The 144179-nt window shown below is 47.2% G+C and overlaps 3 protein-coding genes and 3 pseudogenes across 3 annotated transcripts; 3 read left to right on the forward strand and 3 right to left on the reverse strand.

Annotated features, from left to right (window-relative positions):
• Positions 1 to 6903: 6903 nt before the first annotated feature.
• On the reverse strand, positions 6904 to 8118 carry LOC120841832 (the record flags this gene model as incomplete). Its single annotated transcript, XM_040212825.3, has 1 exon — positions 6904 to 8118. A coding segment is annotated over one exon (1215 nt), but the record flags the coding sequence as incomplete, so codon positions are not given.
• A 35-nt stretch (positions 8119 to 8153) lies between these two features.
• Positions 8154 to 36682, reverse strand: LOC120841831 (annotated as a pseudogene).
• A 1460-nt stretch (positions 36683 to 38142) lies between these two features.
• On the reverse strand, positions 38143 to 40146 carry LOC120841830. The gene has a single exon (XM_040212824.1). It carries the CDS (start codon positions 40144 to 40146, stop codon positions 38143 to 38145), a length of 2004 nt encoding a protein of 667 aa, XP_040068758.1.
• A 140-nt stretch (positions 40147 to 40286) lies between these two features.
• On the forward strand, positions 40287 to 57401 carry LOC115314295 (annotated as a pseudogene).
• A 1877-nt stretch (positions 57402 to 59278) lies between these two features.
• Positions 59279 to 59842, forward strand: LOC121834225 (annotated as a pseudogene).
• Positions 59843 to 91120: 31278 nt separating this feature from the next.
• Positions 91121 to 91750, forward strand: LOC120841828 (secreted RxLR effector protein 161-like). Its single transcript, XM_040212823.1, has one exon. It carries the CDS (start codon positions 91121 to 91123, stop codon positions 91748 to 91750), a length of 630 nt encoding a protein of 209 aa, XP_040068757.1.
• The last annotated feature ends 52429 nt before the right edge of the window (positions 91751 to 144179 follow it).

The following is a 144179-nucleotide window of genomic DNA, read 5'->3' on the forward strand; positions in this document are numbered from 1 at the left end:
TTCATTGCCCTGACTTCCGGTTTGATGTAAAGTGGATTGTAGCAAGAAGAAAATTACGGGGGTTCAGTCAAAAGTAGAAATAGTTCTGTTACCGTTGAGGAATGTTTCCTTTTTGGGCATTTGCGCTCCCATTTTCCGTCAAGTGGTGTGGTTAACCTTAGAGGGGCTTAACCAGCCGGACTAGTACATGTAAACACACTGGGCTTTGGGACGTGTTTTCCCTGTCTACATTTTGCTGGAATTTGTATCCACTCGCGCTTTCTGGCCAATAACCCCCCAGCTGCGTTTGCCTTCACCGTTGTTGTTTTATTTCTCGTGTCAGGTTTTACAGTTGTGTATTTGCAAAATGTTCGCACCGTCAAAATGCGGATGTTCATTGAATTAACTCGGAGCGACCGCAACACGCTGGCAGTTCACGGCGAGCGAGATTGTTCAGGGAAAGTCGACTACAGCGCTATACCGCTATCCTCTGCTTTTTTCCACGTTTGATGGTCCCCTCACCAAGACTGGTTTCGCGGTCGAGTGGACAAACTACCCTTCTCTGCGCAACTATAATCACACTAAGAAAAAAAAAGAAGTAAGATTGAGCCGCCATTTTAGCCTTTCGAGTCTGGGTGTTGCGGGCTCTGGGCATATACAGTGACTAGCAGGAGCCATATGAACCAACTTTCACGTTTCAACTTGTCGCTGAAAGTTGGAGCTGTTATGGTATTATTTCGGTCTCGGTGGACGCCAGCGTCCCAGAGGGTGAGTTTCCCATGCCCAGAAGGCCACGCGCTGCCTCGCCTCGCCTCCCTCTTTTCTTCGGCTAGATCGTGACACAAGAGAGCAAGAAATCTCCATCCGTCCGTCATTTCCTACAGCGTGTCCCGTAATGCCTCTCAGCGCCGGCTGAGGGCGCTGTAAACGTTTGCAAGGGGTATTTTTCATTTGCAATTATACACATCTTTTTAACACAGAATTGATCACAAAAAAAACAAGTTCGTGAATACTCATTGTTTTATTTCAATCATATACTCCACTTTGTAACCACAGCGTGATGATCCGCATCAGTGTTGACCGCTCAAAAATCAAAAACCCGCAGCACGAATCTTGAAAAACCCATGAGCACCAATAGAGAATTCAACGCTGTACTAAATGACTGAAGTTCTGTTTTGACGTGGCGGTAAGAAATAATAACCTCTTAAAAATAACGCTAACTTGGTTTGAGAATAGGGAGTTTTAGTACACCCTGTTTCCCCATCCGCTGAGCCCTCCGCAATGGAGAAACCGCCACTGCGCCGGCGTGCCAAGGGCCTTGGTTGTAGAGTTCCGGGCAGCGGAGGGGCTTAGTGGACGAGGAAACACGGTCTACTAAAACTTGCTAATATTTGCGCAGCGTGATGCTTGTCAGCCTGGGTTTTGCATAAATTTACGTTAACACGACATAAAAACCGCTAAAATTCTCGCCACCTGCAAGACGACACAACTACCACTACATTGGCAACACCTTTCCTTCCTCGCGCTTTCCGCGGAACCTAGGTCATTTATATCGAAATAAGTAAATAAATATATGTTACGACGTGGCAGAGCCCGTCGCGAGTAAGACAGGCGTCCGGTGGTGGCTGAACGACTCCGAGGTTTGTCTCTGCTCTGCAGAAAAACAAGGTTCAAACGCCACGTGCCAAAGCGGAAAACCACACAATCAAAAGAAAAAGAAAATGTACGCACGTGCTTTGGCACGTGACGAACATGATTACAAAATACACAAGAAAACGTTCATAGAAAAGAATAACCTGGGGTTGCGTTTTCTACAATATACAAGACATTTTATCACGCGAGAAATTTGGCTAACAGAACCTCACAACCGCCACAAATCCGACCACACATAAACCGACGACGTCTCCCGTGGAACGACTCAAAAACAGAATTGCATTTAATATTCTTTTCTTTATCATACTCTTAAAGCGGGAGGAGGGGGCATGCAAAAATAATCAAATAAAACACAAACATAAAACGAATGTTAAAAAAGTGACAACACTGCTCCCTCATGCTTGGTCCTGGACCACTTCCGACCCCGCTCCTCCACTCGCTCGCACTTCCTTGAGTATCCTCCTAAAAAAGCAAACAAAATAATGATTGAAATTAGAAGATCTTGATGCAATATCGGCTATCAATGTTAACAAATCAAATAAACTCGGGTATTCTGCTTGTCTGTAAAGGTAAATCCGAATTTGCACATCTTTTTTATGCTCCGCTTGAGAATGAAAATGTCTCTAGTGAACTTTTAAGAGATCCTGTTTCTGTAATTTCATGTCAACATACAGACCCAAGTCTAGTGGTCATTGCCAATTTAGGTTAAGTGTCGTAAATCCCGTTGTAACTTCGCAGGTGGCATAAACAGCTCCTAAAACCCACAATTATAAAAGTTTGAGTGGCTTAATCGTGCGCATTAAGCCACGTCGTCTCATGCATGCAGGCTTGTATTTTATTAGTAATAATAAAGAAGATACAGCTTCCCCTGCTGCTGCATTTTTTTTCTTTTATAAATTGCGACTTTTATTATATGCACCTAATTACATTCAATCCAAAAGGTATAGACTACGTCCCGTTTGCACCTCGAGAACTGTTAAAAACTTTCGGCTCCAGGTGAAAAAAAAATAACCTCTCTATGTAGCGAATCCAGATGTAAACGTTTTTAAGGCATAATGCACCATTCATACAGTCGGTGTTTGGCCACCCCGTCGTTTGAAAAAAAATTCGGGCCGCTTTCTCGCCGGAATGTGACGCCTCCGTCATGTTCCGGCATGAAAATATTCGAAGGTTCTCTCAAATGACAGGAAAGCCGTTGTTTCCGAACGACGGGGTGGCTAATCGCCGGCTGTGTGAGTCAGGCCTTTTGCTTTGTTCATTGTTCTTATAGTAAATGTATAAGAAAAATTCCAATCCACAGATTATGGATGGAATGTAATTGTATTTTTCAGCGTTGAATAACGCGCAAAGCTCGTTTCTCTTTCTCTTGTGGTGCCGACGGTGTAAGCGACTGGACATTTTTCTAATTAATTTTAAGGCAAAATATGAAAAAAAGAAATTGACCAAAAATTGCTATCTTTACTTACGCGTTCTCCGGCTTTTTCAGGTTTCCGCGCACGTTGCGGAACCCGTTTCCGAGGTGGAACGTTTAATCCTTGAACTCGAGTCCTCGGAAGGTATCCATTGCAGCGCCTAAAAAAGAGTGTAAAAAAGACCACTTTAAAATTCGTGTCCTCTCAAACTTTCAATTCTGCCTGCTATTAATAGAAGCATCTTACTTTTGAAAAATAAAAACAACAACCTGCTAGGTTTACGCGCTGTCTTTTCTTTACCTTTAAAACCTGGTACAGCGAGGACTGTCGCTGCAGCCGGAGAACAAAAGATGTGAGCAGATTTTGTGACATTATGATTAAAATCTACTTTTAAAGCTATGCAAGATCATACTCTCGGAGATGTCGATTCTACAAAAAGTTATATTAATTTAGACATTTTCCATAAACATCTTTTTATGGAATAGCGAGCAATGGTAAGTACGTTTTACTTTGGAACAAAGAAAAGTAAAGATAACCCATCATTGACTTATAAAACAATATTAAAACTGAATAAGCATGTTCAACTAAGCAGGAAAGGCATAACACCTATCATATCAGAAAAAAGAATGTTCTGAATTAAATACTTTATTCGCTATGTCGTTTTTTCTTATCCATTTCTCTTTTGCTTTGGCACTTAGAGCAACATAGCTTTCATAAACAGTTTAACTTTCTAACAAAATGTTAAAATTGAATTTGATTTCATTAGATATTGTGGGAGCCGAGAGTGAAGGACGAGGCAGAGGGCACGCGACAGGCGGTCGGCGGAGAAGTCACGAGCTGGCGCGAGACAGTGCGTGCTGAGCGAGGCTAAAGCTGGGCAGGAACGTTGGATCCGGACTGCCTGGCCTGGCCCATGGCGAACACCGGAGCGGTCCACCAGCGAGGTCTGGAGCAAGACCGGCGGAAACGGCGAGCCCTGGCCATACGAACTGCGCTATGACGATTCCGGGGTGGTTCCGCAGCGAGACTCGGGCATTGATAGCCCGAGACAGCCAGCCTCCGCAGCGCTGGCGTGGGAAAAGCGATCCGCAGGCCTGGACACGGACCCCGACTGTGAGCTCTGATCGACGGGTGACAACAGAATTCGGCGGGCCCGGACTACCGGCTCTCGACGGCGGGCAATCGGGAGGTACAGTAAACTCATTCGCTGTCTTCTCCTGTTATGTCAATCCCTAGGTGACGGGCGGAGCGCATACCGATCGGGCGGTGATCCTTAGCAGAGGGACCTCCGTAAAAAAACCCAAAATATATGTGACAATTTTTTTGCTTTTTATTCATGGCTTGATACACATCAGGATCATTATCTGTAATGATTCCTATATTGGTATTACGAACTTATTTGTTAATCTAAAACGTCGATTTATTCTACATTATTTCATATGTCGTTCTTGTTCTTCGATTCCCCGTGCTCGTCGTCGCTGCCGATCTAATCCGAATTCACTTCATTATAAATCATGATCACCTTTCGAACTCCAGATTACCCTTCACTGCGTTCAATAGTATTTAATGGGAGTACTTACGACGGACGGCCTTCTCGGCTGCCGTCCCTTCGAACACAAGCTTGCCCGTCGATCTCCTGTAGGTGAAGGTGACGGCGAACTCCTATGAGAACAAACTATTCATCATGCCGTTAGCCTTGTTTGCAAGTGCTGAGCCGTCAAATCTCTTAAGGTGGGAGACCTGCAAGTAGAATTGTCATGAAATTATTTTTCCAAAGTATGCAAAATACAGGTCACAGGGCACAAATGAGAATCGGGATGTTCACATTGCAAAGCGAAAGAAACCAAAGTACGCACTATATAAAATTCAGACTTTACCCAAACTGGGATTCCATGCCTACGTGCCAGAGCTTATGGCAATATAATATGAGGTCAGAAGCAAAAAAAAAAAAAAGAAACACCTGAGCTTGACTGCGGGAAAATGATTTCCAACTACAAAAGTAGATAAACCGCACATACATTCTGCTAGATCTGTCGCATAGTTTCACTCTAAACAATCAGGTGCGTTCCTGTCCCATGAAACACCTAATAGCCAATCACAGCTATCAGCGGAACGTGCTCGGTGAATTTATTTTCATTTATTTTCAAAATACTGCCAATCCCCATTGAGGGATTATAGCAGGTATGGTACAAATAAAAACAACAGACACAATTTTTGAGGCTCGCGAAAATAAGTAATTCTTAGAAATCGTCACTTCCTTTCATATTGAAACAAACGAAACAGAACATAACAGAAAGAACTAACTGATGAACTTGCTGAGAAGGTCTTGTTCAAGAGCTTGAATGAACGCATCCACATTTGTGTAGCTAAAAAACAGCGGATCAAGGCTGTTCCAATTTCTTACAGCTGAAGGAAAGAAAGAGTACCTAAAAGTATTATTATTGAAAGAGTATTCAGTTAATGTATTGCAGTGTTTATGTCTTGTTGTTCTTGCCTGGGAAAATTCACATACTTGTTCTTGTCCATTTTAAAGGCGTCGTTTAAAAGGAGATATAAAAATTTGAGTCTTCCTAGTTTGGCGCGATCAGCAATGGTCAGTAGGCTGGATCTTTTCAGCAATTCTGTAGGGGAATCAAAGCGACCATACCTGTGGTGAACAAATCTTATCGCTTTCCTCTGAACACTTTCGAGGATGTTGACATTGGTTTGCATATGTGGGAACCAAGCAATGAGTGCATATTCTAATACCGGGCGAACGAGTGTGGTGTATGCGAACAACTTGGTTTCACGACTAGAGTGTTTTAACGTTCTTTTTAGAAAAAATACTTTGACGAGCGCTTTACTAGATACGTATTTGACATGTGCATTCCAGTTTAAATTAGACGTTATCACGACACCTAGATATTTGTATTCAGTGACTCTGCGCAAAATTTTACCGTCTAAGCTGTAAGGAAATTCCAGAACATTTTTTTTTCTTATTGGTCAAGCACATACAAACCGTCTTTTCAGTGTTTAAAACCATCTGCCATTCACTGCACCAGTCTGCTACCTTCTTTAAAGATCTGTTTAATATTGCTTGGTCATCTTGGCATGAGATATCGCGATAAATAATGCAGTCATCTGCAAATAACCTTATGTTTGCGTCAGTGCCATCAACCATGTCATTAATGTACAGAAGAAATAAGAGTGGAGCTAGGACAGAGCCCTGTGGAACTCCCGACTCTACTGCAACTGGTTGTGAAACCTGTCCTTCGTAATAAACAAACTGAAAACGATTTCTTAAATACTCCTCTATCCATTTTATTATCGGTCCCTCCCCCATAATATGTTTAAGTTTTTTTACAAGTTTGACGTGCGAAACACGGTCGAAGGCCTTTGATAAGTCTAAGTAAATTACGTCAATTTGTCTTCTATTGTTTATACCCATCGAAAAATCATTAAGTGTCTCGATTAGCTGTGAAGTCGTTGACAAACCTCTCCTAAAGCCGTGCTGGTGTGCATTTAGTATATTATGTTTCTCAGTGAATTCTGTCATGAATTTCAAAATTATGTGTTCCATTATCTTGCAGCAAGTACACGTTAGGGATATAGGTCTGTAGTTAGAAGTTAAAGAGCTATCGCCAGACTTATGAATAGGAATAACTTTTGCGACTTTCCACTCTACGGGAACCAAAGAAAGACTCAAAGACTTGCTAAAAATTAGCACTAAATACTTGCTTATCCATTCAGCGTATTTTTTTAATAACATGTTAGGAATTTCGTCAGGACCCGTACCCTTTTTTGCGTCTAAGTCGAGTAAAAGTTTAAGAACGCCTGCTTCTGTAATGTGTAAGCCACCAAGATCTTTATCTGCGTAGGTTTAAGAAGGTAGAGTTAAGTTTTCTTTGCCATTATCAGCTGTGAAGACGGACTTAAAAAAACTGCTGAATTCTTCTGCCATTTTTTGTGCCTCCGAGGCACTTATGTTGGAAGTTTTAGATTTTGTGGGAATTATATGGTTCCAGAATTTTTGCGGTGATGCTTTCATAGAATTGTGGAGGGTAATATTGTAGTATTTGTGCTTTGCTTCTTTGATCTTCAGTTTGAGCAGTCTGGATAGTTCCGATATAGTTGAATTGTGGTTGGTGAGTGGACGCTTTTTGGACGACTTTCTTAGTCTTTTTAGCTTACGCTTCAGGTGAATGATTTCACGTGAAATCCATGGGTTTAGCTTCCTTATGATTTTACGTTTACTAGGAATAAACTTACTGATGCAGTGATTAATAATTGACTTGAGTTTTTGCCATAGTTTGTCAATACTAATATCAGTTCCATCATAGAGTTCTTGAAAATCGTTAAATTCATGAGCAAGATAAGTTTGAATGCTAGCATCGTCGGCTTTGTAGAAATCGAGCACGTATTTGGCGCAGCCATGGGAGATGGCGGAACTACGAACAGGTACCGTGCATACAACAATTTTATGCTCAGATATCCCCTCCACCACTTCTACGCAAGTTTGAGCCCGAGGAAAGTGGTCACTGAGGAACACTACGTCAAGCAAGCTCCGTGACGATCCCTGCACCCTGGTTGGTTCCCTGACGATTTGGGTTAGATTGAACGCAAATAGCATGTCTATAATAACATCAGCAGTGTCCAGGCCAGGGTGCAGCGAGTCCCAGTTTATTTCGGGCATATTAATATCACCCGTCATGATGATTTTGTCGCTTTTAATATTTGCTAGCATGTAGTCATAGAGGCTATGAAGATACTGTAGGTCAGAGTCTGGGGGACGATAAACAACGCCGACATCAATAGAATAATTTTCAAAGGAGACCTTACACCATAAAGATTCCACGTTTTTTACCTCAGGCATAGGCACATAAGAAAGACCGCGTTTTAAGATGATTGCTACACCACCACCCCTTGTTAATCTATCCTTTCTTAGAATAATGTAGTCTGGTGGCAATATTTCGCTGTCAGATATTAACGGGTGTAGCCACGTTTCAGTTACTGTAACGATTTCTGGATTGTATTCCAAGAGTATAGACTCTAGTGCATCTACCTTATTTAGAAGACTTCTTGCGTTTAAATTAAGGACTGTAACATTAGACGGTAAAACACGGTTATCAACTAGGCGTGGTCGGTGACATCGTTTTTTGCTATTAGAACTTCGTCATTTTTATCATCGTCCCATGCGTACAACTGCCCGTTTACCCTGACCTTATCGAAAGTCAAGAACACTTTGTCGTTTTTATCTCGATTGATTTTAGTGCTTTCCCACAGTTTCTTTCGTATCTGTTGCACGGGGCGTGAAAAATCCTCGCTGATAGAAAACGTTGTCCCTTTCAATTTGAAGCAATTTTTCAGCACTCTTGTCTTATCTCTGCAGTCAAGTAGTTTTAGGATGGCAGGTCTAATTCTTTGGTCCGTCTTTTTTCCCAGACGGTGAATTCTTTCGATGCCTGATATCGGCGTGTTAAGAAGCTTTCCGAAGATTTCGTCTGAAACCACTCTTTCAAGTATTTCACTGTTTTCAGTGTCTTTTTCTTCGATTCCATAGATTATCAAGTTTGCTCTCCTGCTTCGGTTTTCCAAATCGTCTAGCTTTTTAGAAATAGTTTTGATGTTAGCTTCAAGTTCAGTTATTTTTTCTCGACACGCACTGACGGTAGTTTGGAGCGTACTAAAGCTTTCTAGATTTTGTTCGATGGCTGAGAGTCTGTCATTTGTTGTGACCTTTTCGTTCTTTATGTCCTGTATATCTTTAGCAATGGCTTTAAGCTGTTCCATTATAATCTTCATGTCCGGACCAGGGTTAACCTCAACATCACCGCTAAGCAGGAGTAGCATTTTTAAATACACGATCACATTGCACAACAATGAATAACACGACCGTGGGCAAGGCAGCAAGATCAGGCACACGTTATTACTACGAAAAGATAGGTACTAGTGCCTCCTTATCTGTACGATAAAGACGAAAGGGTTTTTAAGCCTCATGTCCGAGAAGCTGCCGTGCCCAGTGTCGTGGTGCCTCCCGCTGCCCGGTTTTATAGCCTCAAACGAAGCTGTCGATGACGATGGCTTGTCGAAGATGGGCCGCGGGTATTCGTTTTGAAGTGGGTGGGTCCGATGCTTGTGACGCTCGCTTGTGTCCGGTTGGTCAAAACGTCTGATGACGGATGCAGACAGCGGGACGTCGGACACCGTAATCTTGCCGAGGGTTGCATCATCCACGCTGATAGGCACCAGCAGAACGTCGAGCAAAATCTGTACGATAAGACGAAAGGGTTTTTAAGCCTCATGTCCGAGAAGCTGCCGTGCCCAGTCGGGGCAAATATGTGTTGAGACCCAAAAATGAACTCTTCGTTGGGACAATGAGCGTGACGTTTCACGTTGCTCAGTGTGCCAGCGCCGACTTTACTTTTAGGCCTAAACACCCGTTCGACACCATGATTCACCGAGCTCGCGCCACGGATTGCTCTCATTGACTATTAAGTGTGTGATGAGAAAGTAGACACACGATTTTTTTAGAGTGCACATGCAATCCTTGTTTTCGATCGACGTGTTAAGTGGCTCGAGGTAAACCTCCGCGATGAAATTGAAGCTCGAGGTTGCAAGTGCCATCGTACAATAGTGGGTTGTCTTCAATCCCCTGTGGGCGTACCCTATTTTTTTTTCTCAAAACATTTTGTGATCTTTACATTTCTTTTTTTAGGAATATTAATGAAAGAAAACAAATGTTGTGTACGAAACGTCGCTGAACTAATTTCCTCTTTGAAACTTGCGAACTCAATGTAATCACTTTCCACAAAATTCAAGGAGCATATAAATCAGATAGGGTCCGCTTTCTGAAGTGCCCGTAAATGTTCTACAGGAACTACAGTCAGCCATTGGTCCCGCTACCGTTGATCTTTCGGAAGCATGGGCAGACTCGGCCGCACAATGCCACTTTTTTCGGGCGCAGGAAATGCGAGGCAGCTTTTCACGCAACATCTTGGGGGTATTCTTTTAGACGCCGATCACGGCAATTCACCACGGGCACTCACTACTCATCTCCAACTCTTGAATGCACAAAAAAACTAATCTTGAAGTGCAGAACAGTGAGCGGAACAAACATAACTGCAAAGGAAATGCACGGCAAACTGTTCTTCGCCACAGAAGTCATCTGCTGCGCAAAAAAAGGACGGAAAAAAAGCGCACGGTCGGGTGTTGTCACGTGACTTCCACCACTCACTCTTTCCTCTTCACTTTTCCGACCTCAGCGCGCAGTTTTTAGTTTCGTTTTCGAGCAGTAGCGTTTTTTTTTTTTTACCAAATATATTAGTGACTCTGTTGCGAAACATTATTGGGGTAGTCTTCCAACACCATAATAAATCGCCTGGCAAACAAATGAAATTTTTTGAAGGGGTGTCAATGTAATTTTGGGGGTGTCAGGGGCATGTATGACCCTGGCACCCCCATACAGCGAGGGTGTGCATCGGATCGTGCCTTGCACCGGTTCTGAGTGAGGTGTTTCTCATGTATGTAGTTCGGGCCATCAGGGAGCGACTGGAGAATTCCGCGCCGGGATGCCGGGTGCACCGTTATGTAGATGACTACCGAATCATACATGAAGAGCAGACAAACCCTGAGACCATCCTGGAGGCCTTCTCGTGGGGCCCCGCGGGCCTCGTCTTTCAAAGGGAGTACCCCTCCCACGGAACTCTACATTCTTAGACCTTCGTATGGCGATCCATCCCGGGGGGATTTGCTGGGTGTTTAGGCAAAGGACGGAAGAAGCCAGTTCTGCATTTTGCTAGCGCAAACTCTAAGTTCGTTAAAGGGAGACTGAAGCGGTTTTAAATATGAGAAAAGCACCCGAGCCAGGCTAATTAGATCTTAGCCATTACAATATTAAATGGTTAGGTGATTTTATGCGCGGATTAACCGGAAAGGCGCATTCAAAGTAGAATTGTAAGCACTGCTAGAGTGCAGGCGAGCTGGTAAGGAATCGACATCCTGTAAACCCGGAATCGGGGAACATTAAAAAACGGACGAAGACAACAAAATCTCAAACGCAACTGAAATTTATTGATTTGAGTACACCGATAAATCAACTTCCAAACACATGCAGCACTAGAAAGAAAAAGACGGAAGTCGAATGCATAAACGAGACGATCAATGAGTTCCACCCAGATAGCATAAGCCACTCCCGGCTCCACACTTTTGGAAAGGTAACCGCCACCCGAACAACAATAACACCAAGGGCTAACACACAAGGCGACTTCCAAACCGCTAAAGCCTAAGCGAGATTTTCTACTTCCAAGCAACCGCTTCCTGTCCCCCCCCCCCCCCCCCCCCACCGCCCCCCCGCCCCCGCCCCCTAAGTTTCCCAAGCTCCACTCAGACAAGCAAACACTCTTTCATCCGATCACTGATAACCGAAGGCGGCTGGTCGCGGATGCACAAAGTCTCCATAATTTGCCTTCTAAACAAATCTTTTTCGTTGCACAGAAGGGAAGTTTCATCCCCAAGAGGGGAACACAAATTATACGAACCAACGTGATTTGATAATTAAGAACTCTGCACCTTAATCTTTACACTCCTTTTAGACGCTCACTTAAAAGGACACTGACACCCCCCAAAATTTTTGTTTTTTAATTTTTTGCCAGGCGCTTCATTTTGGTGTCGGAGGACTACCCAATTAATATTTCGCGAAAGATTAGCTTATATTTCTTAATAAAGCCAGAAGACGCAACTGTTCGAAATGGAAACCGAAACCCGCGTACTGAGGTCGAAGGAGTAGAGAGGAGACACTGAGTGGCGGAAGTCACGTGGCTACACCCGACCGTGCGCTTTTTTTTTTTTTTCGCGTCTGCATAGCAGACGATATCCGTGACGGCGTGGCGGGAACTGTGTGCCGTGCGATTCTTTTGCAGTTATCTTTGTTCCGTTCGCTGTTCTGTACTTTAAGATGATTTGTTTTGTAAATTGATGAGTTGGTGATGAGTAGTGAGTGCCCGTGGTGAATTTCCGCGATCGGCTTCGAAAAGAATGCACCCAAGATGTTGCGTGAAGGGCTGGGTCACATGTCCTGCGTCCGGCAAAAAGTGAGATTCTGCGACAGAGTTTCCGAAAGATCAACGGGATCGGGACCAATGGCTCGCTGCAATTCCTGTAGAACAGCGACGGGCACTTCAGAAAGCGGACGCTACCTGATTTATATGCTCCTTGCATTTTGTGGAAAGTGATTGCATTGAGTTGGCAGGTGTCAAAAAAGAAATCCCATACCATTTAGTTCAGCGACGTTTCGACCACAACATTTGTTAATTTTTTCAGTGAGAATTCTAAAAAAAAAAGAAATGTAAACAGCAAAATGTTGGAAAAAAAAGGTACGCTATCACTGGGGATCAAGCCCGGTCCTGCTGCGTGTGAAGCGGAGGTCTTTCCACTGAGCTACTGGAGGAAGTCCTTCCTCACTAATAATACAGCCGGTAATGTGTAAGTTGGAAAATTTGCTACCGATTTCCCACCAGCAAAAGCACTCTTGGGTCGAAGTCGGGAATCACCACGCATTAGCGACATGCGCACCTAGTAAAGAAATCGTACGGGTGAATATTCAACTCAAAGTACGCACTTCGTGCTTGACGTTTGCGCGAACGATGCCATCAGCCACGGGAAGGGACAACGGCTCGGCGACGTCTTCGTGCAAACCGGCTTGGTGGTCGGGCCTGTCGTACGGGTTGAATATCAGTTCTTTTCATCGGTCCAAAATTTCTCTTTTCATTGAAGACAGAATTCGCCGGTACCGGGAAAGAAAATTCTGAACTAGAGGTCCAACGCCCGTCGTCCGCTGCCATTACGTCTCGCGACTCCCACGATACGCGAAACGACGCACGCACAGAATGCTTCCGGTTCTCTGTAGACCTTTTTTTTTTTCAATCAACGTATTTGCAGCTTTTTGATAGCCACAAAAAATGGGTTTCATATTCTTTTCTATTTTTAATGTTGAGTGTGTGCCTTCAGTGACCAACGACCTTGATTAAATTTGGTTGTCGCGTTGAAACCTTAGAAAACGGCCCGTGACCAAGGAAGAGAGAGTAAGCAAGACCCGAAACGGCCAGTTCTTGATCGGCGGTTTTCGGGCGGAAAGAAACCGAATTTCGAGCCGCAAATTGTGTTCTGGGTTGTTGGGATCTCATATGTCATATCCAACTAAAAACTTCGGCGAGCATAGATACCCTGTCAGTGTCCCTTTAAGCAGCGCCCTGTCTGTCCAACATAAAACAACCCGAAATCAAAAGGGATCTTATAGACCACCTCTGCGACACAGAAGACAGAGGGATCTCAATGTTTTTTTCCCGCAACATTCCTCACGTCCGAAGGCGAACGGGGTGAGCTTGTCCAAACGAAAGTCCGTTTTAAAAAACACATTTACGCTTAATTTCGCCCCCAAAGCCTTTAGGCTGTGAGAAATACCATAAAAATATGAAATCACCGCAAAGGTTCTGCCTTAAACTTCCTCAGCGGTCCGCGATGCGCGTGCAAGCTGTCTACGTACACTTCAAACGATAAACTCTAAATTATACCCCGGCCGTCAACAGAAGACGTTTTATTTGAACACCGAAAGCGTTCCCCACACAATGAAAACAAGATTTCTTTTGTGCAGTGTCAAGTAGTGATCTTACCGCTCCCCAGTTTAGGAGTTTTTTTATTTCTTTTTTTTTTATATAGAAAGAATCATCCTCGCAGTTTCCTTTCCATCAGACCAGAAATGCCCCTTTTTATTCAATAGTTGAAAGTGTAAAACTGCAACTCTTTATCTTGTGCTGACTCAGAGGTGAATTTTAATTCCGGTGTAGCAGTCAAAATAAAGTTCTTGATCTCAGTAGCGGAATGTTGATTCGGAGCCCAAGCTAAGATGCCATCAACAAACCTCCGAACCAAAACCCCACAGACACCCAAAAAGATAACAAAATCTATTTTTCTGGCGAGAGTTTTGAGAAATAACTCCGTCAACACTGGAGCCACTGCCGAACCAATGCACACGCCTTTCCGCTGTATGTAACAGTCCCAATTAAAGTTAAGCACCATCACCTTCAGATAGCAGGTCAGAAGCCATGCCCCTCCGAAGCAGAAGGAAAGGGGAGAGAGGAAGAGAGGAGGAAGCCCGTCGCGCTGACGTCACAGAAGGTCCGGCTGGGGGGCCCCGCCGCGGATGACTGCGCTTCCCTCGTAGGCTATACTGACTTTTCGAGCTTTCGTCGTTCTGCCGCTACATAGCGCTTGCTTTTATCCGTTGACAGGTCGTGCTATTGACTCCATCGCCTGACGTGTTGATTGTTCTCTTGTTTGTTCACGGTTTGCGGAATACTCGAAGCGCCGAAGCAACTGACTCGCGCTGTTGCACCCTGCCGCACTCAAGTGTAGCCGTCAGCTTTCACGAACAGCGCTCGTCGCAGCTGTTCCCCCCGCTTACCGCCCTTTCCCCACACAGCGAGATTTCAAAAGGGTGGGTTCCATCTACGCAGTTCGAGCGAATACCTTGTTGTCTGCTCGGAACGTGTTCCGAACTTGTCTTCTCAGAACAATGTATGTACGTATGGGTTTGGGGCTAAAGAAGGCTCGCCTGATCCCGACGCTTTGCCGACCATCTTTGAAGGCAAGAACGCAATGGACCTTTTGTGAGATGCGTTCTGCGCGCGCGCGTCGGACGTCGTCTGACGACCCTCAGTTTGTGTCACACTCCCATCACGTAAAAACTGGCTTTTTTCCCACTCACTGGTGTCGCTGTCGCCGGTCAAGAAGGGAGCATTGCTGTCATCGTCAAACTAATGTGTGTGGCGCGCAAGCAGCATGCCTGGGTAAAGCTTCGTCAACATAAACCTAAAATACAACGATTTCAATCGCTAAACCGAACTGTAGAATTGTCGCTGTCCCCTTAAGATGTAAGTAAGTTGCTTTGGTTGTTAAAGCCTAGGAAATCATGCAATTAAATCTAGAAAAAACCTTAACAGATTTAGAAAAAAAAAAACTAACATTTGGATGATATGGACGTCTAACACCTTGCATCATTTCGAGAGAGAGGGGACGGAGGGAGGGCGGCTGATACGGACTGTAGTTCCCCGCACCTATAATGTTGTTTTGTTTTTTAGTGCAGCGGATTTTAGAGCTATGTCACTCTCACACTCTGAAACGATCTCGGTCGTGAAGGCGAAGGGGATCAACCTCTCCTCCACATGTCCGGAATGCCGAGAGGAAACAAGTGGAAAGGAGGTGACTGCTGACTAAATCACGTCTCGCGGCTTCAATTGCTCTAATTGTTTTTTCCGCATAAAATTAATTTGTTGAGTCGCGTTTCCCAATTAGACTGTTAAAAACTTTTTTTTTCAGGGCCCCTTTAAGGCCTGGCATATATTAAGTCGTTCTCAGGTATACGGACAAGGCGGCTCAAAGTCGTGAAGATGCGCCCGAGACGCCTGGGGCATATTTTTTATTTCTTTGACGAACAAGTGAAAGTAAGCAAATAGGACGACCGGATGTGACTCTAACTTCCCACGGAAATTGAGGTATTTAATATGCATAGATGTACGCTCGAGAAAACTTAGATCCGCAGAGAGAGGGCTACCATATTGCCGCGCGCGCAGCTGGCTAAAGAGGCACCACGCACTTGGCCTAACGGTTATCGTGCCTGCCTCCCACGCGAAAAACCAGGGTTCGATTCCTGGGTGCGGCGCACCTTTTGGTATTCCTGCAATTTAGTTTTCTAGTAAATTCGTGAATCCTGTTGGGCGTCTTCTAGGTCCCAGTGTTCTAAGCGTCGAACATTCAATGCCGATTATTCCAGAAGCTTACGCATGTACAGTCTCCGGCAATATAAAAGGCCCACTGGGAGCGCGTGGCTGAGGCGGTGGCTGGCGGGGGCGCTGCGAGCGCTCCGGCCAATTCCATTCTGCTTCAAGGAAAGGACGCTCACTCGGGCTCAGCTAACGCGAAACGCACTTATCAGTTTGTGCTGAGCCCCGAGTGAGCGCCCTCCCCTCGAAGCAGAATGGAATTGCCCGGAGCGCTTGCAGCGCCCCCGCCAGCCACCGCCTCGGCCACGCGCTCCCAGTGGGTCTTTCATATTGCCGGAGATTGTACATGCGTAAGCTTCTGGAATAATCGGCGTTGAATGTTCGACGCTTAGAACATTGGGACGCTTAGAACGTGGCGAAACGGAGTCAGTCTCGCCCCAGCGTTCAACTCTGCTGTTACGCCTACTTCGACGCCCACGACGCCCTGTTGTTATCTTTTGTACCCTTTCATTTTTGGCACAAGTTCGCCACATTAAACGTTTATTTCTTCCTGCTTATTTATTGTTCTTTTGGTCACCACCCGTGACATTTTGGTGGAGGTGCGGTGTACTCCGTTCTTTGCCCGTTAATCGTACCCCTCCAAGGACATCCCGGCCAAGCGACGTGCTCATCCCCGGAAGGCTACCCTTCGCCGAAGACGCCGGAGTCCGAAGAAGCCGTCGTACCAGAGGTCAGTCCCCTGAATTGGGTCTGCTGCCAGACAAACCCAGGCCGAAGAAGACGATGATGGCCAACCAGTCGCAAGCCCCCGCCGCTTCTCCCGTCATCTACATGCCCGTCGCACCGCGGACGGCTGCCCCCTTCCACGGTGAACTCTACGAAGACGTCGAAGACTGCATTGACCAGTGTGAACGCGTTGCCCGCCACACTGGCTGGACCGACAAGCAGCGCCTGCACAACGTCTATTTTTCCCTTGAGGGCACCGCCAAGCACTGGTACGAGAACGATGAGTCCTCTTTGACGTCGTGGGACATTTTCAAGACCGATCTGAAGGCTACGTTCGTCAACCATCACCGCCGAGAGAGAGCCGAGGACCTACTGCGAACCAGGACACAGAGCCCCAACGAGAGCGTCACCGGCTTCGTAGAGGATGTTCAGCGCCTGAGCGCCCGCGCCGACCCTCGGGCTACAGACGAGAAGAAGCTACGAATCCTAATGCGCGGCGTGAGAGACGACATTTTCGGAGGCCTTGTTCGCAACCTGCCGGCAACCGTCGACGCCTACGTCACCGAGGCGACAAACATCGAGCGCGCCCTCCAATCGCGAGCTTCCCACTACCAGCGCATCCAAGCGTCACTGCAACCGCGCTGCTTAGCGGCGAAAATGCTCCTGGTACAGACATCCGCAAAATTATTCAGAAGGTCATCCGGGAGGAGCTGCAAAGGTTGCTGCCAACCACCAGCCGTCCGCCAACCCTTTCCATCGCCGAGGCTGTCCGAGAGGAAGTGCATCGGGCATTCCAACCAGAGGTTCCCGTCACCAGGTGGCACCGGAGGAACCGACATTGAGCTACGCTGCCATGGCCCGACGACCGCCGCGAGCTCCCCGCCAAGCCACGGCGCCACCCCGAAGAGATGCCCCAACGCCGCAGTACCCCCGACGACAGGAAGATCAGGCGCACGTTCACCCAGACCGACCTGCGCCAAGGAAAACAAATGTCTGGAGGACGGCCGACCGACGCCCGCTGTTTTACCACTGCGGGGAAGCTGACCATGTGTACCGTCGATGCCCAACCGACGACTCGGGCTGCGCGGATTCCACCCATGGGTGGAATCCGCGCAGCCCGAGTCGTCGGTTTACTATACCGGGGGCGCGGGTCGTTTGCAAACGACCCGCGCCCCCGGTATAGTAAACGCCTTCGGGAGATCGACGATTACCGGCGACGACCTCAGTCCCCCGAGCCTGGGTCCCGCCGAGAGTTCCGGTCGCCTTCGCTACGACGTCCAGCTTCGCCGATGCACCGACCCCGACGTGAAAGCCTGTCACCCCTCCCTCCACGCCGAGGAAACTAGGCGCGGCAACCCTTGGAGGTGGAGTTGCCGAAGACGACCGACGCCAAGATCCTCCACGAACGTCGGAAGGCCCCCACTCGAACGCTACCAGAGACAAAAACGACGCTCCTGCAAAGGTGTCGAACGACTTAAACGTCATAATCGACGGCCACGACGCATCAGCACTCGTAGACACCGGGGCAGCTTACTCAGTCTTGAGTGGGAGGATCTCCCGCCGCCTTCGAAAAGTCACGACGCCGTGGGATGGTCCTCAAATATGAACCGCCGGAGGGCACCTCGTCACAGCAGTTGGGAGATGCACTGCTCGCGTCGAGATCCACGGTGAGTCGTGACTAGTGAAGTTCGTCGTTCTGCGAGACTAGTGTTGGAGGTAACGCGTTACTAGTAACGACGTCACTGGTAACGCGTTACATTTTTCGCTAACGCAGTAACGTACTCGTTAGTATTTTGAATGACTAACGAGTAAAGTATTTTCGTTACTTTTTTACGGTATCGTCTATCAAATTACGCTACTCTTTACTGGTTACTTTTGACCAAAACTGGTGAAATACACTAGGTATTTGGAAAAGGTCACCACGCCTCATCTAACGTTTTAATAGCAATCTTGTGCATGAAACTGGAGACGCTAGGGCGAACTAAATTTACGTCACTAAGCTCAATGGACGATCTAGATTGTCTGCTTGAGGGGCAACTACTTCCGCTCGAGCACGCAACGCCCAGGCAATGCCGTATCTTGCTGCTCAGACTTCTGAACCTTTGATTTCCTTGAACGGTGGGTTTTACACTTATCCGTCCATCTATTCACCCATCCATCTCAAAATCCTGCACAAGCTTATGGCTGCACGGAACCAGCATCCGTCACAGTAAACTTAAAAAAACCCTTTCTGACCAAAAGAGACATCCGTTAAAAGGCGACATTATCTCGCTTCTCGAAGGCGAAGCAAACCTTCGGCTACCAGCTAATTCCGTTCGTCCTCCTTTTTTTTTCTTTCATAGTGTGACCACCCACAAGGTTTGAACGAACGACTGCGTTACATTCCCCTCCCCTCCCCTCCCTCCTCTTCCCCCTCTTCTTTGTGCAGCAGAGGTGGACAGCGGGGGGGGGGGGGGGGGAGATATTAGTTTAAAACAGTGGACATCTATAGTCGGTTACAGGTTAAGAAGGTAGCGGGAAATGGCCCTCAGAGGGCATCATAAATCCCTCCACCACCTCCGCATCCAATAACGTCCCATCGTTTCCGCGACGCCGCGGCCAACGCGCGAGGAGGGTCTTGCCTTTCTGTACATATTTGCTTTGTCTTTCGACTTTGACTTAGCATTGTGGAAGCCACGAGAGTTTCCCCCCTTCGATGGAAACAAATACGACTTTCGGGGATTAGCTTCCCCCTCCGGTGGATACGAAGGCTGCTATTAGGGGCTCGGTTCCCCCTCCTATGAATACAAAGATCGCTTTCTTAAAAGGTGGGATCGGAGACAAGTTGGAATCCATTGAAGCGGAACAAGGAGCGTTTCCAGTGAACTCTTCTTTCGATTGCGGAGAGATTTGAAACGGCCGCAACACGCTTGTGGGAGGAGCTTCTCCTACCTTCTTGACTTGTAACCGACTATAGTGGCGAAGCGATTTGCTCGTTTCTCTAGTTACAAAAAAAAAAAAACTTTGTGGAATTTTTGCTTTCGCTCTCCCCCTCGCTGCCTGAAAGTTCCTGACCCACTTTTGTACACAGAATAATCTTTCGCTTGATCAGTCTTCACTTCACTAAAGTTATATTAAAAGAAATAAAAAAAAGTTTTAAACCTGGAAAGAAACTTACAAACACAAAACCTTTTTTTTTCGCAGAAAAATTAAGAGCTACTGCTGGTAAGAGGCAGCAAGTGATTATAACCAGTGTGCTGGTAATCAGTGTCCTGTTCCACATAGTGAGGTACATCAGTCTCTGGTAATAGTATGAACCGGACTGTTACTAAAACCGGCGTAAAGATGAGGGGTGTTGGTTGGCTGGTTGTGTTCCAACAGTCCCCGATCGCATGCTGTAGTTTCTAACAGCCGACTGACTTACGATTGATTTCGTGAAAGCTTTCTTTTTCACGAGACCAAAGGCATGATTGTAAGCGAACGCATCTCTGCCAAACATATGTACTCGAACAGCAAAAGTAACGTAAAAGTAACGTTCGTTAGTTTTGACAAGTAACGGTAACGGTATATCGTTACGTTTGTAAAATGTAACGTAGCGCAATAACGCGTTAATTTCTACCAAACTAACGAGTAAACGCTATTTCGTTACTTTCTGTCGGTAACGGGCACAACACTGTAGCAAGACTATTCGAAGGACGTTATCCTCGGAATGGACTTTTCCTGTGAGTATGGCGCCGTCATTGACCTCGCGGCAAATCATTTGACGCTGCGAAAGCCTGTCCTGCTGCCGGCGGAGACCCACATGATGTCAACCGCTATCCGAGTTATCGCCGACCATGTGAACATACCGCCGCGGTCGAGTATTTTCGTCACCGTCATAAACGACGCAGCCATGCACGGTGAAGCTTTTCTGGGAGGCAGCGTCCAACTGCTCCTCGAAAAAGGAATTGGTGTCGCACGAGGCGTGACGGATATCCAAGGACGTACAACTGTTCTTGCGACCAACTTTCGAGTGGAGCCGCAGCACCTAACGAAGGGTATTACCATGGGCCACGTCGATGAGCTTCAGGCGCCAGCCGTGGTCACCGCAATCTCCGAGGAAACCTCGTCGCCACAGCAGAAGAGCACGACAGCGCCGCCCCTCGACATCGACCCCAAGCTCCCAGCTCCGAAGCGCCGGCAACTGGTTGATCTCTTCGCCGAATACAGTGACTGTTTGGCCGCGACATCGAAAGTTCGCCAAACGCCAATGGCGAAACATTGCATTACTACCGACGACGACGCACTCCCTGTCTACCAGTCGCTTATCGAGTCTCCTTAAAGGAAAGGAAAATGATTCAAGATCAAGACCAGGAGATGATCGACGACGACATCATTCAACCCACAAGAGGTCCATGGGCGTTCCCGGTTGTACTTGTAAAGAAGAAGGGCGTCTATCCGCTCCCCCTCATCGACGATACGTTAGACCGATTGCGCCACCCGATATTTTTCGTCGATGGACCTGAAGAGTGGTTACTGGCAGATTGAAGTCGACGAACATGACTGGGTGAAAACTGCCTTCGTCACTCCCGACGGACTGTACGAATTCAAAGTGATGCCGTTCGGACTTTGTACACCACCAGCCACCTTCCAGGGCGTCATGGACACCATGCTGGCAGGTCTGAAATGGCAGAGCTGCCTCGTCTACCTGGACGATGTCGTGGTATTCTCACGAGATTTGGACGAACACCTCAGACGACTTCGAGCCTTGCTTCAAGCCATCGAGACTGCCGGCCTGGCATTCAAGCCAACAAAGTGCCGGTTCGCCTATGGGGAATTAAAGTTTCTCGGCCGCGTCGTGAACAACAAAGGCGTTCTACCTGACCCCGAGAAGACCCGCGCCGTAGCTGCATTTATACCGCCGGCTGACAAGAAGGCCGTGACAAGGTTTCTCGGACTCTGTGCCTACTACAGGCGCTTTGTTCGAAACTTCGCCAAGCTGTCCGCACCGCTGACACACCTCACGAAGGACGCCGTAGAGTTCGAGTGGACAGAAGAACATCAGCGGTCGTTCGATGAGCTCAAACGAAGACTCCAGATGCCCCCAATTCTTGGCCATTTCGACCAGTTTGCTGAAACCGAGATCCACACCGACGCCAGTAACACCGGACTGGGTGCAGTAATAGTCCAAATGCAGGACGGCTCAGAGCGAGTCATCGCATACGGAAGTCGGACGCTGTCTAATGCGGGGAGCAACTATTCAACTACTGAAAAGGAGTGTCTCGCTGTCGTCTGGGCAAAAAAAAAAAGTTTCGCCCATATTTGTATGGAAGTCCTTTTCGCGTGGTCACAGACCACCACTCGCTCTGCTGGCTGGTGAATCTGAAGGACCCCTCCGGACGCCTCGCCCGGTGGAGCCTACGACTGCAGGAGTTCGACATGACCGTGGTGTACAAGTCCGGCCGGAAGCACAATGACGCCGACTGCCTGTCAAGGGCCCCAGTCGAGGCCGCTCCTGCCTGCACCAAAGAGGACGACGATGAGTGTTTCCTCGGCGCTCTGGATGTCAGCGACATGGCAGCACTCCAACGAGATGACCCTGAGCTGCGAGCACTCATCGAGAATTTAGAGGGACAAGGAAGCGCCGTTCCCCGCAGTTTTGTACGAACACTGCCAAACTTCTCCGTCCGACGAGGTGTGCTCTACAAGGAGAACTTGAGCAGCTACAACACGGCGTGGCTGTTGGTGGTCCCTTCCAGTCTTCGAGAAGAAATTTTTCAAGCCTGCCACGATGACCCGACGGCGGCACACCTTGGCTACAGCAGAACTCTGGACAGGATACGCGAAAGATACTACTGGCCCAAGCTCGCGAGGACAGTGCTACACTACAACCGATCTTTCCACGAGTGTCAACGACGGAAAAAACCACCGACGAGACCGGCAGGACTTCTTCAGCCTATTGCGCCGCCATCTGCCCCGTTATAGCAAATCGGAATGGACTTACTTGGGCCATTCCCACCATCGATGCAAGGAAACCGATGATAACCGTCGCAACCGATTATCTCGCCGAGACAAAAGCCCTTCCATCAGAAACGGCTGTGGAAGTCGCCAAGTTTTTCATCGAGTCCATTGTCTTCCGGCACGGCACCCCCAAAGTCTTGATCTCAGACCGTGGATCCTCGTTCATGGCCCAGCTGGCACAGGAAGTCCTTCGTCTCAGCCACACCAGCCACCGTCGCACCACGGCGTACCACCCGAAGACCAACGGGCTGACGGAAAGACTCAATAAGACCATCGCCGACATAATCTCCATGTACGTCGACGTTGAGCAGAAGACATAGGACGACGTATTGCCGTACGTCACATTTGTCTACAAGACGGTCGTGCAAGAGACCACCAGGGTAATTTCCTTTCAACTGGTTCATGGTCGCAAAGTAATGACAATGCTAGACGCAATGTTACCCCACAAACCGGCTGTCGACGGAAGCGACGATGCCCAGTTGGTTTCCCAACGGGCAGAAGAAGTCCGTCAGCTCGCCAGACTCTGGACTAAAGCCCAACAACGTGTCGACGCTACCCGGTACAACCCTCGTCGTCGGGACGTCCACTTCCATCCCGGAGACCGGGTATGGGTCTGGACACCGATTCGCCGCCAAGGCCTCACCGAGAAACTCCGAAACGGTATTTCGGGCCCTTCAAGGTACGTTGTCGACTTAGAGGTCTGAACTACGAGGTGATCCCCGACGGAACAAGAACATCATCACGCCGACCACAACGACCTGAAGTCGTCAACCTCGGGCGCCTGAAGCCGTACTACGCTCGATAGGACTGTGGACCTTATGTGTTCCAAATGACTTTTTAGTTTACCGTTCTTTTTCTTTGCTATGTTTTGTTTTGTGTTGCATCGGGGCGATGCACCTTTTAAAAGGGCTGAGTAATGCCGCGCGCGCCGCTGGCCAATGAGGCAGCGGGCGCGTGGTCTAACGGTTATCGTGCCTGCCTCCCACGCGAAAAACCAGGGTTCTATTCCTGGGTTGCTAAACTCGTCAAGCACAATTTTGTGCCCGAAGTTTGCGGAACGCGCTAATTGGACTCTCGCGACGCTGACGTCGCGCCGAGCGAGGTGTCAATCATTCGAACTCTCATTTCTTTGAGAGAGGCAGAATGTAGCAAAGTTCATCGAGGCGCGCGTGCGGCGCGTGAGGGGCGCGAGGAGCCCGCTGATTGAACGGCTTCTCCGATGACGTAGCGCCCATTTGACCCTACATCCCTACGCCAAGCTAAAATTAATGCTTTGCAGATTGTCCCTAGGCGACCTGCTGACGCTCAAACTCCCTCCGAAGTTTGTGTAAAAAAGAAACCTCGTTTGTCGAAGTTGTCGCTGACGTCAAAGTGCCGTTTCCGAACATTGCGAGAGCCGTGGTTTGAGCTCGAGATCTTCGCTTCGGATCGAGGCGAAGTTAAACTTTGTCAACATGGCGGTGCCGTACGCTGCGGCCGAGCTTATCTTCGGCCACCTTCGGCGTCGCTACTGAGACCACCGGGGACGCCTTTCAACTCCCCGACGACGACTTTCGGCGACAGTACCGGCTATCGAAAGCCGTTGTGCGTTGACTCTGCGACGACCTTCGTTCGCCGCCTCGGACCGTGCAACAACGAGTTCTCTGCGCGCACGGGTTCTTCGGAACCGGTAGCTTTCAAGGCATGGTGGCGACTGACGAGCACCTGTCAGTCTCCCACATGACTGTGAGCCGGGCTGTCAGAGTTTTTGCGGCTGCCATCGTTTTCTTTTTTTTTTTTGGAGGGGGGGGGGGGGGGGGGTTTGTTTTTCTGTAATATCCGAAGAGGTACTAATAAGCTGGTGTGCAATTCAGAATGTTGGGAAACAAACAAGAACCGGGGTAATTCTTGGGTAGGGTCGAGTCCCCCGGCAGCCGGCAGAATTTTTTCCCCGAAATTCTACTGGCAGTCGTCACTCATTGGCGGTCAAATCAGTTCATCGAACGACGTGTCATCGACATATCGTTTCATCGGCACGCGATGTGATCACATGAAAGAGATTGTCTTCCGTTAGAGGTATATACACATTAAACATTTTCACACCTTTATACATGTAAGTGGGGTGTCCCATAACTAACACCCTAATAAGTGTAGCGATGGACCTTATAAAAGAAATGTAAACCTCACACCTTTAAAAATGTGTGATTTTTTAACACGTTTTTTAAAACGTGTGATAATGCACTACACCTTTTTATAAAGATGTAAAGCTACTATACCCTTTCTCGTCAGGCACGTAGCCAAAGGGGGGGGGGGCATAAGGCCCGCCCCCCCCCCCCCCCCCGAAATCTTCCATTGTGCTGGGGCCTCCTCTCCACGTTCCCCCTCATAGAGCACTTTGTCATCGACGCCCCCCCCCCCCCCCCTTAAACAAAATTCTGGCTACATACCTGCGTCTCGTCAAGGTGTAATTACCACAGTACATTTCTTTTTTGGGGTGTACACAGTGGCCCGGGATCCAATAATATGACTGAACAAATAAATTACGCGAACGAGTCGCCGAAACAGCACGTTGCTTCTTGGCGAGTGTCGAGGCAATATCGGCCAAAAACCGGCTTCAATATTGGCCGAATGTACGGTTTTGCGCCTCGTACAGACATCCGGCAGGTATTGGTGTACCGATGCAAATGAACGATTTATGTCTAATAGCACTTGCACCACTGATTTCTTAGGAGGCTAGATCGCGGATAGTGGCCTGTATTGCTGGGGTCGAGCGGCACTACCGGCAGTCATCGCTTGACACGATCTAATGCATGCTATAGGAGAAACGGAAAAACTAAATTTTATTACGTTAGTAGGTTGTTCTCTACCATGAAACTTCTATCGTGTTTCCGCAAACAACAGTTAATATTGTGGGCAATATTAAATGTTTAACGCGTTAGAATACCAACCTTGTTTAACTAAATGTTGTGTAGTTGAGGGTCCAGGGCGACTTTGCTGGGCGTTAACTGTGATGTGTTTAATGAGACAAGGGATACCGAGAGTTATTGTGGAGTCATCCGTGATTTCGGAGTCATCAAAGCTCAGCAAACGATAAGTTAGAATGCCTTTACTGGGGACAATCGCATCGTTTTGACCGCTTGTACATAGTGCTTCATAGTGAAAGCGTTTTCTTTAAACTGCTGTGAGTGCTTCCGGGACAAACTGAAACTCGGAGCGTGCCGTTCAGTCGCTGAACGTGCCATTGATTTCGCAACCGAAGCAAGCTACGTCGGTAAGTCAATCATGCTCCGGCCAATTTTTTTTAATCGATGTTCAAACGCTTGAGGAGTGTCTATTTCATCTCCAAGAACCAGACATAATTATCGCAGCACGTCATAAAATGCTCGCCCTCGAGCACCGCGTACAAGCTTCCAATTTTTGCGGTTTCTCCCTTAGACTTGCGTGTATTGCCTCATGGTGTAATAGGCCAATACAACAAGGAGGAAAACGAAGGGAGAACTAGACAGGACGCGGCGTATTGCCTGTCGTCAAGCAATGGCCGCCGGTGAGGCCAGTGACGGGCTCCCGATTCGAGATCCAGACTTGCACTGTGAGAGTTCTAATGCATGACACCCGCCGAGTGCTGCACGGAGAACAGGCCCCCAACGAAATTGCCGAATGCACCGAGTGCAGACTGATGCTGGTGCTATAGATGTTGTAGAAAAGTACCGACCTCAAACCGAAACTAGCGCTTTTTTGTTCGACGTGATGGGTGGGAATGCGAGAGTGCCCAGTCGCTGCCATCGTTTATCTATATAAACGTTGGTGTCTGCAAACTGGAACTTACATTTGCGATGACTTCCACTTAAGCAACTCGGCTGTCTGAGATATCTACAGACGGTGTAAGTTTCCGAAACCAGCTGACTACAAAACAGCATACACTTGAGGAAATTCATGGCACTGTACGCGCAAGAGCATGCTTCGTTTTAAGCATAGTATTATGAGTGAACCACTGAAAGGATACGGCTTAAATCTAGTTCTTTGCAACATCTAGCAATACGTTTCGTAAGACTTTTTATTTCCCTGGTGAGGGCATTGAGAACGAGAGCGTTCTCAAAACAAAATATGACGGGGCAAGATAGCTGCCGTTCAAATATGACTTTGCTTGAGTCTCGGGCAACGTCTCCATGTTTAGCCTTCCCGGACGCTGAGTGAATGCGTCACAGGTTTCTGCTGTGGGAGCTTTGAAGAAAAAGGTTCCACTTTTCACCCTTACACAAATGATGCTAGATCTCGCGGCCTCTGTGGTTGTCCTTGGCCTTTCATTACACACTGATAGGTTTCAGCGTCTGTATGGCTACAAAACGACTCAAATTTTGCAAATAAAAACGGGCCGTCGATTCGTCCCTTCGTGAAATATCAGACGCTTACAATTCAAGCTCGCGTTTGAGTTTGTAGCCCGCGGGACGCGATTTCGAGCAGAAAACCAACGTTTCCTTTTTATTTCGCTGTGCGAATACCTCATCGTAGCAGCCGAACTCTCGTCGTCTGCTCTCGCTTTTCGCCTGGGCGAGGCATGATGGGATTGTCTTCGCTAGAGAGCTCAAAGACAATGTAGAGCGAGCGGCGTGAACGCTCGCCTCCCCGCGCTGTCTTGTGCTCTCGTGCACCGCCTGGGGATCGCGGGGGATTTTTCGTCAAAAGTTGCGAAGTTGAGCGCGCGCAGGGAGGAGGAAACTTTGCGGCGTTCTTTTGGTCACTCCCCCCGCTACGTCAGAAAGCGAAGAATGTTTTGTTCTACGAGTTTAGCTACCCTGAGGGCGACGCACCTTTTGTTAATCCTGCAATTTATTTTTCTGGTAAATTCGAGAATCCTGTTGGGGGAGCTTCTTCGAGGTCCGAATGTTCTACGCGTCGAACATTCTACGGCGATTATTCCAGAAGCTTACTCATGTACATAAGGCGCTCCGCGTGGCGAATCGGAGTCAGTCTCGCCCCAGCGTTCAACACTGCTGTTACGCCGAGTTCGACGCCCGCGACGCTCTGTTATTATCTTTTGTACCCTTTCATTTTTGGCACAAGTTCGCCACATTAAACGTTCATTTCTTCCTGCCTATTCTTCTTTTGTTCACCACCCGTGAGGATATGACTTGAAACCACTAAGAATCAAAAGATCCTGCAAAACGGCCATTTCTTTTTCTTTCAAGTAGACGAATGAGAAAACTGCTAATTTTAGAGAGAAAACCGCTAAACTGGCAACACTGTTTGGACACTCTGTCGCCCGCCACCGGAGAGCGCCACGATACCTTCAAAGCTTCAGCGCAGGAGATCAATTGCGGCGCACTCTCTGTGCGTGACTGGTTTTGTTTGTTATAAAGAAACGTTTAAGAACGATTATCGCCGTGACGATGCACCTTCGGAGCTGCTTCATTGCCACCATAGGGTCTTAGCGTAGTCTGTGGTGGCACTCGAAGGGAATACACTGCCCTGAGTAATATGGCTTTATCCCGAAGACCACCCTGGATCTTTCTGGCGATAACAAACACTTCTCTATCCCTGCATAGTGTGCTCCTTTAGAAAATGCACACAGCGTAGAATAGAATGTTTTAGAGATGAATCGTGCTCTTGTTCCGAAAAATACTAGAAAAAAAGTGAAAGCCGTTTACAACTCCCTGTAACACCGAATTAGAGCGCAGCTCTTGAGGGAAGGGTACTGGGGGGATCAGGTGACCTGGGGGGATCACGTGACCTTGGGGGGTGACGTGACGATGCCAATGATGCCATCAGTGATGTCACTGATGACGTCATCAGTGACGATGACGATGACGTCATCAGCGATGATGACGATGATGATGCGGATGTCAGTGACGTCATCAGTGCATCCGTGATAATGACGATGACGATGCGGATGCCGGTGACGTCATCAGTGACGTCACCGATGACGTCATCAGTGATGATGGCGATGACGATGCGGATTCCGATGACGTCATCAGTGACGTCACTGATGACGTCATCAGTGATGATGACGGTGCAGATGCCGGTAACGTCATCAGTGACGTCACTGGTGACGTCAGCAGTGAGGATGATGACGATGCGGATGCCGGTGACATCATCAGTGACGATGACGTCATCGGGGAGGTCACGTGACCCTGGGGGGTCACGTGACCTCAGAAGGAGGGTCACGTGACCGTGGGGTGACCTTGGGGTGACCTCGGTTACAGCGACGCCGACGGCGACGCCGACGCCGACGCCGCTCAAGCCGGAAACGGGCCCCTAAGAGCTGCGCTCTAAAAATAAGCATGGTTGAAGAAATAAAATTACGCAAATGCAAAGGTCGGTAAAAAAAAAGTGAAAGTCGTTTACAACTCCCTGTAACACCGAATTAGAGTGCAGCTCTTGAGGAGGAGGAGGGAAGGGTACTGGGGAGGGGGTGAAGTGACCCTGGGGGGTCACGTGACTTTGGGGGGTCACGTGACGATGCCGATGATGTTATCAGTGACGTCACTGATGACGTCATCAGTGATGATGACGATGCGGACTCCGATGACGTCATCAGCGATGATGACGATGACGATGCGAATGTCGGTGAGGTCATCAGTGACGTCACTGATGACGTCATCCGTGATGATGACGATGACGATGCGGATGCCGGTGACGACATCAGTGACGTCACTGATGACGTCATCAGTGATGATGATGACGACGATGCGGATGCCGGTGAGGTCATCAGTAACGTCACTGATGACGTCATCAGTGATGATGACGATGGGATGCCGGTGACGTCACCACTGACGATGACGTCATCGGGAAGATCACTTGACCTCGGCGGGGGGGTCACGTGACCCTGGGGGGTGGTCACGTGACCTCGGGGGGGGGGGGGTCATGTGACCTCGGGGGTCACGTGACCTCGGGGGGATCACGTGACTGGGTGTCACGTGATCTTGGGGGTCACGTGACCCTGGGGGAGGGGTCACGTGACCTTCAGATGACTTTGCGGGCCACGTGACCTTAGGGTGACCTTGGTTACGCCGACGCCGCTCAAGCCGGGAACGGGCCCCTAAAGGCTGCACTATAAAAAGTGAAAGCCGTTTACAACTCCCTGTAACGCCGAATTAGAGCGCAGCTCTTGAGGAGGAGGAGGGAAGGGTACTGGGGGGGTCAAGTGAGGTTGGGTGGGGGTCACGTGACCTAGGGGGGGTCACGTGACGATGACGATGCCGATGACGGCATCAGTAACGATGACGATGCGGATACCAATGACGTCATCAGTGATGATGATGCGGATGCCGGTGACGTCATCAGTGACGTCACTGATGATGTCATCAGCGATGATGACGATGACGATGCGGATGCCGGTGACATCATCAGTGATGATGACGATGACGATGCGGATGCCGGTGACGTCATCAGTGACGTCACTTATGACGTCATCAGTGATGATTACAATGACGATGCGGATGCCGGTGAGGTCATCAATGATGATGACGATGATCATGCGGATGCCGGTGACGTCATCAGTGACGTCACTGATGACGTCACCAGTGATGATAACGCTGACGATGCGGATGCCGGTGACGTCATCAGTGACGTCACTGATGACGTCATCGGGGTTCACGTGACCCCGGGGGTCACGTGACTTGGGGAGCCACGTGACTTTGGGTGTCACGTGACCTTGGGGAGGGGTCACGTGACCTTGGGGTGACCTTGGTTACGCCGACGGCGACGGCGACGCCGCTCAGGCCGGGAACGGGCCCCTAAGAGCTGCACTCTAATAAGAAAAAAGAACATATTTTTAGACGCAGAATGTTAGTTGTATTTATTTTAGGCCGGGAGAATGGTCCTCGAATCGAGTGTAAGGGCAAGGTCTGCAGGTTCAGTTTTTGTCTCCTCTCGCCTGTTTCTAAAGCTACCATTGGCAAGAAATTTCTCATGGAACCGCCCGTTCCGAGGAACACGCCTACAACCTGGGATATAGATAAGCTACCAAACTTTCCACACCTCAGACTAGCAATCGCCTCTTAAAGATTCTTGAAGCTAGAAAGCCTTACGTAAGTTCCCCTCGAAATTGCTACACTCTCGTATTTGTTGTTGTCGCAATGCCGAGCTGTTAGAGTCTGCAAATGTTCAAGGTGTGCTTGTGAAATGAAATTTTTAATTTTAAATAACGGACTGTTGTAGGTGGTGATTTTGAGCTACGTTTTGATGCTTTAATTAAACATGAGGCAGATACATAGAAAGGGGGGACGGACCAGGAAGACTTCCATCGTTCCACTTTCTTCGTTGTCTTCGTTGTCCGTCCCCCCTCTATGTATCTTCCTCATGTTTAATTACTGTTACCTACACGCTCGTTTTGTACATAATTAAGTTCTCATTCTGTTTCTGCCGTTTTGGGTCACATTCGTTTCCAACGATAGACAAAAAAATTATGTTTCTAAATTAGCAACAACGATTGGGTGCTCACGCGCCATAAATGTTCAAGGGGTTCTCTTAGAAAACTGAGGAAATGAAAAGGCAATCTATGTTAATGAACTGAACGTAAGTACGCAAACGAGCTGGAATATATCTGGTCATGAAAAAAACCCGATATTGCAAGTAAAAGTGCCGACACAAACTTCAGACATTTCAATCTTGTATTCAAATGAGCTGTTGGGCTATTTCAATCTTAGAATTGTTTTTTACCTGTTTTCTCTAGTGTTTGGTTCAGACATGTATGTGACGGATTACAGGGAACGAGTTATTTCTATCTAGTTACTTTTTCGGTAACGAGTAAGATATTTAGTTACTTTTGTAGCAGAGAAACGAGTTACGCACTTAGTTACTTTCAAGACCAAGTAAGAAGGAACAGTATATCGTTACTTTTGAGGAGCAACGTGTAGAAGAACGTTTAAACAGCCTCGTTTTAATTCTAACCCGAGTAGGCTTCCATTCTGACAAATGCAGGTGGGCAACTTGAAAAACAGTGAAACAGTATGAGGGTATAGCAACGATTATAGCTGAACACTTGAATCCTATCTCTGTAGCTGGGAATGTTTATCACCCAGTGAACACAAAAATTTCGTTGGTTAAACCTTCTCGAATCGTGTGCAGACCGAATGCAACCCCGGAGGCTGCCAACGCGGAAAGGCACAAAACCCAAAGTCAACTTCGACTTTTAGAAGCAGAGGGAACAAAAGAGAGAGAAGAATCCCAGATTCACCAGCTCTTTCTAAAGCACAACACTGCCGTTCCTTTGAGCGCGTCAGTAGAACCAGGCTACAGCGTCGCCGGAGATCTTTCGTTAAGGGAGGAGGAAACAACTGAGGAAAACTTCGGGACGCAGCTGCCTAAGTGCAACGACTACTAATTATAAAAATATGAACCATAAAAGCAGTTGTGCGTTTCGTCGTCAAAGCAATGAGAAAAGCAACTCGGTACTTTTGAAACAAAGTAACGCCTTCCTTTTGGGAATCGAGAATGGGGAACGTATTTAGGTACTTTTTTGGGGTAACGTTTAATGACCCATATTTTCATGTTGAACCTATGTTACAGTTTGCTGCTTGAAAAACAAACAAAAATATTTACTGGAGTGATTTGTCAAAACATTGGAACATGCATGTTTCAAGCGAGATTTTGTTCGCTGTTTATTTTGCTAGTGCCATCTTAATATTTCTTTGGTTTCTTTCTGGCTTCAAAAGAATGATGAATTCAATATTGCGGTTGATGTTCACAAAAATCTCCTTCGTAAAATATCAGAAAAATGTTTCGGTCTTTTTCTGCCTTGTTTCTCTTTTTAAAAGAGGGTGCTATCGCATGGTATCAGAATATCACAATATCACAATATCAACTTTACTAGTCCGCCATCTTGCCTTGACGTCAGATGTTGTGTAAACATTAGCACATAAGGGAAGCTTGAGCCTGTCTCGCCAAGCGTCAGAAGCAGTCGCGGTCGCCCGTGGAAAACAATGGACTAAGCTTCGTCAAGCTTTTCTGAGCCAAGGAATGACCAACAAATGTTTCCAGTTCAACACGGGATATTAAACTATTCGCCGCTCGCATTTGATCCGCCTTCATCACCTCCACATGTTGCACCCCACCCCCTAAAAGACGTATGGAAAGGGGAGAAAAATTAAATATCCTGAAGATAAAAAAAAGGATGTCATGAAACAAACTTACAACGAAAAAACATATTTTAGAGCTAAATTTACGGCGCGAAACGAATTTGTCGTTGGCGTTGGGTTTGCGCTCTTTCGGGGGCTTCCTATGGGCTCTAAAAGTTACTTATTATTCCGCGTTTTAAGTGAAAAAACAAACAAAACAGTAATAAGTAATTTCGAAAGCACATAGGAATGACCCGATAGAGGGCAAGCACCACGTGATAGTCCTGTGCGCCTGTCAGAAATCGACGGCGGCAGCGCGGAGAACCGCATTCAGTCGGCGTTCGCGTCGCACTAGCAATGCTCACTTCCATCGCAAACACCTGTCGGTCGGAAACTGCTGAGGTGTCACTCTGCTGCATTCCTTCGTGATGGTGTTGCACCCCTAGCAGAGTGTCAACCCCCTCTCTACATCACATGCCCGACACAGCACGCACAGCTAACTGGAGCGCTTCGGGATCTCGGAGGCCATGGCTGTACCCAATCGGACCTCTTCCCGCAGCATCTTCGCCGCGGCTGCGTTTTCCCGCTCCTGTTTGTCGATCTCGGTACAAAGTGAAGGTGTGACACCTTGAATTCTAAAGCCTACCCTCATCCCGCATTCTCTGTGTGTGTTTTCACTTCATTCGACCAGCAGGAGTTTCTCGAAAATTGGGTTCAATCGTGTTTCCCGCAGTTTTAAGCGGCAACGGCGGTGACGCAACGCCATGTTTTTTTTTTCTTTTCCTGCCCCGGAATTCGACTCTGCAGAGCGTTCGTGTTCTCGGCGGTCTAGTAATCACTACGAGAAGACGTTCATCAGAGCCCGTAACTGATAAATTTACGTGATAAGTATTTTTCGCACCCCTTTTTAACAGATTGCTCTTACTTGCCGGCGGATTCGGTAGATGTGCTGGAATTGAGACGATCGCGACGGTTCTCGAATTCGAGGTCTCGTGTAAAAAGAGTTAGCGCCGAGTGCGGTCCTGAACGTAGCGCTGTGCCAAGCCAATCTTCGAAACTAAGGAGGGCTGCTACACAGGATGGCTATGCCAGTCTGGTCGCGTTCAACACGAAATGCTTCTGCGAGGAGCTGCACCGTGGCGCCACTGTCGCTTCCAATTGCTACAACGCACACCGAAGAGGAACTCTTTGATAAAACATTTGACGTCAAAATCACTGCCGCCGCAGCTCAGTGTTGCCAGTAGAGCGGAAGTTAGTAATTCGGACGTGTAAACTTCAAATTTTGTTTTCTCAAAAGAAAATAATATTTTGATGATATTTTTCATAGACTTATTTAGGGGTAAATATATAGTGCACGCTGAATGTTTTATAAGAATCGATGATCATTAATATTTTGCAGAAACTCTCCTTTAAAAAGGTTCACTCAACATTCCGAAAAAAAAAAACGATTGCGCTGTCGAGTTTCGAGGCTGCAGTTATATTATTCTTTCTCTTTTAAGAAGACGTTTTCGTTAGACTGTGAGCGCAATATAAGCAACATGCTGTTCGTTCTTTTCGCTGTGGTTCTTATTCTACCGGCATTTCAAGGCGGTAAGTCGTATAAAGATATAGATATTTAACACATATAACATTTTTTTCTGCTTTCTTACGCAATATTTTTTGCCAGGTATACTTTAAGAAACACCTTTTATTGAATGCCACCTCTGCTCTCTGAGCGCTGTTTGATATTGCAAGCAATTTTTTACAACATCATGTGTCTGACGAGGTTGTAATAAGTACTTTTAATACACACCTGACCAAAAGGAAGACACTGCATACCATTTAAAGGTGCCCTGAGGCGATTTCTGAGATCTCCTAAATATGGCGATAACTCACTCTGCGGGCTCTGAGCACCCTAGAAATTCGTAAATCATAGCGATGGCCGATTTCCCTATTTTTAAAGCAAAGATTGAACACACCCAACGTATCTCCGGCGATGAACGGAGCATTGCTGCGGCAGCCAGGATGACATGTGACCAATGAAAACGCCACATTTCGTTGAGATTGCCAACGCTGTTGTTACAAAATGTGTATCCTTTTGTAGATGTTAAAAGCAAATAAGAGGGTAGTCCAAAAATGTTAGCTTTTCGCCTAGAAGGAACATATTACTGCAATAATCGCACGAATAACAGCGCAGTATACTTCTTTTTTTTATTTTGTTATCTTCCGCGGGAGTGATGTGTCCGGTCGTCAGCTCTCGAGCGCGTGGGCTGCGTTGAATCGTAGTCCGGGCTGTAAGAGCAATGAGCCGCGCGCATTTGAGGTATCACTCCGCGGCTCCACCGGTCGGTAGGCGCCAGGATCCTTCGCTTGCCATTGGCTGAAAGTAATCTTGGTTTTGGAACATGCTCCTACCATCGCCGAAAACAACCTCGGTGTGTTGCGATCTTAGGGAAACGCGTATCGTGATAAATTAGGGATTTCTAGAATGCTTAGAGCCAGCAGAGTGAGTTAGCAGGCGAGCTCAGAATCCTCCTGAGGGCGCATTAATGAGTTTAAGCAGGCTGCACTGTTGAACTGCTGCTCTTTCGTCTATTGCATGCGTTCAAGCAATTGTATAATCTTGATGTCGCAAATGAAGCCGTCGCGACCCTCCGGGGTAATGAGATTTTGAGCAATCAATTATTAAAAATTCAGCTAATGTGTGGTGCTAAAAATAACGGATGATCATGTTTATCGATATCTACGGATGTTTTGTGCAGATCGCCTAATTTGCAAACCTGACATTACAATGTGTGGAGACCAGAAGTAAGGTTTCACGCATAAATATATTTACAAGTATCTACAAGCGGAATAAGACTGTAGTTCGCATCGGCCCGATGCTACCACCGAGCCGTCGTCTCCGTGGCACAACCGCCACAAATGTTTTATCGAATAACTTGGAATGAATTTTGTTACAAATAAAAATGATTCACAAAAGTGGAACTTAATATCAAAGTTTAGTTAGGCAGACTTGTGGTTACAATACTAGGAAAGTACCAGCATTTTACGCAATACTAACGCAAAAGCACACTATATGCTATTATATTGAAATTATTGCAAAAGTGCAAGCGAGCTGGAGAAGAATAACAATAACAACCACCGGAGAAGTCGAACAAAAGACAAACACAAATCTCCAAACTGTGTTTACAAATTTGCTCTGTTTTGAGATTTATGTTTAAATTCTGTCCCCCTTGTTCCCCTTCTCCAGGGATTATTCTCAGTGGTAGCGTTTGCTCGTACACGCAATACTAAAATTCACATTAATATCCTTCCCTTCCTGTACCTTTACAACTTTTTTTTTTTAGAGAGTTTTGTGTCTGCTACTTCTGGGTGTTTGAATGCACTTCAACAGGGCGGCGGAAATATATATTGTCAATTATCTGGATATAATGTAAGTCTTGCGAACAATCAAAAACAAATATATTTCGAAATAATCCAAAGGGTTTTTCTATTTTTTTCATAACGCGAAGACTAATTATTTAGTACCGCTTTTGGCAAAATCCTGCGTTTAGTATGAAAACCTGTAACATCATAGTAAACACTCACAATGTTACCAAGTTAGTGACACATCGCGTAAACACAGGGGTACATAAGGCGTAAATACACGGCGATCTTAAAATGTCGTCATTGTTACTGGTTTCACGTGGAGCATGTAATTTGACAACCTTAAAAGCAGTAGGAATTCAAGAGGGAAAATGCCTGGACTTAAAATGTTTGAAGGGTTTTATTTTAGAAACATGTTCTTGCGTAAAAATATTTTCCTATTAGCACGAACGAGTACCTGTGGTTTCTGGTGGTCATTCGTTTTTGTTTTTTTGCGCTAAGGTGACGCATGTTCCTCCACTAGCATAATATCACACATTCATAAGTTATTTAACACCTGGCACAATCTCACAGAGCTCTACGGTACGCTTGACGACCACCGCCGTCATTGATGAACTCACGCACTAAAAGACGGTACTAAGAGGGGGGGGGGGGGGGGGGATCGCCTCCTCTAAGCTTGTTCGCTTCTTTTCTCTACTTGTTTGAAGAATGCGGTAGCACTCTTGTTCACTGGAAGTGGCAAGCTGACTTCGACGATGTACACCAGCCACACCTCACAGATTATTTCGAGTTTTGTCATCTGTCTTTAGAGAAGAGTGTTAGCCGTACCTTGAGGTCTTTTCGGTTTACACTCTAAGAAAAAGTGAGCACCCCCCTTCGTCATCATGCGTTTTGACGGCTGTAACGACCCCACAGGCTTACTTAACTACCCACTGGGCTCGAGCCATTGAGCGTTACAACCCTCTTGGCAGGTGACAAACATGGGGTAGTCACGTTTTATAAACTCTTGAATTGAACATTCAAGTGCATGCAGTCGTTCAATAGTAAAAGTCACTTCAAAAATCTCGAAAAGTACTTGAAGCTTGTTTTCTTTGTGCGTTGGTTACCATTTATTCAATTTTGAACCGGTCGAAACAGGCGTGTGGCTCAGTTCGCCTAAACTGGCAGAAAACAAACAAGTACAGGCAACCTTGGTAGGCACCTACTAAAACCCGAGACAGATAAAAAGTATCGCGGTTGTTCTTCTTGCTTCCGTCGCGGGTTTTACCCAACGCTTGTTTTACGGTTTTACCGTGTACGTTCCACAACAGAAAACAGCTGGCAGCTGGCGTCGTGCTCAAGGAATGTAACCAAATATCTAGCAAAGCACGGGAAGCTACGCACGGGCGTGAGTTGACTTGAATGTTCGTCGGAACGAGGTAAGGATACTCTTGTCGTCTTTTATTTTGCGGTTCAGTAAAGAGCGTCTTCTCAATAAACGTGTGCTCGGTCAGTTCTGCGTGCAGATAAGTTGCAAATGGCCTCCTCGGTTTCGCCAAACTTCCACGCCTGTCATACCCATTATTTTTGCCTTCAAGTGCAGTGAAGTATGAAGCATTGAACACCACGACTGAGGCCGGACAGGACGAACGTACACAAATATCTGGGATCATGTCCGTGTATTTCAGTATTTCTCTGTCTCGGGATATAGGATTCGCCTTCACTGGCTCATTTGGCACATTTCATCGAGCATATTTGATATGTGCTCAGAGCTTTGGGACGGTCGCACGACAGACAACATCCCAGCGCGAATGTTCGTTCAACCGGTCGTACGTTCAAGAGGTCGTACGAGAAACTTCCACATGTCTGCCCCGCACATTAATCGAATTTCTCGAGGAGGTTGCATTGAGAAGAGTACCCTATGTCGTGCACCTCGACCGAAAAGGGTGACCCAAATGCTCACGCCAATTGGGTCAACCTTTTCGGGCGGCCCGTGTGTCACTGGGGAGCGCCTTAAGCCAGCCCCCCGCCTGCGTTCACGCCGCTTCGCGGCGACAGTGTGCGGCTCGTAATTATAAAACTAATAACCCACTTGATCAGCAGATTGTACAGGCACTGTAGGCAAAGAGAGTTTCCCACCGCAGGTTAGCACAGTTGTTTATACTGCAGTGCTCGTCTCATTTCAAATGTGGACAGCATACCTCGAAAGGAACCATTTACTTTGCCATGTAACACTAATACAATAAGCATATTTACAGGCTCTCAATGGGCACTGGCTGTTTAAAATAATACGTCATAACGAAGACACACGTGTCCACCATTGTACAGGTCCAAGTGCTGATGTGAGGCCTCCAGTTCAGGACCACATTTCGAGAGTTGAAGCACCCCTGTTTTGGTCACTTCATTGGCACAGATGTGTTGGTGAAAACAGTTTGTAGCAAGTCTCTCAAGCAGTAGGAAATCATCATTCTTTGAGACATAAATGTTCCGTACCTGTGCAAACTGGGGGACTTCTCCGGTACCCACCACCAGAATGTCGTCTACCCTGTAGTCTCCGGCGTCTAGAAACACGCTTTTTGCTTCCAAGAGATCCGCTTTGCACTCCAAGCTTTGGGCAGCAGATGGCAAGCTAGCTTTGTCAACAGCTCGGGCACACAGCATTCTCGGGCATAGAGGGAACTTGAGAGAGTTCATTTCGTAGCTTTGCAGGAGATGGTGCCGAGTCGCAAGGGTTTTGCAAATGTTTATGAAATTTTTTACTTTTGAAGCCATGGACTTAAAGTACTGGTGCTTCGCCTCGAAACGAAGGCACCAGTACTGGCGCAGTGGTCCAAGTGCCGCAGTCAGTCTTGCGTAGTGCACCATGTAGTGCATCTTTGGGAGGACTTTAGCTGTAGGATACAGTGCCGTGAATGCTTCAACAAGGTCTTTCACTAGGACTTCAAGGTACGCGACCCAGTCCTCAGTAATCTGTTCAGACAGCACGAGAGTGACAATGTTGTGCAGCTGGCCGAGCACACTCCAGTGCTTGTTTTCTTCCTCAACAGATGTACCGAATATTAGCGGAAACAGCCTGAACAGGCACCATTTTTGGGCCGCTGTGCCTTTAAGGCTTGCGCCCCCTTGAAGGAATGCTGCTGTCAGTGATTCCGCACGGTTTTTCCTGTCATTGTACTCATAGGGAAAGGTTTCTACCCTCTTAAGATCCTCCAGGGTCAGTGCTCCTTCGTCAATCAGACCTTTGGTGACGTGCCTTATGATGTGAGCAAATGCACCCTCAAAGAGGTCGTGCATCATGTCAGCGGCCATTTGTGTAGTGACGTCAAAATAAGCCAATTGTGCCATTGGAGATGGGCCCACAACGCCATGCAGCTTGCGACCTTCTTGCGGGTTTGCTTCGGCTGCGGCTAGATGACTGCTGTGGTCAGCCCTTGTCCTGATCTGGCACTGCTCTTCATTTGTCACTGTATGAAGGTTGGCAGCTGTTGCCATGCAGTACCGACATACATGCCCCTGAGAGAAGCTTGCCGAAAACCCTCCCAGCTTGTGCTGGGACAAGTTGTCACCACAGACTGCCACCACAAGAACCTTCATGGTTTCTGGGACGCCATCTACCGTGACAGTAAGGCCTTGGCAGCCGAGCTCCTCCAACTCATCGAGGACTGGTTTCAAGATGGCAGAAAGCCCGTGCTTTACTACGTCTTTGAACTTTGCCAGAACTACCAGGTAGACGGATCCCAACTTGGACCTGTAGCGTGGGTGCATATTCAACAATGTGAAGTACACTGTTGTGAGCTTGTGGACTCCACGTTTCGCACCTAAAGGATTGGCTATTTCGACCTCGTCTGAATGCAATATCAGAAAGAGTGTCATTACGGACGCGTCTGTGACAACATCTTGTAACCCCTCGTACACGGTTCCATCCCTGAAGTCTCTGTAACACTTGTATCCTGCGTCCGTCAAGTTGGGGTTATGTGCATCAATGAAGAGTCCCGGTTTCGTCTTCAACTGGAGCAGATTGCTCAACACTTTTCCGATCGACACATATTGAAAAGTGTCCCCGTCATCTCCAAGTGCCATTTCTTCTGAACTTGCGAAGGGAAATGCATTTTTTGCAAACTGCTGTCGTGCATGTTTTGACTTCACGCAGCTGAAAATCTGGTCAACAAAGCTGCAGTCAAGCAGTGATGCCAGGTCTCTGGGCAATGGATCCAAACTGAATGGCAAGGCCTGCTTAACCTGTTTAGCAAACCGGTCTAATAGAGCCTGCAGCATGAACTTCATGTCCGAAAACAGAGTGTCTGCTGCACAGTGTGGCACCTTGTGCTCCTCCGTCAGCTTAAAAAAAACATGCACACTGTCTCGGTGATGGTTGCAAGGAACTCTTGAAATGTTTGATGCTTGTTGATGGATGGTGGTTCATCATGGCTTTCCTCTTGTGGAAACGGGTCATCCTGCAACGTCGCTTCGCACTCCATGGGGATCTGTGGAGGTTCACTTAGGGAAATGACATCCTTGTGCCTCTTGTATAGATGTTTTCTATAAGACTGGACGTTTCTGTATGACTTGCCGCAACTGTCTATGGCGCATGTGACTGAGAAGTTCTGCTCACCGCCGTGCACGAGGCCAAGATGAGAAACCACCAGAGTCATTTTTGGATCAAAAAACGTGCAGCGTGGGCAATAGTAGAACGAACTCCCCTCCATGGTATTACCGTATTGCTACCGAACTGCACTGTTAACACACGTCACCACGAATGTAATTTCGACCAGATTATCGTGCACGGAGCCACGGAGCGGCACCCTCGAAAATGGAACTCTTCATAGCGCTCGTAGATCTTTATTTCGGAGTGTAAACGGGAGGAAGGGAAGGGCGGAACGAATTCATAAAAAAAGGAAAAAAAAAATCAGTTTTTCGTTTTTTCTTTTGGGGGGGGGGGGGGGGGGGGGAAGAGAGGAGGGGAAAAGCGCGCGCGCGCGCACGCGCCGTGTGTTTGAGCGAAACCGCATTGAATTGGCGCGCAAGTTGCTATTGCATCCTTCAACATTGTTACCCGTGCCCCGGAAAAGCATTAGTGTCACCTGTGTGGTTAAATACAAGGAGTCCTGTAAAAGGCTCGTTGTGGACGGCGAGAAAACGGCGTCTGATGTGAGGGCGGCACTTGTTACCAGCCCCTTTTTTAAAGACCTTGTCGACACCATCCTCATACAGGTCTCTACTTTCTTTATACATAATTGGCGAAGCTCCGGTCGATAATTCGGGGCAAGGGGGGACCAAAGTCCCACTCCAAAGGCTCCGAAGGGGGAGGGATTGTGCCGACTTGTAGTAACCTGATCACGTTGTGACGCATCCGAGTGTAGCTGCGGATTGTGGGCCTAGCCGGCGCGTGCTCAATCCGTGCTCAATGCGACGGCACGAGCTCCCGCCCGCTAGCATTACAAAGCTCTTGCGAACGATCTACGAAACATTATGTTCTGCTATGGCCTATTCTGACGACCGGCTGCATATCTCATTTTAGAATGTGCCCTCGCTCATTCGCTAATGTCTGCTGTGGCCGATTTAAAAAAAAATTATTAAATAGTTTTTGTACATTTTTAATATTTGTACGATATCTCTCACCCCATATGTTCTTTTCCCGTCAAAAGTTGCAAAGACATCGTGCATAGTCATGTCATTCCTACTCTTGATTTCGCTACCCATGCTCTTTTGCTACCCTACAATACCATTATTTTTTAAATGTTATACTATTCTTACTGCCTCTCACATTTCTTTTTTATTATTTTCTGCTCAAAACATTGCAGCGTTATAGTTGTTGTTCCTTGAAGTTTTTTCATACAAGAAGAGGCGATTGGCCAAGGACCAATCTAAATAATAATAAAATAGTGTTTTGAAATTAAAAAAAAGGAAATTATTTTGTATTTTTATTGCATGCTTGATTTTTTTTTTTCACGTCATTTTGAAATATTTTTTATTGAGTTAACTTGGGCCAGGGGCATAGCCAGGGACTGGAGGGAGGGAAGGAGAATATAAAACTTTACCCCCCTCCAAAAAAAAAAAGGTTGCTGATTTTGTCATATACACACGCATTTTGACGACCCCCTCCCTCCCTCCCCCCCCCCCTTTTCTCCGCACCCCAAGTCATGGACTTCCCAGCCACCTCACGGATGTCCCAGCCCCACCGCCCCACCCCCCCACCTTGAAAAAAATTCCTGGCTACGCCACTGATTCGGGCCTGTACATCCATATGCCTATGAAGTTTGGTTGTTCATTTTCTTATGGGAAAGATGAATGAAGGCCAATCACCTGAGTTCTTGTGTTTAGGCTTGGATGTTTGCGAACAGTTGAGCTAGGTCACATATTTATAATCTGGTTACAGGTGAAGGACAACGTACTTAACGAGTTTTTTGATATTGACGAGGCAACCATCGTCGCGGATGGGGATGTGCCACGACTGGTCGAAAACCCATTCCTGGATGTTACGGCTGTACAACCTTTCCAAATGTTGGTATATTTCAAAACATTTAATCCTTGAACAACTGGTCTGTGTGTTTGTTGTAGTGAGTGTGAGGGCTGTTTCAGTTTCAAATATATAAGCAAAAGAAAAAAGAAATGACTATATATTTATATACGTTATGCATGTTGTTCTCGGAACGCCTCAGAACCTCCAAGGTACCGCAAGCTTGGAAAAATGCAAACATGATTCTGATCCACGGGAAGGGGGATGTTAAAGATCTAAGGAACTATATACCCATAAGTGTCCTGTCTGTACTGTACAAGTTGTTAACCAAAGGAATCCTTAATTACATAAACATTACCCTAGACTTCAATGAACCAAGGGAACAGGCTGGATTTTGGAAAGGTTACTCAACAATGCACCACATTCATGTAGTCAACCAGATAATTGAAAAATCGGCAGAATATAATGGACTCCTGTACATGGCATTCATAGATTACAAAAAAGTGTTTGATTCAGTTGAAACTGCCGCAGTCATAGAAGCATTGAGGTACCAGGGAGTTGAGGATACTTACGCAATGCTATTGGAAGATGTATATATAACGACTGTACAGGAACACTAATCCTCGATAAGAAGACCGAGAAGTTCCCCATCGAAAAGGGCGTGGGGCAGGGTGACACAATATCTCTGAAATTATTCACACCCTGCCAAGAAGGAGTGTTTAGGAAACTTGATTGGGACAAGTTAAGGATGCGAGTACATGGGGAATATTTGAGCAACCTTAAATTTGCGGATGACATTGTCCTCATAATTTAGTTTGTGGAGGATCTGCAACGAATTATTCAGGATCTGCAAAGGGAGAGTTCTGTCGTTGATTTAAAGATAAATATGAAAAAATCTGAAGTAATGTCAAACCGTCAGGCAGGCCTTCAGACTAGGCGACGAAATACTCAAACATGTGGATGAACATAATTACCTCGGGCAGATTATAACGACGGATCACAATCATGAGAAAGATCAGGCGTAAAATTGGTATGGGGTGGAGCGCATTTGGGGAAGCACTATGATGTCGTTGAAAGACTAGTATACAACTAATACATGCTTCCAGTACAATCTTATGGGGTCAAAACATTGGCTTTACTAAACTCGTGGAGTGAAAACTTGGGTCAGCACAAAGAACAATGAAAAGGAAGATGGTGGGGGTGGCACTTAGGTATAGGAAGTGAGCATCATGGAGTAGAGAACAAATCCAGGTAGAAGACATCCTAGCACAAATTAAGAGGAAGAAGTGGAAGTGGGGCCGGACATGTAATGTGGAAGAGCGACAACAGGTGTACTCAGGGACGGACACAGGTATTTCTTGAGGGGGGGTCAGGTGTTTGTCAGTGTATCATATGTTTAAGACCCCCCCCCCCCCTTCCACCCTTCCCATTTCCACGCCATAAATATTTACGAAGCAGAATTCAAGAGGGGGGTCAGGACATCCGAACCCCCGCCCCTCTATATCCGCCCCTGGGTGGACTACTCGAACGACAGAATGGGTACCAAGAGACGGGATTAGAAGTAAAGCCAGGCAAAAGACTGGATGGATTGATGAAATAAGGAAATTTGGAGGGAAAGAATGGACCATGGCCTAGCAGGATCCAAGTGGTTGGAGTTCTGTAGAAAGGGCCTTCGTCCTGCAGTGGACATAGAAGAGGTTGATGATGATGATGATGGATACATCACATGCGTGTGGGACTGAGCTGTGTCTTTTAACGTTATATTAGGTCGAACGTACTGTTTCATGTGAATGTCAGATAGATGGTGGACAAATTGAAGAGGGCATGCTTTTCTCTGCAGTAGTGTTCCTGATCTCGAGATTAGCTACGACAGCACTGCATCTTATCCCGGCCCTGCACTCATAGAGCCGACCCCTGGACCTTCGGGGTACAAGTTCCACGATTTCCCGGTCAACATCTGTCAAGAGATTACGGGGACAAAAGAAGGCCAAGTGTCTGGAGCTTTGCGAGCGAAGAACGTAAAGCAGATTGTTTCTGCACTATGCGTCAATACTATGTGAGTATCAAACCCAATGCAGCGTTTGTTTCACACTTTTCGCTCATTAAAGGGGCCCTGCAATCATATTTAAGCGTCTATCTTTTTGCGGTTTTTACGTCTCTTGGAGTTCGGGCAAGCCAGCGGGCACGGAGAGAGTAACTAAATATTGGTGTTATAATATTTTAACCGGACGACGCGGAAACCTCATTCACCGACAGGGGCGACCCGCGGTACCGAAAGCGCGCAAAATGTTACGTCTTAGGTCCTGGGCTTACCACTGGTCAGAGGTGCTGAAAGCTTCTTTTTAGTCGAAATACAAAATATAAGCGGCGCGAACAGTTTCAGTTATTTTTAAAAGAAGATTTTGTTCAGTATTTTTGATCAGAAAAGAAACGAATGCCGTTTATAAAGTACGGAAACAAGAAATGACCCGTCGACATACCCGCCACCAAGCGGTGGAAAAGGCGGCGCATACTAGAAAAGAGTAGTGGGATCAGGCGCCGACACGGAAAGGTCCCAGATGTACGCGGTGGCGCTGCGGTCGTTTACGGACTGGAGGATCCGACCGGCTCCGAGCGTTGCGATGGCCTTCGGCGAGAAGCTTTGCCTCGCGGTTTGGCTGTCTCGCGGTTTGGAAGTGGCTTCCATTCTGAACTGATCTTTACCCCGTGTTTGCTGTCGTTTGTGGCCAATGAAATGTCATGCCGAATTAGTCCTTAATCGCACAGCAAATGCAATGAGCGCGCTCTACAACATCCTTTAGTGCCTATCCACAACATCCTTTAGTGGCGCCCTCTCGTGCCGTCGACACAGAGTGCGGCAGCCCGTGAGCGCTCGTTAAGCTCACTACACCTCGTCTAGTTCATGGCCACTCAAGCAACCAAGAACGTCATGAAGGAGGTTATGTTTTGCATGTTTTTGTAATTCTAAATTGCCTATAACTTTTAAAATAAAGTGAATTTCGAGAAAAGAAAAGTTTCATTAAGTTACTACGTTCAGTGTGCTCAGGTTCAGTGCAAATTAAAAACCAATAAAAAGTCCTTGCAGGGCCCCTTTAATACTGATGCTAGTTCATAGCAATGTGAATACTGATGCTAGTCCATAGCGATGTGTGTATGCTTATGCCTCACGTTCTAAGCTCCACAGTGACTGAGCTGCACTTGTGCAAAATCTGTCCAAGGAATGTCATCCATATGATCACTTTTGGCACTACAGCTTACATGATTTGGGATTAGAAAAATGTGTGTTCTGCAAATGCTGCTCTGTAGAATGTGTATCCTGAAATATATTAACCATTTCTTCCATGGTCAGTTCTGCTAGTTCAATTTTAATTTGTGGTAATGGAGCTGTGTTTGTTACGACACATTATTGGTACATTCTCGTAGTTTCGAATGTTTTCGAATTTCTGTGCTTGGCAAAGGTGCTCTGCTAACAAACGTTCTTTGATACATGTTACTACCAGAACAGATATATTTTTAACATGGAATGTGTTATAAAAATGAGCATCACAGCAAAAACAAGGTGAGAGGCACGAGGCAGTGCGAGCGTATAGCTTTACTAAATGCTTTCGCTGAACGAGCTCTTGCACAATCGGACCATCCTGCCTTGCTGTGAGCTCGTGCTCTAGCCATCACCGTAGTACGCGAGGCTTCTGGATCGCCTCATCCCCTTCGCCTTTTATGTGTTTGTGTTTGCTCAATGGTGTGCGGGCACAAGCAAGAGTTCTATAGATGATTGACGCCGCATAGTGTCGTTTCTGTTTCTTCTCATAGCTTCCATCAGGCAGACTGGCACAATGTCTTGATGTGGCATTTGCAAGACCTGCACCTCTTCATGTGCATCAATTATTGTCATAATGAAGTCATCGCAACTCAAAATCAAATTGGACATAAGTGCTTAGGCAGCGTGTGGTCGGTGTGCCAGTGTACATACACTGACACTAGTTTACACTGTAGATGAGAAATTTTGTCAGTGCACTACGACTGTTAGCCTTGGGTCTTTCATCTGTATCACACAGTAATGATACGCGGCCGCAGATTGATACAATACTCATCCAGATTGAGATGGACAGTGGTGGGGATCGAATCCAGGATCCCTGGGTTCTGCATCACAAGCTCCCGCTCCATGCTCCGAGCTACTGTGCACTAGCTTACTCGGCCATTTATTCCCCATAGTCATTCCACTCACAGGCAAAGGGAAAAATCTCAACGCTCTGTTTCCCCGCCAAGAGACGAGGAAAAGGACTATGGACACCTCTAGAACCCACTGAAACATGGAGACACACATAAATCTACACTAGCACATTAGTGTCATTTTCAAGCAGAAAAGATTAAACTTTCCTTGATCCTATGGATTAAGTTGCGGTACACACGATGTGTAAAGTGCGAGGTAGGAAATAAAAGTGTAGAAAACCATCTGTGAGTGCAGCAAAGCTTACCGCGCGCTCCACATATTCTGTGTGCTCTGATTTCATCCGTAGTATCAAGGTAAGTTTTTGTCTTCGTCATACTTTAGTTTTTGTTTCTCTGCAAATTGCACGCTTGTGCTGGTAGTTTTTTCTTAGACTGCCTCAAAGCACAATGTTAGGAAGGGAAATTTTGATTATGTGCATAGATTACAGGTCTTGCAGTGCTGATGTGACGAAGAAATTCTGCTGGGAAAGATAAAAATCCTCTACTGACTATAAAATGGAACTAAACTATGAGCTAAATAATGCCGGTTCTCAGTTTCACTTCTCAGTAGCCGACCGGACAAGTGACTGACTTTTGAAATTTGTCCTAGGTATCCTTGCGAACACTATCTCGCAGCCGCCAAAGACCTAGTAAGAAGATACCCACAGCTCAAGGACAAGTCACGGACACACTGTGTGAGTATTTGTATCCCTACTTGGATGATTTAATTGCAGCTAACCAACTGTGGTGCCTTTGCTCTGCTTGGATGATTTAATTGCAGCCAATCAACTGTTGTGCCTTTGCCCTTCATGGCAAACACGTACAACAAATTCATCAGATTATGCACTGGTGTCAAACATGAATTGTTTACTCTTGCCAGATTCTGAGGGCAATTGGGGAGGAGGAGCGACCGTGACGCTCCAAGCGGTTGACTTTACAACTACACGGATGGGGACAACAAATGCAGTGACTTAGCGCTCGGCCGACATAACCGAATGCGGCGTCAGCGTTGGGCTGGAGTTTGTGTTCTCCGGTGAGGGGGAGGAGAGCTTTTTTAGGTGCGGAGCATCTCTTGCTCGGGTCTATGTTCCGCGGCGTCGTAGTCCGCACTCACACTACGCATGCGCAACTCCTCGCTGCGCGTGCGTTCTCTCTCTCTCCAACAGCTGCGCGAAGTGCACGTAGCTACCAGCTGCGTTTTTCTCTTTAACAGCTGCGCGTGCGTTCTATCTCTCCAACAGCTGCGCGAAGTGCACGCAGCTACCAGCTGCGTGCACTCCGCGTGCGTTCGCTTCTACTCGCACCGCGCGCGCAGGCGCAACTCTCCTCCTCTAGTTTCCTCTCCTTCAAGTGTGAATAAAAGCAGCGGTAGCGCGCTGCGCGCGTTCAAGGGGAGGAAGTGGCCGAGTCGCCTAACGCGTCTCAGCTCGGAGCGTGGAGCGAAGGCTTGCGCTGGGAACCTCCTGGGTTCGAGACCCCGCCACCCCCGCCCGTTTCGATCTGGATGAGTTTCGTACCGGCACGCGTTCGTGTGATCACTACTGCGTGATGCACGTTAAAAATCCCAGGTTAGCGGTTGTACTGCACTGGCTAAATTTCTCATCTACAGCTAGGAGACCGATTACCCGTTGAGGCGCATCTCCATCAAGGCTGTATAAACATAAAGAGCAAACCAATTTCTGCGGGCGTTCAGTTCACCGCTGTTGACTCCACTTCACTCCGTTCTTCCGATGAAGTGTGATGGAACGATGCTCCGCATCATCCCATGGTTTCCCTCGGGAAGATGGTGTAATTTTTTTGTTTCCACTCCGGCCTGCATGAACAATGCAGCATGCACGGCCCCAGCTCAGCACAAAAACCGAAGTGGGTCAAGCTCGCATTCTCTGAAGATAGATCCGGCACTTAACGTCGCCTGGTCGATTGTTAGTATTTTTTACATTATAGTGTGCCCCGCGCTCTATTATAGAAGATGACATTGACATGCCCATAAGGCCCGTGGGAATGTGCACAGGCCTTGTGTTGAGTAAACACCGAGGTGTGGGGAAACAAACGGGTCAGAGTGCCCCCATAGTTCGATCTCCTGCCCAATATCTTTAATGATGCAGTTATCAGCCAAAAATCTATGCTAATGTTATATTTTAGGCTTCCTGGCATGCAAGTATCAAGCACCGGGCCAGAAACATAAGGAGAAGGATGCCAGCCGGTGTGAACGAAGTGGACGCCAGAAAAGCTCAAGCTAAGGCTCACCGAGAGCGAAGAGCTGCACTTCCTTGCAACCAGCAGTGTAGGCCAAAGAATGCAGTAAGAAATGTAAGTTCATAACTTGTCAGCCCTTCTGAGATTTTGTTTTTTTAAAGCCTTGCCTAGCAAAGCCTCCACACTTACTCAAAATTCAGGTTAAAGTTTTGCTTCAGAAAGGGTCTAGTCAGCGGGCTGCCAGAAAACTGCCTGAATTTGCCTTCTGCAAGCTGTACCACATGGGCTCATCACTACCATGGAAAGAAATTAAACCTGAAGAGGCATTTACTAATTTATGTATGCAGCATATAACATTTGCTGCACTACTGATTTTCCTTGTCACTATGAGTGTAATCTCCAGCCTCCATAAAAGAAAGTTCAGAAACGTATTCTGGCACCCAATCACAACAGAAGAAAAAAAAAGGCAATAAAAGAGATGTTGGTCAGATTTGGCAGAACTGTCGCATGATAGAGTATTGCATAAAGGAAACTGCACGATGGTAGCCTGGTACAAAGACAAGATTTGTTGGATAAGCTAGAGAACGTTCTTCTGCACGAGGTGCGAGCCACGCATACCTGCCTATCAGCTCGGGTTAGTGGTGTTGCTATCTACAGCAGAGGGACAGGAGGTTCATGCCATGCTTACAAAGTGCACTGCTGGCATGGGTGTCTTGTTTACTAATGGAATGGAGCATTTTACTTAAAATCTCCTTCGGGTCTTCCTAGCCCCTTCGGGTCTTCCTCCCCAAGCAAGCGTGACAAAGAGAGGAGGGGGTACAAACTTGTGCGTGTTTTCTGCTCGGGAAGCTCATCCTCTATTGGAAAGAGTAAAAGCTGATCCATGTGGTCTCCAATGGTTTCTGAATTTTAGGTGTTTCCAGCTGCAAGCTGTGGCACTGGAGAGGACGAGGCAGCAGTTCAAGAACAGGTGGACCTCATGAAGAAGGAGATGAAGAAGACAGTATGGGATCGAAAAAAAGTACAAGATGCAATGAACAGGACCTACAAAGCTAGGAGGGCATGGCTAAATACAGAAAATTTGACTGTGGCTGCTGTGACGGATCGGTACCCAGCACTTGCACGGGCACAAGAGGTAGGTATTTCTAAAATTTTTACCCATTAAAGCCAACACTCATTAGTATGAACTGGGGTATGACAAACCATATTGTGGATTTTTTTTTGGGTCCACATAAATTTTAAATGCAACAAACTTTGGTTTCAATGGACATGGGTATAACAGATTCGTGCTGGCTCCAGCAGACCAGATTTGGAGGAAAGTTAGGTCCGGAGCGGCACTTACAAACTTAGATGCATTTTTTGTGACGCCAATTTTTTATGACTGAGATGTCTTAGTTTGATTAGAAAAGGCTGTCATTGGCAACTTAAATGCTGTAGCACGAAATAGAGTGAACCCTACCCAGGCGAAAAATTTTAACTGGGACCAGTTGGCACCTCAACTGGTTTCAACTGGGACTAACTGGTCCCAACTGGGAATCATCTGGGACTAACTGGTCCCAACTGGGAATCAACTGGGAGTAATAGGAGTCCAACTGGGACCAGCTGAGGGGTCAACTGGTTTGAACCATTCCCAGTTGGGAGCCAACTGGTTTGAACCATTCCCAGTTGGAAGTCAACTGGTTTGACTCCCAGTTGGGAATGGAGTGAACTGGGACCAGTTAGGAAGGTAACTGGTTGGAGCGATTCCCAGTCGGTCTTCAAATGCCTTTCCCGTTCCCAGTTCACACGGGGCAACAATTTTGACAAGTTGGGGGTGCATTGACCTTTGCTAATGAAGAAAACTAAAACGCTAACATTTTTAAACTTATACAAATAGGGAAATTTTTAATTAGTGGGGTACATTTATATTTATAAAAATATAAAAATTTTAATTAACAAAGTATTTTTTAATTGGAAAATATAATTAGTGACAAAATGTGTTCACTTAAATGAACATTTAGTGCATTATTATAATATATTAAAACATTTATGTAAATACAGTATTTTTTTAATAAATAAATTTATCTTTCGGCCAATCAGAGCTAGCGGGCCGCCGTGGCACGCGGGTGCGGATTAGTGGTACGCGTTGTCGACAGATGGCGCTGCCTATGGTGACGCGACAGACGCGACGCTGCAGCAGCCGGAGTCGGTCGGACGCGGTAAAGAAGGGTCGCCATCGCCGAAGTTGGCGTCGTTATGAAAATGTCAAAACTACAGCTGCGCTTCTTTGGACCTAACTGTACACACACCATGGTGGCGGCGGTGAACTTCGAGGATGGAAAGATGCAGTTCAGCGATTGGAGGGCACCCAGGAAAGACCGGACGGAAGAGAAAACGCCGTGGAGAGCACAATGGCGAAAATGGCGGGAGGTCTACCTCGAAAATGATCGACTGTTGTGACAGAGATTGCAAGGTGGGAGCGCTACCGCATCTTATCAGGACTTCACCTGCGCAACGCGGGATCACGGGTGAGCACCTTTCTTCACACGATGGGAAGAGAAGCTGAGGACGTCTTCACTAACAGACGCCAGCGGCCGATCTTCCTTCATCTCATGAATACCACCTCTGAAAAAGCGATTTAACCGTCGCAAGCAAGTGGCTAAACCCGGAGCGTGTACGTCACCGAACCTATTGTTTTGTTTCATTCTTCAAGTTTTTGACAATAAAGACTTGTCAGCCTTCCATTTTGTGCCGTGTTTCATTGTTGCTGGAGTTGGTACCAGCAGTAACTGGGACCAACGCCAACTGGGACCGGTTCTAACTGGGAGCAATTCCAGCTGGGACCAACTCCAACTGGGACCAGTTGCAACTGGGAATTGTTCCATAAACCAGTTGCATCTGGGACCAATTGGTCCCAGTTGAAAATTTTCGCCTGGGTAGCCAAATCAGTGACCTCTCAATTTGCCCTTTTTTATGTTTGTGTGTCTGCGCACCATTCATGTTCGACGAGGCTGGCATTGATATGTCCGCATAAAGGATAAAATCGATTTCTTGGCAATAAAGTGAGAATCACCAGCACTGCGGATCTAGGTAAAAACCTTTGAATGTTGCAAAGGCCCTGTACAAGCAAAACAATCAGTACAATTATGAAGAACAAGGGAATCGAACAGAAGCATGTCTCTGGTGACATCTGCAGAAAACACTTGCGACTCTGGGAGGCTAGCTACCTGGCCGTGTGTTGCGATGATCCCTTTGTTGTGACTGTGAGGCGCATTCGCGCTGGGCATTCCTGTAAATGGATTGCTCCTGAGAAAGCGTGCTGAAGAGCTTGCTGTGATTTTTGGCCTTGGCCTTGTCAATTTCAGGGAGGGCTGGCTGACTTGGTCTGTTTAAAATCCGACACAATGTTGTCTTTATGGAAATCTACGGAAGAGCTGTTATCGTTAACGAAAGCGTCGTCTCCGAGTAGCAGACAAAGTAGTTGCCTTAAATCCTGGCCAGATACGTAGAAACATAATCAGTGAGTACGAAGATGGATCGTTTACACAGCTAAACCAAGTAAAATGTACACTCCTGCATATAGTTAATATCCAGTGAAAAGTTACTGCATGTTCACTCAGACAATCCCAGCAGCCTGGCATCACACTGTTCTTTCTGAAAGATTTGCAAATAAAGCTTCATGAAGTCGCGCTGTAAGAAATTATCCATTTCTGCTCCTCCCCGTTTTGGATACAACATAGTTTGGATACAAGGGGGGATGTTTTGCACTAGGTCATGTTAGTCCGTTGTAATGAAGTTTGTCTGTATGACCAACTATACTTCATTTCATACTTAAGCTACGATGTTGCCAAGGCTAGTAGCACGAGAGCTTGACTTTGTCTAGCATCTCATTTGCATGTGGTCGCATGCGAATGAGGTACTAGACAAAGCCATGTGCTTGCACAACTAGCCATGGCAGCATTTTAGCTTAACTATGAAACGCAGTATAGTAGCAGTCATGTTCCACGTCCGTTGAGGTCTTCACTTCACAACCTGATGTGTTAGCTGCCACTAGCTGTAGCATTTTCTTGAACCATGACAAGTTATCACAATGCCCTTGCTGTACAGCTCAATGGCTGGTTGATTAAGGTGGCTGTGAACATGATTACCTTCACAGTAATATACGGTTCAGATTGTTTTTAGGATTCTTACGCTATTTATACATTTAGGTAGAATGATCCAAAAATATTTCAGTGGGAGACATCAATTCCTAATCATTTTGTTTCACGTCTTATAAAAGGCTAGTATAGTCACAACTTGTCTACATATGCCAGTAACTCGGCAGTAATGTAAGTTTCGACCTCAAACATAGAAATATGATTAATGTTAATGTGCAGCTGGGGAAACTATTATGCAAACTCCAAACATTGCAAGAAGTCAAAGCTAGATGGTTGAAAAAATAGTACTAAAATATATCATTTAGGTAACGCATGTTGTATCTCCGAGAGCAAAAAAGCATGAATAGCCTTAATTGTCATGCTATGTTATTGGACAAAAATCTTTATGAATGTTTTTGTTATGATTTTGAAATATTTTAAATAAGTTGAGCAAAGTTTATTATTACAGATTCAGCAGGAGTTCCGACGCCAGACAGGGAGAGATGCCCAGGAGGGTCTCACAGCCCTCCTTGAGAGAAGCACCAAGGCCCTCTATGAGCTTTTCCGTGTGAAGCCATCATCAAAACAAAAGGCAAAACAAATATCGGAAGCCGCCGAGAACTGCCCGGAAGAGGGTAAAAGTAAGTAGCTGAAGAAAAAGTGCTATACCTCTGCATTAATTTTGTTTACAGGCAGAAATATTTTCTAACCTTCCTTATTTGCCTATGTGTGCCAACAGAACCAGCTGTTGTGATGCTGCTTACATTATAGCCTATGGCTCGAGCAGAACTTTTTTCAGCAATGGGATGTATTTAAGCGCAGCTTGGGACCGGTGCATTCTGGAAACAGTGCCATCTTTGTGTCCGCGAAACCAGACAACTGTGCTTGTACAGCCCCCCTGCCCAGTGATTCTTGCATGCAACACCACGCACAAGTGACAGTGACGGGTGCTCTATGCAGTTGCGGTGGTGCGGTGCAGTGTATAGTCTAGGCAATGTTACGATGCTGTCTACGGCACAGGTTTCTCCATTGTTGGGCCCCTATGGTGGACAGTGGAAAAGAATGCGCAGGCTATGAGAAGGTGGAAATCTGCGGCATGAATCCGTTCGCTCCACAGCCGCACATCCAAGAGCTTAGCTATGGCCGCTGGGGGAAATTACTGGCATCTCAGATTACCTCCTGAAGACACATTTTGTCACGCTCAACCGAGTATATTAAAGGGTCCAGGAGCCGTTGATGAAAGCAGCGAGTGCGGAGAGAGCGATTGTCGTCTCACAGGTGAGGTAGACTTAAGATATTCGCGTAATTCTGGAGCACGCCTGCACCTTTGCTTGATTCACTTTTAGAAGGCTAATCATTCTCCTTAAGAACTGTGCAGCACACTGTAAAGTGATACTGTGAATTGTTGGCGCCATGTGAGCAACACGAGGTTAAAGTACGGGCTGTTGCTTGTCACTGGCAAGCAACAGCGCCCGAAAGCTTTGAGGTTGCTGCGACTCAAAAGACAAAAACATGCTCAAGAATGGTATAATTTCTTTCAAGGCAGATTTTCCGCCTCCTCCGGTAGGCAGCTTACGTTTGGGTCTTCTCTTGGGAGTCCTTTATAGCGGCTGAACTTGACCAGCACGATAGGCCTAGCCCTCTCGAGATGTCGACATGTCAAAAGAAATAATGTCTGCCAAAAACAAGAAGTGCCACAGACGTACTTGAAAGCAAGTGCCGCGAGTTCAGTCTACTTCGCCACATCAAATAATGATTAAACTTGTAAAAGTAAACTTGTAAAAGTAAATATTCGTAGGTCTACCTTACCTGCGAGACGACGATCGCGCTTTCCGCAATTACTGCTTTCATCGACAGTGCCTGAACCCATTAGCCCGTAGTTACCGGCATTTAAGACTTCCTTGCACATAACAAAACTTGTTGTTAACATCAAGTACAGTGCTACCCTTTTATGATACGACTAGACTAGAAATGATCAGTTTCTCATTATCGTTAGAAGTGGGTTGCACTGAAGTCCTGGATGTCAGTCATTTCCACCCGCGCCTGCCACCTGTTGTCTTGGACGAGGCAATTCGGCAACAGACCGATGGGATCCACGCTGCAGATTTCCATCTTCTTGTAGTGTACATGTTCCTGTTGGCTGTCTGCCATAAGGGCCCAACGGTGGAAAACTACTTTCCGAAGACAACATCATAACGTTGCCGCAACTATACACTGCACTGTAACAGCACAACTGCGTAAAGCGTCCGTCGTTTGTGCATGGTGTCGGCAGAGAAATCGCCGGACAGTACGGGTGTGGCGGTGTGGTTGTCTGCTCTCGCGGACACAAATTCGGCACTGTTCCCAAGACTCGGGTGAATACATACTATAGGTTGACATGCCAAAGCTAAAACGAAGTAATGTAGTGAACACCTGGTAAAGGTTCTAGATGGTATATTGTGATTGTATAACCATGGCAACATTTGATTGCAAAACATTATTTTCCAAGATGTTATTTTTCTTTTTTTTTTCTCCAGCTCTCCTTGCCAACGGTGCCCTGATCTTGCTGCCATGCCTGCTGAAGGAAAGAAGCAACAACCTCGTGAAGAGTCTAGTATGAATTGCTCGGCATGCCTATTTCAATTAAAATAGATATTTATTATTAGAGAGAAAAGCCCATTAGGATATTAACATCAAATGACTGGGAAAGTGGAAAGTGATAAAACTTGTTTATTAATTTCAAATAGTAACAAAAGGGTTCACAGGTATATAATGTACAGAACACGACATTTTGTGAATGAGTGATGCGCAAATATTTTCTCTTTTTCTTACAGAACTGGAAAGCTGTAAATAGAAAAATCACTGTGGTGAAAAGTGATAATGAATGCAAAATTTGTCGTCAGCTTAAATGAGAATAAGGTGCATAACAGGGGTACTGTTGTGCTTGCAGCAATAGACCTTTTCCACATACCGACGGCACCAGGCGGTGGCTGCACGAACTAAAAATCGAGGAAGTGACCTACCTGCGCTACCAATCTATAATTGGAGCCACGCTACCAGTTTCTTTGCTCTCTGAGCTGCGGCGCATGCCTAACGCAACTTTAAAGGGCATCGTGGCGTCCACCCAAACGTTGCGTTTATCTTTCCGTTATAAATATGCTTTCAATTATAAATATGCTGCAATTACGTGTTCTACTCACTGATCCACAGCCTCTTTCTGAATTTCCTCAATTTTTCGTGCCGTCTTTTGCTGCTTGGCATCCTCGCGCGTGCGCAGAATGCTTCTCGGAAAAGGTCCATTATGTCGCACCAGGCGCATATTTATTTGGGGGAGAAGACATCCTACTTTCTCATACCAACAAAAGCTAATCTCTAACATTGTAAACCCTGATGTTTGGGGAGGATGGAATGAAAAACAAATGCAGAGCTCCTCCCGAGCGTTGTGATGTAAAACACTACAACAATCGAAGAAATAGTACTTTTTCGCATTTATAGGTACCCACAAAAAAAGCTTCCAACTTGAAACAAGTGATATGCCTGAGTGAACTGGGTGGATCAGTTGTATAATTATGGTAGTTAATATTTAAAACGAACTGGGTTTTATTTACTGTGAAATGCGAGCATCCACCCATTCCACAATAAGTGTCTCACAATATTGTAACATTTCGAAAATATGCAAAGGCAAGTCCTTTGCATATTGAGGACCTCAGAAGCACCCATCCCCCAATTTTTCGTGATTATCCTCGAATTTTGAGTGGGCGCTTGCTTGAGACTACGGTTAGACATTGCAAATATTTTTTTTTTCCTTTCGAGAGTTGAGGATCAATCCAGCAAGTTTATATGGATACATACAACCTTTTGTGCTTAATCATTTACTTCAAAATAAACTGCAGTGTGGGGCTGTTTCCAAAACTCTGATCTTGCGAAAAATATGTGACGACATAACAAACAGAACAATTACCAGGTTGTCTGTAAAGACCTTCTGAGGAATTGTTTTAATGTCGTTTGTCTTGCCAAAACAGCAAGTTTTGATTTGCATATTTTTCCCAATATGTCTGGATAAACTTTAAAAGCATCTTAGCCCAACAGCATTACCAAATTGAAAGAAGTATAAGTTTTACTTTTAATAAGAATGAAATGACTCGGGAAATTTTTTAATTGTGCAGGAATTTGCATGTTGGTATTTTTAACGAAATGGCCTTTGTCCTTGTCACAGGAGCCGGGCGCCTAGTACATGAGCCCAAGTATTCTGTACACTGGTGAGGACGTGCTCACATCTTCAGTGTATGCGGTCACAGTCGAAGGTTTGACCATTGATGCTGCAAGCCTTACACAAGCAGTGTCGTTGTTGATGTGCCTGTTCTGGGCTTTTAACATCAAATACTCTGCTGAAATCCAAAATACACTCACCCTTCTTGAGCATGCCATCGGGGTTTCGCACACAAAAATGGGCACACTTGCATTGCAAGTCTGGAGCTGCTTGTGATTCAAGACCTGCTTACGTTATGTTTTTCAGTTGAACATTGTTTTAAACCTAAATTACATTACTTGATGCCATTTGTTTTTAAACGAAAGCCTTCCGATTTAAATCGGCACTGTATATTTTGAAAATAAACACATTAAAAACAGTGGTGGTTTTTATTGAAACAGGCATCATCTTCTGTATTTTTTAGAAATTTTGAAAGTTTGCTCATACATTTCCGCAAGCATTGATTAAGAAGCATGCTTCACGTTCTCACTTATGTCACACTGAGAGGTATGGGATCACAATAAAAAAAGTTGCTCTCTTTATGTGCAGCATAACTGAAAGCCCGGAAATGCCATCTTGTCACCGGGACCCAGGGGCTGTTCGACTATTAATATTGTTTCTATGAAAAGGTGGTTTGTATAGGAATGAAGATTGTTGCAGAAGGCCGGACTCCTGCTGCACGAGTTAGTTGTGCTCCACCTCGTCTTCTCCTAAGCAGTATCTTCATCTTGTAATATTGCACCCCTTCAAGGAAGCACGTCTCGTCGTGGAGCTGCGAGGTCGATGGCTCGATGTTAAGGTTCGATATGGAGCACGTGAATGGCATCTTTTTGTGTGCGACGTCTGTCATATTGTGGGTTCAGGGCTTCAATGGCATACACCGAGAACATATCGGATAAGATTCCGTTCAAACGGTAGGTAAAGGCGGATTGGGGGGGGGGGGGGGGGGGGAGAGAGGCAGGCTTGCAGAATTTCAGACGCGACTTTGACTGGAAGGCACATCCACAGTCACTTGGGAGTTCTCGAGATGTGCCATATTTCAATAGCTCATCAATGAAGCTGGGTTGGTCATGGCTGAAAGCTTGTGCAATGCTTGGAAGCACGTTGTTGGGGTGGAAGAAGCGTTCCAACAAGGCAATGCCACTAGTGCTCACATCCAGCCCATCATCGGGCTGGATAAAGATGACACCTTTGAGGGTGACACGTATGGTGTGGAGCCTCTGGGTAAAACGTGATGTCTTTCGACTAAGCTTTAAAGGGATACTGAACCGAATTTTCGAACTCTCAAAACAAGGCTGGACAGATAGGCGGGACGATGCAAAACCCTAAAACATCACTCATACAGCGATATCTCTAACGGATCCCCATATTTTTAGAAAAAAAGTGCCCGACTGAACGCGGTTAACGAGGCCGACAAGACAAGGCACGTCACGATTCTCCATTCCGTCTCCTCCTCACTACGTTCCGTGTCGAGCTGGTGAACCGAAGCGAGGCCACTCCCCCTCATTCTCAAATTCTCCCGGAGGACGGTGATGTCAGAGGCCTCGCTTGGTCACTCCCTTCTTTTCAAAAAGTGCGGCCATTCCTTTTGAGATATCGATGTACAGGTAATGTTTTGGAGTTCGTAGAGTCCTGTTCAACGGTTCTAGAGCCTTATTTTGCGAAATTCAGATTTCGGTTCAGTTTAAAGAGGGAAGCACATACCCTGTGCGGCTTCAGTGTCTAGATCTTTGGACCCTACAGGCAACACCCCAGACCACAGAATGGTCCTTTTAAAGAGAGAAGATAAAGAACAACTCGTGGAAGCGCCGAAGAGAGCTCCGAACTCTGTTTTGAAGCATAAATAATTCTGAAAGCCATTCGCTTGACTGACAGGCACTTTGACAAGAAGAGGGCATAACCTGTGGTAGCACGTTCCGCCCACCCTCCGAGCCTAAGCACCCTCTGGCTACGTGCCTGTGCCCCCTCAGGTTTGGCCTGCCGCATTTTGCAGTATGTGAAGGTATCCGACCTAAATTTGTCACGTGGAAACAAATGAAGTGCGGACAGCATCCTCTGGTGTAGAGGTGAAGGGAACATTAATGCAAATGACTGAATTTTATCAGGCCCGCAGAAAATGAGTCGCTGGCAGTCAGCTTCCGAGTGAGTAATTGCAGCCAGTCTTCGTCGTTTTTTCTTTCTTTTCCTAAGATGATGCTACGGCTTAAATAAATGTATTGCTTCAAATTTTGTTCAAACTTGGTGACACTCAGATGGAAACAATTAGAAAGATTCAGCAGGCTTTCGGCAACAGTGCCATGGACATTGCACAAATTAACAAGTGGTACTACCGGATCAAAAATGGCCGCACGTCTGTGGAAAGCAACGCACGTTCCGGAAGGCCTTCAACTAGCCGAAATAACGAGGTGATTAACCAAGTGCGGACTCTATTTGTGCAGGACCGTCGCAGCACCATTAAAAAACCTACAGCTGAGGTGGGAGTGTGTTCCAGTTCAGTGCATTCAATTTCGAAAGAGGATTTGGGTCTACGTAGAGTGTCTGACATTTGTGCCGACGTTGCTCACTAAGGAGCAAAAGGAACTCTGTCTGGAGGTCTCGCAAGACATGTTGGACTCCATAAATGGCGACTCCAGCTTCCTGAACTCCGTCATCACTGGTGATGAGTCATGAGTTAACGCATACGATCTGGAAACCAAGATGTAGTCATCACAAGGGAGACATTCAACATCCCGGTCTGGAAACAAGCATGTCAGGTGCATAGCAACATCAAAGTGATGTTGATCATTTTCTTTGACTCTCCTGGGGTAATGCTTCCGAGTATGCACTACAAGGTTAAAACATTACCAAAGAGTACTTACTACCTGAACGTATCTTCTGCTAGTACTCTTTAAAATGCCGTGCAGCACGAGACACCGGATCTGTGGGTAGCTGGAACACGACCAGGGCCGTAACCAGGGGGGGGGGTTAGGGGGTTCTGACCCCCCCCGAAATTTTTTTCTGGGTACGGCCCTGGTCGGTGCACTTGCAGCCAGCCGATTTTAATCTCCACCTCTGCGCACGCGCAGTGGCACCGGTCGGCTACCGGGTACCAAACCGGGACCGGTTCTTCGGTTTGCTATAACTCTCCATTATATGCCACCGATGCACATGATTCATAGGCGAAAATAAGACAAAATGGCCGCCGTTGTCCCCGAAAACCCCCCCCGAAATTTTTTTCTGGGTACGGCCCTGAGTGGCACCATGACTGCACCAGCTCGTTCTTTGCATCTGATTGAGTTTCTTGGCCAGACGCAGCACACATCAGGCTCTCTACTTTCCCGACGTCGCTCCTTGCAATTTCTGACACTTCCCCAAGATAAAAATGCCGCCGAAAGGGACCCTATGTGGGTCACAAGAAGATATAATGCGGAATATAAAGGCCCAGCTGAAGTCCATTTCCAAAATGGCGTTTAAAAAATGCTTCAAGCAATGGCAGGGCCGCTAGGGCAAGTGTCGGTCATCTGAAATGGATGTGTGTGTCATCCCAAGGGGACTAGGATTTCAGTCCGTCCGGCACGCGCTCGTTTTATCTATATAAAAGATTCCAAGTGTATTTCCAAAAATAAGGCTTTGGCAAACATAGAAGTGCTATTTGTTTTAGACTTTTGCTTTAGAAAAAATGCTGCTGCAGACGCCAGCAGGTGCGGCGCAGAGAACTATGTTCTCGGCGTTCTTAGGTGAAGGCACGGGCCCGAAAGCGCAATTCTGCACTGTCCTCTTGGCGCGAGCGCTCGCGCATAGAACATACATTTGAAAGACACGCACTTGAGCAGAAACTATTGTAGTGAAAAGAAGAAAACAGAAAACACTTCGGGGGGAACCGGTGGACGCGCTTCGCCAGAATCACCTCCGCGTGCTCAGTGTACTCAACGTTACTTTGCGTGTACTCAACCACCGCCAAAGTCATTCGGATATGTCAGAGCCGGGATATGTAAAAAGAGAAAAGAAAATGCGTCAGCATGTTCAGAAAGTTTTAATTTCCGAAATTAGTTTCGATAATTAATACAACTCATTAAACAGGCTTCTGTATACTTGAAGTGTAGGCTAGCGAGAAAACGAAACTGACGAAAACGTGACGCGTAGCGATTATTCAAATTTATTTATAACCTGCAGTTCACTTTTGCAGTGGATTACATTAGAGATAAAAGCGCTTTCCTAAGGGCGGTAGGGGAAAATATTATATACGGGTAAATCTTGCACAGTCTTTTTGTATTTATGCAAAATATGACAGTGGTCACCAGCCTAATCGGTTACAAAAAATACAGCAGTATATAAGCTGGTGGTGACGACTTTCTGTGTGTGTAGGAATAGAAAGTGTCAGTGTCCCATGTTGTACCTTGTGCTGTTTGTAAACGCGTTCATGCACACAATGCGTATGTTACCTGTATGTCGCGAATGTTTGAAGTGTGGTGTGATATAGGTGTATGTCTGGCGACGCGCTCACAGTGACCGCTACTTTTTCTTTTTTGTTAGTTTGAGCGTTGTCCGTTAGGTGGCGCTTGTCGCCGCCCAATTTAAAAAGTCGCGCGTTTATATGTCTATTCAATTAGGTAAAAACATCCGTCAGGTGGCGCTTGTCGCCGCCCAATTCAAGGAGTCGCGCGTTTATATGTCTATTTATTTGGGCGAAAAACATGGAGGCATTCCATGGCTCCACGGAGCAGCCTACGGAGGCTTGGGTTCGGCTCTCGGCCTCTCTCTCGTCCCAGTAGGATCAGTCCAACACCTAATCAGTCCCATAGCAGGTTGAACGGGTGTTCCGTGCGGTGTACAGCTCCAAGTGCGTGCACAGACGCGGTGAGGATTAGCAGGGACTTGAAAGTGGATAACGAATGCTAACAGGTGAGCAGGAGCGTTGAACGATCGGAACCGACGCCGCTTGAATCGGTGATGCTTCGCATCGCCGCTGTCAACCGAAAAAGCCGAATCGCTTACGGCAAGCACAGCAAGCAGATGCTCTGTTCAATAAAGACATCATTTCATTTGTCGCTATACGATTCCATCTTTGAATTTTTTCTGGCCGCGAAGCAAATGCAGCCGGCTGCGCGAAAGCAGTCTCGGACAAACCCGCGAATTCCCCACTAAGTGCGGTGCCGGTGCTTCGAGGCGCGTTTTGGAGTGCTTTAGTGCGCACGGAAGACAGCGAACGTTCGCACGCACTTGAGAATCGTATTTTAGAAAAAAAGCAGTCCAGCTCGCTAGGCCTTACTCGTATCGCTCCCCTGTCGCTTGCCAGCCGCCATGTTTCTTTTGGGGGTGCTCACTTTGATTACCTGTTGATTGCTTGCCGTGTGACTGCCCTTGAGGTTGTTAGTATAACGAAGGGGGGGGGGGGGGTAGCGATATCTGTGACGGACTCTTACTACCCCAAAGGTCGTACCCTACAACTATCCTTTTGTTGAGAGTGTAGACGGCACCACGTGACACAGTGGCGACGGCCGCGACATAATATCCTGGGTTCCGTCCTCCGGGGATTTCAAGGTCGCTCCCGGTGCCTAAATTATCCCCCCACTCCCCCCCTAAGGGAAGCGAGCAAGCCGGCCGTGTCGCGGCGGTCGCCTATTGTTCGCCGCGACCTAGCGGTAGCCGCCTCAGGTGCATCGGGGAGCAATGGCGACGAACAGCACGGCGGGCAGTGCCCCCGTCGTGATTACGAAGAAATTTAAGGCAGTTACGAATTCGGAAAGTTCCTTTTGTAGCCAGTGCCGTCGCCGCAGAATCATCGGGAAGTAATAGCAACGAACAGCACAGAGGACAGTGGGCGATTACAAATCCGGAAAGCTTCTTCGGTAGCCGGTGGAGAATAATCGGGGAGAAGCAATGGCGATGAACAGCGCAGCGGACAGTGTTCCCGGGGTTATTACGATGGGGTTTAAGGCGGTTACGAATCCAGAAAGCTTCTTCCGTGGTACCAATATGAAGAAGGGAAGGCTCCTTCGTGAATCTGGCCGCGTGTACGACGTGAAGAAGGTCTGTTTCGACGGACAAGTGGATGTCACGGAGCGCCGTACTCCGCTAACAAAATTAAGCGCTCCCGCAAAAAAATGTAGTTGGCGTTGAGTGGACTGTGGTAATTACGTACGTTTATTTCTGAATCCGCTTGACAATAACTGGGCGATTTTTTTCGCGCCGTTCCGCGATTCCCACTGTAGGCTGATGGAAACATCCAACGGTAGGCTTAGGTGGGCGACCGCATTTCGCTCCTCGATTCCGGTGAAGTATTTGCTGCATACTTTAGAGTTTGCCGTCGGTGTCGATGCTGTTCCATCGTCGCCAGATTAGAAAAAAGTTAATTGTATTATTCGTCAGCAGCTTAAACAAAGCGCGAACTGCAAGGTAAGAAACGCCACTAACCAGTATGGACGCACATGTCGCACCCAGGTCGCGCAGTACTCCGCCTCGTACGGCTTTGAAGGGACGATGTAGTACTACGTGCCGTGCGCGATCTTCGACGTACTGTTGCAACCGACCACGCAGCAATTCTTGCGGCTTTCTTGGTGCGGAATAGCCATTTTAAAAATTACAGCGCTAACCCACTATAACGCACAACCAACGCAGCAACTGGGAGAAGCTCCCCGATGCAATCGACCGGTTTGCCGCTAGGGGCGCACTGGTCGGGGCTTGAATTAGATACGCACGGTTCCTAAAGTGCTGGAACCAATGTTTGTGACCGCCTCTGCCACAACTCCTGCGCAAGAAGTAGACGACTTGCTCTTCCACATATATTGTAGGTACCACACGGTGCAGCGTTGTGCGAAAATAATTTATTTGATAACCATCTAAGATAACAAAGCCCAAGAGCGTTGACGACGGTCACATCTCAAAGATCGGACGGAATCCAAGACTACCTCGTTTCGGGGCATGTTTTAGGGCGGCCTTTTTATTTATTTTTTTTATTTTTATTTTTCAAAAACCGAGGCGAGGTAACGGACGCGACTGGTTTGTACTCCATCCCAACCCGAAGAGCTATTTTTGGCGATGACTAAGAAGGACTCAACGTGGATTATTTCTGGGAGGGCGGAGAACAGTTTTCCTTAGGGCTGGCATCGATTAAAAGTTGAATGCGATTAATCAGCAGTAATTAATGTATCATATAATCGACTAATCGCTCGCGTTAACTTCCTGTCGTATTAGCGCCAAAATAGTAACAGCAAATATTTTTTTTACCATGATAAACGCTGCAAAATACATTTTCAGCTGTGCATGAGCGTCCGCAGCTGAGCATACTAAAACTGAGTATACCCAAATATACTCAAAGATTAGTCTTGCACTAGCAAAGGCATAGTACGGGGATATTTTTTTTTTTGTATCCTCCGGTATCAGCGAGTTTCCTGCTTCTTGACAATCATACTTGCTGCCCTAAGTAGGGGCTTGAGAGGGGTTGAGCCAACATACACATAATTTCGTTTTTTCACACCAAAACTACATCAGAAACGAGGAAGCCCTGCGATCGCTACTGCAGTTCGCCATTTGTCCCAACGGCTGTTGAGTGGTAGAACGACACTCCCAGGCTTCTCCGTTGGCCCGTCGACACCATGGCACGACGTGCGGCTGGCCCATTGTGAAAGTCGGCTGCTTTGAGATGATTGACAAGGTCCGTAGACCAACCTCAACACCGGATTATGAGAACTGTGTTATCAATTGTTACCTTGAGCACCCCTGAGTGGAGGCCGTCGACGACAGACGAGTCAAGGTCAGCATATGTACCAGGGCAGTAATGTCCAAGGTCAGAATATGTCCAAGGTCAGCATATGTACCAGGGCAGTAATGCGGACGCAATTAAAAGAAGCTTAAGAGGCACTTGAAAAAAAAAGAAGAAAATAAGGAGTTAAAGGTGAATTCTATAGTATTTTCATCCCGTGAATTTGAATAGTCCGTTTTCACCGAAGATGTTACTAAACGTGAAAAAACACGAAAAACCTCCGACAAGCTGTTACGTCATAGAAGAACCTTTCGGCCGCCAAGCGCGAGTCGCTCGTGTAGACAACGCGTGCAATTGCAAGCGTGCCAGGCATATTTCCCCGCACTGACACCAGTCGTGACGTTTTTTTCTGACCTTTTTGAAAATAGCAAGATTGCGCGTGCATAGCCTTGATAGGCACCCGCGCAATATGACGTGACGCTCCGGGAAGGAGGCGCTTCGGCGGTACCTTGAAATGATTCTGAGCAGCCTCCGTGCATCTAATAAATAAAAAAAAATGTGGGGCTCCAGTCCACGCTGTGAAGGGGGTTGGTCAGCGAAACTGTGGCATCACCTGCAACAATTGCCTACTGCACTATACGAAATGCGCCGCCGGTCGCAACACGCCGCCGCTGGTCGTATTGCCGTTAATTTTCCCTTTGCCGCTCTATAGTATTCACGCTGCTCCTCGTGAGTCCCAACTGTGCGTGGCCTTTTCCTCGCGGTGCTGCAGCAACAATGAACTCAGTTGCTATACTCCGTTTCATCTTACGTTTAAGCACAGCGGATGTTACGAGCCATCGGAGCCAATGGGAGGCCGTGTGGGTGTCACGTGACCTTAAAGAGGCGGCACAGCGACGCGCGGAAAGCGTAACACGAGGCACGTCCACAAAACGGGATTGGCTAAGATAGCTCGTAGCACTCGCTGCGTTTGGACGAAGGTGAAACGGAGCATAGGCGGGTTCTTTTTTTATATATGAAAGGCTAGTGACGTCGTCACTCCCCACGTCGCAAGCTGCCGTCACACCGGTTGCTTGGCCAACAGTAATCTTCACCGGGAACGTATGCGGTGAGCGCTACCTGCTTCGCATTGTTTTCAGAAGCTCCTTATCATTCATAATATGGCTATGACGCTTGTTTTGTGCTTATTATTTATTGAAACGAATGTTGTGCTGTATGTTCAATGCGTGATGCTTGTACTTTTCGCTTCGTCTTTTCTTTTTTTCGCGAGAACGCCGACACGAGAACACACGCGGGGAGAAGGAACGTGCCTCGCACTCTTCGCAGGCGCCGTTATCACCCATTATGCGGTTTGCACTTCTCACGAGGGCTTTGAATGACGGTCTTCCCCTTTCGAAGCAGCTGCAAACCTAATCTTTACCGGAACGCGTGGGAGGGTGATCCTATTTTTGAAATGCGCCTTATCATCCATATTGTGGTTTTGATGCTTGTTTTGTGGTTTTCTTTATTGAAACAAATACTGAGCTGGTGTGCTGTATGCCTGATTTCAAAGGAGATATGCAGTTATGCCTTCAATTGTTCTCCGGGAGTTTTTTGCTTACAACGCCAACGACACTAAACTTTCCTTGTCTGGTAGAGGTGTACAGCTTTGCTGTAAAGATGAAGTCAATATTCGTGATTCTGACGGCAGAATGAAGATGTTTTTACTCATATAAAGAACCGCTTTATTTTTTTACGCCTAACCCAGGGGGGCAGGGAGATTACTGAACGTGAAGCTGCGGGACATATTTCCCTTTGGGGAATCTCCGTGTGCCCACAACTTGCTCTTTTTGAGCAGCTCCCCCTCTTCGCAGGACGCCGTGCTCCTGTGTCGTGGACGCCTAGAAAACCTGACGGGCTTCTCGTAAACTGGACACGCCTTCGGAATGGGCTTAACCTTGATTTATCCAGTCGTCATTCGGGAGCTTCCTGCTGACTGAGATAATATCGTTTGCGTTTTAAAGATAAAAGGCACCGTAGAACAACAAATAGTCTATTTTTATTTCATCTGGATTCGCTTTTAAACTTTCATTGTACTCACCCTACACTTCCATAAGCACATTGAGCAGGCGGTCAAAAAGAAAGTCGTAAAATGTCGAGGAAAAAAATTCGAGGTGATTTTTTCTTTTTATGTTATTTTATGTGTTTTTATGTGGTTGGCGAGAAAGAAAATGAGGGTCGTGTTCGTTTTGTCTGCTAGAGGGCAGACCTTTAAATTCACTTTTCAGTTTTTTTTAATGTACATACATGTATTTTAATTTTTATTTGTGACATTACATGTCAATTCATTGCAGCGTGTTCGTGCTTGGTATCCTGACCGCTGCGAGCTGGGATGCGATGATGGTAGCAAGAGGGTGCCTTTGCCAAGCAGAGTTTGCCCCAGAGGTAGCCTTGTAATTCACGAGAAAACGTTCTCGCATCTTTCGCGCTTTTTCTTTCTTTATTGTATGAGGTATATGGCCACTGCGCTGTTTTATATATTTTTCAAGAAGTTTTTCATCGTTCACTTTTGTCTCACTAAGGGCGTGCCACAATTCTGTATAAACACTTTAGCATTTGTCTTTTTTAGACATATGACAAGTGGTACTTATTGGCTCCCTTTTTATTCTATGCATAGTTAGTACACAAACCATGTTTTTACATTTGCAAGACCCTGCGTAATTTCCTGGGCACGAAGTAATCTTTGTTACGTATATGGAGATGATCAGATATTTTCCCACACCCAGTGTACTGACGGTACATAGCACAAAATACTCTTAACGTGCAACAACTGCAAACATCGTTGACATTTGTTTCATGAAAACGAAACCCCTCTTATGTTATACCCAACTCCACATGATCACGTCGACTACTAAAGAGGCTGGAAGGAACAGAAAACTAAGGATCCAGCCACAATTCTCCAAGCCTCCTAGTGTTACGTTTAGGCAAACAACCATCTTGACGATGACTGGTGGACATAGATACGGAGGCAATGGCCACGTGCGATACCGTTCGGTTTTCAGCCTCGTGATGAGGCGAATTTCTCCTTAATATATACGACCGGTGCTGCGAGTTCCTTTGCGTCAATAATTACTAAAATATGAAAATATGAATGCGAAAGTATTTACTGCCCCATGCAAAAGATCCGGCGTTACCTGATCTCTGTAGCATCAAAAAACGGCAAATATCCATAGGCTGAGCGAAACGGCATGTAAAGTCCCATTATCTCCAAAGCAAACGCGCCTAAAACACACACACACTCACTAACACACATACACGCACACACGCACACACACACGCAGTCACACCCACGCATACACACACACACACACAGAGAAAAGCGCAGCAACGCAGATGCGTCGTCACGGAAGCCGTGGTGCCGGTGGGGGTGACGCGCCTGCGCAGTGGGGAGCGTGACGTCATCGCCATAGCGCCGTGTGAAAAAGGAAGACGTGGCGCGCTGCTTGTAGGAATGCGCTACGTGTACAAATGCTCTCACATTCCTACACGGAAGCAGTCTTCAGTGGCTTCGTTTGATTTTATTACGTACAAATACATAAGTACTAAAGGTGATTGTATAGTTATCAAAAATAGGACCATGAATTAAAAAAAAAACAGTATTAGCAGTGGTAGCAAAATTAGCAGGCGTAGAAAGTAGTAATATTAAGATTTAAAATAACTTGAAACGATAGGGAAAAAAACTATAGAGAAACACAATACATAAAGTACAGTTTTTATGAATGTGCTGTTTGTGTCCAGTTAGGCTTTTCATTCTTTCTTAAGTCTTTACACTAAAACAACGCGCTCATCTCCAGGGGAATGACATCAGGGTGGGACGTTTTTCTTTTTACACACAGATATACTCGCACTTGTGCTATCCTAATGTACTTGCACGCAACGCCACTGACCAAGAAGCGTCTTGGACGCTGTGTAATTTTGGCGATACGTGTGGACTTTTTCTCGCAGCTTCCCCCTCGCCGAACATAATGACAAAGTAACAGGTATCGTATCGTTGTCGTGGTAGCGGGATTATCTTTAATAACTATATTCAAATGCAGCTCCTAGATTGCACACGGGTACTGCTGGAGCACACAGCTAGGTCTCAAAACAGTCAATGCTTCGACAAGTACTCGGCTGGGGACAAGAGACAAATCGCTGCAGCGACGGGAACAGCCAACCCCTAACACTGTCTGCAGCTCTGCACGTACGATGTGGTTGCCAACTCCAATGCTCGGCTGGGTTGAACTTTGAGCGGCATATTATCGGCACGAGATCATGTGGCCACTCATTCTATCTGTAACTTGAGGAAGCTAGTGAACGCCACTTTTTTTAAATTTTATGATGGGTGCCATTACGAGATGTCATTACGCGTGTCATTACGAGAATCTAGTCCACACTTCGTAGGTTGTGAACGTCAAAGGTTAATGCTGCGCGTTATTTAGTGAAAGCACAGAAATAGTGCCACGGCACCTTTATTAAAATAGTCGACTAATGTAGAAGTTTGTTCAATTAAAACAGCGGAAGGACATGGACAGGAACAACAAGGTAGACGAACAACACTCTAAAAAAAAAGGTAGTCATACCTTTGGGGTGGTAAAAAGTTGTCCCAAATATTGCCGCGCGCAGGGTCACGGACTTGTAGAAAGTTCTCGTTCATTCTTGCTGCGGACATAACTATCGTTCATCCTTGTTTTTGTTGTTCTAGAAAGTGCTTGCTCATTCTCGCCCCGAGCGCGCTACGCTCGAACCTTGTGTGAAAAGACGGTGAGAGTGCAGGCGAGCTGGTGGTAGCTAATCATGTCGTATTACACCTGAGACTGCGTTGGAAGAAATCGGAAGAACTTTCAGTAGAAGGAACAGACACAGAGAACGTCTCAAGAGACGTTCTCTGTGTCTGTTCCTTCTACTGAAAGTTCTTCCGATTTCTTCCACCGCAGTCTCAGGTGTAATACGACATGATTAGCTCGAACCTTCTCCGCCGAATCTTCGAGATTGTGACGCACTCAAGATAAGAGGCCGCGGCGACGGATGGGCGTCCACACCCACACCCTGTCTCCGGGCTGGAAGTGAACGTCCCTGCGACGAAGGTTGTAGCGGCCCGCGTCGACGCGTTGCTGTTCTTGAATCATGAGTCGGGCGAGCTGGCGGGCTTCTTCGGCGAGTTGAGCAACCGCCTGGGCGTCGTCGCTCTCATTGTCAGATGGCTCATGGGGCAGCATTGCGTCCAGCATGGTCGTTACCTTCCGACCATGTACCAGCTGGAAAGGGGAGAATCCAGTGGTCTCCTGAACGGCCGTGTTGTAGGCAATGGTGACATACGGCAACACCTCGTCCCATGTCTTGTGCTCCACGTCGACGTACATGGAAATCATGTCGGCGATGGTCTTGTTGAGTCTTTCCGTCAGCCCGTTGGTCTGAGGGTGGTACGCCGTGGTGCGACGATGGCTGGTGTGGCTGAGACGAAGGACTTCTTGTGTCAGCTGGGCCATGAACGAGGATCCACGGTCTGAGATCAGGACTTCGGGAGCGCCGTGCCGGAGGAGAATGGATTCAATGAAAAACTTGGCAACTTCCACAGCAGTTCCGAAAGGAAGGGCTTTCGTTTCGGCGTACCGCGTGAGATAATCTGTGGCGACGATGATCCAGCGATTTCCTAACGTCGACGGCGGAAAAGGGCCAAGTAGATCCATTCCGATCTGCCGTCAGGACGCCTTGCGCGATGGAGTCTCCGACTACAAGAGTTCAACATGACAGTAGTCTACAAGTCAGGCCGCAAGCACAGCGACGCCGACTGCCTGTCCAGAGCTCCCGTCGAAACACCCTCCGACAGCAGCGACGACGATGACGACGAGTGTTTCCTGGGCGCAGTGAACAGCGACGACATGGCCCGACGTCAACAAGACGATCCTGAGCTGCGCGCACTAATAGAGCACCTGGAAGGGCGTGAGAGTGCCATACCACGCGTTTTTTCACGAACCCTGCCGACCTTCGCCATTAGACAAGGAGTTCTCTACAAAGAGAACTTCGGCAACAACAACTCCACGTGGCTGCTGGTAATCCCGACCGACCTTCGAGAGGAGATCTTCCAAGCCTGCCACGACGACCCGACGTCCGGACACCTTGGTTACAGCCGGACACTGGCCCGTATTCGTGAAAAGTATTACTGGCCCAAGCTCCCCAAAACCGTCCACCTATACACACGATCATGCCATGAATGCCAGCGACGAAAGAAACCTCCAACGAGGCCGGCCGGACTCTTGCAGTCAATTCCTCCGCCAACGGCACCCTTCCAGCAGATCGGAATGGATCTACTTGGCCCTTTTCCGCCGTCGACGTCAGGAAATCGCAGGATCATCGTCGCCACAGATTATCTCACGCGGTACGCCGAAACGAAAGCCCTTCCTTTCGGAACTGCTGTGGAAGTTGCTAAGTTTTTCATTGAATTGCGCCACGAAAGACCGACGTGTGGAGGATGGCCGATCGACGCCCGTTGTGTTATCACTGCGGTGAAGCCGGCCACATTTACCGTCGATGCCCCTACTGACAACTGGGGCTGCGCGGGTTCCACCCGAACGACCCGCGCCCAAGATACTTCGTCGCCTCGGCGTCCTGACGGGTCCTTGAGGTTCGCAAGCCAGCAGAGCGAATGGTGGTCCGTGACTACGCGGAACGGGCTTCCATATAAGTACGGACGAAACTTCGTGATCGCCCAGACAACCGCAAGGCATTCTTTTTCAGTCGTGGAGTAATTTCGCTCCGCCTTGGACAATGTCCGAGGAACGACAGGCAGGTAGACGACGGCAGAAGCGGCGAGGGTCTGCGGCTGGTTGGCCATCGTCGTCTTGTTCGGCTTGGGCTTGTCCAGCAGCAAACCGTACTCTGGATCCTCTCCCTTGGTGCGGCGGCTGGTCCGAGTTGTAGGTTCCTCGTAGAGTGGTCTCCTCACTGGGCTTGGAATCGGACTTGCACTGCGGGCCCTTGGAGGGGAACGCTGCACGGGCATGCGGTACCCCGCACCTCCACCAAAATGTCACGGGTGGTGACCAAAAATAACAAATAAACAGGAAGAGATAAATGTTTAATGTGGCGAACTTGTGCCAAAAATAAAAGAGTACAAAAGGATAATAATAGAGCGTCGCGGGCGTCGAAGTCGGCGTGGCAGCAGAGTCGAACGCTGGGGCGAGACTGACTCGACAAGGTCGCGGGCGGCCTCTTATCTAGAGTGAAGTATCTCGAAGATTCGGCGGAGAAGGTTCGAGCGTAGCGCGCTCGGGGCGAGAATGAACAAGCACTTTCTAGAACAACAAAAACAAGGATGAACGATAGTTATGTCCGCAGCAAGAATGAACGAGAACATTCTACAAGTCCGTGACCCTGCGCGCGGCAATATAACGACCCCTAGGGTAAAAATGACGACTCCACACGTAGTCAAAAAGCAGGTAGTCAAATTTGACTACCCCCAAAAGCAACATGGCGGACGGTTAGCGAGGCTCGGATTCCCCGGTAAGGCCTAGCGAACAGCACGGCTTTTCGGCCGAGTTAGAGAATAGGGCGCATATGCCTATTTGACGTCTTCCAGGCGCCACCAGACACTCTAAAAATCCGTCCTTAGACACCGGTACCGTACCTATTAGCGGGGAGGACGGCAGCGTGTTTGCCGGAATCGTCGCGATTGCACCCGACGGCATCTCGCTAGATTGACTGTATTTTTACCGCCGGCGGAGAACGCTCAAAAAAGAAATCGTAACGCGAGGAATGGGTATGCTGACTTTATTGAAGACAACGTATGCTTGTCGTTTGCGGCGATGAATCGCTGGGAACCTTCGTCGACACGACGGGAGGCGTTCAACTCGCACCAACGCCCCGATTTCTTTCTTTTTTTTCCCCTATCTCCTCTTGTTTGGGCCTGCCTCAACCGACGTGGTTATCCATTGCTGCCTGCACTTCGCAGCTCTTCGACACAGAACAATAATTTAGGTGGCCGACTGAAACAATTATTACGATTGTTTTCAATCTTAGTAATACAATTAGTAACCACCGCGAACTGTCAGACTGCCTACACAAAGTTAGTTGATGCCTTTGCGCATTTTACGGAGAGGAGTATAAAAGGCATTAAGACAAAAAAACGAAGACCGCAACATCTTTGGTTGACAGCATATATTATATCGGAAATTAAACTTAAAGATATCTTATGGGCGCGTTATCGCCGGTCACCAAATTCCCAAGATATAAAATTACAATACGCAAGCCAGAGAAATCGGGTAACCGCTCTCATACGCTATGCGAAACGGAAACATTACCAACGTAAGTTCTTCGACGCACGTACTAATATTGCAAAAACCTGGGGCCGCTTGCTAGAAAGTCTTGACTCAAGTCTTGGCTCAAGTCTTGACTCAGGCGCCTGGCGGTCTCGGCTGAGACCGTGACTGAGACCAAGACGGATCCAGCACGGTCTCCGGCGCGGTCTTGACTCAAGTCCGGACTTGAGTCTGGCACCCAGACCGCCAAGAACGGAGTGAGCAGTACCTAGAGAGGGAATCTAGGGAAAACTGAAGAAATACCGGAGAAAACAGAGGGTGCGTTCCAAATCTACTCGAGTGGATCCGAGTTACCTTAGATCATGTCACGTGACAACAAAAATCGAGTAATGCCGGATTCGGGTAGGTTTTCGATCGCAAAGGTACAAAACCTTTACCCTAGAGTGAGACCGAGTCAATTTTGGAACACGGCCGAAGATTCCGGACGTGGAAGTGACGAGTTGTGACCTCCTGTCCAATAAGAAAGCGCCGGCGACGCGAGGCGGCAAGCGAGAGATCGTCTGCTTCTGCTACGCTGCGATCGGTTTGGGCAAAGAGAAACGACGACAGTCGCAAAACTGCGGCACATGTCTCGTACATACCGTGGTTCCGTGCAAAATAGAAGAAAGAAAAAAAAAAAAGAGTCAGCGATGCGCGGTTTTAGGTAGAGTTTAGTGCGCACCAACGCTGTTATATTGCTTCGTATCGCGATCGTCTGTCACCACCGTCGTCGACGTCCAGTGCGTACGCCGAATAAAGTTGTTTACATAAATGCCTGCGTGTCCTTAACGCCCAATTTTTTAAGAAAAAAAAATGCGCTGGACGTATTTTCTCGGAAGCATTTGCAATAAAAGTTGATAATTATGTTTCGATCATTAAGTTAGCAGACGACCGTCTGAGTTTGCTGCACGCAGACATGGATGTTGCCGGTCCATCACGGATGCCTCCCAAGGTAAAGAAATCAAATTGGTCCGAAGATGATAAGTTTCAATTGGTTTACGAAATCGAGAAACGAAAACGTATAATTAAGAACAAATTTAACAACAATATTACAAAAGCTGCTAAAAGAAAAGCGTGGCAGGAGATCGCATCCGTGATGAATTCGCGGCATCCATCGACGCTGCGCACTGTGCCGCAACTCAAAAAGCAGTGGCAGAACCTCAAATCTCGCAGCCGCGCGGAACTGACCCTCTCGAAGAAAGCACACTCCACGACCGGTGAGTTTACTATACATATGTTTTTACTACACATAAAAATGAAGCACACATTCTGTTGGCTAAGGAAGTTTTTTATCCACTTTCTCATTTTCTTGGCTAAATTAGAGAAGAAATTAAGATATCAAGCTATTAATACAATAAAATCAAAACAATGAATGTGCTTGCTGCAATCAGATAAAATTTAATGCTCAAACAAAATATAGAGAGAACCTTGTCTTCCACAGGCGCAGGGCGCAACGACCACACGCTGACACCGCTGGCTGAGGCTGTGCTGGCGGTCATCGGTTCCACAAGCCCCAACCTTCTGGGTATCGAAGGAGGCGTAGACACCGACGAGTGAGCTGTCATGTTACTGCTATTTGTACGAAGTCTAGCCTTTCGAGATTCACACGATTGGGGGTTCTACTAGCAAAGCTAATATTGTATTCATAATCATATCTGAAGTTCGCAAGTACTAAATACTGGGCCACTCAAAGAAATGTTCTGGTGTGTTCTCTCCAGAGCAAGAAAGAACCGTGCACATCCAAGAACTCTAAAACTTCGAGCCATGTTACCTGAAGTTAAAGTCGAGCTAGGCATGTCAATGAAAGACCACTGCGCTCATCAATGATGATCATAAAAATAATATAAACAACAATAATAATAATAGTAATTATTGGATTAGGAGAGCCACGGCACTGCAGAAAGGCAGCAGCCCATGCAAAGTACGCCCGCAATGCCACATCTTCTGATGGTGATTATGTGATGATGTAAGATCACGACCTAATCTTGTGAGATGCAAGATTAAAATGATCGTGATTATGAGCCGACATGTACATGGGGAGGACGACGCAGTCTTCTGAACATCGCAAGCGCCGTTGGCCGAGTCTTGAAAGTTTGGGAAAGAAAAATGATAGCAGACTTAGGCTGGTACACTGCTGAAATGGTAGAAGGTATATCTTAAAAAGGTATCATGCAATCCGAACAAGACAAAGGGGATTGTGTTTCTACCACACTACCATTACAAAATACATTATACTCTCATGATTTCAAACTCCAGGAAGCCATGAATTTTGTTTGATTTATCAGAAAGTTATCTAAATAATGATGCAAGATAAATATATGATTTGCCTTATGAGTGGCTTCACATACACAGAAGATATTTCATGCTTTCCTTTACATAGGCCTACTGATCATAACCAGGTATGCTACACATGAAACATTCGTGAAATGTAAGACAAAAGTTTATTTATCCCTCAAAAATGTTCATTGTTGTGGGCTGTTCAAAGAGCACATGACAACTCAAAACAAAATTCAGTTTGTTCATCGGGTCAAGAAGTTGTCTAGTGTGAACTATTAAACGGGGGACACGTGAACAATAAAAGCGGGCACTGCACCACAGTTTTCATAGTAACTTGTGAGGACATTGTGACTTGCCCATGCTATGCCACTTAAATTCAATGCCGTTGTCCTGTAATTCATATTTTTGTTCTTGCAGCCCTTTTGTTTAGTACACATCTTTCCGAGCATCGGTGCACCGCAGAGGGAACACCCATGGATCTGTTGCTTCTCCGCAATGTGCCGGCGCTCGGTGTACGCCATGCTACCAGATCACAGCGTCTGCGCAAGTTGCTGCAGAAATTTCCGCATGAGCCCCGTTGAGTGCGCTTATCACCGAGCACCGGTGCATTGCAAAGAAGCAACAGCTCCATGGGTGTTCCCTCTGCAGTGTACCGGTGCTCGGAAAGAAGCACACTCAACAAAAGGGCTGCAAGAACAAAAAATATGAATTACAGGAAAACGGAATTCGGTTTAAGTGGCATATGGATACACTAAGAACATAGCGAGACAACCAAACTTAGGAAATTTGTTTGAATTAACCAGAAGTATAATATCCGAGTTTGAATTATCGCAAGACTACCATATACAGGCTAGACTTTTATGAAGTCAAGCTGAACTATGACAAACAGCAAAAAAATATATTGTTTTATGTTGAAAATTCTACTGCTACGTAGACCCAAAGGTCACAAAAACAAAGCTTGGACCTCATTTGCTTCAGGTCCGTTGTATTGAGATGGCAAGTCAAATGAATGAAGGCACAAAGCTGAGACAGTCTGTTGCATAAACATATTTGTGCGAGATTAGTGCTCTGAAATCTCGCTCATTTCGTAGGTAGCATTCACTGTCACAGCTGAGTTCGCTGCTGCTGAGCATATGCTGACGTCAAGCTCTTGCAACACTTCCAACATGCACATTGCATACCATGAGGAATGTCTTTTCTGAAATAAAACCACCTTGAAAGGGTGAACAGTATTGATAAATAAAAGAAATCAGAAGTAATCCTGAGCAGTCAGTTCAAATATGGTGTACAGTGAGTACAATTTATAAAGCACCGACCAGTAGACACTACCACTAAATTTGGAATCACCCTGAGCAGATCTGTTGCTCAACATGGTAGTCTTTGACATAAAACAGAATTGTAGGGACAAGCAACCAGAAATATCTGGCCGGCATCAACACTGCACACTGGATCTCCATGAAGCCAGCTGTTTTCACAACTAATAGCCGCAACAGTCAAGATCGGGCTTGACCTGCACACTGTAGGCTGGCTTTACTAAAGCCCACATACTTTCACAACTAATAGCAGCAATGGCCGAGAGCTGAGGAGTCGAGCTTGATCCACATGCACACAAAAAGCATGAATGAAATACAAATAAGAGTGTTTCAAATTATGTACAAGGGTGACAAGACTGACATTCTGGTGTATTTTCCTTAGGGCCAGCACAGCACCAGTCAGCGTGCAGCCAATTACTGACGAGGAGGTTGGAGAGGACAGAGTCCTGAACTACGAAGTTGAAGTGGACCCCGGGGTCGCATTCCTCGAGGTGCCGGAGTCCGAAGAAACGCAGGACTACGAGCCTCCGGACTGGCCGATGGACGAGGATGAGGCACCCGTGGAGCCCGGTGCAGCAGCTGCGCTGCTACGTCGGGAGGGGCCTCCTCCTGCGGCAGGGGGACCGCCTGAGGCAGCAGCTGCTGCTGAAGGGCGACCGGCACCACTGGGCCGGCAGGGACCACCTCGTTCACGACCGGTCTGGAGGCCCAGCGCACCACCCGCAGGCTCGGCAGCCAGCACACGGGCTGCAGACAAACAGTTTTATAGGGACATCATGGAGCAACAACGCGAGAACGTAAAGTTAGAACGGCAGTGCCTCCTTGCCAAACTGAAGGCGATGGAAGAGCAGGCAAGGGCAGCAAGGGCAGCCTGCGAGGCTGCCGAAATGATGAAAAAGGCTGCAAACTTTTATATTGAACAGGGAGAAAAAATTTTCATGTTACTTGGGAAGGCCCTACAACAAGACCCTTAAAGGGGAGGAGGGGCCTTCAGTTTGGCAAAGAGGCACTGCCGTTTTAGCTTTACTTTGTAAATACAATAAACAGTTTTTTTTTGGTTAGTTCTCTTCAATGTCTTTTTGGTTCCAAGTATGCAAAAAAATTCCACTGCATTATGTATTTCATTTAGCAACATGAAAAACTAAAGAAATGATGCATCATAAAAAAATGCAACGACTTTTACACACTCAGCTAAGTAAAAGTGAAAGTCATTAGTGTAATAAACACGCGTAAAGACCGCACCCGCAAAAAAAAATGTTTGCCTTGCGCACCATTGCATTTGTACAGGCCTGAGCGATGTCACCGCCGACGTGGCATGCAGTCAGCATCAAAGCTTTTTTTCCCTTTGCAATCCTTACAATCATCTCCCTTCTTGCTGCCTTTGTCGAAGTTGCTTAAGGCATATTCAGCCAAAACACCTAACTATTCATCTCCCTTTTTATGTTTGAGCAACCTTCACCTATGATCCACGGACGTCAAAGCCGAGTGGGAACGACAACGAAAGAAAGTACAAACTGCAGGTCCAAAATGGAAGCGCAGCGGCGTAAAGGCCCATACACACAGTTTCGTTTCAGTGCGTTTGACTGCACTGTATCGAAAAGTAGCCACAACTCCTTGGGCTGCCTGTGGTTCATATAAAACAAAGCAACTAACTTGCTTATCAGACGGCAAACAAACGGGGGCCCCGCACCATGCTGGTGATTGACTTCCCACCACATGGAAGCACTTACCAAGGCATAGGATGCCACAAATTGCCCGGACATGCACTGATGTGCACCATATTTTCTACAAAACTACCTGGTTTTTGGCATGCGAACTTGAAAAACTGTGCCAAACTTACGATGACGACATTCAACCAGCCTGTACGGGATATTTCGGCGTTGGTAAAGTGTGCTACGAGCAGAAAGTTCCAATATGCCACCGACAAAGTTTTGATGCGAAAGGCTATTGTGTCGGAAGAACAAATTTAAATATGCGGTTCAAGGCATAACTGGAATCCTGCAATTATTTGACCAGCGGCTCTAGACGCCACTCATAGTAAAGTTATGAGTTAGTGAAGTATTGATAAACAATGCAAGGATCCATATGTCATGGACCGCAAAGGCCGATGTTTCGGTGGCAGCGTTTCAGCGAGCATGCATTTGGGGGCCACTGCCGACTGATCATTGCCTGGCCGAGCTCGCGGCGAGGCATGCTTCCCGTACTCGGCGAAGAGGCCCCGAAGGTGCGCTCAAAACATGGAAACTACATCATGAAGATAAAGGCAAAGGGCATCGTTATCACGAACAGGCAAGGCTGATGCAAAGAGTGTGTGAACATAAATGTTAAAAAGTGTTGTCACTGCACCGCCACGAAGAGTCCTGCCAACTGTGCAGCCGCAGCCCTCCTCTGCCACTCGGACTTTCTTTTCTTTGACGGTTACTCTGTTGCGGGGCGACTCAATGAAACTATCACCGCGATACATAGCAAGTGCTACAGCTGAATCAGGCGCATTTTACCATAGCTCTCGCTGCAAATGGCCGTCGCCTCAACCACCAGTATACAGTCGACTACAGACATGATGGTTGTAATCACATTCTGCTTGTACAGTGGCGTCGAAAAGAAATAGGGGGGCGGGGGAGAGACTGCGCCCATGACAGGTCAGAAATTTATTGGAAAAGGTATGGGGGAGGGGTGCAAACTTGCCCTTCCCCCCCACCACTGTCGCCCTCCCCATCTGCTGAATGGTCCTGACGTCTCTGTGCTTGTAATCACCCATTTTTTCTGACAAAAACTTTTACTTCAGTGTCCTATTCGAAAGTTTCTGGCAATAGCCACAGTATCAACAGATTGTTCATGGTGACTGTTGTGTGTAGAGTGGTGGCACCATCGGGGACACGGACCGCAATCCTAGAAGATTACGCCACACCGCGGAAAAAATGCAAAGCACGCAGTCAACGGCCAATGCCAGCCAGTGAACCTATCATGTCTTCATTACGTAGCCTTTGTATCTTGAGTCAATAAATAGTTCATGTTATCCAGTCATCATCTACTGGCCAGGATCTTTCATGTGGTGATGAGGATAAGATTGCATAGAGACTGCCGCACTCTACGGCCCCACATCGGAACGTACAGGTAAGGCAGAAGGTTTGTGAACATCGCCCTTTGTTCGGGTACCCCCCTTGTACCCTCGACAAGAAATGGCGACCCTGGGACAGATAGGAGAATTCAACCCTGCGTTTCCGGAGAAGTGGGACGCCTACGAGGCAAGATTGAACTTCCACCTCGAGGCAAACAATATCACCAACCCAACCAGAAAACGTGCTGTTTTTTTTTTAGCGTTTGCGGAGCTGCCACTTTTGACTTTGTACAGTCACTACTCGTGTTGGCAACTCCCAAAACGAAGACCCTCAACCAACCGTCGGAGATTGTACGCCAGAATGCCTTTACCGGCGGAATCAGGGTCTCGAGAAGTCTGTGGCCTTATTCATTGTGGAACTACGGCGGTTGTCACAAAACTGCAACTTTCCAAATCTCACGGAAACACTGAGATCTACTCGTGTGTGACCTGAGGGATGAAACTCTTGAAGCTCGACTTTTCGCAAAAAAAAAAACTCTCGTTCAAGATCGCTCAGGAATAAGTGCTGGCAGCTGAAGCGGCGGCTCAAAGCACCACGATGTGAGGGGAGGAGAACCAGCTGTGGCGACCAACGTTGCCATATATCAGGACTAAGAGGAAGGAGAAAACACGCTTAGGCAACCGACAAGGAAACAGTATACCACGGGAAAACAAAGCCTTGCAATGGGTGCAGAGGAGCTCACGCACGGGAGTATTGTTAATTTAAGGATGCCCAGAGTCACTTATGTAGAAAAATCGGCCGCATCGACTGTGTGTGTCGCATGAAACAATGAGCGCAGAGCGGGCCATGGGAACAAGAGGATCCAAAACCATGGCGAACGTTCTGAACTTGAACACACAATCTGATGATGTGTACGATACTAACCAACTGGCCCCGCCACAGGCATCGCAGACACGTAAGCACCGGACGTCGGCAATGATGGAAGTTGACTAGGGGTCAGAGTTATCGATCATCCCAGAACAAACAAATGAGGTCATGAAGAAGATGCTGCACCGGGTGAGCCATTTCAATCGCAAGTCAGATTTCCATTGCAATACGGTGCAGATCAAGGGGGTGCATAAGGTCCATGTCAAGCACAGCAGTTTCGAAGGAGACCAGAAACTGCCAGTAACACAGGGACAGTGGACAACCCTCCTTGGCATGGACTGGTTTAAACCATTGGGAATCAGGCTGCTAGGGGTAAATAAGGTCACAGGGCTGTCTATTGAAGGTGTGCTTGCAAAGTATGATGGTGTTTTTGGGTAAAAGATTGAGAAGTTTGAGGGACCCCCAGTATCGCAGCACCTTGACTTTACAATGATGCCAATCCGCATGAAACCCTAGCAAATGCGCTTTGCGCTCACGCTTAAAATTGACGCTGAACTTGATTGCTTTATTGAACAAGGCATTTTCGAGCCGGTCATGCAACCAAAGTGGGAGACCCCGATTGTGACGCCCATGAAGGCAACTGGAAACATTAGAATATGCGGCGCCTACAAGTGCACTTTCAACAAGGCACTGGCTCAACACCCGTACCCGATCCCCATGGTACAGCACCTCCTGGCATCACTCTCGGGGGGCAGGCTGTTTGAAAAACTGGATTTGGCAGAAGCTTACCAGCAGCTGGTGGTTGATGAAGAAGCGGCGGAGGCACAAACGATCACAACCCATCGAGGAGCATTTCGAGTAAAGCGGCTACGGTTTGGAGTAAATGTTGCTCTTGGGATCTTTCAGAGCTTCATGGACGACCTCCTGAAGGGGATCACCGGGGTTGTGTCATAATTCGATAACGTTCTAATTGCTGCAAGCACCAAAGAAGAGTTGGCAGGCCACCTCGAGGAAGTCCTGCACCGTCTTGCTGATACTGGACTCAGGGTAAAAAGTGAAAAGTGCCATTTTGAAGTGTCGCAGCTTGAGTTCCTGGGATTTCTCATTGACGAGACGGGCATGCACCAAACAAAAGAAAAGGTGAAGGCGATTCATGAGGCACCAGTACCAACAAGCAAACAGGAGCTACAGGCTTTCCTAAGACTGCTAAACTTCTATTGCATCTTTCTACGAAAAAGGCAGCAGTGGCCGAGCCACTACGTCAGCTACTTGACAAAGAGGCACGGTGGGAGTGGACGCCTCTTCATGAACAAGTTTTCAACGAACGCAAGCAGCTGCTGTCCTCAGCAAGTGTGCTGCACCATTATGATGAAACAAAGCCCTTTGTGCACACTTGTGATGCCTTGCCATAAGACATACATTAAAGCTGTACTTGGTCGTCGACCGGAAGATGACAAAAAGGTCCCCGTCGCATTTTACTCCCGCACATTGACATCTACCAAGCCAAACTATGTTCAAATCAACAAAGAAGCCTTTGCAGTGCTGGGAAGTGTAAAGAAGTTCCATGACTACACGTATTGCCTTCGAGATCATAACACCACAAACCACCTTTGGGACTGTTCACACCTGCAAAGCAAATGCCATACATCTTGCTTCCACGAATGTTGCGTTGGACGATCCTACAGAATGCTTATAACTACAGTTTGGATCATTGACCTCGAAAGGACATACAACATGCCGATGCATTTAGTTGCCTCTCACTTACCATTCCAGAGCTTGTGGTGCCACCTCCTCTAGAAGTTTTGTTTCTAGAAAACACATCCAATCCACCGCTCCACGCCAAGGACGGCGCACAAATGACAGCAGAGAACACCGTTTGAAGGATTCTCAACTGGGCTCTGAAGGGTTCGCTGCCAGGCGGCCTTGAGGCAAATTTCCAGCCATTCAAGATTCGACAACATGAGATGCCGGTTCACAAAGGATGTATACTTTGGGGGAACAGGGTCGTAATTCCCCCAGAAGGCAGGAAGGTGTTGCTGGAGGCCCTCCATGTCGGACATCCTGGCATCGACCAAATGAAGGCTCTGGCTCGCAGCTATGTGTGGTGGCCCATATGGACAGAAGCATAGAAGAGCATGTGATCAAGTGCATGGCATGCCAAGAGTAACGACCTGCACCTCCTCGTGCCTCAGTAGACGCATGGAATGCAACTCCAGCACCGTGGTCTCGGATGACGGGGCTCAGTTCACCTCCGAAGAATTCCGCACATTCTTGAAAGCCGGTCTCATCAGACACATCACGTCAGCACCCTTCCACCCGTCAACTAACGGACAAGCAGAGCGTATGGTGCACACAACAAAAGATTCGCTACAGCGTATTGTAAAAGGGAACATGAGGGCAGCATCTGACCAGTTTTCTGCTACAGGAGCATGTAACACCATGCATGATGACAGGCAAGAGCCCAGTGGATATGCTGATGAACAGGAGGTTGAAGACGATACTTGACCAAATGCACCCAGACCCGACTGAGAGCATGAGGAAGGGAGCTGATGAGAATTCCAGCGAAGGAGCCCAACCGAAGTCATGAATGTTTCAAACAGAAGACCCAGTATTCATATGCAGCTACAGCAGTGGCCCTTCATGGATACTGGCGACAGTGGTTGAAATGACGGGTCCAGTTTCCTACAAAACCCACACCCAGGAGGGCATTATCATGCGACGTTCTGTCGACGAGGTGTGTAGGAGCGGTGCATTGAAAGTTGCAACAGACAGCATCAGCCACGGAGAGCGGCAAGCTGCTCGTCCTGAACCACCCGGGCACCCGGATACAGGCAGCGCAGTGCAAACGTCGGTGATGGGCCCAGTGCAAGATGTGGATGTGGCCAGGCAGAAGAGATCAGACGGGGCTCGAGCTCTTCGAGAAAGAGTTCACTTAGGGGGAAGGAGTGTTGTGTATTGAGTGGTGGTACCATCTGGAAACATATGCCAAACCTAGAAGACCACGCCACACCGCGCGAACATTGCAAAGCATGCAGTCAACGGCCTACACCAGCCAACAAACCTGTCACATTGTCATGTAGCCTTTGTATCTTGAGTTAATAAATCGTTCATTATATCTTGTCGTCATCTACCGGCCAGGATCTAACAGTGACTATACTTGAAGTGTACTGAAAAAAGTTTGTTAGTTACGGCCTCATTATTTCAAGCACAGTATGATCAGACCGTTTAAAAAAAGTTGGCGCCGATATATTCGTAGACAGCATGATTAGTACTTGTACCTAACTAATTCAAAAACAACCCTTACCTTTTTTTTCCCAGTTTTCTGTGCACCTGGTTGTATGCGCACTCCGCTGGCGTGTCTACCCAGCGGTACGGCACGATCAATCACGGCCATCGTAGCCGATCGCCATCCACGATGACGAGCCCGTTTGAAGTTCCTCCTCCGAAGTTGTCTCTGATACAGCTCTGCGATAGCATGTGGAGGTCATGGGTGCTTCCTTGCCACTTGGCGACCACCTCACGATCTGCGAGCATATGCCGACCACCAAGAGGACTACCTACTTGTCCGGCGTTGGTTCCGAGGAGCTCCGCTGCTGGTGACCACCTGAAGTGGAGAAATATGTCTAAGATTCGTTCATGACAGACAATAAAAATTCTAGCGCAGTTTCGATTCAAATATATATAGCCACGCCATAACAATTCCTAGCGAAGGTTCATAAACACTGCTATAACGTATCAAGCTACTCGCTATCTTCCAAAATGTTTTGGAACATGACGTCCGTCGGGAGTTGACGCTGACATTTTGAGAAACTGTTTGCTTTTCCGACTGTTTTTAAACACGAAACACATCATTTTACAAAGGAAGGACTGCCTCGGAACTGTACCTCGGCCAACTCCGTGATCCTCGGGTTGAAAATCGTCTGAACAATAAGACTACGTACTACGTCTTGCTTTCCGTTCATTCTTGAATGGATGGCGCTGCATTTGTGTCAGAAACTGAGCCGCAAAAATAAGTTATAATTATGCCAAACTTATTCACATTTGCCTTTACGAAACAGCACAACAAAACAGTGGTGTTATTGATATTATTTCTTACCTGAGCACTTGCATCAGGACATGGGTGACCAGTCAAGCTCACAGGAAAACAAGCGATTGCGAAACCACCAAACCGAAAACGAAACAGTCGTGGCAGGCTTTCCTGTCGAAGACGTCGATGGCGTAGAAGCAGACTAAACTCGCTTCAACAAAAGCATTCACCCATTAAAAATGACTTGTAGCCGGTGCGTAGTGGCTGGTGGTAGCCACGTCCGACATTTTGTTTTCTCAGGCGGTCTCATCTTGGGTCTCAGCTGAGACCCAACGTAAGACGCCGGTTGAGCCGCTTGCTCGAAACGAAATTGGAACCGTCTCAGCCAAGTCAAGACTTGAGTCCGGTACCTACAACCGAGTGAGCGGTGCCTCGAGAGGGAATCTAGGGAAAACGGAGAAAAACGAAGAATCCGGACGTGGATGTGACACGGGGTCGTCTGCTACGCCGCGGTCGTTTTGGACAGCGACAAACGACGACAGCCTCATAATTACTGCGTCGTGTTTTTCGTGCAAACTGTAGTTATACGTGAAAAGCGACAGCAAGCCGCGGTTCTGGGCGTTGTCTGTCACCACCATCGTCGACGTTGAGTGCGTACGCCGAATAAAGGTGTCCACAGAAATGTCCGTTCGTGCCGATGCATTTTCTAAGAAAAAGGAACAACACTGTATGTCCCTTCAAAGGTAAAGACGAATGTAATTTGGTGCAAAGATAAAAAGTATCAATTGGTGTACGAAATGCAGAAACAAAAACGCGTAATTCGAGAGAAATTTAACAAGATTACAAAAGTTGCTAAAAAGAAAGCACGGCATCTGTTCCATAGAGATCATACATACTGTCCGTACTGCACTAGCGGGACCAACCGATGCTACGCACGACACAAAAAGTAAAAAAAAAAAAAAAAAAGTTGCAGAACGTAAAATTTTTTAGCTGCAGAGTTGACGCTTTCCACAAGGGCGAGTTTGTTATACATTTGTCTTTACTGCACATAAAAATGAAGCACACATTCTATGTGCTCAATCAATTTTTTTCACTTCTTATTTTCCTGGTTAAATTATAGTAATAGTCAAGAGCTCTGGATTTGAACATCCCTTCTAATTTTCCTGGCTAAATTATAGAAGTTGTCAAGAGTTCTGGATTGAAAACTTTTATTACAAACAAATCAAAACAATGAATGCACTTGCTGCAATCAGACAAAATCCAATGACCCAAGAAAATGTAAAAAGAGCCGTCTTCCACAGGCACAGGACCAGTGAGCTGTCATGTTACTGCTGTTTCTACAAAGATACTAGAATGCAGTATGTGCCATTTGATGCAGACAAGTCTAGCCTTTTGAGGTTGACATGATTGGGGGTTCTAGCAAAGCTAACATTGATTTCATAACTGTATCTTGGGTATGCAAATACTAAATACTGGGCCCACTCTAGGAAACATTCCAGCAAGTTCTCTCCAAAGCAAGAAGGATCTGTGCACATTCAAGAACACTGAAACATTGAGCCATGTCATTTCAGTTAAAAGTCAAAATCGGTATTTTTTAATGAAAAAACACTGCACTTATTAATAGAAGAAATAATCTTGTACACTGCTCAAGTGCTAGAAGGTACATTTTAAAAGGGATGCAAATGCAATGCAAACAATACAAAGGTTATTGTGTTTCCATTGCACCATCACCACAAAATACACAGGCTAGAAGCTTATGAAGTAAAGCCGAAACATGGCAAGCAGTAACATGAATTTGATGTTTTATGCCGAAAACTCTACATCTCCGTAGGTCCAAAGGCGACAAACACAACACTTGGACCTCATTTCCTTTGGGACCCATTTTCTTTGGGTCCATTGTATTGAGATGCCAAGTCAAACGAGTGCAAACACAAAGCTGAGAGTCTGTTACATAAATATGTATGTGCAGGTGCTTTTACCCATCTAGCTCATTTTACAGGTAGTATTCACTGGCGGCCATAGCTGAGCTTGCAGCTGCGGAGCACATATACTGACGGCAAGCTTCCACAGCACCTGGAACATGCACATTGCCCACATGAAGAATGTCTTTTAGAGTGCAGCTCTTAGGCGTGAGTCTCCGGAGTGAGTGGTGTCGGTGTTGGCCTAACTGCACGTTACATTGGGACGTTTCCCATAATGACATCCCATGTGACGTCACTAGGGTCACGAGTGACGTCAGAAAGGTCACTTGTGAAGGTCATGAGGGAGGAGGGAGGGGGAGGGAAGGGGTGGAGGGGGGATGGAGGGGAGGAGGGGCATACCTGTTGGTAGTGTAATGGACCGTTATCGGATGGCGACACGAATCCAGCGCTAAGGTCGTGCAGCCGTTCCCCTTCTGTTTGCATTTTCCCCCCTCTCTTCCCGCTTGATAAACAAGATGGCAGCTTGACAGCTGTATGTCGTTTCTTCATCCCCAAATCCACTCGATCCGCGTCCCAGAAATGTGGTCACACTGTGCACTTAAGATAAACAAACAGGTTATGGGCCCAGGACGACACATCGACCATTATTTCGGAAAAGGGGTCACCTTTAATGAGTGATGAAAAGGTACGACCACATTGAAGAAAAAACTGTCAAGCAACACCGTCTTCGCTACGTCGTGCCGATGCCTGAAGAAGATTAGACGAGCATGAGTGTAGTGAAACTGTCAAGGACGAAGTGACTGACAAGCGGTGTGTGCCCGTCAAGAAAGTAAAAGGTGGCGCGTTCTTCATCAGACGGATGGAGCGTCGCCGGACACCGGTCTCGCTGCGGACTCCATGGGGTGTTATGTTCGGAAGACGTCTACACACACCAAGCGTGGGTACAGCGAAGTTGTCGGTAAGAAGTGACCTTTGCGCTTTCTGAGCAGGACGGATCATCGTGCGACACCTGTGGCTGTCGGAAAGAAGTACTGACATCGGTTCGGTGCGTGCCAGTGATGAAAGTGTCGGGAAGAAGTGACTGACACGCCACTGACGAATTTCTCGGCAAAGAAGTGAACGAAGGAGAACTGCGTCGACGGTTCGTGGAAGATGTCGTCAAACCTGTACATGTGTTCCTGTTTCGCTGGGTGCCACAAGACGTGCAACAAGAACCCAACGCAAGTTCATCGCTGTAAGCCTACTTCGAACCGCTCTCGACAAAGCAAAGCGATAGGATGGCGGCGCTGGACGAATTCAAAATACCAAAACTCTCAAACGAAAATTACCATGCGTGGGCGATTTGAGCCAGAGCGGCATTCGTCCAGAAAGGCTGTTGGGAAGCCATGGAGCCTGGCTATGGAGGGAGAGAAGTGATGAACGACGAGAGGAAGAACACCAAGGCTTTGACATTCATGTTCCTAGTAGTGGAAGACACCTGCCTGGACGACATTGGGGAATGTTTGACAGCTCGTGAGGCCTGGAATACATTGGAAGAGATACATTTAAAGTGTGGGCTACTGCATGCTCTTCAGTTGATGGGAGACTTCTCCAGCACCAGAATGGAGCCAGACGAAACCATGAAGGATTACCTGGATTGAATAATGAACCTACAGAGGAAGCTTTAAACGGCAGGATACGCCTTCATTGACAGGGAAGTGGCACTGGTGATGCTGATGGGCTTGCCAGAAACGTATGAATCACTTATCCTAAATCTTGAGCAAGACGAAGGAACGCTCACGACGAAGAAGGTGAAAGCAAGGCTGCTGGTAGAAGACAAGCGCCAAGTCAAACGTGAAAAAGACAAACTAAATGAGAGTGAAGAAAACAAGGCCCTCGTGACAAAGAACAAGCCATTATGAGGAGCAGTCAGCTCCACAAACGTAACGGGCAAGAACATTTTTCAAGGAAAGCAGCAACTGGCACTGGTACAAGCTGCTTTGAACCGAAACAATGAGTTCGGTGCGGAAAATTTGGACACATTGCCAGGGAATGCAAGGAGGGTCCCGATGACGAAGGATGCGGCTCAAAGAGAAGACGAAATTCCAGTGAACCGAAGAAGGCGCTCTGTGCCAGAGGTGGAAGTTCCTCAGGGTCACACATCTGGTACCTTGGCAGTGGAGCAATTGACCACATGACGTCAAACAGAGCCAAATTGACCACTTTCAAGCCCTGCTGTTTGACTGTTGAGGCAGCAAATAAAGAGGTCATGGAAGTCGTCGGGAGAGGACAGGTAAAGATTGAACTTTCGAAAGACTGCGGTGGCACTGTCGTCGAGCTCCAAGATGTCCTCTACGTACCAAGCTTAGATGGTAACCTCTTGTCAGTTGGGAAGATTGAGGAACGTGGACTGAGCGTGACTTTCAGCAACGGAAAAGCTAAAGTGATTGAAGCAAATGGTGACCTAATTGTCGTAGCCAAGCGCAATGGTAAATTGTACACTGAGAGTAAGTCGCTTGCAACATTGAAGTTAGCAAAGGCGACAGACGTCGCCCTGTGGCATCGACGACTCGGTCATCTCCACCATGAAGCTGTCGAAAAACTTTGCCAAAGTGGTAGAAGCAGTCAAGATGCAAAGTGCTCGACACGTGCACTCGGCAAATTGAAGAAAAGCAGCTTCCGAAGAAGGGTGGAACAAAGGCTAAGGCCCCACTGGAGCTGGTTCACTCGGATGTAGTTGGAAAGATCACACCTGCCTCGAAGGGAGGGTCGAACTACTTTGTCACATCCATTGATGACTACTCCAGATTCACTGTAGTGTACCCAATGAAGACGAAGAATGAAGTGCTGGACAGATTCGACCAGTACAGACGAATGGTCGAGATTCTCCACAACACGAAGGTGAAGACTTTGCGTAGTGACAATGGAGGAGAGTACACAAGCAAAGAGTTTGATGAGTACCTGGCCAAGCATGGCATAAAGCGTCGGCTCACCATTCCTGGCATACCTGAGCAGAATGGAGTTGCCGAGAGAATGAACCAAACTCTGCTTGACATGACGAGGTGTCTCCTCATCCAGTCAGGCGTCCCCAAAGAACTTTGGGCTGACGCCGTTGTCACTGCAAGTCACATCATCAGGAACAAGTGTTCATCGAAAGCAGTCGAAGGAGAGTCACCAGAAGCTCTGTGGACAGGGGGAGAAGTGAAACTGGACCACCTAAGAGTGTTCGGATGCAGAACATGGAGTCTGCAAAACAGACGATGCAAGGGAAGCAAGTTGGACCCGAAAGCAGAGGAGTGCATACTGGTCGGCTACCCAGAAGGAGTGAAGGGGTACAAGCTGTGGAACCAGAAAGAAGACCGCTTCTTTGTGAGTCGAGACGTCACCTTCGAAGGAGACTCCTTCCCGTGCAAGCTTGCCCAGGCTCCAAGCACTGACGTTGATGTATGTGACGACACCGAGGGCACAATCATTTTTCAAGTAGAAGACAGCTGGAGCGGATCACGTGAGGTTGGTGGTTCAGATCGAAATGATACTGGCCACAACAATGCCGAAGAAGTTAGCTCATCAGCTGATGAAGACGACAACGGAGCTACACAGCAGATATCCAACGTGACAGATTGTGGTACGCAAGCATACAGAAGGTTGGCGAGACTGGCAAAGAAGGGACCACGTCAAAGTGGATGTCACGGCTCCTGCATAGCCAAGCAAAACAACCGGGAAGATCCAGAAACTCTACACGAAGCCTTTTCTACATCAGACAAAGAGAGATGGAAAGCAGCTATACAGAGTGAACTGAACAGCCTTGAAGCTACAGGAACATGGGAACTGGTGCTACGACCGAAGGAGAGACAGGTCGTAAAGTGCAAGTGGGTAATCCGCAAGAAATACGACGAGAATGGTGACTTGGAGAGGTACAAGGCACGGTTAGTAGCGTGCGGATAGTCCCAGGTGGAAGGAACCGACTACAAGGAGACCTTCTCTCCTGTTGTCAAGCTGAAGTCCATCAGGATGCTGCTAGGCATAGCAGTCGAGAGAAATTGGAAGATCCACCAGGTTGAAATCACGGCAGCATACTTGAACGGTACACTGAAGGAGACCGTCTACTTGGAACAATCGCAGCCTTTCGGCGTTGCAAGAAGGATGAAGTCTGCCTTCTAAAGAAGAGCTTGTATGGACTGCGACAGTCTGGAAGGGAGTAGAATCTCACCTTGGACAAACTGCTGAAGTTGCAGGGGATGACAAGATCGAAAGCAGACCCCTGTTTATATGTCAGCAAAGAGAAGAAGCTCATTGTAGGAGTCTACGTTGATGACCTCTTGATCATCGCAGAAGAGGAGGAAGCGAGTTTGACGCAAAAGACCTGGGGGAAGCCAGCCACATCGTTTCCATATGAATGAAAAGAGAAAGGGATGGAAAACTGACCCTCGATCAGACGGTCTATGCCGTCTGATCAAGGCAAGGCAGATGCTAAGGCAGCATCATCTCTTTTGGATCCTGGAAGCAAGTACCAAAGAGGAAAGAGCAACGACCGAATGAGAGAAGACCTGCCGCGCAAGTACAGACAGGCAATTGGTGCGTTGCTTTACCTTGTCGGAGGAACAAGACCGGACATGGCTTTTGCCACCACTTACGTGAGTCAGTTAAACGAACATCCCACAGAAGAGAACTGGAGTGGCATAAAGCACATCCTTCGCTATGTGAAGCAGACGAAGAATTGTGCACTAATCTACCAAAGAACTGGGAAGTGTGTGCAGGTCTTTTGCGATGCAGACTGGGCTAGTGACAAGGCTGACAGGAAGTCATTCAATGGTTATGTGTTGACGCTAGCCGGCGCTGCAATTTCCTGGAGCAGCAGGAAACAACAAAGTACTGCACTGTCAACCGTCGAAGCAGAGTATATGACCATGTGTCATGCTACAAAGGAAGTTATGTGGCTAGAGAACTTCATGAAGGAGCTTGGTGTGCACGAGTTTCTACAGGAACCGCAGGTCTTGTTGGTAGACAACCAGGGTGCAATTGCGCTGGCGAAAAATCAAGTCACGTCGGAGAGAAGCAAGCACATTGATCTGAAGCACTTCTTCCTGAGAGAAAAGGTGGAAGAAGGAAAGCTGCAACTCCAGTACAACAAATCGTCGAGTAACTCTGCAGACCTCTTCACCAAGGCCTTGAATGGAAGGCTGACCCTCAAGCATTGTGAACGTTTCGGTGTCAAGAACGTGGACGTGGCGACAGTCCATTAAGGGGGAGTGTTGGTAGTGTAATGGACCGTTACCAGATGGCACCACGAATCCAGCGCTAAGGTCGTGCAGCCGTTCCACTATTGTTTCTATTTTTCCCCTCTCTTCCCCCCTGATAAACAAGATGGCAGCTCGGCAGCTGTATGTCGTTTCTTCATCCCCAAATCCACTCGATCCACGTCCCAGAAATGTGGTCACTCTGCGCACTTAAGGTAAACGAACAATACCCTCCTCTCCGTACCCTCCTCAAGAGCTGCATTCTTATTCGGCATTACAGAAAATTGTAAACGTCTCATTTTTTTTTCGGAACACAATTAATAAGAAGTCATCCTCTGCTTGCACATATTGAGCAGTAAGCTAGTACCATCTATTAAGCACCGACCGGCATACACTCACTAAACTTGGTATCACCCTGAGCACACCTGCTACTTAGCATGGTATTCTTTTTATCACTGGAAAGAAGCACAGGGACAAACAACCAGAAAATCGGGTGGCCTGCATCAACACTGCGCACTGGCCCAAATTGAAGCAAGCTATTTTCACAAAAAATAGATGCAACAGCTAAGATTGCGCTTGACCTGCACACCATAGACTGGCTCTATTCGAGCCCAGCGACTTTCACAACTAATAGCCACAACAGCTACGATTGGGCTTGACAAACACACTGCAGACTGACTCTACACGAACCCAGCTACTTTCAGAAATAATAGCCGCAACAGCTACGACCGGGTTCGATTTTTACACCGTAGACTGGTTCCGCTGAAGCCTAGCTACTTTCAAAACCAAGAGCCACAACGGTTGAGAGATGAGCGATCGAGCTTGATCCACATGCACACAAAACGATTTCCTGAAAAACAAATAAGAGTGCGCTCGAACTATGTACAGGGGTGACACTAAAAACATTATTGTGGATTGTACTCAGGGTTAGCAAAGCACCAGTAAATGTGCGGCCAGCAACTAATGTGGTTGGCCCGAAAGGTTGGGCCTTCGGCCACAAGGTCTTTGTGGCCCCCGGGGTCATTTTCCTCAAGATGCCGAAGTCCGGGGAACGAAAGATTACCAGCCTTTGGACTGGCAATTGGACGAGGATGAGGCGCCCCTTCAGCCTGAGGCAGCACTGCTGCTGTTGGAAGGGCGACCACCACCATCAGGCCTACGCTGACCAGGACCGTGTTGTCCAGAACCAGCTTGGAGGCCCAGCATATCACCTGCAGGCTGCAGACAGGCAGTATTATAAATACCTGTTTGCGCAACAGGCGGAAAACATGCCACTCAAATGAAAATGTGTCCTTCCTTGGCTAAATACAGCCCTCGAGGAGCTCAGAATGGCACAAGCAGAGCACAAAGCAACAAGGGAGACACAGATTGCGGCTATTTTTTATAGAGAACAGTGAAAAAAAAAAAAAAGTCTTAGCCCTGCTAGGGCAGGCTGCTCAACAAGAAGGCCCATAAAAAAAAGGGGGGGGGGGGATTGTAAATATATTAAAATATTTTTTCTTAGTCCTCTTCAATGCCCCCACCTTTAGTTTCTAGCATGCACAAACCTTCCACTTCATTATTTCGTTTGGCAGCATGCAAGACTAAAGAAATGATGGCTTCATAGAAAGGTTGCAACAACTTTTACACACTCGGCCAATTAAAAGCGAACATCATAACCACAAAAACACCTGCCACGGCCACACCTCAAGCAAAATGTTTGCCTTCCGCACCATTGCATTTGTACAGGCTTTTTGAGACTTCACCGCCGAGTGGCATGCAGGTAGCGTCAATGCGTTTAGTATTTGTGTCGTGCCGTGAATGCCGTGAAGTTCCGTGCCGTGAAGTTCACTGGCACTGCAGTTTTGAGGTTATTGATATATTAACTCTTCTGGTGCTGGAAAATCACAGTGTCTGCACAATACACCAAAATAGGAACACGCACAAGCTACGGCACAAAGCGAAATTATATTTGGATACCATTCAATTACTGTTGGCTCTAGGGAGGGTCAGTGGCGTATTACAGTTCGGAAATTGTATAGCAAAAACTCGCAATGCAGAACCCAGGGACCCTGAGTTCAAAGCTCGTAGCTCAATCCACACCCCTGCCCATTGCACAAGAGAAAGACACCATGTTTGTTCAACAGGAAACTATACTGTCTCACCGTCACTTGGCAAAAAGCAAGTGATATGGTCCCCTCCAGCCAATCGGTGACAAAGGCAAAGCGTAACCCAAGCAGTTGAAGAAGTGGGGAAGGAGGAACTTGGGAAGTTGCTTTCCCTCCCCTGAAACTTAACCTGTAACTCAAAATTGTCCCAAAAGCGGCATTCTTCTCTTTTTCGTCTATGTCTCTGATAGCACTGCACGCACCTAGTGAGTCAAGTGTCTCTTCCCAACCTGCTGATTGGTTTTCTTAGACCGTAGTCTTCGCCTTTTCCCAACCCAGTTATGATGTAATGGATTACAGAAAACCTGCGGCAAACAAACAAAGAAAACCCAAAGGAGTTAAAAAAGAAAAAAGATGTTTAACACAATCACACTAATATCATAGCAATGTTTCGGAAACAAGGCTAAAAAGAACAACAAGAGTTTTTTTTAAAGTGCTGAAGTTACACCCAGCAAATTATTTTGGTTGAACTATATTTAGCTACGCAGCGAAATGGCATGCTTTGACTCTGTATCTGTATTTCCACAGAAAGTTGACCCCACATTGGCATCAGAAAAATTAACGTCGTCATTATCGTGTCCGACAGCGTAAGAAACGCAGAGTGTCTCTTAATATGGCCACGCTTCTAGGTTTGCAATTATTTCTTACCAGCAAAAGTCGAAAGCTCATTGGCGGAGGCGCAAAATTAAGATACTCGGAACGTACCGCACCCTTTAGAACAGAAAACAGCGTGATGTACCCAAAAGCTATAAATCTAACAAACTGAGGTAATAGGACCTGTGAGGATCATGGACACAGAGAAGTCAGGATCGGGTGTTTCAGCTCATTGTCTGTGGGGTTACAACAACAAACAGAACCCTTCACTCCACTTATTGTGATGCTCGATACAACTGTACTCAGCAGTTCTTTTGCCAGGCCCCATGATACTGCTGCTGTTTGCCATTCGGTGCAGTCTGTCTACAATCAATTTTTATCTACAACCTGGCATGGTGGCTATCTTAGGATACACTGTGCACATAAACCGGTTTGTTCATAGCCTGGCTACTCAATGCGCAGTGTGCCCTTTGCGCTTTAGAAAAAGGTAGCTCTGAGACATCTCACAGACACAGTTTTTCTGAAAGCAGCTCTCCATAACACCTACCTTTCGATTACAAACCGTGTTGTTCCGTAAGCCTGGTTGTACGCACACTCCACTGGCGCAGTCGGCGATCGGAAAGGCGCTATCACCCACGCCCTGCACGGGTAGCCGCAATGGTCAGGCCGCCGTACGCGCCCGTCGCGACGTTCTCCCCGTCACTGCTCTGCGATAGCACGTAAAAATCGTGGATGCTTCCGGGTCACATGGCACCACATTCAGGATCCTCGAGCGCGCGTCCACAATCAGCTGCAAGTTGATAGAGTGACCGTAGTGCTTGTTGACGAACAGTTCCTCGTGCACGGCGGCCCTTGGATCCGAACGTGGGTGACGTCGATGACTCCCACGACGCCCGGAAAGCCGCCCATGACGTAAAACTTCTGCTGCAGTTCGGGGAGTTCCGCTGCTGTTGACCACCCGAAGGAGGAAACATGGTTTACACCGTCAGTTGAATACTATAGCAGTTTTCATTGCCGACATAGTCCTCAAAAGAACGAAGCTCGCCGCGAGATATGATCAATACATGTCATTCGCTACCGTTTTGAAGAGTCTGCTCCTTTTCAAAACTCACTCAAGTATCCACCAGCTGTTTCCACTGACAAGTTGTGAAACTCGTTATTTCAAAACTGTTTTCGTAATGAGGAACTCACCGTGATACGAAAGACCGTGCCACACCAAAGACAATAAAAATAGAGTGAGCTTGGGGAAGGACCACTATACAACGTTTTGAGGACGCAGTGACGGCGCTGCATGTTGACCAGAAGGGGCTTTTAACTGACGAAAACAAAAGTCTCGATTGCTCCAAAATTACTTCGCAGCTGGCCGCTTAATAAATGCAACATATAGTCGAAGAGGAACGTTAGAAATAAGACTGTTTTCTCACCTCCAAGACTCCGGTGATGCGCATGTTGCTGTCGCGGCGAAGGCGAAACCGAAACCTCGTCAGAAACGTCGAAGGTGTCGAGGGGGCGAAATCGGTCCTGGAAAACACGGTCCGACGGTGCCGCGGAGTGCATTCATGCGGCGAAGATTGTTTGGAGCCGGTGTCTTGTGGCCACGTCCGACATTTTGTTTACTCTGAGACCGCCAGTGAGCCTCCTCGGTTACTGTCTCAAGATCTGAGACTAGAGTTGAGTCAGAGACTCGGTTTTGGTCTCAAGTCCAGACTAAGTTTCGTTTCGAGCAAGTGGCTAACCTCTGAGACTGTCTCAGTTTGGGTCTCCGTTTGGGTCTCAGTTTGGGTCTTAAATCGGCCGCCAGCTAATTTGCTATGGGGCTGTCTCCCGGCTTGAGACACAACTTGAGTCAGAGACTCGGTTTCAGTCTCAAGTCCAGACTTAGTTTCGTTTCGAGCAAGTGACTCACGTTCGGTCTCGGCTGAGACTGTCTCAAGTTGTGTCTCAACTCTTTCGAGCAAGCGGCCCCTGGTCTCTTGTAAATGAAGTAAAAGGCGGCAATACGCGGAACTCTATCGATGAGGTTATTGAAAAAAAACTTTAATTCCAATATGCTTTCTGTGGCGGATAATTTCAATAGTTTTTTTGCTTCAGTCTCCGGCATATCTGACGATGTAAATGTTTCGGCGGTAAATCTGGAAAAACCCTGCCCAAATTCTGCCTTTCTCCGAAACATGACTGAACGAGATCTTCATATGTTGTTGTTTAGCTTTAGGCCTCATAAGTCTCCTGGTATAGATAATATTAAACTTACCGACTTGCTTCGCAATTTTAATGTCTTAAAACGTGTTCTCCTCCACATACTAAACGGAATTATAGACACCGGAGTTTTCCCCAAAAATTTCAAAAGCGCAATTGTCAGACCTCTTTATAAAAATGGTGCACGTGACATTGTAAAAAACTATCGTCCCATTTCTATTCTTCCTTGTTTGGCATTGGTTCTCGAAAAACATATTTTTAAAACAATGAGCGCCTTCCTTGACAAATACAATATTCTATCACCTAACCAATACGGCTTTATCGCAGGCCGCAGCACCATCTCGGCACTCGAGGATATGTCTGATACTTTGAACACCTCATTCGATAATAATCAGTTTACGTGCGCACTCTTTCTTGATGTGTCAAAAGCGTTTGATTCTATCAATCACCAAATACTGTTGGAGAAACTTTGCAATTACGGATTTCGGGGTCTATTTTTTTCGTTGCTTAAAAACTTCCTGACTGACAGATCGCAACAAGTATTGGTTTGCAACAAAAAAAGCGGCAAAGTATGCCTACAGAAGGGAGTACCACAAGGCTCGGTCCTGTCCCCCTTGCTGTTTAATATTTACGTGAACGATCTCGCCCGATCAACATCAGGATGTACAGTTTACCAATATGCAGATGACACATTGTTGCTATCTACTCATATCAGCCTGCGCTGTGCAATCAACATGCTACAAATAAATTCTACAAGAGTCATGAACTGGTTTGAAGCAAATCGAATATCTGTGAATGTGCAAAAAACAAAACTTGTCTGTTTCCGTAACCCACTCAAGCGGACATGCTTAGACATACCTTTTATATTGCATTCATCGTCTTGTGTCTCTTGCATCTGTACGCCTGTACCATACGTAAATACAGTAAAATACTTGGGCATTTATTTCGATAGCGATTTAACGTGGAATACACACTTAGATTATTTGGCTAAGAAACTACGAAATATATCATGTTTATTATATCTCATCAAAACCTTCCTCCCCATTTCCATCAGAAAAATGGTCGTTAATGCTACCGCGTATGGAGCTCTGCGTTACGCAATTACAATCTTCGCAAACTGTTCCGCTCTTTGGAGAACAAAAATAGATGTCATTCTTAAGAGCATCGCCAAAAACGTTGCCTATGATCCCAAATTAATACAGGATGGTGACGTATTCGCATCAGTGGGCCTACCGCGTTTTCTCCCTCTTTTTCAACGATGTGTCATCCTAAAGCATTATTGGAATAGCCCGTTTAAAACGCCTCATTTTGTTCAGCGCTCTATAAGAAATAGTGAACGCTTTATAATTCCTCGAATATACACCAACTACGGAAAGAGTCTACGTTCATTTTACGTGCCTGACATCTTCAACAAATTACCAGACGTTTTTAATCAACTCGATTCTCTACGATCTTTAAAAAAGCACCTGAAAAAAATGTGCTAAAAACCATGTATGCATTTTTTTTTTTGCGAATAACATTTCGAACTCTTTGAACGTTTCTTCAGTTGGTGCTGAATCCACAAAGACATTTGTTTGTGTCTTTATCCGTGTCTATGCTGTGAGTACTGTATATTTGTGTATCCGTGAACGCATCTGTAGATCTAAATTTGTGTATATATATATGCCTCTGTGCATCTTTGTGTGATACATGCCTGTATACACATATCCGTTTTTTTTTTTGCAAACATTTATTTTTTTTATTACTTTTTGAAAGTGTACATTGATTTATCCATGTGTTCAAATATTACTTTGTCATGAAGGATGGTATAGTGTAGTTATAGCAATCATCTCTGTGCTTCTTATTTTGCCATTTGTGAATTATTTCAAATATCTATACTGACTGCCATTTGTGAACTATTTCATATATCTATACTGACTGTTATTTGTGAACTATTTCTGAACTTCTAAAGTGACTGCTATTAGCATACCAAGAACGCCCGTCTACCACTCACATTGGCTAGCATCATTGCTGGGTCGTGTCACACAAGCCAACCCTGGCTTCGACAGACCCGAGTCGAACATAATGAAAAAAATCAAATGCTGGAATAAAATATTATTATTATTATTATTATTATTATTAATCTGAGAGGCACGTAGGGAGCCCAGTGGACCGCAGAGCCTGGACGGCTGGACCGTAGCCAGCTGTTTGTAATCAATAGCTACAGGACTTCACAACACTTAGCTTATTGAATCAGGCGGCAGCTTGCGCCACCTAGGAGGTGTAGTAGTAACCGCGAGATGCACTAAAAAAAATGCTCACTCCCTAACTCTCCTGAGGCTCTCGAGCTACGTACGTACTGCACCTATGACAACTCATGCGCCAACACACACCAACCACGATACCGAACAGTGTTACGGGCACATACATATCAACAGTACAACAAGGCACAAGCAACTGCAACACAACACCACCGCGACACTCTACTCTGACCACCTTACCGACCCGATTCGTATATATGCCCTACCCAGTTCTGACAAGGATTAGGCAAGTGACTGCCGCTGTTTAGTTGATGAATACAAAAAGTATCTGCAAGAATTATTAGTATACGGTTGTTCTGAGTATTTAGATTGGCCGGCTAGACACCTCACTTAATCTAACGCTTTGAGAGGCAACAAGATATGAAAGTAATCGGCTAAAGTAACACCACATGGCATGCTCCCGATCAGTTTCGGTTTCAGATTCACGCAGTGATAAGCTTACTAATGCCATGTTGCCCCATGCTCGTTCCGCGCGTGTAATAGCAGCAAAGCTTACAATAATATTTGCATTCCTAGTCACCCGAAGGAAAAATCCATCAATGTAACCCTGTTTGGCAGTCAATGTTTTCTAGTGGACCACTGACTGTGCCTGACTGTACGTCAAACATGTCTGATTGGCCAACAAGTTACTCTGACCGACAGTCAAACTCCAGTCAAACTCCACTTGTCGGCTTTCTGATGGTTTCCTGGTGGCAGTCGGCCGCCGCGAAATGCCATCAAGATGTCTTGGTGGCGATTCTGATTGTACTATCGGGGAAAAATGAAATGCGAACAGAGGAGCGCGTGGCTCGCGGTACAGGCTGCGCCGCCTGGAAGTAAGCCTAGGGGCGAGGCTGCGTGGCCTACTCCGATGTGTTCACGCCCTTCGCTCTGCGCTCCCGAAGCTTCGGCAGTGCGCCCCTCAGTGCGCTGAAAGCTATCACCGCTATCTTTGCTCGCCCGGCGTGTGCGGCGGGCTTCTTCGCACCGCACGCGCTGAGCCAGCAAAGATAGCGGTGATGCTTGCAGCGTACTGAGAGGCGAGCTGCCGAAGCTTGGGGAGCGCAGAGGGAGGGGCGTGAACACGTCGGAGTAGGCCACGCACCCTCGCCCCTAGGCTCACTTCCAGGCGGCGCAGCCTGTACCGCGAGCCATGCGCTCCTCTGTTCGCATTTCATTTTTCCCCGATAGTACATCGATTGGCTCTGACTGTACGGTAAAAAGCTTTGACGTGCAGACAGACGTACCGCCAAAGGACGTAAAGTTCGTTCGGATACCACTATTTCGTCAAATCTATGAATACGAAAAATAATCTATGCACAAGAAAACGATTTCGGAACGTCAGCCCATAAAACCGCTGATGTTAGAGATATGACACGCAGCCGACCGACAACCTTGATCAGAAGCCCGCCAAAACGCCGAAAACGCAACTTCGCGACTTCGCCGACTTCGCTTCGCCCATAGAGGCTTCGCCGAGCTTTCATGAACGATCGCTCTCGAGTCGTTTTGTTTGCCCGCTTGCTCCAACCTGTCCATCCTGCCTGGGCTCTACAATGTCTTATGTTTTAGTAGAATTTCTACTCGACAAGACCCAGCCTGTTGTGAGTTCCGACGATGTAAGGGACTTTACAGGTGTAGTTGAAGACGACAAGGTGTACCAGGTCTACTGGGCCCGAGACGGGCGAACAAAATGATCGTTCTTTGGCGCGAAAGTACTCTACATGGCGGGTGAGTAGAACTCAAGTACGGCGATTGATGTACGAATGCTTTGCATAACATGCAGAAGTTTTAACTGCATTGACACCGAAGCATCTCGTATAAAACGAATGGTGAAATCGAGTTTTCTAAGGAAGGTCGTAGCGTAGGGGTTAGGGTGTCCGATATGTATGCGAGTGGTCGCGGGTTCGATCCGCGGTGGTCCTGGTTTTCTTTTTTGCTTTTCTTTTTCCGAACATTTTGTTTTATCGAGGCATTTGGCGATATTTATGGGTGCATATAGCTTTACTCTTTTATAAATACTGCCCTTGTTGATGAAAATCCCTTGGCAGTGGCAGTGGCAGTCAGACCATCAAATGACGTCTGATGGTCCATCACGTTCCACCAAGGCTGCTGACTGGCAGTCAGTGTCCCAAATTACGTACCTTGATGGAATTTTCAACAGGGCAGTAATCGGCTAAAGGTAACATAATTCTTAGTCTTGTGTTGTTAAATTCCCCACAAAGCCCAGCGTATCATATTTGCTACGTGGAGTTTGATAACTCAAAAAGTGACAATAAATTGCGTGAAGCTGAGACCATAGAATTATTATTGTAATGACTCTATGGCTAAGACTAAGGCCTGCAGTATCGGTTTTGATACGCTGACAGAGTTTTCCGATTTGGGTAGTTCAGCAAGGCCCCGCCAGGCTGCCGCTGGCAGCTAGAGCAAGATGGCCGCACGCAGCAGCTCGCTCGAAGGCATACCGTCGGCGTCATTTCACTCGAAAAACAGTAAGCCGTCCTATATTCGGCACTTTTTTTTTTTTTGCTCAAAAAGTGTTGCGCAACCAGATTATTCCGTTCGCTGTTTTTGAGTCCTGTTCTCTTAGTAACATTGCTTCAAATTTCCGCGTATCATTTTCTATACAGTGGGTCGTAATTGATGGCACAATTTTTGTACCAATTCTGATAAGTTTTCTTGGTAAAGCTTTGAATGGTACACGTTTTAACCGTTTTTTTTATTGATTTTTTCCTTATAATTTTAGGTTCCTAAGTTAGGAACATATTGAACAACATCGTCGCCGGCGAAGATGTCAGCGATTTTAGTGATCTGTCGGAAAGTGACGAAAATTATTCCCCCCGCCGCGGCTGAGCCCTCAGAGACAAGTGATAATGAAGAAACCGTAGAAAATTCCTTCGGATCATCTGTAGCTTCGTCTTCTCGTTCATACAACAAATGGTGAAAGGAATTGCTCCAAAACAGTCATGCTGAATTTTCCAAAGTATTCTTTGAGCCGGATGCCATAGATTCACCGTTGTTCCTTTTCCGCCAGTTTCTAAGTACTGATATGCTCACTATGCTAGTGGAGCAAACAAATGTGTACAGTACGTAGAAATACGGCAGCTCCGTGACACAACTCTGCAAGAGCTGGAGCAGTGTATTAGAATATACCTGAAAATGGGGCTTACAAAATGCCGAGCGTCATGTGCTACTGTGAGAATGGGACAAGGTATTCTCCTATCGCTGACAAGAGGTCGAGAAATCGTTTCTTGAAGCTGATTCAATGCGTGCATGTTGTAAACAACATGGAAACCACCAAAGAAGCGAAGGAGGGCAAGTTGTGGAAGATTCGTCCCTGGATTTTATTATTCCAGCACAACCTCTAGAGCATTGAACAAGAAGAGTTCAACGCGGTGGATGAGATAATGGTGTTATTTACAGGAAGGAGCTCGCTAAAACAGTACATTCCAAACAAACCGACGCCGTGGGGTTTCACGCTTTTGGGACGGGCAGGCACAACCGGTGTCCTTTACCAGTTCGAGGTATACCCAGGCCACTCCGAAGAAAACTACATTTTTGGACTTGGGGTGATACTGTCCTGAGCATCTGCTCTGAAATACGTTCAAATGAAGACTTCAAGGTTGCAGCTGACAATTTTTTTAGCTCTTTGAACCTTGTTGAAGGGTTAACGAGAGGAATACAGTACGTTGGAACTCTGAGGCAAAATCGGCTGAGAGGCTGCAAAGTCCAGGATGAGAAGACTCTGAGAAAAGTTGGCCAAGGCTCACATGATTACAGAGTTGACAATGACAAAGGAATTGTGGAAGTTCGCTGGTTTGACAGGAAAGCTGTCACCCTAGTGTCAAACTTCGTCTCTGTTGAGTCAATTCAGCAAGTCAAACGGTATGACCGGAAGAGGCAATTGTTGGTATGTACAACAGTGTTAGGGGGGGGGGGGATCGACCAGCATAATTATCAGGTGTCGCTGTACAAATACACCATTCGGTCGAGGCGCTGGTACACATACCTCATATATCATGCTATCTTCATCTGTGTCGTGAATGCGTGGAATATTCACAGGCGCCAAAGCCATCAGCTGAAGAAGCGGCCACTCAAGCTGAGAACCTTCATTGCCAGTTTATCAGAAAGCCCAATCTCTACTGGAAATGCGCCAAGAGGAAGGCCGGTCAGTCTGCCTTCGCCTGCGATGAAGAAGAGGAAGTTCACGCCAAGTCATCCCCAAGATGACATTCGAAAAGACGGGGTTGGGTATCTTCCAACTGTGGCGAGCAACCGACTTCGATGCAGGAACTGTGTGCTCAGCGTGAACACATTTAGCACAGTTGTGTACGCGAAATGCAATGTAACTCCGAGTCTGAGCAAGCGACGCAACTGTTTCTTTGAATACAACAATCCACGAGACTGCAGCTGGCAAGGACGTAGCAGAAAAGCCCAGTGTATCATATTTGATGCGTTCAATAATTTTTTACTGGTTTGAAATTTCTTTGTTCTTTTTGTATGAATGTACTTACCTTAGCCATAAATAAAGGCACACAAGTTTCTACAATTTTAATTTGCCTAGAAATATGTTTGGGCTTAAATTTCTCAAGCAGTTAAATTTAGTGCTTGGGAATAGGTGACAATTGTAGCGGGCAAACGCTGGCGGCACGCTTTCCCGTGTTGATCGGGTGACCGATGAGTCGTTCTACTCGCTCCACTTTAGAATCCCCTAAATTACACTCGTGAAAAAAAAAGGATTGGAGTACCTGTAAAAGAAACAAAAACAACTAGCATAGCCAAGGTTTCTTTTTTTTTTCTTGTGCTGCTTTTGGGGAACATGTACACCGATATCAAATTATTTTAAATCTTTCAGTTTTCTGTTGACAACAAAAGGTTGGCACTTTTCAAGTATGGGGACACTTCATATAAACAGTGTATTGAGCTCAAAACATTAGGGCGTTACAACCAAAACTATACTGTGTGTATATATATAAAGTGGCTATAATGAAGACAAAGTGCTCAGGTGGCAATTGTTTGTATTCTTTTATTTTCGAAACCTGATTATACAATTTTATATTGAAAATATTTTCCTCTAAAAAATAAATAAAACTCATAAAACAACCTTGTAGGTACTTTTGACACATTGTGGAAATGGAAATCTGAAAAGGAGCAATTTCCCAGCACCGGACTATCGAACTATATTAGTTATAGTAATGATACTTTCAAAAGCCAGAAACAACCCTTTGAATTTGAAACAAACCAGAAAACTTACATGGGAACAGGGAACGTTTAACCAAAAAACAATGTTATGTATGCATTACAAACATATTAAGTCATCAAAATATGCAACATCACAGTCACTTCACCATTCTAAAAAAAAATACCAGAAAATATGTATAACACAAAAAGGGATATGATTTACACAACGCAAGATACTGGGCCATAGAACCAAAGTTTCAACAATAAAAGAAATATGAGTGGGTACCCAAAAATAACCGGAATGAATTTCAGGAGGCCGGGCATTCGTAGTACCAGCATCCACCTCTTGCAGCACCCATCCCAAGTTAGTTTGCCGACCGGCGTCGTCTGCTAAGGATCTAGCGGCATGTTGTGAATTTTTTTCCCCAAGCGCTTCAAAATCATTCCTTGTGTTTTGCGATGTCTGACTTGAAGGACCTTCCACATCCATAAAATGATTTACTTTCAAGACTTTTCATACGGGTGAACAGAAAAAAGTCCCTCGGGGTGAGGTCCTGAGAATATGGGAGGTTGAGAAGCGGTGTCATGCCAGGACAGTGTCTGCTGAGGCATTGTTGTGATGGAACTATTGTTCCCCTTTCTCTCATATCGGGGCATTTCTGCCTTACTGAGTTTCGCAAGTGTCGCAAAATTCTCCGGTAAAACACCTGGTTAACAGATTCACCAAGAGGAACAAACTCTGAGTGATCAATGCCCGAATATTTTTGTGTTCTTCTTCAGTTGAGGAGGCTAAAGGTCGCCCAGAACGAGGTTGCTCATCAATCAAAAAATCACCAGTCTTAAAGCGAGAAAACCACTTGCAATTTCTTATTAGCATCTTCCTTGTAAGCTCTCTGAAGCATTACAAGAGTTTCTGGCACAGTTTTACCTAACGCAATAATTCACAGCCCCATGTTGTTCTTTCATATCAGACATTGAAAAAAAAAAGAAAAACATTTTGAAGTGCTTGGAAAAAATATTTGCAGCAGACAATGCCAGTCGGCAAACTCGCTCGGAAGGGGTGCTGCAAAGCGCTGCTAGCGGCGGAAGCTGGTACTACAAACAGCCCGCCTTTTAGAAATTCATTCCGGTTAATTTTGCATCCCACCTGGAACGAATCACTGCACCAAAAGCTTTTGATATATGCCATGTTTAAAAAAAAAGATGGCAACCAGTCAAAGAGGCTCAACAGACCTTATGAAAAATTGTTTGGTGATCTGACAACACTGAGAGCGTCGCCATTTTAATGTTGGCAAGTGTCGTCGCCCGTACGAGAATGTCAGATATGGCCCTGATATATTTTATATACGTTCAAATATGATAATATAAGCAGTCAAATAGGGCTGTATTTCGCCAGATATGGGAGTTAATACGGCCGTATTTCGCATATAGGTGGGCAAATACTGCCAGATCTGGCCGAATAAGTGCGTAAATACGTCCATATATCACCATATACGCGTGCAAATATAGCGCCCCTGATAATGATATATGGGCCCGTTTCAGTCGTGCAAGCAACAAGTTATATGTACTCGCTAAGACACTAGTTGATTGGTCTATATTGCATGAGTCTCATGTAATTGGTTAACTATTGTCAACATCCTTAAAGTGAAGTCATTCCAGGTATTTGGACCAATTAATCAATTGCGCAATTTGAAGATTGAAAGACAAATGAAATTTGGTTGTATGTTTGATGTGTGACAATATGACGAAGTGCGATCGGAACGCGAGTTAACCAAATAATGGATTTTAGTCGCAGCTCTTAGGCACCCGTTTCCGAGTTAAGCGGTGTTGGCGTCGCCGTCGGTGTAACCGCCCCGCTAAATTTAGCGAGAAATTGAATTGGTACGTATGTCACGTGACGTCAATTTTCCCGCGAAATCTGACAGTGAAACTAATTTTTTTTTTTATGTTTCCCCGCTAAATTGAGCGGGTAAACACGAACCGTTAGCTTACTCAAGATGCAAGACGCTACTTCGCCGTCCCGAATCCTTTTCCCTTCGAACGGAAGCCGTTGCGTCCGGAGTACAATACGCAGCTCTTTCAAAACCGTTCGCGCAGCATCGCATCCGTTCGTTTGCGAGCGACGGCGATTCATCGTGTGTTGAAAGTCGGAAGATGTGCTGTCCGTGGTGTCTTTTACGTAAAACTCGTTCCTAAAAAATTTTTAAACAGTGTACACGTGATTTTATATTTATTGGTAAAAATACAAATATATACACATATTTATTTAGCGACATCATGCACAAAAAATAGTCGCGTTAATTTTTTCATTTAAAATTATAATGTGGTTTATACAGCGTAAAACCTAGTATCTTGAAACTCGCATAGTTTTGAGTTCAAAAGCTAGACTTCATAGAGCTGTATGTTCACTCGGTATTGACAGCAGGGTAGACGCTACGCGTGTTTGAGGCCAATCGTGTTTCCGGTTAGGGTCACGTGACTACAGTCTAGAATCTGGTGACAAAGCAGGACATCGCACTAGCTTGGCGCCCAAGGCCACACATAGCATTCACAGCACTGTCAACCTTCGTTACAAGTGACACATCTCCTGGTTGTGGCCCCAAAAGATAAGCCTTTTGTTCGTGAAACCCTGTTTTGGTCGCTCCTTCGATCCTTTTCTCTCTCCCTAAGCTGAAATCGTTGTAAATGGTGAGTGGTCGCGTGGTTTGACGGATGACGCATTTACCGTTGCCGATCTCGGAATGCGTTTAGCCGGACCTAGTTTGGCGTGTGAATTCTCCCTCTGTGGCATATGGGTATGTCTGCTTCTGCAAGCGACTTCTTCAAAGAAGCCCATGAAGTTTTTGTGATGCGTTTAGTGTTCGGTTCTACAAACGACAGCTTGTGCTACATCGTGTTGAATCTTCACGGGCACCTTCTCGTTTCTGTGTTCGAGTGGTGGTTTTGCCGTGGCCGTGTCGACATCTCCCTCGGAACAACACCTTTCAAGTCGCGTCTCGTCAACGTAAGTGCGTTGCAACCTACTTCGTGACAATTGATCGTTTTTCCTAAAGGTGTTCTTCCAGATTACCTCTAGATTTAGGCCGTGTCTATCTCCTGGCAGCCTGGAGAATCATTGTGCAGAATGTTTCGGCATTGGTGCGATTGCGCTACAACCAGAAAGTTTCGACATGCCGCCGACAAAGTTTTGACGTGTCGCCAAAAAAACAACAGCAGCACAGACTCTTAATTACGCGTTCCAAAATTTGACGCGCGGCTTTACGAGTCGCTTGTAGAAAGATTGTTACGATTTTGCGAAATACTGGTAAACAATGCTAGGTCATCCGCGGGCGTATCCCTCTCCTCCCGCTTGTACTTTCTCTAACTTGACGGACACTCTGTCTCGCGGTTAATGCCGACGAAACGATCGTCGGGATACCGGGTAATTGCTACAGCCGAGCTCGGCACAGTTTACCATTGCTCCCGCTGTGGAGGGTCGAAGAGTCAACTACCAGCACGGTGGATACCGTTTCTTTCTTTTTTTATTCTTGCAGATTTGTTTTAAAAGAAGCCGTGAACGCTACACTTATGCGGTTTGTGCGAGAGTGATACGCCCAGGGGGACGTTGTGTAGTTTGCTAATCTTTACGATAAGTCGGCTAATTAAATAAAATTCATTATTAACTTTTAATTAATAAAAATAGGCATATGGTTTTAATTAGAAGCTTGCTGAGCGTCGTCCAAAACCCATAAACCAGTAATTTTTAGAAAGACTGAGCGCGCGTGAAGCGCAGTAGCGCGCTGAAGTTACCACTCGTGGACCAGGTACAAGACTGGGGCTAGATAAGAGAGAAAAATCGCGCGGGCGCCTCACCGGAACCGCTAGCCTTGTACCTGCTCCACGAGTGGTGGCTTTAGTGCGCTTCTCACGCGCTGAAAGATTTTCTGAAAATAACTGATTTAGGGATTTTGGACGACGCCCCGCTAGCGGCTTTTTGGAACCATATGTCTATTTTCACTAATTGAAAAGTTCATTAGTGAATTTTAATTAATTACCAGAGTACTCGCAAAGCTTAGCGCCCACGTAATGTCCCCCTGGGCGTATAACTCACTCGCAGAAACCACATAAGTGTAGCTTTCATGACTTTTTTAAAAACAGATCTGCAAAAATAGAAGTTAAAAAAAGCACCCTGATATGGGAGGCAGATATACCCCTATTTGGCAGACCCAGATATGGATATATAAAAAATTGGGCAGATCTGGTTATATAAGGCTTATATAAACTGATATGCTTGATATGGCCAGATCTGCCCAATTTTTTATATATCCATATTTTTTTTTTTTTTTTTTTTATATAGTCCAGATCTGTCATTTTCGTAAGGGCGGTACCAAAGCACGGTGGAGGCATCCGAGAGAGCCGTACGGGCAGTGTATGATAGCGCGGCAGCTGTTTTCCTCCTTCTGACCATGAAATGTGGACAAACAGTTTAAACAACCTACCGCAACTGTCTCATGAAGCTCTAGGAGGCCTGTGCACGCTGGCAACAACCTCGTCAAAGCAGCGGAGCAAGTCCTTCGCCTTTGCTGTACAAGCTTACACACCGCGGGTTGTCGCCAGCGTGTGCACAGGCCTCCGAAAGTTTCATCAGACAGTTGCGGTAGGTTGTTTAAACTGTTCGTCCGCGTTCCATGGTCAGAAGGCGGAAAACACAGCTGCCGCGCCATCACACACTGCCCTCCACCGTGCTTCAGTACCGACAACGCTTGCTAACATTAAAACAGTGACGCTCTCAGTGTTGTCAGACTATCAAGCAATTTCGCATAAGCTTAATTGAGATGAGGCAATTTTCTCTGTAACATCAAGCAACATTAGCCACAGTGTGTGCCCAAATAATGGCAGACTTCGATAATTGGTGCTGCAGCTACCATACTCCATTCACCTCTAAGCTGAGACTGTGGTGGAAGCTACGTTTTCGTTAGATTAGTCGTACGCCTTTTTTTTGCCACATCATCACGCTGCCGGCCATACCCACGCGCAAAGAGTTGGGTCAGGTGATAAAAGCAGTGATGTGATTGGTCATAGCCATTTTGGAGCAGCTGTTTGAGCAGCCAAAATTTCATTTTGGAGCAACAAAAAGAGCTCTTGGAGCACAACCGCACACTTCATTTTCATTTATATCACTGCAGATGTGAGGAGAGATGGCAAATATTAGAAGAACAAACACCAGCTGTTTAGTTGCTTGTGGAAGCACCAGACACGGCAACAAGACGACGACTGATGAAGAACAGCGCAAACTGCTGTGGATGATTATTTTAGGTACGAAATCCCACTGAAAAAATGTTAAAATACGATCATTTTGAGCACCTAGATTTATGTGTCCTTCAAGTTCTAAGGGGGGTTGTAACAAAACTGCAACTCTTAATTCCGACAAAAAAAAACCTAAAAAATAAACCTACAAGAATCCATATATACATTCTTGCACCCCGTCTCGCTCTGGAGGAGTACTTTTCCCCTTAGTACGCGGGTGTGCTGCTGCGAAGCAAGACACGCAACATAGCGACGCCTAATTTGCAATTGTTGCTTCACTGCATTACACCAAGCGGTGAGAAGCGCACTCAACAAGGCTAACTAACCCACCAGAACAGACCACGAACACGAGACTTGTTGTGAAACTTCTGAGCACTGTCAGTGCTTGGTGCGAAATCAAATGGAATAGTATGTTATTTGAGACGATTATCGAAAGTCCTGAAAACCCGCACGAGCCTACACTAACGATTCGCCCCGGCAGCGAGGCCTGCAGCTGTTATATTTTCAGTATTACTTAATTGAACTTAAGTTCTGTTGCAATGTTGGTGCAAATTCCTCACATTTTGATCAAATGTAGCAAGTGTAGCAGACTAAGCACTTAGGCACAGTTTGGCACAATTGGCGCAGCAATCACATCACTGGCTGATGAGAGGGAGGCTGCTGATTGGTCCGGCAGGGTGAACATAGTATAGCTGGTGCACACGTTTGAAAAGGGTCTATTCAAGGGTAGCTGACAAGCTGTTGTTGGCTGCAATACAAATAGCAGAAGCGCACACTGCAATGTTCACTCGTCTCCTATGATTTTGATATAGCCTTTGTTCTTCTCATGGGAAACACTGGATCCCACCGCTGCCGGCATGTCGTGGTCGAGACAGGTTAACGACGACAACTGATTCATTGCATACAATACATAGTCCAGTGGGTTGTCGGGCTGGTGGCATCTATTACATGGTGGGCCTTACCTGCTAACCCTCTTTCGCATCTTTTTGCTGGTGCTTGTCACATGAAGTGCTGTGCTCGGCGGTGGGCACTGGTGTTTCCCACAACAGTTCTAAATCACTATAAAAAAACAAAACAAAAAACAGGGTGACAAACCTGTAAAAATGTAGCAAACAGATTTGTTTTAGGCTGGCTTCACACGAAAAATCTTTTTTGACATTTTGACGTTGCAAGGCGAACAGAATTCTGGAAGTTTCACGATCTAAACCAACAAGCACGCCTCCCAAAGGATTGAGGATCCATTCCACTGCCTGGCCATGGTCTGAAGAGCAGCTGACATCTCGTTACATCTTGAAGTAGCAATAGCTGCAATTCCAGTCTCCTGAGTTCACGAGCAGCAACCGCTGAAATAGCAACGTGCTATTTCTGGTATGATCACTATCCAAAAATACAATTAGTTCATGCTGCATAGACCCAAACCTTCGGAGTGATCACTTGCAACTATGCCTATGTCTTTTGCTGATGCACCTAGAACCATAACTTACAAAACTATAAAAAAATAAAGCAATCAAATTTTGTTGTCAATTAACCTTCTGACCCTGCAGTGATAATGAAATTAAACTACAAGCATATACAGGTTCATTAAAAAATATGTTTAATATCTATCTTGACTGAATTGCTATATTTTTATTGTGAATGTCCCATTCTTGCAAGCACATCTAATGCAGTCATTGAAATGTGACAGAGACATCTTGGGACATTTGGGATACGAGTCACCTTACCATGGCCATTGCTAGCCTGGCTACAAGCATGCCAGTTGACAGTGTCACCAAATACTTTACCAGGAAAAATACATTTGTCTCCATTCATTTACGCCAGCGCACCCACACTGCCAAATGTTGCTCTCGTAACGGTGTAGACACCACGCATCTGAGAGAATGCATGAGGATCACACCGTCCACAGTGTACAGCAGTCATGCCGCACCAAGGGAGAGGGCTGCCATGGGCACACCGAGATACCGGAGTTGCCGAAACAGCAGAGGCAGCTGCCTCGACTAGTGCTCCAGGTGTCCACAACCATAAACGGGAACAGTCATCTATTGTTGCCATCAACTGTCCCAATAGGCAGATCTCACTAAGCGTTCCACGCATGCGTGATGCCGCCATAACTTTAGTTCACAGGAGGCAGTGCACGAGACGGCTCGTGTCGTCTCGTCACGTGCAAAGCGCCAGCAGGGTTCTCCCACATGTAGATTAAGTTTCTTTGATGCATTGTTGCAGCGGCGGCTTAATGAAACTGGCTGGTGAGATTGGTCTATTCAAAGGCAAAAACCCTGAGGCTGCTACACATCCAGTCGTTCCAACCATGCAAAGCCTCTTTGTGTCCAGGCCATTGGATTCTCATGAGGTGAGATATTTTCATAGTAAAGTATCTGGTGTCGTCATGTCACACCCTGGTGGTTTTCAACACCCATGGGCTATAAAATTCCTCTTCACTTCCAAAAGAATTCTGTAACATCAGAAAGATGAGAGGTTGAAAAAAGGGATGGAGGAGAACGTCAGAGAAAAGGAGTGGTGAAGCAAAGCGACTGACTGAATCGTCCTAGGCGAGCCAGCGCAGGACACCTGTTTGTGCAGGGCGTGGGCTGGGGTGGTGTGTTGCCTAACCTGGGTGGCCTTTGAAGGAAACCTAGCCCGGGCTTGGCTCAACTGCCAAGACCCCAGTTTCATCAGACACGGGGACACCTAGCACAGCCAGGCTTGCAGGGGGTCAAAACCCATGCTGGGCTCGGGGCTCAAGGTGATTGGTGACACCACTCGCCAAACACCCACAAGCGCACAAGTCTCCTGTGGCAACGCAGCCCTGTAGAAAGGCATTCAGTACATGAAGTAGATACTGATCAAGCCACGCGAGAGATACACTTCAGCTGAAAAAAAATGAAGGCTCAGCTCAGACATATGATAGATGCCCAAGTGCGGTTGTCTGTCAAAACCAATGTATTTTACATGCTCCAAGTGAACTAATAGTTATCATAGATAAACTCAAAACTACAAAGCAAAATGTACCCAAAATACTGAAAGCTGAGCTAAAGTATGCACAGCTTTCTTAACCGAAATACCTAAGAATGCTTTTCTTTCACTTGTCTTTCTAATTAAGTGACACCTCTTTTTCAGCTACAAATGGAATGTGCTCATGTGAAACCTATAACTTCATGCTAAATCTGGGTCATTCCTCCTCTGCAGTGTGCTGGCTTGCTCAAAATAAAATCAGGTGGCCTTATCTTGGTCTCAACAAAAAAAAATTGTCAAGGCTAGTGCTGCCTTAGCAAAGCTTTTTCTTCAGGCTTCCTTAGATAGACCGACTGAGTTAATTTCGAACAATCCAGCCAATAAATAGATTATGGACAAACAGAATCAAGATTACACATTCCACTGAAACGAGTAGCCAAGTGAAATCACCAATTAGCTGAATGCTCAGGCGGTTGTAACCTGCATCAGTTGGCAAAGTAGATGTGAAACACGTGCACAACAAAGACAGGCAGTGTATGATGGTTCCCACATCAATCGTAGCTGGCGTCCTATGACACTGTGACATGGCACGTCCCGATGCCGCATTGTGGGGAGCTGGCCGACGCAAGTAGAAATTGCAACCGCATATTTTGGTCATTTCACTGCAGTGTCAGGTGTATGCAGTTAGAATGTTTTCGTGTTCTGCGAAGCTACTGCAAGCACCATGAGTGACAAGGAAGGTGTTGTGATATCACCATCTGAACTACAAACAAACAAAGCATTGCGACAACGACAATGATGCCGAGAAGCGGTGCTAAAATGCTGAAAAGTAGTGCATGCTTTGGTTTTGCTGCATAATTGGTTTTGTTTTAAAGTTCAGAAGGTGAAGAGGAATTGCAACAGCCAGGGTCCTCTGGGGTAACAACCGCTACGAAGTCACATGAGCACTGTGGAAGGTGTTAGCTGTGCCAGGGCTCACGTTTCGTAATGACGCACTGTGCCTGTTGTCAGGCGCCCGCCACTATATACCTCGAGCAGTGCGAGAAAGATGTGCGCAGGTAAACAGTAACAGCCAGTCAAGCAGCACCAAAACAGGACTTGGAAGGGTACATGGGCTCATCCAGCTTTGACACCAGAGAGGCCTGAGCCAAGCTGGGCTTTGAGTGGAACCTCAGCAGAATCCACGAAGGAGGACCAGACAGGTCTTCCTTCATGAACGTCACAAAAGGTGCCTACCATACGCTATTAGGTATATAGGAGGTCGAATTCGGGACGCAGTCTTCCCTCAAAATAAGCTTTAGTCACTTTCCATGATCCCGAGTGTTGCTTGGGGTTTCGTGAAATGACAGCCCCGGCAAGTTCTTGCCCACAGGTACCACGACAAATGCCAAAAACAGCACCAACAATACAAGAACGCACGAGAGGCTTATTTTCATTCACATTTTCTGCCTTGTATAGGAAGGCGACACACCCTTGTAGTGATAGCTGGCAACTGGCAATTGAGCAGGCATTATCAGTATACAGGAGGCTATGCTCCATGACGCCTATCCTGGGGCCCTATGTTGCGCTTTTTGGACTCCCACGGCGACTAAAGAGAAGGAAGTGACGTCAAACACGCAGCAAACGCAGATTGGATGTTGACTGGTGAGAGTTGCTGATGACAAATTTCTGCAGAAGAAAACAAAGAAAAAGTGAGCTTTGTTTTCTTCTGCGGAAATTCGTCATCAGCGACTTTCACCAATCAACACTTAATCTGTGCTTGCTGCGTGTTTGACGTCACTTCCTTGTTCCTAGCCTCCGTGGGAGTCCACAAAGCGTGACATAGGGCCCCAGGCAGGTCAGTCATGAAGAGCTTGGCACAAACCATCTTCTGTAACCCCGGCGTTGACAAAGACATTTAAGACCATGTAAGAAGGTGCGAAACATGTGCCCGGTCCTGTTAAATGCCCCAGGTGCAGGTTCGGGTCAGCTGATTGGATACCAAGCAACGCTGAATATGGCTTATATTATGCCGTACAGCTGGAGAGTTACGTGATACTGATCGACACAAAGCAGATAGAAGCATCGGCCGAGACCACAGTGGAGGCCCAGTGCGACATCTTTGATCGATTTGGACAGCCAAGGACACTTGTGTTTGACGACAACAAACCCAGATTAATAGTACTGGTTTCAAACAGTTTTTACAACAGTCATGTACATCACCCCACCACCCCTTTGCATCACCCGCAGTTCATCAGGTTATCCGAGCATGCAATATGTGGAGACAAGGGGGAATTTATGAGGTTCAACCTCACAGACTTGGAACCAGGCTTGCAAGCACTTCCCCGCTCTTGTTGAAGTTCCACTGCTGCAGAACCTCAGCAAAAGATAGGAAGTATTCTTTTTAACTGTTATTTGGCTACCACATCAGATCCCCGATTGATTTTTGTCTATATGCATTTGGACACGTCCCCGCACATGGGAGGCAACCATCCTTTTCATGTGGGACAGACTGTGTGGGCGCGCAGTTTAGGCCTTGGGTGGATTCCTGAAATTGTCTGCTCACTTGATGGTATACGAATGATAACCGTAGGCACCTCAAGAGGACAGCACCAACACCAGGCAGATCAGCTCTGGACACAGCTTCCCCACAAGTGGGCCAGCCTACCTGTAGTATTTTTTTGACGGAGAGGCAACAATGTTGGAGGTTCGGTGGTTCAATCATCAGGCTGCTCCTGGAGCAAGGAGACATCCAAAAAGCGCTGGTAGAGCGGCCACGTAATGGGGTACTCTGATGGGAGACGAGTAGTGGCGGGGTTCACAGTCAGTGCGAACCCTGCCAACGACAAAGCAGAGGTGATTGACTTTTAGGTTTAGATCTCATTAATTATAGAGCAGAACATCAGAACTGAAGAACAAGAATGGCAAAGAGGTGCAAGCTCGGACTCGAACTTGCACTCATAATAGTGCAAATAGTGTCTGTGACGATGTAACAAACTAGTAAAAGCCAATTATTAGATTCTCGTTTCCTTATTTTTTTTTAAACGAAACCCCAAGAAAGACATTAAGGGGGTACAGAATCAAAACTTTGAATATTTCCAGAACACTTCGAAATAAGTGAAATATGATCCACGATATCCGTAAATGATATTGACAGGCTTGTATTTTTAGCAGATGGCTATATTTTTTGTTTCAACCCGACAGATTCTGGCGAGCGCTTCAAAAACAGCTATCGAGTCGGCACGCAAATCTCAAGATATTTACCCGTGACGTCACGCTCGCAACGTCACGGGCCCATACGAGGCCAAGGGTATAGTAATTACGATCGCCGTCACTAGGTGGCGCCAGCTTTATCGTCAGCGCGTTACAATTCTGACAAGTCGGAATGCCCGAGGTACGGTGTACTAGACCTGAGACGTGCGCCAAGCGTCGCTCGCTCCCGCACGCCTACATCGGACACGCCACACCGTGGTGCAGCTCCTGATGGGCCCGTGACGTGAGGCATTCCAGCAAAGCTGAGACCTCAACTACCAGGTGGTATTAGGACATTTCTTTATTTGTTGTAAAATTGCTTTTCTTGCATTTATATACGAAAGACTGCTGTTTGTGAGCTGCTGTCATGAAGCAGACCATGTCTACACAAAGAAGTTGGCGCTAAAATGTTCCTTCCGTACCCCATTAAACCAGAACGAAAAACTACTGATCTCCCATTCTTAATATTTTTTTAACAGTAGCTATTGGAAGACTACAATAATAAAAATATCAGAACACAACACTTATCTTCTAATAAACACAAGTGATCAATGAGAAATGATATTGGAAAAACTTCATATCCGAGGAAAGTTTGTCATAATTGCGATAGTCGCAATCAGAGAAAAATGTTGACTTAATGGCGGCTGTTGTGGTCACAGGCATTTATGATAAAAACGTTTTCTTAGAAGAAAAATCGAAAGAGAAACAATTAATTTCACAGCACAGCGATTCACCGAAAGCGCCCGTCTAGAACGGAGGAGATGCTGGTGCACGCTCGTTCTTCAGCATACGGTTTCGAGCGAAGAGGCCAATGAAGACAGCGGCCGTATTGTAGACACCAACTTCTTGGGAGGCCGGAGCTGGGTGGCCATCCTGCGCGCTGACTATATTCCATTCATCCCTAGGCTGAAACGGTGGTGAAAGCTACATCTTCAATGGACCAGTCATACATCCCTCTTTCGCCACGTGATCACGCTCCCGCTCATATCCACAGACCGAGGACTGGGTCAGGTGATGAAAGGGAGGCGGCTGATTAGTTCGGCGGGCAAGCAGTTCCCACTGCAGTCTCAGCTCAGAGCCGTGCTTAAAGAGTGTTTGGTTAGTGCTAGGCGCAGGCAGAGCCTGGGCATGCACCAGAAGCAGAAAGTGGGCTTGGCATTCTCTCTTGGCCAACCAGAAGCCTAAAAGAATCCCTAGTGGTAGTAGCGAGAAACTGTTTTAACCATAGGTATATGTTGGTGTATGGTTTTAATAAGCACGTAAGTGTGAAGTGTAGTGACCCTTCATGGTTTAAAATAGGGTGCACAGGATGTTACAATCATGATCATGCAGAAAGATGTAAGAAACAAATGTGCCGCTCAACTCTGTTTTGCTCGGGGAGAGTGTGACCGCTCAGACGGTAGATTCCCGGCCTTCGGCGCACGGATTATGTCGTTCGTTCCGCCAGTCGTACTCTTTCACCATAATTTCGGATGACCGTGCTTGAAACATCACATGCACCACATTTTCAGTCCCCGAGAGTTACTCCGACGCACTTGTGAATTTTGTTTCTCGCAACCACCGCCAGGGTATTATTTCCGGCTTCTGATTGGCGACATTCGAATTTGTGAAGACCCCTGGAACACGCCCAGCCTGCTTTCAGCCAATGGCACTTCCTCATTTGTCTCCTATACTTCCCAAAGAATGGCCAAACTTTCTACATATATGGCTCTGTCTCAGCTTAGGGGTGAACGGAGTATAGGGCAGCATGTCTCAATGCAATGAAATTTCGTAAAGTCCAAAACCGGGTACAGCAGAGTGACCGGCCAAGGGAAAAAGATCAGAAGGTTTGAAAGGCCCCGTCTTGCAAGGCAGACTGGTAAACTGAACAATCACGGGCGTTGGAACACTGTGAAGAACATCAGGGGATTATTTACTGTCCTAAAAGAACTGAAGGAACACAAGTGTTGGAACACTGTAAAGAACCTTGAAAGCTTATATACTGCCCTTAAAAAAAAAAAAAAAAAAAAAAAAAAAAGCTGAGCGAGCACAAGCGCAAGAACGTTGAGAAAAACCGCGGGTGCTCTTTTTGTGCCCAGAAAAGAGTTAAACAGTCGAAAAAACGGGACGGGCCGACAGGCTCGGCCAACGCACCAAAATATAGCGGCAGCTGACGCGCCGAAATATAGTGGTAGCTGACGCGCTAAAATGTAGTGATCCTCTGGTGGGAGGCAACGATGATGGAGGTTCGACGATCCGGCTGCTACCTGGCAGCAGGAGACATCCAGGAAGGGCCGGTAGAGCGGCAGCGCTATCGGGTGTCCTGATGGGTGACGAGGCAGAGGCGATTGACCTTTAGATTTAGGTTTAATAAATCATAGAGCAGAACATCAAACCAGAAGAACGCAAACGGTGAAAGAGGCGCAAGTTCGGGCTCGCGCTGGCGCTTGTAAAAGCACAAATAGCGCTCGTGACGACACAACAATCTAGTAAAAGCCAATTACTACGCTTCCACTGAATCTCAACCTGCTACTGAATTGAAAAGTTCGCGCACTACGTACGTACAGTCACGATCAGAAGTAATTGGAACACGGGAGCGGTGGCCCAACTGCATTGCAGCGCAGTCTAGCCGCGCTCGTGGGAACTGATAGGAGAGTGCGTACATGCCGGCGCCGATGGCCCCTCTGCTCCTCCCGATCTATTCCTTTACCGGAGGTTCTAATCGTTCCTTATCGCTTCGGGGACGCAACGCTACGTCCCCTATGGCGCTGCAAGCAGACAGCGGGCACGCTTTCCACCCTTGAAGCCATCTTCTTGGTGCAGACAGAAAGAGAAAGATTGCTGTCCCACTAAAATATGCTCTCTAATATCTCATCTCGACAAAAATAAAATAAAAACGCGGTTCGTTGCTTGGAACTTATGGCCTTTGTCAACTTCGCGTGTCATTTTCTGCAGCTGGCGTTGCTATCTACTCGAGAACAATATAAAGATATATTTTACGTAGCGATGCGTCACGCCATTAGCGTTTGCCGCGTCATTGAACCAGCACCGATCCGCTTCAGATGACCCTGATAGTGCACCCGTTTCCTCAGTTCGCGCTCGCGGGGAGCGTCCTCGTAACGCTTTCAGACGCTATCAGCGCCATCACGTGTCGTATGTGTGAAGCAGCGAAGGATTATCTTGATCTCCGGTAAAAGAAAAGAGCGATGCTATATGCACTACGTAGTGCACTTTGGACGGAAATCGCTATATGCACTACGCTGAGAGCTCATGCCGCTCGGGCCACCCTTTTTCGAACTGCGCGTGTATCACTGGGGAGCTCGTTAACCCAGCCTCCCGCCTGCGTTCACGCCGCTTCGCGGCGACAGTATGCGGCTGCTAATTAGAAAAGTTAACCAGTAAACGCCGCTTCGCGGCGTCCAGCCGGCAACCCAAGCCCCGCTGTCCCCGATCTGCGAAGTCTGCGAAGTTTCGTCGACAACATTAGGTGTTTTTTCAGTGTTCATCGCAAAAAAGAAATATAAATATCGCGAAATGCCTCGTCAAAACAACGATCAAGAAAAAAAAAAGAAAAACAAAAAAAAAAAGTTAGGATCACCGCGATTCGAACCTGCGTTCACTTGCGTACGAAGCGGACTCGGGCGCTAGCTTTATATTATTTCGTCAATTTTTATTTATTTATGTTTTACGAGACCACAGTGTCTGGAAATAGGTGTTACAAAATTCGCTCTGTATTAAATCTGTGACATGCACGGAGGGAAAGGTGTTCGGTTTTCCTGAAAGCTATTGTTTCTTGAGGAATTAATTTCTAGGAACTTCGCCTTTCCTAAATAGACTATGATGCGCGTGGCACTATGCGGCTTGGAACGTGCACGTGCCGTGCACTTGCCACGGAACAGTGTCTGGGATAAGGTGATAAGAAATACACTTTGCATTTCATTTCTGGCATGTATGGAGAATAATGGCGTTCGACCTTTCCGTAAACAATCGTTTTCTGAGGAATTCAATGTCTAGGAACTCCAGCTTTATTAACTAGACGTTGGCTACGTTTACAGGAATGCCGTCGCAGCGGATTGAATCGAGCAGGGACCGACCGCACGCAGACTGTCTTCCCGCCTTCTCCTCTCCTACCCCCTTGCTACCAGTAAAAATATTTAAATCTTGACTCGATTCGGTTGTAGGCCCGTTTGTCATGTGCGCATTCGTCGTAGTCCAACTGGTAAAAGCCCGTTCGTCACAGCGGAACATTCGTCATGGGAGAATTTGTCACTAGGAAAGTTTGTCACTGTGCGAACCGGATATTCGAACTTCCCAACTTATGGCTTCGCATGCAATAAAGATTAGTACGCTAGATTTCATTTTTACTGAAGAAAGGTAACATCTAAACAAGGCATTGTTATACTCAGAAAACAACAGGTTTATTGAGCGAATAAAAACAAATTAAAAAGCCATATTCCGAGTTGCCGCGCCCTCAAGGTTTGAAGACGATTGCGACCATCGTAGCGGCTCGCAATGATCTGAAGACGCCGGTTGCGGTCGGCGTGGTTTTTCGACACCCTCGAAGATGTCGTGCCGCCCTCTGCTTGAGCCAGCTTCATCTCTGTCAAGAACTGCTCCCTCTTGATGAAGGCCAAGAACGCGCATGTATTGGGAGAGCTTCAGCCCACGTTGCACTGCAATAAAAAAAAAAAAAAAGAAAAAAAGAACTCACACACTCATGGAGAAAGTTTTTGGAGTGAGCACCGTACTAAAATTTTGAGCCACAAATGCCAAAATGTGCTACAAAAACTTCCAAGTTCTCAGAGGATTAGTTCAGTTCTGACCTGCAGTCCCCGATGCCATGCTTCGATGCTGTTGTTCGTCTTTGGCATTTCTGCTAGTGTTGATTCTCTGACTGACCAAACCAGAGGAGGGAAGGTGGCCGACGACAAGCCATTTCGACGGGGTCTCCCGATGCACACGTCCTTGAAGTAGTCCACCACGAGTGAGGCATCGGTGGGTAAAACCTTGAGAAGGTTCTGGAAGGCCTCGGGAATGTCGGCGATTTGCAAGAAGGCCATTGCTGGAAGCATTCGCATCTGAAAATCCACAAGAAATAAAGTAACCAATTGGCTCAACTGAAGACAACTATAAGACATATAAATAGAATGCCGCATACCAGAAGAGCAAACTCTTCAGCTGAATTGTAGCGAGCGACTCTGGCGACCACTGGAGCACACCTTGGTGTACACCGATTAGGATAAGTGAAAAAAAGCATCCCTGTATTCTAGCGCCGGGAATCATGGCTTCTTTCGCGTGGATGGCCGCTATCTCGGAGTCCATGTAAGCCACCTCAAGGCAGTTGGCCCCCACGTGACTCAGCACGACGTCAAAAAACCTTAAAAAGAGCGAACACGCTTTGAAGTGTTTGAACACATATCCAATAGCAGGGCACCGAACGTTTCGTTTTATACGTTTATCAGAACTCTTGAATGCTTACCTTCTGTAGGTAGTTTCAATTTGATGGGCAGCAAGCGGGAAACCATAGGCACTAACACGCCATTGACTGTGGCATGCACCGTGCACAGTTGGTAAAACTGTGGCGGGGTGACTTTAAACGTCCCGTCCGCGAACCACATAGTCGCCTGAGGCAGACAGCTCAAGTTGCGCTCGGTAACAAAGATCAGGATTCTCTCGCCGTCGCCCTCTCCGCTGTCATAAAGGAGACGGGAATATTCTTTGAATGTGGTTTGCATGCAGGTAAAACAGTCATTATTATCATATGTTGCGCACTGTGATTTTGCGCTGCAATACACTTTACGTTAACTCTGTTGGCATTTGCATGTCGGCTCTGCAAGACGGTACGCTGTACTCGAAATTAGCCCGCTGCCTTTGGTTGCAGATTTTGTGCCAAAGCGATGACGGTGCTGGAATCTGCGGTCCAGTGTCGTCACTGGCAAAGGCAGCCGCATCCAGAAGTAATTGGTGCATGCTAGACGGCCTCCCACAGGAATAAAAAAGAACGTTAGTGAACTTGTTTTGGGACTGAAAGAGCAGGAACAGATTTTGGTACATACCCGCCGTTTCCTTCATCTGATGACGAACCCGAAGCCCGTTTATCTCGGTGGGGTCACCGGCATGCGTATGGTCACTTACTGAAAAACCCTACTGAAAAAAAACATTTGGCGCCTATATGAAAATAAACGGGTCCATACCGGTAACAGTTTAACCATACCGGTCACCAGTTTGTCAAAGGGGTCGCCCGTATGGCTCAAAGGGGTCTCCCGTATGAGCCATAAAGGTCACCTATTTGGCAAACGGGTCGCTCGTCTGGGCAAATGGGCGACTCGTTTGGGCAAAGTTGTCGCACGTTTGCTCAAACCGGCGACCATGTTGCAAACTGCACCAGTTTAATCAAACGGCTCTCCGGAGCCCGTTTGATATTGAACGTACAGATCGGCGGCGTGGGCACGCCTAGCGTTTCAGCCGTGGCAGCCAATGTTTTCCGGAAGGCTGGGAGCGCCGGTTCATCGATTTCAGATCGTCCGCGTAATGCAAGTAATTATATTTATATTTCAATTGCGCTGATTTTCGATTATACTGCAACTAAAACTAACTTTTTTTTTGTTGTTTTACGTAAACGCGCGACGTTGGTGAGCCGATATTTTTGACAGACCTTTAATACTTTGTCCATCTTTGTTGCCTCAATTTACTTATTCAGCTCGAATCTGTCTCGCAGAAGACGCGACCGCGTGAAAGAATGTACGTCTAGACTCCGTTCCACTTTAATTCAAGACGCAGCGAAGGTAGCACGCGTACACGCGGCTGCAAGAACATCGAGCATTGCGAGAGCACGCCCGCCGTTGCAGCACTCAAACTACGAGCTTGCGCTGAGTTCTTTCTTCGCTCGGGTGCAAGCCGAGCTTCTGGCAGCCCCGCCGCCATTTCCAAAGTTCGAGCGCGCGCGCGCGCGCGCGTTTGTTCTTCGGGACTACAAAAACGCATCTCCCTGGAATGCCTGGGGAGAGGGAGGGGCAGTCCCGGTGGTCCCAGCGCCTTGACCTCGCCCCCTCCCTCCTCTCTTGTCACCCCTGTCACGTGACCCACAGCAGCGCGCGAACTACACGCTGATAAGCATCGAGATCCGGAAGGGCGCGCCTTGCAGCCGCTTTTTTCTTTGTCTGCTTGTTGTCAGTTGCTGCTCGAAGTTCGCTCGTCCTACCTGCTTCAATCTGTCGCCTAACCCTGCGGTCTTATTGGGATGTCTCTCGACAACGTATTGGATGTGTACCAAAGCTATCAGTGTTCGAAAAGACCCACGTGTATGTCGGCAACGAGCGATTCTTCAAAGAAGTCGCAAATTCTCGCGGTTTGGTTGGGTTCGGCAAATGACAGCTTGTGCGCCGCATCGTGTTGAAACTTCCAAGAAGCCGTTCCCTCTCGTTTGTGTTTGTGTGCTTGTCCTGCTTTGACCGTGTCGACAAATATCACGGATTACCTCTTTCAAGTCCGCTATTGTTATGGTAAGTGCACTGCAACCTACGTGTTGGCAACGATTGACCGTTCTTCTACGCGTACTCTTCTAAATTATCTAAAGAATTATGCAGCGCCTATTCGCGCGGCAGCCAGGAGAATAATTTCCCCGAAAGTCTACCTGTATAGTGTTCACAGATTGCTTGCACGTTTGTACTTGTCTACAGAAGAGGTAATAAACTTCGAGGAGACTTGAAAACAATCTTTTGTGTCGGTTTTCCTGTCCACTTGCAAGCACCTACGCGAGTGCATTTGTTCTACGTGTTTTCTCCATGTTATAAATACGTTTATGAGTTTCGGGACGTCTTAAATATGTTTAAAATAACCAACCGCCCAGACGATACCCATTTAGGGCTAGCGCATAATTTGCCATTTCGAAGGGCACGTTCAAACGTGTGGTCACGTGCCATGTCGAACGGGTACTCGTACCATACGGCACCCGTATCAAACGGGCACCTGTATCAAACGGGTACCGTTTCGAACGGGTACCGTTTCCAAACGGGTACCCGTATCCCATAATCACGTTTGATCCAAACGGATCGACAGGTTTGATTCAAACGGGCGACCAGTTTGCCACCCGTTTGAATTTCAAATGTTTTTTTTCAGTAGGGCAGGCCCAAGACAACGCAGTTTCTTTAACCTTAATGCAAATGTAGGAATGTCCTTCGTGAAGAAGCATATCGCCAGCTTTCTTAGTGCTAACTCTATCCATTTAGGAATCAAGAGGGAGATGGGAAGCAAAAGAGATCCGTCTTTTATAATCCGAGAGGAACCGGCATAGTAAACCCTAAAGCAAGGCAAAAAAACAAGCAAACAAAGAACCGGGTTCAGTGGGATTTTTCCTATTGTGCACTTTATGTTCTCGAAGTTCTTTTGTGAGTAAGGTGAAACAAAAAAAGACAACATGCGGGCTAAAGGCTGCATGTTGCCTTATCTCAGAGTCATTGGGACATTCTTTTTTTCCCGTTCGTACAGTAATCGAACTCACTGACTTTGCACGGATATGGTTGGGCGACCCCCTTCCGTAACATTCCTTAAAAAAAAAAAAACCGCATCTCCACGTGGTGAATAATTTTGATTGGGGCGATGCTCTGGTGATGCTTGTCTGCGTAGACGCTGGGCCGCAGCATGCCTAGCCTTTCGTTCGTTTTCATCCATGTCACGCTGCGGTCAAACGCTCAAATGCGTATATAACCACGTTCCTACCACACATTCTCTTTCTGACATGGATGAAAACGAACGAAATGCTCGGCATGCTGCGGCTCACCGTCTACGTAGACAAGCACCACCAGAGCTTCCCCCCCTTCAACGTCATTCACCACGTGGAGATGCGGTTGTTGTTGTTTCTTTTGCCCTACACGAGCACGGGAGCACGTGCTCACGTGCTCGTCAGCACGTGAGCGCGTTAACTCACGAGCAGGAGCACGTGCACCCGACGGCGGACGGACATACGGACCGCCCCCAAAAAGCCGTTTAACGATTTTTGGGTCATTCTGTGACGAACTGGTAGCGTGACGAATCATGCTATGACGAATGTTCCGCTGTAACGAACGGGCCTGCTATTAGTTGCCCTATGACGAATTGACACGTGACAAATGGACCGCATCCCGTTGCATCTCTTGACTCGGCAGACACGAGTCAAGAGATTCAACGCCGTCAAGAGATTCAATATTTGATCTCTAAACGCGTTGCACTTCTTGACTCGGCAGACGCGAGTCAAGAGATCTAATATGGGTCAAGAGGTCTAACGCATCAAGAGATCCAAAGCGTGAAGAGATTCATGGCAAGTCAAGAGGTCCAACGCGTCAATAAGGGATTCAATATTGGATCTCTTGACGCGTTGGATCTCTTCACTCGCAAAGTAAGCCTTGCGTCGGCGCTGCCGACCTTTAACCATGCGATGTTTTAACTCGCAATGTCGGTCTGCTGCGCGTGTTACGTTTGGTTTCGGAAGGTCCAAGAATGGTGCAAAAATTACTGTTTTTTTCACAGAATGCTTATCGCGCTTTAAATGGATACTTCAATGAAATTTGAAATATATCCGTCGTGTTCAGAAATAGGTTGAATATGATCCACAATATCTGTAAATGACAATCTCACGTTTGTATTTCGAGCCTGGTGGCTGTAGTTTTTGTTATAAACGGCCAACTCTAGCAAGCGCTCAGAGAAGGCCCAGCTTAGAGCACGTGACATCCGACACAACCGTGTCGTAGGTCGTCTCGGGACGAGCAGAGCTACGGCGAGGCTGACGTCGAGGGGATGGCCTTGTCGTTGCAGTCACCGAAGCGACTGCTTTTGTACGAATTTTGAGTGACGGGTTATCTTTTATAATCTTGTAATGGACAATAGCTACCCCTGGAACACACAAAAGGGATTCTCGGGAAGACAGGAGTTCCTCCTTCCCCTCTTCTCTCGTCGTGGCGGGGGGCGAGACACTCATTGTCTCTAGCTGTCGAGGTTCCTAGACGGGCATTACAAACGAGGCGTTAGCGACATCCCTCAGGTGCTCTTTGCTAATGTTTAATTCGTTTTAAAATTCTTTTTCGTGACTTTTTTTACCAAGATATTGGTGTGTTAGATGTGATACTGCTCTTTAGAACACATATAGACCATAAAATATGTGCTGAAATTTTGTTGTAGCATCCATTTAAGGGCATTATTGTAGGAGACAAAGAGAGTCAGCACCGTCCTTGTCATTCCAAGTGTTTCTTTTCTGTTCGTGTCTTTGTTTCCTTTTATGCGCTGTACGTTTCATTATAAAAAAAAATAGTCACTTGAGACGGCGCTAGCTGCAAATGTAAAGGGATTATAATAATTCTTTTACAAAAAAATGCAAGCGGACGAAGCGCTTTTTAACGCTAAACCGGCTTTTACACGATGCCCCGTAACCACTACGAACACAAAAGACGATGAGCCAATCGCCTCCTTTCCTGAACGCGATCCGGTAGTTACACAAAGGACAAGAAAAGGTAATTCCCGCGCTTCTGGTCAAAATGTCCAACGAAACGAAATGTCCACCGAGTGAAAATGTCCATTAGGCCACGTGACACACTATTAAAAAAAAGTAGTACTTCGTCCTTTTCGGGGACTAAATCGATATCAGTGAGAGTGATCGCCCAAAACCGGAAAGAAACCCTGATTTTGCCCTTTCCTTTTCTTTTAGTCCCTTTCCATCGATCCCTTGAGGTCAAAGTTTTGATCCGTTAAATGGAGGTTTTTTTATCCCTACAGCAGGGCATCAGGGACTAAGTTTAACTGTACGGGGGATTAATTAGGGTCCCTTGAGCGCCGTCGTGTCCATAATTGTGGGAGTAACTTTGATCCCTCTGAGGACCAACAGTGGAAATTAAGGACTAACTTTTTTATTATTGGGGACAAAATTTCGTTCTTATGAGGATTAATCTTGCCACTTAAAGGTATGATATTTATAGTGACGGGGGAGTAATTTTTCCCTTTGAGGATCAATTTTGACCCTTTAGAGATGAATTTGACAGTTATGAGGGAGTAAATTGTGTCCCTTTGACGGTCGATTTCGACTTTTTAGAGATGAACTTTATAGTAATGAGGGAGTCACTTTTGTCCTTTTGTGAACGAATTTTGACACTTTTAGAGCCGAATTTGCTAGCAATGAGACCCTTCAGCTGTAAATGTGAGTGAAAGGTTCGCGATATTGAACAGCCTTCTATATACCTTTTGAGAAATCCCCCAAGCGCCCCGGCCCGTGCGCGGGGAATTGTGGGAGAGTCTGTCCCTCGCTTGGCCGCTCTGTCTTGAGATCGCATTGCCTTGTCGCTTGCCTCCTCCTAATCCTCTGTTTTTCGATTCCGTTACATTATTTTAATCTATTCCAGGGTATTTTTGATTGTTTCTAAGTGTTTCTATTCTCTTCTGCGCGGGATATTTCTTGTATATATATAGAATTTGTCTTTATTTCGCCTTTTTCGACGGGAGTACCGACGGACAACACGCCGCTTCGCGCGACGCTCCCCGGGTGAGTACTACCATTGCTACCTATTACTATCGCGCTGTTAGCTGTTCATTTTGATTCATTTTACCCACGTGCAGTCGAGAGGAGCCGTTTATGAACACCCGCGCACATGTCATAGGGGTAGGCAGAGCTCTGAATCAACGATCGCGACGCGAGAGCCGAGTGCGCTCTGATTTGGCCGCCCGCGCTCGCTCCGTTGACTCGCACTGTAGCGTATGCCTTCGAGTGCCGCTTACTTGACCAAAAGGCAGCACGCCGCTTTGTCGCCGCGAACCATTTGTCCGAATGTTTGCGAAGCTGAGGCGTATGCAACGCTGCGGCGGCTGACATCTGCGCGCTGCGGCAAGATTCCTTCGCAAACGCCGACGGATACTGTCGCAGCTTGAATGCGCCTATGGCCTGCCTTTGTAATCTACTTATCTGCTAAGCAGTTGTCAGTTTCCAACGCCCTTTTTCAAGTGCAGAGATGTTTTGCCGCAAATCATTTGTCCAAATGCCTGCGAAGCCGTAACACTGTTCGTCATATCCAACATGGGGTGCCTGACAAACTGCGCGCAGCGGCGCGAGCCCTTCGCAAGCGCCGGTGGCCCAACGTCGTGACTTGTATGAGCTTACGGTATGCTTTCTTAATCTATCTGCTAAGCGGTTGTCAGTTGCAAACACCCTTTTTCAAGTGCAGAGATGTCCCGTCACCCAGGCAGTCACCTTGAAACTCGTAGTTCCTTCGGTAATTTTATTTCTGGAGTCAAGATGTCAGCTGATGCTCGAGTCAACATGTCGGCTACTGACAATCGCCGAGGAGACTGATCATGAATGCATGCCAAAGGCGCATACAAGCCGCGACTTTGAACCGCCGGCGCTTGCTAAGGGTTCGCGCCGCTGCTTGCAGTTGTCAGGCGTCGCAGCGTTGGATATGCCGAACGGTGTTACGGTTTCGCAATCATTCGGACAAATGGTTCGCGACGACAAAGCGGCGTGATGTATCTTGGTCAAGTTAAGCGGCACTCAAAGGCGTACGCTCCAGTGAGAGTCAACGGAGCGGGTGCGGGCGGCCAAATCACAGCGCACTCGGCGGATGCGTCGCGATTGTTGATTCAGAGCTCTGCCTACCCCTGTGACATGTGCGCTGGTGCCCCCAAACGGCCTCTCTCGACTGCACGCGGGTCAAATAAACTAAAATGACCAGCTAACAGCGCGATAAGAATCGGTAGCAAAGGTAGTATCCTCACCCGGGGAACGACGCGCGAAGCGGCGTGTTGTCCGACGGCACTCCCATCGAAAAAGGCGAAATAAAGACACAAATACTATATATATACAAGTAATATCGCCCGCAGAAGAGAGTATAGGAACACTTAGAAGCAACAAGAAAAATATAATAGAATAGATAAAATAGATAATAGAATCGAAATACAGAGGATTAAGAGGAGGCAAGCGACAAGGCAATGCTCTCTCCAGGCGGAGCGGCCAGGCGAGGGACAGTCTCTCCCACAATTCCTCGCGCGCGGTCCGGGACGCGTGGGAAAATTCCAAATCGTATATTCAGAAAAGGCAGATTGTGCAACTTGTTTGAAAAGGTATCTCTTGTGAAAAGTTGCACAAAGTGTCTTTTCAGAACAGGGAGGTATTCAATACAGCAGACCTTTCACTCCCATTTACAGCTAAAAGTTGAAAATATTGTACTACATCTGAAAAGCAGATTTACTGGAAAGTGAAAGAAAGCAGACGACGTGCAGACGAAAGCCGTTGGCAGCAAAAGCGCCGTCGTTATGCAGACGCGTTTCTTTGTTTTACTTGGAGCCTGAAGCCCTTCTCCGCGTTGAACCTCTCGCTCGGCGTCTCGGGGAAGTGGATCCAGCGACGCTGGACCCCGAGACGACGCACGATAGCGACGGACACGGCGCGGACCGCAACGCTGACTGTCTTTTGGTCCCGCGCTACGTGTTCGTCGCTCGCCACCATGCCTTGGAAGCTCCCCGTGCCGTAGAAGCGCAGTGCACACAACACTTGAAGCTCCACAGTCATGACCGTCCACGAGGTACGCACACACCTCACCTCCGGTTCCTCGCGAAGTTCGTCGCACCACCACCGCACCACGATCTTGGGCAGGCGGTATTGCTTCCGAAATATCTCCTCCGGGAGCTCGAATGCATCGCGGTGTTCCCGATACAGCCTTTCGGGCGAAAAAAAAAGCTCTATTAAAGAAAAAGTCGAATTTGTACCGAGTACGTTTCAAAAGTACCTTTTGAAACGTACTCGGTACAAAACGAAACGTCATTTTGTTGTCACGTCCGGTAGCCGACTCCGCCCAGTTTTGCCGACTCCGCCCACATTTTTCTAGGGAAATTACGTCACTTTTGTTTCCAACCAATCAGACGTGATGACGTCACTTCCGTGTACTAAAAAAGGTACATGTACAATGTCGAACCTAGCTATCCTGAATTCATAAACGGGCCTCGACTCAAATTCGACTCGAAACTCCACTCGAGGCCGGTTTTGCGCTTCATAAACCGACCTCCACTCCAAACGCTCCTCGACTCGAGGAAATACTCGACTCTTTCCTCGGGAATCTCAAGGTAGGTCCGGCGCTTCCTCGAGCCGCTCCTGGACTTGAGTTTGGGGTGTCATGGCGGCCGGCGAGTCGTTCGCGGAGTTCGTGCACTTCGTTTTAAGCGCAGAAGAGATCCTTGTCATGTTGGCCGAAGAAGACGTGGGAACGGGGGCTGACGAGAAAAGGGAAAAAAAGAGGAGGAAGATAGAATAAAGATGGACGTTACGCACAGTGACTAGCTACAGTACATGCCTGTCTGTTTTCTCTACAACACAACAAATTGGCGCAGTCGACACTGAAGCTGGAAACGCCACCGCCTTTTCTACCGGCCCCAGGTAAACCGACAATTCCATGGGTAGAATTGTACCCACTGTTCGAGACCTTCATGCTGGCGAGCGGAGCGACTACTTATCCAGACGTCAGGAAAAAGGCGATACTACTCAACCGCCTTGGAGTGGAGGGTCAGCGAGTATACCGTTCTCTACCTGCTACCACACAAGACCCTCAACCATCGACTTCTGCGGACAGTACTTCCACTACTACGGTATTCGACGACACAGTACGTACGCTGAGCAAATTCTTCACGCCAGCCGTCAACAAGACCGTCGAACGGTATCGTTTCCGTCAAAGGGAATAACTACCGGGAGAAACGGTCGAAGAGTAAGTCGCGACATTACGGAGCCTGGCCAAGACATGCAAGTTTGGAGGGCTCGCGGAAGATTTAATATGTGACCAGCTAGTAGAGAAAACCAGCAGCAAGGAAGTGCGAGAGAGGCTTTTGATCGAGCCAGAATTAACACTGGACACAGCACTCGTCATAGCAAGACAAGCTGAACAAGCTCTGCGCGAGTCTAAGCTACTCAACGAAGACAAGAAAGTCGCAAGTACTTCCGATGTTGCAGCTCTTACAAGAACTACTGCAAATTCTTCAAAACAAGGTCAGACGTGCTACAGATGCGGATCTTCGGCTCACCTAGCTGACAATACTTCATGTCCAGCGAGAACGAAGATATGCAAGAAATGTGGTACACGGGGTCATTTCGCGTCAGTATGCAGGAAGTCAACGACAGCGAAGACCACGTCTTCCATCAAGGCCAAACGGCTAATGAACATCAAGGGACTTCGGGACACCTTGTACTGCGAGGTGGTCATCGCTGGAGTACCGGTAAAATTGCAAGTGGACACAGGATCGCCAGTTTCCATCATATCTTCGGCGATATACAAGACACATTTTCGACATATCAAGCTCGAACATTCTAACCTGGAACTTAGGAATTACTCCAATGCGTTAATCAAGGTAGAGGGGATGTTCGAGGCTGAAGTATTGTTTGGTGCAGGACGAACTACCTGCACACTTTATGTCACGTCAGGCAAACCATTGGCTGGATTAGACATCCTTCGAGGCTTGCAGATGACAGTAGACATCGAAACACATTCGTGTCACCAATTATCCACGGGAAACCAACAAAATCCTCAGCGGTTTAAAGAGGAGTTTCCACAACTCTTTTCAGACGATTTGGGACTCGTGAAGGACTTTGTCCACAGAGTCAAAACACGAACCACCGTTACGCCGGTGCAACAAAAACGTCGTCGTCTTCCACTGACAGCACGAGACAAGGTATCCCATGAATTACGGAAGTTAGAGGTTACAGGCGTGATCGAGAAGATCGACGCATCAGAATGGGTTTCTCCAATCGTCGTGGTGTAGAAGACGACGAAAGGGGTACATCCAAGCCATTCTGTTGGAGAAGGGCGACATACAGCTTGACCTGGTGGACTTCCTGGGGATTTACCGCTGCACACCTCAAGCAGCAACTAATCTGTCCCCGTCAGTGCTGTTACACGGACGACCAATGCGCACAAGACTCGACATCATGGGACTACCCCATCCAGACATTACACAAAATGCTAGACAGGCGATAAAGGACCTTCGTAGGAGGGTGGAAAGATACCAAAACAACTTCAAAAAATATGCTGACAAACGCAGGGCGGTCAAGATTCCGAATTTCAGGGGAGGGGACTACGTGCGCGTCCGACTGCCAGGACATACAGCAAAGGGCACTTCATCGTTTAGTGCCCCAGTCAGAATAGAAAAAGCACTCGGACTCGGGACGTTTCGACCAGAAGACGGACACTGTTGGAACGCCTCAAAGTTAACTAGAACGGTTGCTCCATCAGATCCCGGCACAGCAGTAGAGGTGCCAACTACCGAATCCTCCGTCAGGTCCAGACCCAAGAGGAACGCACGGCCTCCTGATCGTTACTCTCCATAACAGTCTTTTTACTAGTGGGGAAGTATGTCATGTTGGCCGAAGAAGAAGTGGGAACGGGGGCTGACGAGAAAAGGAAAAAAAAAGTGAAAGCCGTTTACAACTCCCTGTAACAACGAATTAGAGCGCAGCTCTTGAGGAGGAGGGAAGGGTACTGGGGGGTGAAGTGACCTGGGGGGTCACGTGACCTTGGGGAGTCACGTGACCATGCCGATGATGTCATTAGTGACGTCACTGATGACGTCATCAGTGACGATGACGATGCGGACTCCGATGACGTCATCAGCGATGATGACGATGACGATGCGGATGTCGGTGACGTCATCAGTGACGTCACTGATGACGTCATCTGTGATGATGACGATGACGATGCGGATGCCCCCTTGAAGTCACGTGACACCCCCAGGTCACGTGACCCCCGCCGAGGTCACGTGACCTCCCCGATGACGTCATCGTCACTGATGACGTCACCGACATCCGCATCGTCATCGTCATCATCACTGATGACGTCATGTGACGTCACTGATGACCTCACCGGTATCCGCATCGTCATCGTCATCATCACTGATGACGTCATCAGTGATGTCACTGATGACGTCATCTGTGATGAGGACGATGACGATGCGGATGCCCCCCCGAAGTCACGTGACACCCCCGGTCACGTGACCTCGGCGGGGGTCTCGTCATCGTCATCGTCATCAGTGACGATGACGATGACGTCATCGTCACTGATGACATCACCGGCATCCGCATCGTCATCGTCATCAGTGATGATGACGATGAGGATGCGGATGCCGATGACGTCACCGGGAAGGTCACGTGACCTCGGCGGGGGTCACGTGACCCTGGGGGTGGTCACGTGACCTGGGGGTGTCACGTGACTTCGGGGGGTCACGTGACCTCGGGGGGTCACGTGACTTCAGGGGGTCACGTGTCTTTGGGTCGCGTGACCTTGGGGTGACCTTGGGGGTCACGTGACCTTGGGATGACCTTGGGGGCCACGTGACCTTGGGATGACCTTGGTTACGGCGACGGCGACGCCGACGCCGCTCAAGCCGGGAACGGGCCCCTAAGAGCTGCGCTCTAAAAAGAGGAGGAAGATAGAATAAAGATGGACGTCACGCACAGTGACTAGCTACAGTACATGCCCGTCTGTTTTCTCTACAACACAACAATCCTCTACGACGACGCAGGCGACAGCGAATAAAGACGTGTGACGAGACGAAGTTTCAGAGAACGCCTGAACCCGCTGGAACACTTCGGTGACCGCGGATTTCCTGTGCGGTGCCGCTTCACGAAGGCGACCGGCGAGCACTCTGCTGTCTGCCAGGAGCGCGAGTACTCAGGGCCTGCCGCCCTCAACGATGCTGCAGCTCCTCGTTGTTTTGAGCTTTTATTGTGCCAGGACGTTCCAAGTTGTTACGGGAACCATGTGAACATGCCGCAGCCCATTTGGGTGAACGCGCCTTCGGCACACCCTTGAGAGTTATAATAGACGCGACTGCTAGTGGCCTCCCCGGGCGCGTCCATTCTCCGAGGCTACATAAGCTGGCCCCGAAGGTGGGCCAGGGGCTCTCGTCGGCGGAGGCCCTGGCTCTACGGAGCTTGGTTTTTCTTTGTGGGCCTCCGACTTCCCGTGAATCTGTCTAATGCGGCAGCGCGGAAACCGACCGGGTGATACTGGCAATTGAGCCAGTGCCCAGACTTTTCATTGTCTAAGAGAGAAGCGTGCTGACGTTGCAGTCAATAAACACGTCTTTATACGGACCCAAGGAACCTCCTTTGTGTTTCTAAGTGGTGACAGCCCCAAAACGGCGAATCCCACAAGTTGCACTGCAAAACTTGGCCCACCTGCAGAACGAGCCACTTCCCGCTCTACCAGTCCCACCCCCGACTGACGATGCTGAAGGCAGTCTCATCTCCCATACACTCCAGACCCCGTGGACAAATTCAACGGGGCATGGGTGCGGGCTCAACTCGTTGTCTGGTGTTTCCAGTAGGAATTGAATGCAGAGCATGTCCTTTTTAGGTTAGGTCACCGAAGAGTCAAGTCACTGGCCATGTTAAAGCTCAGAATGCAATCGGGCCAGAAACAAATCAAGCTTATACTATGGCCCCACACTTTCTAATTTGAACCGAAACAAATCCGTCGGTTTCTCAGCTAGTTGGTCACCACAGATTATTGCAATGTCTTTGTTCTACTCAGGTTCCCGCTGGACGACAGTGTTTGAAACTATGCTGGCGGTTGCTGTTTCATCAATCTTGCAAAAGAAGCAAGACCAACTTGCCCTCTTTGTTGTGGAAACATTTTGCTCGAGAACAATTCAATATTTGTCATCATACAAAGCAGGGGGGTAGCAGGATACAGAGAAAGTAAGAAGCTTCACGTAATTACATTAAATTAACTCAAAATGTTGCCGTGCTCAGACTCGAGACTTTTCAGCGAGTTGTTCAGTGCACATTTGTTGGAAATAAACTTATACATGAGAATGTCTGAAATGGTGTCTTGCAGCTGTGACCCCACATGAAGATTTTTCGGTTAGAATAAATATTACAATAGCGCAGCAATCCCTTGTGAGGACACCTTCGGGTGTTAGGCAGTCAACGAAACAGTTACTTACACAAGCATGCAGGGCCCATACACTCAAACTGATGGCATCACACTACGTATTATTGAATGCGAACATGAATGAGGTGAGCACCGTACCAGGGTTTAGCTGGAACCGCTGCTCAATTACTGTATTACTGTGTGGTCAGCTGCAAACTTGGGCCCAATTGCTACGTCGGCACTGTAGTAGTGTGCAGTGAAAAGGCAGTGAAGTCAAATTTGGGGGTTTTACGTGCCAAACCAACGACAGGCATCTGGCACGCCCCAGCAGAGAACTGAGGATTAATTTTGACCACCTGGGGATCTTTGGACAAGCAACCAAAAGCTCTGTGACACGGCGCCACCTCCGCATTGAAAAGGCAGTGGGCAAGCCTCGTCAATGTGGTGTCGACTTTACTCTGGTAGGCGGTGCAAGTTCATAGAGGATTGCGAGGCACAAACCCCTAGGCAGGAAATGAGATGTCTTTAGTCAATGAAAACTATGGCAAAACTCTGTGACAACAACATTTAATGAGCGAGGTTGCACATCGACTACACAATAATAAAAGGCATTACATAAATAACAGTTGCAATGTTTAGGAAACACCTGGCTGTACATTCAAACAGATTCCTAATTTCCATCAAGGGGATCGGTGGTCGACTGCATTAACGGATCACAGCTTGGAGCACATGGAGTGAAAGCTCGCACAGCTGAACATAGGAATCTTGAGTTCAATCTCTGCCTCTGCCTGTATCGATGTGGATGAACATTGTAACAGCATGCGGTTATGTATCACCACTGTGATTTAAGTTAGAGACCCCAGGATAGCTGTGGTACGACACTGGCTGAATATCTCGTCTACAGTGGAGATAAGTTGCCCACTGGGGCTGACTAACTTCCCGTTGTCTAAACATACAAACAATGCAATTAGTAAGAAAAAGAATACTCGGTTACTTTTTAAGTTTCAAAAAAATAGATATAAAGCTGACGTAACTGCCCTTTTGCATAAAATGTTCGCTACAAATAGCGAATTGAGAAACAAGTTAAAAAAAATGCTAGGCTTTACTGAACGAAATACGGTCAATACTTGTAACAACTTCAGGTCAGGGATAAAATGAAGCAAGTTACAGACTTTAATAAAGCATTCTTAAACACAAAAGAGAATTAAAACATTGTAATTACTAAAGAGGAAGATGAAACAAATCGAATAAATCAGCCTAGTGTTGTGGCTGGGCCCCGAGAACAAGCAGTTGTTGCAGCGTGATTAGTTTGTTGAGCTGGAGCAGCTCAAGCTCGAACCAGCTCGTTACGCTGCTGCTGATGGAAAACCTGGGCCTGCGTCTGTTAATAGGCAACCTGACACTGACGTAGCTCCACCTGCAGCAGGTGCAGCTCCTCCGGTTGGTGCGGCCTTTAGTTGTCTTCACTCGGACAACCACACGTGGCGGCTGAGGAGGTAGAGGAGGGGGGGGGGGGGGGGCGCGGCTTGGTTGGTGGCGCAGCAACCGCAACCTCCATGATGCCACCCCAGTCCAGCAGCGGTGAGGCAGGTGAATCTAGGCAAGCACAACACATTGACGCCGAGTGTTACAGGCTCGGTGAAGACACTGGAGAACTGGTAGAAACTGTCACAACGACCTCATTGCAGAAATGTTAAATGCCAACTGTTGGTAAACATGAAAGATTTCCTTCCTTGTTCTGACCCTTTCCTTTCCGTGATACTGTCAGTAGCGGCAGGGCAGACTCCAAATGGTGATACCGTCAAAAGAAACAGCGCTGTTATCTCGGACCTTGTTGGCCCTCGGACACACGTGTGGTGTATTTGTCAATAAACATGTCATTATCCAGACCCAAGGAATTTACTGTGTTCCTACGTGGCACCCCTAACAAGTCGCATTCATGAAAATGTGGCTTATTGTCACAGTTTTTAGCGTTCCTACGAGACGGTATGCCAAAATCGAAATAATAAACGGAGGAGCATAGACAGATTTTTTTTATAAATAAACATTGGAAGCTGTGTGATCAAGTAGCAACCAACCTTCTTGGGTACATAGCAAATGCAATCGAAAACTTTTACCAGGCATCATACCAGTCGTCATGCTCGTTCACTGTGGCTTCGGGAATGGCAGCTGGCAGCATTGAGAGCACCAGCCAACCAGCGCGGGCGCTGCCACTGTTGTACGGGCTTGGCAGCCACATTGCCATGTGGGATACCAGAGCCCCCACAAGATGGAGGGACGGGCTCATTGTTCAGCGGGAGCGACACCAGTGCCCCCTCCTCCAATGAAAGGCCGAAGAATATCCTGTGACAGCATCCGTGAGTTGAGATGTACAGAGCACAACGCAGAAAAAAAAAAACAAATCATACTACAACTTATGCGGTACAATTTGTTGTTCGACACTTAACTGCCAGAAATAAATGCGAAACAAGTGATGTCATACCTGTGCTGTTTCTTGATATGCATGAAAAATACTGGAGTAGCTTAATGTGATCATCGACAACAGTCATATTGTAGAAACACAACTTTTCAAATCAATAATGTATACTTCTACCCATATTAAATTTGTGCCAGCTTAATCATGCCAGTACAATGCGCTGGTTAACCTCGCAAATAAATGACAAAGATTGCACACTAACATGGACCCCTGAAAAAAGGCATCTGTCAACAACTGGACTCCAACACGTCTCATGTTCACATAATGGCATTTCTTCGGAGGTTACAATTAAGAAATGAAAGCTGGTAGTCAATTAAACCTGCTCAAGATTTTTTTTCTTCAAAAGATTAGCACACAAGGAGATGAGGTGCTAGGTTTAACTGACATAGTCGTAACTCTTACTTAGCGTAACTTCTACGTGCACTAGTGTCAGTTTCGTGCGTCGCGTTTTTCTTTATACGTCCAGGTTGCGTCTCTAATCTCAAGAAGGGGGCCGGAGGCTAAGGTAGTGTGGCGCAACCAGAATGTTAGAAGCGTAATTTTCGCTTGGATATAGCACAGCATGCAAAGTAAGTTGTCGATGTCGGCACAAGAATCACCAAAGATAGCGACAATTCACAGTCACTGCCCACCTACGGCCTCGACAGTAACGTGCTTGACTAGCTGCAGGTAACCACAGCAAAGTCCCTTGCAGAGTTATTTAGTACACACGTCCTGTCATGCGATTTTGCGAACCCGTTGCGTTATTCTGCCCGAATATAGAAATTGCTTACACACCTGTTGCGTGGATGCTCTGATTCTTCTCGGAGTCTGTTTTCTTCCACTTCGGTTTACCGTTGTCCCAACACTCGTGGGCGGACATGCGACTGGCGCTTATACTTGGTGCAGACTCTTCTACGCGTCAATTTTAGCTTCTTTCGGGGAGTTGTTAGTAGAACGACGAAGAAGTTCCCCTTTTTCGTGGAGCCACTCGCCCCTTCTTGTCACCTTCGTTGAACGACATCGTTGTAGGGCAAGGCACTCTAGTAGGACTCTGAAGAAAGAGGAAGGGTGAAAATGCTCGTTCTAGGCGGTGACAGCGAAGCAGATAAGCGGTGAGACGAGGTGAGACGGCGAAGAACGGGCGAGACGCAGAGACGAACGGCGGCAGCGAGCTACAGCTGCCTCTAGGGGTGTCGAACCGGATTTTTTGGTCGAACTTTCGGGGTTCGACTGGATCGAACCGATTCGACGAACCTTCCCACTTTTCAACAGATTCGACCGGTTCGACTTTGTGGACAGTGTGGCCAGACCTTGATACAAGCATGTCTAGGTTTGGAGAATTTCTTTTTTTATGCAAAGGGTTATTTTATTGTGTGAACAACTGCAATTAAAAGAAACTAATTCTATTCACTGAAGAAGTTAATAACTTAAATTTTAGTACTGTATTGACTGAAATAGCCGATCAGCGGTGCACTTGATTCATCTCTTAGCCATTACCAACCAATCCGAAGCCAACTGGCCAGCCTGTCGCGCATGCGCACACGAGTCGAACCTCAATACAAGTTTCGACGAACTTTCCACTAAAAGTTCAAAAAAGTCGAACCTGGTCGAACTCGAACCGCGGCCGGTTCGCGACACCCCTAGCTGCCTCTACCACGCAAAAGCTGGAGAGCGGCCGCCACCGTTGCCAGACTGGAGAACGCTTGTGGCTGTTTGTCCGAAAACCGACCGCAACGCATAAAACATGCGCGCTGCGAAGCAGAAATCTTGCAGACTCCCAATTCAATGTTAGTAAAATGTGCCGCTTCAAATAAATCGAACTAATATGTTCATAATTCAGACCACAATATTCTTTTCAACTTTGTTTTTTACTACCACCTCGTAACCAGACGCCGTTCACGTCTCCTCGAGTTTCCTCGAGTGGAGAAAGTGTTCTCGAGGAGCTCCTCAGCCGAGGAAACGCCGAGGCGCGTCTGTGAAGCCCGATGCCTCCTCGAGTGGAGGCGAGCTGCTTTCCTCCACTCCAATGAGTCGAGGTGGAGTGTCGAGTCGAGGCCCGTTTATGAATACGGCCGGTAGACTCGAAGCTCGTGACCCTTGCCGAAACTCACCTGGATACTTCTGTGTACCCAGCCGATCACCCCTTGTTCTCTCTCGCAAACAAAATGAAACTAGGAGTGTTCAAAAACGAGCTCCCAATAGATCACATTCTTGGATCTGTTTGTTTAAAACCCAAACTCTATTCGATGGAACTAGCCTCCCGAGAGCACTACATGAGGGCGAAAGGAGTGGAAAGGTGCGAGTCCCGTAAGCAAACCTACGAGCTGTAGGTTCAAACTCTCTAGCAACAAACTCAGCACAAGATCACGCAGCGGACTATCGCACGTAAGTTGTGCGAGAAGAAGACTGTTGTCGTGGAGAAGATAGGACTCAACCCGTTTCACAACAAGCGCTTCATCGACTCTGACAGTGTTTCAACTCTTCCTTTCGGACATTGGAGCCTCTCGTGAAGTGCTTTTTTTTTTTTTCATTTCAAGCTGATGTATTTGTGTGTGTGTGTGTACAGAGGGTATTGTAAAGAGCCATTTTTACGAATCGCGAGGGTTTTTTTTTTGTTTTTGTTTTTCACCAACTGTTTTATATTTGTATAAAGAGCTGTCGCGCGCCATATGTTTTTCCATGTCTCGAGAATATCTTACATGCATGCATATTGAATAAAAAAAAAGAAAAAGATCCATCCTCGCTTTGTGTCCTTTTTGTGTGGCTTTATTTCGAGATCAGGTTACAGAGCGGAGCAGCAGGAGAGCTTTAAAGCGGGAGAGGGAAATTGCTTGCGCACGAGTATGGAAATGTGTGTGTCGTTTCGTCGGTAGTCACTCGACGAGAAAGCTTGGATGCATTCGCGGAGCGGTACACCGCAACACAGGCGCGCACACACGTACAGACAGTACTAAGTCCGTACGTGTGCGACAGAGTCCCTTGAATTCTGCTCTTGGAGTCGAAGAAAGCCGCTGCTTCTCCGATGAAGTCGTAAAATTCCCCGTGAATCGGAATCATTCCTAAACTGTCAAAATGACTAATTGCCTTGTCCTTTGGGCATACGTAGAAAAGAACCCAGTGTTCACCGAACGAAGACCTCGGTGCCGTATTCACTACGTAAGGACTGGGTGACGCTGTCTCTTGGCCAATCTCGTCGCACGCGAACGTTCCACGAAACCAGGGACGCGTGCAGTGATTTCCCGCGAACAATGGGTAAAATTCGTGTTCTTCCATTTCGAAGCTTTTACCGCTAGATGTCAGCAATTTTAGCATTTAACTCTTCAAAGCTCTAACACTAGATGGTGTCTATCCGACACCATCTAGTGTTAGATGCGTAGTTTGCGCTGGCCCGCAAAATTACGCATGTTCAATTCAAAGCTTTACGTTGGCCCAACAATTAACACGGTCCGCCAGCTTCAAAGTTTTACCGTGACCTCAACCTCAATTCAGCGGCACCCAGCTGGTGCTAATTGGGACCTTCATATGACGCCCAAAATTTATAGCGGGTCGAAGCTTTTACCACCAGATGGCACCCAATTTTGACGAGGACCACTTCACAATTTGAACACTAGATGGCGCCTATTCCCCAAATTCGCTGGGTCTTTGCAAAGTTTTACGAGCTTGCCCCAAATTTTAACAGGTCCACTTTAAAGCTTTACGCAGGATCAACATCAATCACGGTCCGCGAGCTTCAAAATTTTACATTCACCCCAATTTAGCGGGACCCAGCTGCTGCTATTTGGGACCGTCACATGACGCCGAAATTCAGCGGGTCGAAGACCCCCTTTGCAACAGCTAAGGGGGCGCCACGAGGCTACGAGTTCGCGAGCATCGTTTGAATCGCGCGCGCGTGAAATCACGTGATAGGAAGACGAGCAACGACACACGACCATGGTCACATGACCTGCGGCAATGACGCATCCTGTTTTTAACCGTATTACAAAAGCAAAGTAGCGCGCGGGACATCACGTGATCTGAATTGCATACGCACACGAACAACTAAGACGACTTAACTCGGAAGCAATGTGCTCGTAGCTCACTCCTCGAGCTGACTGGAGAAGACGCCACGAAAACGGAACAGCCACCTGGCCTGCTAGCTCAGCCCTTGTCCGGCGTGCGTGAGAAAGGACGTCTCTCCCCGAGCTTCCCGCAACAACCGGATCCTCCTCGGACGCGATGCCGAACGGAGCGGCGGCCCCCGCTGCGGATGCCGGCCAGGCTGCTGGGAGCGCTGAATACCGCACCATCCTGCCCGCGCTGCCGAGCGGACCAAGGCTGGCCACAACGGTTTTCCTCCACGGAGACACGAGAGGTGGGCCCTACAAAACTCAGGATTTCGCTGACGTGCTGGAGGAGGCCATCGGCATGGCGCACGTGGTTGGGCTGGGAGCATTCCAGTACAACCACGTGTGGGTATGTACGATGGATTCAAGAGAGAGCAAGGAAAAGCTGGTTGCCGCCAAGGAGCTCGTCATCAAGGGCAAGCGGCGCCTCGTGATAGACAAGAACGTCACGGAGGTTGGGATTCGCATCCGTTGGCTTCTGACCTACGTGACTGACGGGGAGATCCGCACGGCGTTCAAAGACTACGGGACTATCGTGAGGATAACCAGGGAAATGTGGAAATCCCCGAGCGGGAACTACGAAGTGGAAACTTTGACCCGCTCCGCCACCATCGTGCTCAAGGAGGGCACCACGAAGGACGAATTACCAGACCTGAAAAGCGTCAGCCTCTATCCGGTGCTGGTGTCGGTGCCAGGCAGGCCGCCGCGGTGCCTCCGGTGTAATCAGCTGGGGCACATGCGGAGGCAGTGCCGGGCGCCGTGGTGCCGTCAATGCCGGAGCTACGGCCACGGGGAGGCGGAATGCGTGCCCACATACGCCGCGAAGACCCGGCGCCACGCGGATGCGGCACGGGACAACGAGATGCTGGACGACGGGGAAAGCACGGAGTGCGGCACGAACACCGGGCCACTGAATCCCCCACAGGCCGAACCTCTGGAGTCGCGCAGCACGGACACCGCGCAGAGAGGGGCAGAAGCAAAAGGTATTCCGCAGGAGTCGGCTGAGGCAGCCCGCGAAGAGGAGAAAGAAAAGGAGCGCCCGAACGGCGAGAAAGAAGGCTCGGACGGCGTGCCAGCCGCCAGCACCGGAACCGAAGGGACACAGGAAGAGAAAACGAAAGGTCCCTGCTCGGCGCCGGAGAAATCGCAGGGAAGCGGCCCGCCAGCGCGCACAGCCGCTCCAATGGAGGAATCGCAGCCGAGACGGGATGGAGCCGCACCTAAGGACACAACCAGGGCGTCGCGAAGTAGCGTCTGGAATCCAACCAAGAAAACTGAGCTGGGATCGCTCCCGACCCGGGAGATGAACGTGTCGTCGCTTGACGCGGTTCCTCTCCTCAAGAAGGATTAGGTCCCCTCCCGGTCGGTAAAAGGATCTGTTATTCCTCCTCGTCCCTTCAGAATCTGCTTGGCCCGCTTAGTTGTCCTCTTCTCACCAAATAAGCTTTCTTCACAAAGTCTCTTAAAATAGCAACTTTTTATTGCGTCAGCGTCACTGCAAGGAAGCGCAAAACTTTTGTAAGGGACCTTCTGAATGAAGAGAAGGCCGATATAATTTTTTTACAAGAAACCAAGATCTGTTCGCCAGAAAAGGCCAAGAGTTTCGTGCAATTTTTCGGAAATGTTTTTTGGTGTGTACACACATTAACGGCGAACCGCGCCAGAGGTTGTGCCATTCTGATAAGGAAAACAACGGGCATCAGAATGGTTGAGCCGGCCCTTTGCGCAGACGGCCGGTTCGCGTTGGCCGACTGTGTCATCGGAAACGAACTAATTCGACTTATCTCTGTCTATGCACCGAGCACCGCGACCGAGCGGAGAGTTTTTTTCACGGAGCTTCGTGCCCTCGTCGAGACCCATGCGGCGCTCCTCGTCGGCGGCGATTTTAATTGCGTGCTTAATGCGCGGGACAGAGTGCGCGGATCAACAGCCCCCAGAGCCGACGCGGGCGCCAACACGCTTCGCGATTCCGTGCGTGATTTCGACATCGTGGACGTCACCGAGGTGCTGGACAGTTTTTCGCCACGCTTCACCCGATGGCAAGGAGCCTCCCAGACCAAACTGGATTGAGTGTACGTCTCGAGCGAACTCAGCGATCGGATCCAATCTTACGACGCGAAACTTGTGTCTTTCTCTGACCACGGCTTCGTCGCCACCGTGCTCCGATCCGGGTGGCCCGGGTCCAGGAGGGCACGACGAGGCACCACGTGGAAAATGAACGCCAGCGTCTTGGAGGAGGAGGAGTTTTGAGAGAAACGAGGCACGCACTGGAGGAGCTTGCCGAGTGTGGCGTGGATGCGGTTTCCTGGGAACAGTTTAAGGAGCAGCTCCGAGAGTCCGCCTCCGCAGTCGGCCGTCGGAGGGCTGCCGAGGCACGCCAGGTACGAGACCACCTCACTAGGACCCCGAAGATTCTTCTAGAAGAAGAAGAACAAGACCCCGGAACCTTTCGGGAGGATATAAAAAACTGCAAGGATGAGCTGCTCGGACTTCTGGAGGAGCGCTATAAAGGGGCGCAGGTGAGGAGCAGGTTGGAAGCGCTCGAGGGCGAGATACAGCCATCCAAGGTTTTCCGCACGCACGAGAGACGGAGAGTGAAGGAAAACGCCCTGAGGGAGGTGCGTGGCGAAGGGGGTGTCGCGACCTCGCATGAAGAGATCGCCGCCATGTTTGAGGAGGCCTACGGGAAGCTTTTCCGGGAGGAGGAGCTCGACGAGGACGCCTTCGTGTCTGTCCTACGTGGATCGCCCACCGTACCTGACGAGACCACCGACGTCATGAACTGCCCCATTAGGCCATCCGAAGTGCAGCAGGCCATTAAAAGCTTTCCCGTAACAAGGCGCCCGGCCCGGATGGCATTGGAGCAGAGTTTTATAAAATGTTTTCGGACGCGCTTAGCCCCATCCTCGCTGAGGTGTTTAATGACATAGAGTCACGAAAGCTACTACCTCGGTCAATGAGGGAAAGCTTTACGGTCTTGATTCCTAAGAAAACCAAGAGGGGCCCCATCGCTGAGTCGACTGACTTTCGACCAATTAGCTTACTCTGTTGCGACTACAAAATTCTGGCGAAAATCCTGGCGAGACGACTGGACATCGGGCTCAGAAAGATCATAGGGCCCCATCAGAGTTACGGGATCCGCGGCCGCTCGATCGCGCGGAACCTTCAC

Source organism: Ixodes scapularis, unplaced genomic scaffold (genome assembly GCF_016920785.2).
Source record: "Ixodes scapularis isolate PalLabHiFi unplaced genomic scaffold, ASM1692078v2 ptg000795l_1___fragment_3__unscaffolded, whole genome shotgun sequence".
In the NCBI taxonomy this organism is placed as follows: Eukaryota; Metazoa; Arthropoda; class Arachnida; order Ixodida; family Ixodidae; genus Ixodes; species Ixodes scapularis.

What these genes read in the sequence shown, in the direction of transcription:
- LOC120841830 (XM_040212824.1), bottom strand. Translation starts at nt 40,146, where the DNA reads ATGAAGTTCATGCTGCAGGCTCTATTAGACCGGTTTGCTAAACAGGTT.
- LOC120841828 (XM_040212823.1), top strand. Translation starts at nt 91,121, where the DNA reads ATGGCTTTTGCCACCACTTACGTGAGTCAGTTAAACGAACATCCCACA.